At 59.9% G+C, this 114,795-nt stretch overlaps 7 protein-coding genes and 1 long non-coding RNA gene across 18 annotated transcripts; 2 read left to right on the plus strand and 6 right to left on the minus strand.

Moving 5' to 3' along the window:
* Positions 1 to 5,670: 5,670 nt before the first annotated feature.
* On the plus strand, positions 5,671 to 18,540 carry EPS8L1 (EPS8 like 1). 3 transcript variants are annotated; one of them, XM_036306630.1, is made up of 20 exons: positions 5,671 to 5,773; positions 6,357 to 6,410; positions 8,136 to 8,176; positions 8,869 to 8,927; positions 9,491 to 9,652; positions 9,961 to 10,110; positions 11,001 to 11,083; positions 11,488 to 11,749; positions 11,978 to 12,104; positions 12,295 to 12,383; positions 12,488 to 12,562; positions 12,675 to 12,823; positions 13,556 to 13,697; positions 13,842 to 13,870; positions 16,181 to 16,388; positions 16,478 to 16,609; positions 17,058 to 17,208; positions 17,332 to 17,506; positions 17,911 to 18,043; positions 18,147 to 18,540. In XM_036306630.1, exons 2-20 carry the CDS (start codon positions 6,394 to 6,396, stop codon positions 18,231 to 18,233), a joined length of 2,271 nt encoding a protein of 756 aa, XP_036162523.1. In that variant the 5' UTR covers positions 5,671 to 5,773; positions 6,357 to 6,393; the 3' UTR covers positions 18,234 to 18,540. The 3 variants fall into 3 exon arrangements, with proteins under 3 accessions (XP_036162523.1, XP_036162524.1, XP_036162526.1); XM_036306631.1 differs by having other exon boundaries at positions 16,256 to 16,388; XM_036306633.1 differs by having other exon boundaries at positions 5,758 to 5,773; positions 8,019 to 8,176.
* A 2,122-nt stretch (positions 18,541 to 20,662) lies between these two features.
* Positions 20,663 to 39,594, minus strand: PPP1R12C (protein phosphatase 1 regulatory subunit 12C). The gene is made up of 22 exons (XM_036306739.1): positions 39,234 to 39,594; positions 35,157 to 35,287; positions 34,961 to 35,079; positions 28,313 to 28,472; positions 26,334 to 26,478; positions 26,172 to 26,246; positions 25,467 to 25,539; positions 25,260 to 25,391; positions 24,826 to 24,899; positions 24,393 to 24,551; positions 24,239 to 24,306; positions 23,540 to 23,623; positions 23,316 to 23,406; positions 22,775 to 22,858; positions 22,632 to 22,692; positions 22,413 to 22,498; positions 22,280 to 22,320; positions 22,109 to 22,202; positions 21,916 to 22,020; positions 21,591 to 21,641; positions 21,362 to 21,412; positions 20,663 to 21,288 (listed from the first exon to the last, which is right to left on the minus strand). Exons 1-22 carry the CDS (start codon positions 39,546 to 39,548, stop codon positions 21,202 to 21,204), a joined length of 2,286 nt encoding a protein of 761 aa, XP_036162632.1. The 5' UTR covers positions 39,549 to 39,594; the 3' UTR covers positions 20,663 to 21,201.
* A 3,533-nt stretch (positions 39,595 to 43,127) lies between these two features.
* TNNT1 (troponin T1, slow skeletal type) lies at positions 43,128 to 53,358 on the minus strand. Of its 6 annotated transcripts, none has more exons than XM_036306704.1 (14): positions 53,341 to 53,358; positions 51,962 to 52,004; positions 51,832 to 51,845; positions 51,088 to 51,123; positions 50,787 to 50,819; positions 49,967 to 49,988; positions 48,798 to 48,861; positions 48,403 to 48,519; positions 48,062 to 48,139; positions 46,779 to 46,892; positions 46,054 to 46,163; positions 44,391 to 44,481; positions 44,215 to 44,255; positions 43,128 to 43,269 (listed from the first exon to the last, which is right to left on the minus strand). In XM_036306704.1, the coding sequence occupies exons 2-14, from the start codon at positions 51,991 to 51,993 to the stop codon at positions 43,224 to 43,226; spliced, it is 798 nt and encodes a 265-aa protein (XP_036162597.1). In that variant the 5' UTR covers positions 51,994 to 52,004; positions 53,341 to 53,358; the 3' UTR covers positions 43,128 to 43,223. The 6 variants fall into 6 exon arrangements, with proteins under 6 accessions (XP_036162597.1, XP_036162598.1, XP_036162600.1 ...); XM_036306705.1 differs by lacking the exon at positions 53,341 to 53,358 and adding an exon at positions 52,893 to 52,910; XM_036306707.1 differs by lacking the exon at positions 50,787 to 50,819 and having other exon boundaries at positions 49,967 to 49,990; positions 51,093 to 51,123.
* A 1,870-nt stretch (positions 53,359 to 55,228) lies between these two features.
* Positions 55,229 to 59,214, minus strand: TNNI3 (troponin I3, cardiac type). The gene is made up of 8 exons (XM_036306724.1): positions 59,063 to 59,214; positions 58,764 to 58,776; positions 58,587 to 58,667; positions 58,092 to 58,133; positions 57,712 to 57,843; positions 56,906 to 56,995; positions 56,213 to 56,389; positions 55,229 to 55,356 (listed from the first exon to the last, which is right to left on the minus strand). Exons 1-8 carry the CDS (start codon positions 59,071 to 59,073, stop codon positions 55,273 to 55,275), a joined length of 630 nt encoding a protein of 209 aa, XP_036162617.1. The 5' UTR covers positions 59,074 to 59,214; the 3' UTR covers positions 55,229 to 55,272.
* Positions 59,215 to 59,995: 781 nt separating this feature from the next.
* DNAAF3 (dynein axonemal assembly factor 3) lies at positions 59,996 to 68,804 on the minus strand. Its single transcript, XM_036306648.1, has 12 exons — positions 67,846 to 68,804; positions 67,631 to 67,719; positions 67,193 to 67,335; positions 66,464 to 66,557; positions 64,206 to 64,363; positions 63,247 to 63,429; positions 63,022 to 63,147; positions 62,782 to 62,904; positions 62,360 to 62,489; positions 61,701 to 61,812; positions 60,971 to 61,045; positions 59,996 to 60,886 (listed from the first exon to the last, which is right to left on the minus strand). The coding sequence occupies exons 2-12, from the start codon at positions 67,713 to 67,715 to the stop codon at positions 60,475 to 60,477; spliced, it is 1,641 nt and encodes a 546-aa protein (XP_036162541.1). The 5' UTR covers positions 67,716 to 67,719; positions 67,846 to 68,804; the 3' UTR covers positions 59,996 to 60,474.
* On the plus strand, positions 60,770 to 67,305 carry LOC118655205. Of its 2 annotated transcripts, none has more exons than XR_004967211.1 (3): positions 60,770 to 60,882; positions 63,521 to 63,625; positions 67,180 to 67,305. It is a non-coding gene; the product is annotated as an uncharacterized LOC118655205 (long non-coding RNA). The 2 variants fall into 2 exon arrangements; XR_004967210.1 differs by lacking the exon at positions 67,180 to 67,305 and adding an exon at positions 64,451 to 64,536.
* Positions 68,805 to 70,816: 2,012 nt separating the features above from the next.
* Positions 70,817 to 79,725, minus strand: SYT5 (synaptotagmin 5). Of its 3 annotated transcripts, none has more exons than XM_036306661.1 (9): positions 79,556 to 79,725; positions 78,380 to 78,503; positions 77,441 to 77,613; positions 75,322 to 75,441; positions 75,064 to 75,231; positions 74,188 to 74,355; positions 73,579 to 73,693; positions 73,191 to 73,324; positions 70,817 to 71,469 (listed from the first exon to the last, which is right to left on the minus strand). In XM_036306661.1, exons 2-9 carry the CDS (start codon positions 78,456 to 78,458, stop codon positions 71,269 to 71,271), a joined length of 1,158 nt encoding a protein of 385 aa, XP_036162554.1. In that variant the 5' UTR covers positions 78,459 to 78,503; positions 79,556 to 79,725; the 3' UTR covers positions 70,817 to 71,268. The 3 variants fall into 3 exon arrangements, with proteins under 3 accessions (XP_036162554.1, XP_036162553.1, XP_036162552.1); XM_036306660.1 differs by having other exon boundaries at positions 70,819 to 71,469; positions 73,579 to 73,696; positions 78,380 to 78,508; positions 79,556 to 79,723; XM_036306659.1 differs by having other exon boundaries at positions 70,820 to 71,469; positions 73,579 to 73,696; positions 79,556 to 79,722.
* Positions 79,726 to 80,369: 644 nt separating this feature from the next.
* PTPRH (protein tyrosine phosphatase receptor type H) lies at positions 80,370 to 111,477 on the minus strand (the record flags this gene model as incomplete). The annotated part of the gene is made up of 21 exons (XM_036306548.1): positions 80,370 to 80,972; positions 81,081 to 81,216; positions 83,391 to 83,551; positions 83,742 to 83,864; positions 84,154 to 84,288; positions 84,379 to 84,455; positions 84,830 to 84,920; positions 85,721 to 85,811; positions 88,120 to 88,152; positions 88,272 to 88,347; positions 90,307 to 90,573; positions 90,927 to 91,226; positions 92,073 to 92,342; positions 93,307 to 93,576; positions 94,538 to 94,807; positions 96,010 to 96,279; positions 97,204 to 97,467; positions 108,695 to 108,964; positions 109,303 to 109,560; positions 110,606 to 110,875; positions 111,060 to 111,477. Coding segments are annotated over 21 exons (4,179 nt in total), but the record flags the coding sequence as incomplete, so codon positions are not given.
* Between the last annotated feature and the right edge of the window lie 3,318 nt (positions 111,478 to 114,795).

A 114,795-nucleotide genomic window follows, 5' to 3' on the forward strand; every position in this document is an offset into this window, starting at 1 on the left:
ATCGATGTGAGAGAAACACACCCATTGGTTGCCTCCTGCAGGAGCCCTGACCAGGGCCTGGGCCGGGGAGGAGCCCACAACCGAGGTGCCTGCCCTTGACCGATTGGAATCGAACCTGGAACCCTTCGAGGCTGCAGGCCAATGCTCTGTCCACTGAGCCACACTGGCCAGGGCCGGTCATCACACACTTACAGCAGCCCACGTCTGCCCTGGCCGGTGTGGCTCAGTTGGTTGGGCACCGTTTGGATTCCTGGTCAGGGTACATGCCCGGGTTGTGGGCTTGATCCTCCGAAAGGGGCGTGGAGGAAAGAGGCAGCTGATCCATGTTCTACTCTCACATCGATGCTTCTCTCTCTCTCTCCCTCTCCCTTCCTCTCTCTCTAAAAATCAATACCCATACTTTTTCAATATATTTTAATGATTTTTTTCTAGAGAGGAAGGGAGAGGGATAGAGAGTCAGAAACATCGATGAGAGAGAAACATCGATCGGCTGCCTCCTGCACACTCCCTACTGGGGATGTGCCCGCAGCCAAGGTACCTGCCCTTGACCAGACTCGAACCTGGGACCCTTCAGTCCTCCGGCTGACGCTCTATCCACCGAGCCACACGGGTCAGGGCCATACACATATTCTTTTAATAAAATAAAACACGTTTGTGTCGCCTCCCCAGGCAGAGTGGGAGCTTCTTAGGCTCAGGCTTCGGGCAAACCCACCTGCCCTGGAGGCCGGCCAGCCTCTCCTCTGCTGTTGTCGCTGTGGCCCTCGGAGCCACATCCGGAAGGTCCTCAGAGCGAGGTCTCCAGGGCCACCTCCTCCAGGCCGCCCTGCCTCCTGCAGATTCTCCCCGCCCCGCGTCCCCAAGGTGTTCCCTGGGCCTGAAACGCTCTCTCATTCTCCAAATTCAGGTCAGAGCTTGCAAGCCACCCCCTCACAGAGGCGTCCCCGACACCCCCTGACTTGGCCACACCTGCCGGCCCTCCGTCCGTCCATCTCTTCGCCTTCGTTTCATTTCCTCCCTCGCGCTTAGCACCCTCTGAAAGTCTTATTCATGTGAGAGAGAGAGTGTGTGTGTGTGTGTGTGTGTATATGTATGTGTGTATGTGTATGCGTGTGTGTGTGTGTATGTGTGTGTATGCGTGTATGTGTATGTGTGTGTGTATGTGTGTGTGTATGTGTGTATGTGTATGCGTGTATGTGTATGTGTGTGTGTATGTGTGTGTGTATGTGTGTATGTGTATGCGTGTGTGTGTGTGTGTGTGTGTGTGTGTGTGTGTGTGTGGATTCCTGTCTGTTTACCTTCTTCCAACTCCCGCCACACCCAGTAGGCTGACTCACACACGGGCAGGGATTTCCTCTGTCCAGCGCTCAGAATGCGCTTGGCACACAGTAGGTTCTTAAGAATTTGCTGCTGCAGCCCAACCAGCATGGCTCAGTGGTTGAGCATCGACCTATGTCCAGGAGGTCACGGTTGGATTCCCGGTCAGGGCGCATGCCCGGGTAGAGGGCATGCAGGAGTTAGCCCATCAATGATTCTCTCTCATCAGTGATGTCTCTCTCTCTCTCTCTCTCTCTCTCTCTCTCTCTCTCTCTCTCTCCCTCCCTCCCTCCCTCCCTCCCTTTCCCTTCCTCTCTGAAATCAATCCAAAAAAAATTTTTTTTAAATTTGAGCCCTAACCAGTTTGGCTCATTGGATAGAACGTCAGCCTGCGGACTGAAGGGTCCCGGGTTTGATTCCGGTCAAGGGCATGTACCTTGGTTGCGGGGACATCCCCAGTAGGGGGTGTGCAGGAGGCAGCTGGTTGATGTTTCTCTCTCATCGATGTTTCTAACTCTCTATCCCTCTCCCTTCCTCTCTGTAAAAAATCAATAAAATATATTTTTAAGAAGAATTTGAAAGAATGTGCTGCTACAGGACTTCGAGGCATCCCACGTGCCATTCTCCATGTTTAGAATACCATTCCTTGCCACATCTGCCTTGGCGAACTCCTATTCATCCTTCAGAACCCTGCCCAGTTATCACTTAAGCAGGGAAGGCTTCTTTGGCTGCCTCACTGGGGAATCACAATGACGGGGCCACCACCATCCAGGCACCTGTCACTGTGAATTGGGTTGTGGGACCCACAGGGTCTAGTTCCCCAACTGGACCCTCTTTTGAGGGCAAAGGGCGAGGCACCACTGAGGTCTCGGGAACCTTGTATTGAATGAGGGAATGAGCAATAGTTGAGTACCTCCCTGACCCCAGCTGCCACCTTACTCCTCCCCTCCCTCAGCAACCTGACACCCCTCCCACTTCCAGGGGGTCTGACCTCCTTCCTGGTCCTGGGGATTCTTCAGCAAACCCTACAGGTGGGGGGGGGGGCACACTGGGAGGAAAGGGGGGGCAGGGGCAGGTCCAGGGGTGACACCAGGAGACCTTAGCTTGCAAAGCCCCAGTGGAGAATTCTCTCTAGTTCCTGGGCTCCCCCGGCCCAGAGAATAGACACCAGCCCAGTCCCCTAACGACCAATCTGAGGACAGAGATGAGCTCAGAGCCCCGGCCCAAACTCACTCAGGGAAAGGCGCCCTGGAGACTATGGGCAGGCAGGTTGGGTCCCCCTGGTGCGGCTCCCTGACAGGGCCTCCTTGCTCCCCCGGGACTCACTGCACAAGCCCTACAAGGGTGGGACCCCCCCCCCCCTGGAATTTGGGAACCACTTGTTACGGTTTGGAGAGAGGGAGGGGCCGCCTTTGCGGCCAGAGAAGGAGGAAGGAGCCGCTGGGCCCAGGAGGTAGGGCGGGGACTCGGTTTCGGTCTCCAAAACTGCTCCAGACTTCTGGGGGTGGGGCTGGGGGTGCCTGCTCCAGGGCAGCCTCCTCCCTCAGACCAGCAGTCCAGGCCCCCAACCCCTCCTCCCTCAGACCCAGGAGTCCAGGCCCCCAGTCCCTCCTCCATCAGACCCAGGAGTTCAGGCCCCCAGCCTCCTCCCTCAGATGAGCAGAGCAGTCCAGGCCCCCAGCCTCCTCCCTCAGACCCAGGAGTCCAAGCCCCCAGCCCCTCCTCCCTCAGACCCAGGAGTCCAGGCCCCCAGCCCCTCCTCCCTCAGACCCAGGAGTCCAGGCCCCCAGCCCCTCCTCCCTCAGACCCAGGAGCCCAGGCCCCCAGTCCCTCCTCCTTCAGACCCAGGAGCCCAGGCCCCCAGCCCCTCCTCCCTCAGACCCAGGAGCCCAGGCCCCCAGCCCCTTCTCCCTCAGACCCAGGAGTCCAGGCCCTGCCTCCCACCAAATGCCTCTATGAGGTCAGTTTCTCCACCTGCACGTGAAGAAAGGGTCTGGGCTCAGCTGCATATGAGTCAGTGTCACAGCCTGGGGCCCTATGACCTTGACTAGTGCCCTCCCCACCCCCACTCTGAGCCTCCTCTGAGAATGAGGTGCCCATCCCGTCCCATCTACCCCAGCCCAGGCCAGGCCCAGCTCAGAAATGATCTGTGACATGGAGGTGACAGGGACCCAGAGCTCAGCCTGCTGACGGCACCCAGGTGTGCCTAGCCCTGCACAGCGCCGCCTGGCTCTTCGGCCCTCCCCTCAGAGGCTCCTTGGCTCCCTGGCCTGGAACACTCCTCCCTCGTCCTCTGGGCCACCCTGGGCTGCCGAACTGGCCCTTCAGGTTCAGGCGGCCGCCCCTCCTCCTCCAGGAAGCCTGCCGTGCCCTCTCCCTCAGCAGCCTCCTCTGGGCTCCACGGTGCCCTTTGCATCCACGTGAGCCCTTTGCAGCCTCATGATAGCACATGCGGGAAGGAAGACGTCACCTCTGTCATCTCGCTTCCTCTGCGCGGAAGCTCTCCGTCCTCTCACGTGCTCCTTCCCGTGCTGTGCGGCACAGAGAGGGGAGGGCACTTGCCCAGGGTCACACAGCTAGCCAGGGGCCAGGGCAGGGGAGGGCGGCACCAAAGGATGAAGGGGCTACATTGCGTGATTGCATGGCCAGGTTCAACCGTCTCCATCATCATACCCGCCGGCATAGCTCAGCGGTTGAGTGTTGACCTATGAACCAGGAGCTCACGGTTGGATTCCCGGTCAGAGCACATACCTGGGTTGCAGGCTCCATCCCCAGTGTGGGGCGTGCAGGAGGCAGCCGATCCATGATTCTCTCTCATCATGGATGTTTCTCTCTCTCTCTCTCCCTCTCCCTTCCTCTCTGAAATCAATACAAATATATATATATATATATATATATATATATATATATATATATATATATTTAAGTCTCTGTCGTGTATTGGTTGTGTGGCTGTAAATAAATTACTCACTAGTAACTTGTATGTGCCTCCGTTTTCTCAGAGTTCCTGGGACCCATTTCCTAGGTTGCTGTGGGGAGAATCCATACACAAATATAATGCTCCCTGACCAGATCGAACCATGACCTCACGGTTCATGGATCCGTTCGCAACCACTGAGCCACACTGGCCGGGCTCCTGTCCCAGTCATTGATGCATCCCTTGGTTGTATGTGCCCCGACCAGGCATCACACCATAAACATGGGCACATCCGGACAATGCTCCGACCCCCTGAGCTTCCCGGCCAGGGCAAGGTGCTGTGATCTTAAATGGGGTGTTTCAGGAGGCCTCTATGAGGAGGCGACATTGGGGCACGACCTGAAGGAGGTGAGGCCGTGGAAGGGAACAGCGTTCCAGGAAGAGAGAGTGGCACGTGCAAAGGCCCTGTGGCAGGATGGGCTCTGGGTGCTCAGGGAGCAGCAGGAGGCTGGTGTGCTGGGACAGAGTGATGGGGGAGGGGACGGTTAGAGGAATGTCACTGAACACCCCGATGAGATGACTCTGCTTTTATCCCGAGAAGGGGCGCTGCTGGAGGATTCTGAGACTGGGACTAGTGCGAGGGGAGGGAGGGAGCAGGGAGACCAGGTAGGGGGCAGGACCAGGGGTGGGAACCAGGTGGGCATTGCTGATGAGACAGCCTGAGAGTGGGCTGCCCTGGGGGGTGAGGTCTGAGCTGTGACGTCTGACATTCTGGGGGACTCGCTGCCCAGGCCGCCTCGGACTCCTAAGGCCATCACCGCGGGGTTTATGAGGGAAACTCCCAGAGCAGCTGGGAAAGGGAGCAGTGAGGGGGGTGAGGGAACAGGTGGAGACGGAACCACGGACAGGTGTGCCGAGGGCCAGGCACTAGCTCTGGGGATAGAAAGACAGCCCCGGCCCGGCCTGCCTGGCTCCACAGTTGAGCATCAACCTATGAACCAGGAGGTCCCGGGTTCGATTCCCCATCAGGGCACCTGCCCAGGTGTGGGCTCCATCCCCAGTGTGGGGCCTGCAGGGGGGCAGCCGATCCATGATTCTCTCTCCTCATGGATGTTTCTCTCTCCCTCTCTCTCTCCTCCCCCCTCCCTCTCTGACATCAATAAAAAGCTATTTTTAAAAAAAGAAAATGAAAGAAAGACAGGCCGGTTAGAAGGCCACCACCCTCCCAGGTAGCTGGCCCCTCTCTGGGACCTGAGCACCCGGAAGCCGACCTGACAGCCCGGAGGGGCTGGGAGAACCCAGGGCTGTTGTTGTGACTGTTTGCATTGTTGTTACAGGGAAACAATTGAGGTTCCCGAGACTGTCCGCCCCGCCCACCCGGTCCCCCTGCCAGCCCCGCCCCGGGCCACTCCAGCGGGGCAGTGCCAGGTGAGTGCTCAGGTATGTGGAGGCGGGCCGCCCCGAGGGAGGAGGAAGGAGGAGCCCTCGGTGTGGCAGGGAGAGCAGAGCAGGCCTGGCTTCCGAGGGAGCCTGACGGGGCAGGTGAGGAGGGGGCCCGGAGCGGGGCTGGGGCGAGGACGCCGGGGTCTAGGGGTGGGGGGAGAGCAGGGGCCTGGACTCAGGAAGGGCTGGGGGATCTAGACTCTTGAGTCGTAAAGGCGTGAGGGCTGAAAATTGGGCCCCGTGGCTAGAGGAAGAATACAGGGCCACGGGGACTAGGAAGTGGGTGAGAGGTCCTCCCCCAGGAGACCCGGGTCAAACCTCCAGGTTCTCAGGGGTGAGCACCTGGGAGACTGGACCCTGGGGAGAGGAGGCAAGTGGGGTCCACAGAGACTGGGGAATTGAATGCATGCATTTCTGAAGGACTTGGGGGGAAGGGGACAAGGTATGAAAGAGGAGGAGCTGGGCATCTGGGTTCCTGGGTCTGAGGGAGGAGGGGCTGGGCATCTGGGTTCCTGGGTCTGGGGGAGGATGGGCTGGGGGCAGGGACTCCTGGGTCTGAGGGAGGAGGGGCTGGGGGCAGGGACTCCTGGATCTGAGGGAGGAGGGTCTGAGGAAGGAGGCTGGGTGGGAATCATAGGTCCCAAAGGGCAGAGCAGGCCCTCACCTCTTTGCTGGCTCCCAGGGCACCTCCAGGTGGCAAGAGCTGCCCACTCGGCACCATGAGCACCAGCATCGGGTAAGTGCCCCTGCCCCCCAGGGCGCCTATCCCCGCCCAGGTCCCCACCGGCTCACCCACACTCGCAGGGCATTCACAGCAGGTCACCTGGGCGGCCTCCCTCCAGCCCAGAGGGTAGGGTCGCTGGAGAATTCTTCTTGGAGGAGGTGGCCTTGAAGAGGAGGTTGAAGGCAGGAGACAGAGAAGGGTTTGGCAGGTGGGGCCTGGCCCTTGGGGGCGGGAGAGGAAGAGGTAACTCTCCATCTGCTCCAAATATTTTTTTTAAATATAACTTTATTGATTTCAGAGAGGAAGGGAGAGGGAGAGAGAGAAACATCAATGATGAGAGAGAATCATTGGTCGGCTGCCTCCTGCACGCTCCTCACTGGGGATCGAGCCCGCAACCCAGGCCTGTGCCCTGACCAGGAATCGAACCGTGACCTCCTGGTTCATAGGTTGATGCTCAACCACTGAGCCATGCCAGCTGGGCGCTGCTCCAAATATAAATGCTATTTTAAAATTCCCATGTATTAAGCAACTACTGTGTGCCAAGCCCTTAGCATTATAATGATGATAATAATAGTTATGGAGGCTATAGAACACTTCACCTGCCCCATCTCATTGAATTCACCTAATACCCTTACCAGAAGGAAGCCTGCCAGGGTTCTTGCCCCGGCATCCAGAAGGGTTCCGGAATCTGGGAAAGGCACTGTGGGTAGATGACATAGGAATCCAGAGACTAGTAAAGAGTCCGGAGATGAGTTATAATTTTGAAAGGCATTGGGGTGTCAGAGGACCTTCCGCTAAAGGGACTGAAGACTCCCCTCCTTGTCTAGGACCCTTGCTTTTATTAACACAATTTGTCCTAAGGCAAGGTGGAGATAATACACCTCAAAGGGTCCTAGCCGGTTTGGCTCACTGGATGGAGCGTCAACCTGGGGACTGAAGGGTCCCAGGTTCGATTCCGGTCAAGGACATGTACCTGGGTTGCAGGCACATCCCCAGTAGGGAGCGTGCAAGAGGCAGCTGATCGATGCTTCTCTTTCATCGATGTTTCTAACTCTCTATTCCTTTCCCTTCCTCTCTGTAAAAAATCAATAAAAAATATTTATTTTTTAAAAAAAATACACCTCAAAGGGTAAGGTTTCAAAGGGTACAGAAGCACTGTCAGTTTGGGGGAATTAGCCTACGGCTGTTCAGGTGTTTGGCCAGTAGGAGGCAATAACGCGTAGATTAGGATGCTTTTCGCTGTCTGGCAGCCACAGACAAGTTTCCTATTCAGGTTTGGGGAAATGCCTTTAGCCACTTCCAACAGGTGACTACATGTGTGACTCAACCCTGTTGAGTCCCCAAGTCTCATCAACCTTTTGATGAAACTCTTGAAATTAGGACATGCTGGAATTGGTTGCCGGCAGAAGCCATTGGGCAGCCAACCCCTATCTTACAGAGAGGGAAACTGAGGCAGGAGAGATGAAGTCTCCTACCCTGGGTCTTAGGGCAAGGCAGGGGATTTGAACCCAGGTCTGTGTGACAGTAGAGACCACTCTACTGTCCCACCAGTGCCCAGTACCGTCGCCTCCCTCACCTGTCTTCCTAAAGTCTAGCTCTGCCCTCTCCTCCTCTGCTCAGAACTTTCCATGGCTCCCCGGTGCCCTCACAATGAAGTCGCTGCTCTCCTTGGCACTTAAACCCTGTGATCTGTCCCCAGTTCCCACAGTCCCTCTCACCCCTCTTTTCCTTCACCAGCCCAGAAGCTGCCCCCAAACCGAGTGCCAAGTCCATTTATGGTAAGTGTATTCGCAAGGGAACTCCAAGCCAAGAGAAAATGGGTCTGAGGGAGGAGGAACTCAGGCCTTGGAGTCCTGGGTCAGAAGGAGGAGGGGCTTGTGGGCCTGGATTCCTGGGTCTGAGGGGAGGAGGGAAGGGATCTGGACTCCTGGGTCTGAGGGAGGAGGGGCTAAGGGCGGGGACTCCTGGGTCTGAGGGAGGAGGAGCTAGGGGCCTGGATTCCTGGGTCAGAAGGAGGAGGGGTTAAGGGCCTGAACTCCGGGTCTGAGGGAGGAAGGGTTGGGGGCCTGGACTCCTGGGTCTGAGGGAGGTGGGGCTGGGGGCCTGGACTCCTGGGTCTGAGGGAGGAGGAGCTGGGGGCCTGGACTCCTGGGTCAGAAGGAGGAGGAGCTTGGGGACCTGGACTCCTGGGTCTGAGGGAGGAGGGGCTGGGGGCCTGGGCTCCTGGGTCAGAAGGAGGAGGAGCTGGGGGCCTGGACTCCTGGGTCAGAAGAAGGAGGAGCTTGGGGGCCTGGACTCCTGGGTCTGAGGGAGGAGGGGCTGGAGGCCTGGACTCCTGGTCTGAGGGAGGAAGGCAGGGGCCTGGACTCCTGGGTCTGAGGGAGGAGGTGCTGGGGACCTGGGCTCCTGGGTCTGAGGGAAAGGGAACTGGGGACCCGGGTCTCCTGACCCATCCTCCTCCTCCCCCCAGAGCAGCGGAAGCGGTACTCCACGGTGGTGATGGCGGATGTGTCCCAGTATCCCGTCAATGTAAGTGTGTGGTCTGCGCTGCCACGGGGAGTCTTCTGGGAGGAAAGGAGATGGGGAGTGTTGAGAGCAGGTGGGCTTCTGAGCAGAAAGAACTGGGGAGACTCCGCCTGCTCATCTACAAAGGGGGCCTCAGACGCGGGTGGGTATCCGCGGGGGAGCTCAGTGCCATGCAAACCTGCCAACTTTTCCTCTTGAGCTGGACGGTGTGGCCACAGGCGCAAGGATTGGGGGGGAAGGCGACACGGTCTGGTCCGGCAGAGCAGCAAAGGGCTGCACGCAGAGGTGCTATGAAGGGACGAGATAGGATCCAGACCATCCCCGGACGCCAAGGAGCCTGCAGTCTCGGGGAGAGGGGTGGGGGGAGACAGGCCCAGGTGGTCCCCATTCTGATGAAACAGAAACGAAGGGCCCTGAGCCGAGGCGCCCTTGGGTGGAGCAAGTGATCAGGGAAGGCGTCCTGGAGGCGGTGTGGTTAGGCACCCGCTGGAAGCCTGGTTCCAGGGACTCCGAGCCCACCCGGCACCACGCGGGGCACTCACTGCTTTCTGCGCGGCCCCTGCCAGCACTTGGTGACGTTCTGCCTGGGCGAGGAGGATGGCGTGCACACGGTGGAGGACGCCTCGAGGAAGCTGGCCGTCATGGACAGCCAGGGTCGCGTCTGGGCCCAGGAGATGCTGCTGCGCGTGTCTCCCGACCATGTCACTCTGCTCGACCACGTCTCCAAGGTGCCAGGGCCACGTGGGCGGGAGAGGGGCGGCCGGACGCAGCAGCCGGGCCCGCAGAGCTGGGCCCTGGGGACGTCGGGAAGGGCGGAGGTCTTGGTGTGAATCTTGGTTTCCGTGCGTCCTTCCTCTGGGAACTTAGGCAAGGACCCCCCCCTTCCCCGCCCCTTCTTGGAACTCTCATCCATGAAACGGCTGTGGTTGCGGGGTCGGCCTGCGCAGCGCGTGCCCCTGCGGGCACTGCTGTCTCCACGGAGGAGTGTCCTGCGTTGCGAGCCTCAGTTTACCCGCTGTTCCCCGCCCCCCCACAGGAGGAGCTGGAGTCGTACCCGCTGAGCGCCATCGTGCGCTGCGACGCGGTGATGCCGCCGGGCCGGAGCCGCTCGCTGCTGCTGCTGGTGTGCCAGGAGCCCGAGCGCGCGCAGCCCGACGTGCACTTCTTCCAGGGCCTGCGGCTCGGGGTGAGCGGGTGGGGGCGGGGCCACCGGGAGGAAGGGGCGGGGCGGGGCAAAGGCGGGATCAGGGCAGCCGAGGGGCGGGGCTTGGAAAGACGTGGGGAAGGGAGGGGGCTTTTTTTCTTTTTTAATTTTTTTTAAAATATTTTTATTGAGTTCAGAGAGGAAGGGAGAGGGATAGAAATATCAATGATGAGAGAGAATCATGGATAGGCTGCCGCACACTGGGGATCGAGCCCGCAACGTGCCCTTGGCTGGAATTCAACCTGGGACCCTTCAGTCTGCAAGCCGACACTCTATCCACTGAGCCAGATCAGCTAGGGCTCTTTTTTAATTTTTTAAAAATTATTTTATTTTTATTGGTTTCAGAGAGGAAGGTAGAGGGAGAGAGAGCTAGAAACATCAATAATGAAAGAGAATCATGGATCAGCTGCCTCCTGCATGCCCCCCCTGGGGATCAAGCCTGCAACCCAGGCATGTGCCTTTGGCCGGAATCGAACCCAGGACCCTTCAGTCCGCAGGCAGATGCTCTATCCACTGAGCCAAACCAGCTAGGGCGGGAGGGGGCTTTGAGTGCAGTTTGGACTCAGGGTCAGGGGCTAGGACAGAACAGGGGAGAGGGGGCCTGGAAGGCAGCCACAGACGGGATGGGGGGTGAGTGTGGTCTCAGAGTGGGGAGCCACCAGGATGGGGCCTCCATGGGAGGGGGCGTGGCCTCGGTCTGGGTCAGATTTAGGGCGAAGGAGGTGTGAGTCTCTAGGGTGTGGACCTGAGTGGGGCCACCTGCGTGAACGATGACTGGACGCGGTCTGGGTCGGAGCCAAGGAGTCCATCCCGCGCGCGGCCCGGGGCGGGCGGTGGGTGGGGTGGGCGTGGCCTGACCGCGTGATTGGCAGGCGGAGCTGATGCAGGAGGACATCCAGGGGGCCCTGCACAACTACCGCTCCGGCCATGGGGATCGAAGGGCGGCGGCGCTCCGGTAAGTGGGAGCGGGGTGCTGGGAGCCGGGGAGAAGAGGGGGCGGCTGGGTGTCTCTGGGCCTCAGTCTCCCCATCCGAGAAATGGGCTGTTACCCCTGGCCTACAGCTGAGCGAATTTTGAATGGAGTCACAGTCTCTTCAAGTCTTGCGTGTACCCCCTCCCAGACAAGTGCGCCCCCTCTCCTGGGCCCTACTTTTCCTGGTTCTGGTCCTCGTGTTCTCCCCTCTTAGCCCGTTCCTCCCCTCCACCCCCCCGCCCTTGCCAATATCTTGGAATTCTCACTACCACTCCGAGCCTAGGTTTGACCCATGTGGACCACTGTGTCTGTTTTCAGCCCCCAATTTTTCCCCTCCTGGGCTCCTCGGGGGGGACCCAGCCTCAGTGTCCCCTCCTTCCACGCAGGGCCACGCAAGAGGAGCTACAGCGCCGCCCCGCGCCCGCGGACGAGACCCCGCCCCTGCAGCGCCGCCCGTCGGTCCGCGCAGTGATCAGCCCAGCAGAGTGGGCCGCGGCCCGCGAGCGCCCCCAGACGGAGCCCATTCCCGAGGAGGAAGCGGCGCGGAGGCCGGGCCGGGTGGAGACCCCCAGGAGCGCGGACCCGGCCTCCCCGGACCTGGGTCCCCGCGGCCCGGACCTGGCCAGCCTGCAGGCGGAACGCGACGTGGTGAGCGGGGCGGGGCCAGACGTCCGGGGGCGGGCGGGGCGGGGCTGGGGGCGGGGTCAGACCTCTGGGAGTGGGACCCGCGGGGACCGAATAGGGGGCGCAGAGCCAGGCATCGGAAGGCGGGGCCTGGGTTGGGGGGTGTCTGAGCGCCCCTGGCTGAAGGGCTTTGCCAGGAGCGATGAGAGTCCGGGATCAGGAGTCTCACCCGCCCCCTGCTCTGTCCGCCAGGACATACTGAACCACGTGTTCGACGACGTGGAGAGCTTCGTGTCGAAGCTGCAGAAATCCGCGGAGGCGGCCCGAGTGCTGGAGCACAGGGAGCGCGGGCGCAGGACCCGGCGCCGGGAGTCCGGGGGTGAGGGGCGCCCCGGTGTGGGATCCCGATCACCCCCTCCGTGCTCCCCTGGGCACACCCAGATAGCCCCCCTGTCCCTAGGGTCTCCCCTCGCACCCCCTGCCAGTTTGGCTCTCCATCCTAATCTCTCTGGGGCGCTCCCTCTCTCTGACGCTGTCCCCTGTCCCCTTGCCTGCCCCCCCACCCACAGAGGGCCTCCTGGCGCTGCGGGCCAAGCCGCCCAGCGAGGCCGAGTACACGGACGTGCTTCAGAAGATCAAGTACGCCTTCAGCCTCCTGGTGAGCACGGGCTTCAGAAGCGGGGGGCGGGGTGGGGGGGAGAACGGCGGCTGGGGACCCCGACCTGTCCACGATCTAATGCCAGCCCCTCCCCCGCCCCGCAGGCGCGGCTGCGCGGCAACATCGCGAACCCCTCCTCCCCGGAGCTGCTGCACTTCCTGTTCGGCCCCCTGCACGTGGTGAGACCACCCCCCTCGGCCCTGGAGACCCCCCTGCTGCCGGAGGAATCGGGGTTCCTCTTCTAGAGGGTCTGATGGTGTGCCCATTCCTGCCCCCCTCCCCCTCCGGCAGATTGTGGAGATGTCCGGCGGACCCCAGCTGGCGAGCGGCGTGCGGCGGCCGCACCTGACGTCCGAGGCCGTGGCGCTGCTGCGGGAGAATGTCACCCCGAGTGAAAATGCGCTCTGGACCTCGCTGGGGGACTCGTGGACCCGCCCGGGGTGAGGGGCGTGGTGATCGGGGCGGGGCGTGGGGGCGCGGGGTGTGGTGATTGGAGGAACGGGGCAGGTGTGCAGGGGCGTGGTTACTGAGGGCCGGGGCAGGTTTACTCAGAGGCGTGGTGTTTGGGGCGGGGCGTGGGGGGCGCTGGGCGGGGCGGGGCCTGGAGGCGGAGCGGGGTGATTGGCTGCCCGAAGAGAGGGTGTGGCCAACGAAGAAAGAGCGGGACCTAGGACAAATGCCAGCATCCGATTGGAGGAAAGGCCAGAAATGAGTGTGAAGGAGAGATTTCAGACTACATCAGTTAGAATCATCGGACGGGAACGAAAGGCGGGGCTTATAGGAATGGGGCGGGGTTACGGGGCGGAGCCATGTCGAAGGGGCGGGGTTTAGGAAAAGGTTTGGTCTGAGGGTGGGAAGGGGGCGGAGCCTGTACTCGGAGGCAGGGATCCTTGCGTGGGAGGGTTAGAGACAGCGAGGAATGCGCGCAGCTAGAAAGCGGTTTGAATTCGGAGGCCGGGGGACCGTTCGTTGGAATCAGTGTATTTAGAAATATAATGGGTGTCAGCGGGCGGGGCTTAGAGGCGGGGCTGGAGCTGAGCAAAAAGAGGCGAGGAGAGAATAGCTGGGTTAGAGTGAGGCTTGGGCACAGGGGGCGGGGCCAGGGGAGAAGTGACGGGGCTAAGTCGGGGTGGAACAGGGTCACTGAGCCCTCGGCCCGTCTTTGGCTGCAGGCTGGAGTTGCCCCCGGAGGAGGGACCCCCATATATCCCCGAGTTCTACAGCGGCTGGGAGCCCCCGGCCGCCGACCCGCAGGGCCGCCCCTGGGAGGACCCAGTAGAAAAACAGCTGCAGCACGAGCGGCGGCGCAGGCAGGTAAGGCTCAGGTTTGCGGGGACAGCAGGCTGCCCCAGGTGACACAGCAGGGTCAGGACTGGGCGGTCTGGGAGGGTGACACCTCCCCCCATCCCCCCACCCCCACCCCGCCCTGCGCCTGACCTGCCGCCTTATCTCCCGCAGCAAAGCGCCCCCCAGATCGCTGTCAACGGGTGAGTGTCAGCCCCAGGGCGGGGCAGCTGGGGTCCAGGAAGGGTGCATCCTGGGGGCTCCCCGCGCTGACTCCGCCCCCTTTTTTTCTCTGTCTTTTTCCTTCTGTCTTCCCGGCTCTTCTTCGCAGGTGGGTGAGGTGGTGACCTGGCCTGGGGCTGGGGCCGGGGCTGGGAGAGGGGGGGAGGAGCAGGGAGGGAGGGGCCTGGGCCCAGATTTCTGGGTCTGAGGGTGGAGGGGGCTGGAGGCCCGGGTTCCAGGGTCCGAGGGTGGAGGGGGCTGGGTGTGGGTGAAGTTTTGAGAGGTTGGATCCAGAGTCCCCAAAGGGCTGGGAGAAGGCACTTTCGTTCCCCAGGATCTAGGACGCGCCCTGCTTGGGTCGCCACCAGGACAGAGCCCTGGGTGTTGGAGGGAAGAGGCTGGGAGTTAAACAAATGGGTTGTGAGGAAGAGATCAGGTCTGGTCCTTGGAACCTTGGAGACCCAGAGAAGCGGGCTCAGGACTTTAAGGGCTGAGGGGCCAGTCTCGGGGGAGGTCAGGAGTGGAGAGGTGCGGGCTGCGAGGCTGGCCCCTGGCCTTCCAAGGCTCTGCAGCTGCTGAGCATTAGCGTGGGGCCCTTTAAGGCTGAAAAGGGCCAAGAAATGAAAGCTTAAGACTTGGATTCCTCTGTCTCTGAGGGAGGAAACGACTGGGGGTGCAACTTCATGACTCCAACAAGCAGTGGGGGTGCAGACTCTTGGGGCCTGGGGGAAGTGGAAGGGGTAGAGGGTGCCTGGGCAAGTCGGGAAGCCACGTGGAATGAGAAGAACCAAGCAGCAAAGCTGGAGGAGCAGAAGGGGGGTCTGGGCAGGAGCCGGGCAGCGGGTCTCAGCAGGGACAGCGTGCTGGGAGCTGCCTGCCCCACACAGGGGGCGCCGCGGCCCTGAAGACCCCCCCTCTCCCTTGCACAGGTAGGCCTGATCCGGGCTGAGGTCCTTCTTATAGGGGGGGTCGGAGCTCAAATCCCACACCCCTTCCCCCAGCTGCCTGGTCTCGCAGAACCCCGCCCCCACCCCCATGCTTCTGATACCCCCGACATTTTTGTTTTTGCATTCTTTTTATTTCTTTATTGATTAAGGTATTACATATGTGGCCTTATCCCCTCGATACCCCCAACTTTTAACCTGCCTTCTCTGTGCCTCAAGTTCTTTGGAGGAAAAAAATATGGGAATAATAATCCCTTCCTGGACGAAGGAGAAACCCATGAGGTTGGAAGGTTTTCTGTTAAGAGCTCAAGTTCATGGCCACCTGTGCACACAGAAAGCCGAATTACTCAGGACGGGGACGCTGGGGCCAGCCTGCCCAGGTCCCAGGCTGCTGTGCACCTTCTCGCTGTGGGACCGTCCCATCAGGGGTCACTGCCCATCACTGACCCTCCGCTTCCTCACCTGTGGAATGGAAATAATAATAGGATCCCTGGGAGGAGGCAGGGAAAGGGGAGTCCGAATTCATGCTTCTACCAGGGCTTGTCCTGAGAATCAAATCAGCTAATATATGTACCAAACTTTGGACAGTGCCCCGCATATTGTGACTGCGAGTTATCATTACATATGAGCCCAGTACATAGTAGATGCTCAATAAATAAATAGCAGCTGCCCTCGCCGGTTTGGCTCAGTGGATAGAGCATCGGACTGCAGACCAAAGGGTCCCAGGTTCAATTCCGGTCAAGGGCACATACATTGGTTGCAGGGTCCTCCCTGGCCCAGGCCCTGGCCACGGCTGTGCAGGAGGCAACCAATCCATGTGCTTCTCTCGCATCGATGTTTCTCTCTGTCTTCCCCTCTCTCTTCACTCTCTCTAAAAACAATGGAAAAATAGCCTCGGATGAGGATTAACATACATACATAAATAAATAAATATTAAATATTAAAAAAAAATTAAATAGCAGCTGTCACCAGCTGTCTGGTCTGGGACATTTTATCATTTTTTTAAAAAAATATATATATATTTGTATTGATTTTTAGAGAGAGAGGAAGGGAGAGGGAGAAAGAGAAACATCGATGTGAGTGGAACATCGATCCATTGCCTCCTGCACGCTCCCTACTGGGGATTGAGCCCCAAACTCGGGCATGTTCTCTGACCAGGAACAGAACCTGCAGCCCTTTGGAGCAGGGGGTCTATGAAATGGAGGTGATGCTAGTACCCATACAGGATGTTGCCAGGCACATTAGCAGCAGCATACTGTATATTCCAGCTGTTTTTCCCATGTTAAGCCTCGATTAACAGTACTAACCTGGCCCCCTGCCTTGGCCCCTGCTTGGCTCTCACCCCAGCTCACACCGACACCCTTCAGCCCAGAGCAGTGGGGCCGGCTGCCTCCTTTCCCCAACCCTCCCCCTTCTCCTCAGTCACCAAGACCCAGAGTCAGAACCGGAGCCGGAACCGGAGCCGGAGCCAGCAGGGAAGTGGGTCCTGTGTAACTATGACTTCCAGGCCCGCAACAGCAGCGAGCTCTCGGTCAAGCATCGGGATGTGCTGGAGGTGAGAGGGGTGCGGGCTGAGGGGCTGGGAGGGTACCCAGCCCTCACTGCAGACACAGGCTCTGAACCCTGCCCTCTGACCTCCCCCAGGTCCTGGATGACCAGCGCAAGTGGTGGAAGGTTCGGGACCAGCGGGGGCAGGAGGGATACGTGCCCTATAATATCCTGACACCCCACCCGGGGCCCCGGGGGAGCCGCAGCCCAAGCCCTGCCCGCGTTCTGGTGAGTCAGGGCGGACCCCTGGGTCTTGAAGGGAGAGGCTCTGGGAACCAGATCCTGGGGCCTGGGGACCAGGGGTGGATCGAGTCAAGGGCACCTGGCGAAGGAGGTGCTGGGGGGACGGGGGGGGGGGTCAGAACTTTATCTCCATCAGGAGGGGCTGGGAGCCCTGACCGGTGTAGCTCAGTGGACAGAGCGTCGGCCTGTGGACTGAAGGGTCCCAGGTTCGATTCCGGTCAAGGGCATGTGCCTGGGTTGTGCGCACATCCCCAGGAGGGGGCGTGCGGGAGGCAGCTGATCGATGTTTCTCTCTCATCGGTGTGTCAAACTGTCTATCCCTCTCCCTTCCTCTCTGTAAAATATCAATAAAATATATATTAAAAAAAAAAAGAGGGGCTGGGACTCGGAGTCCTCCCTCTGATCCAGGTGCTCTCCTCTCGGTCCTCTCCAGGAGAATAGCACGCCCCCGCCCCCGCCGACCTCGGCCCCGGCCCCGGCCCCGGCCCCGGCCCCGGCCCCGGCCCCGGCCCCGGCCCCCGCCCCTGCGCGGCCCCACTGGGACAGCTGCGACAGCCTCAACCACCTGGACCCGGGCGAGAAGGGTGAGTGGTGCGGGCCCTGTCCTCGCCGTCCGGGAGGGAAGCCGAGGCTCGGGAAGAGGGGGTTGGCCCGTCGCGAGGACCCCCCGTCCCTGATGCGCCCTCCCCCCCGTTTCCCGCTTGCAGAGAAATTCTGCCAGATGCTCAGTGTCAACGAGGAGCTGCAGGCGCGCCTGGCGCAGGGCCGCTCGGGCCCCAGCCGCACAGCCACGGGGCCCCGCGCCCCCGAGCCGCAGCTGCACCCGCGCTCCGACGCCTCGGAGGTCCGCGCCTGGCTGCAGGCCAAGGGCTTCGGCGCCGGGTGAGTAGCCGGTGGCGGCTCCGGAGGCCGGAGATTCGGGCGCTGGAGGCGAGGCGTTCTCATTGGTCCAGAGGGCAGCGTGGCGGACCGCGGGGGACCGCGATTGGCCCAAAGCGAGGGCCCGTCTGGTTGCCACAGGGAATGGCAGGTTGTGATTGGCATGTTTTCCCAGGCTCCGATTGGAGCCTCTAGGAAAGACCCGCCTCCCTCAAAAGTGGGTGCCCCGCCCACCTGTGGCACACTGTGATCGGTGGGTGGGGATTCAGGAGCAGCAGAGCCCCTGCTTAGCTAGGATGCTGCTGATTGGACAAACGGCTGGCCCGGCATGACGTGGTTGGCGGGGCTTGGGAGGCTGGCGTTCTGATTGGCCGGCAGGCTGACCGCGCGCCGCTGCCCTTGCTCAGGACGGTGGATGCGCTGGGAGTGCTGACCGGCGCGCAGATCTTCTCGCTGCAGAAGGAGGAGTTCCGCGCGGTGAGCCCCGAGGAGGGCGCCCGCGTGTACAGCCAGGTCACCGTGCAGCGCGCGCTGCTGGAGGTGAGCCGGGCCGCCCGTCCGCCCGTCCGCCCGTCCCGGGCCGGGACCGGGGAGGGCGCCCAGGGCTGGGCCGCCGCAGTCCTCACTCCCACCCGCCCTCCAGGACAAAGAGAACGTGTCAGAGCTGGAGGCCGTGATGGAGAAGCAAAAGAAGAAGGTGGAAGGCGAGATGGAAACCGAGGTCATTTGACTCTCCCCGGACCTCCAGGAACGGTGTCCGGGCGGCGGGTTTCCCCGCGCCCCGTGGGAGAATGGACTCTGCATGCAGACCCCCCGCCAAGGGAACCAGACCCCTGGACCGATCGCGGACCTGTTCCGACCCTGCTCTTCCCAGTCCCCGTGGATAAAACGGACCATCCTTGCTGGACAGTCCTGGGCGAGGCCGCGCCGGAGCGGGAGGGGCAGGGGAAAGACCACGCAGGCACCGCGCTCGTGGCGCGCTCAGCCCTGCTCCTTGCCGAGTGCTGCCCAGTCTATAAACAGCCTCTTCTTCACAGGCCGTGCCAACTGCTGTCCCTTCTCTACCCGGCTCCCCGGGCGCTCGGGACCCTGCCCCTCTCCCCGCTGTAACTTCATGGGAGGGAAGCAAGCCAGGTCCTAGAGTCTAGGAGACGCCCCCACCTTCGCCGGCTCCTTTCTCCGAGTCCCCCCTCCTTACCCAGAGCCCCAAGCCAGGCTTCCTCCTGACCTCCGGCCCCGGTCACTCCCGAGGGCCCTTCTGAACACCCAGTGTCCCCGCCCCGCCCTCGCTCAACACCCTCCTCTGGCTCCCCATTGCCCTCCGAGCCCCACAGCCTGGAATCCCAGGGCCCGAGTGGTTTGGTCCCCACCCACCTCTGCAACCTCGCCTCTTCCTCATTCTCCCACGCGTGGCATTCTGGGCCTGCCCTTCTCCAAACACGCTCCCGAAACCTCTCCAACCGCTGGTTTCTGCTGTTGCGACAGCAGGTCTCTGCCACCTGGTGAACTCCCATTCGGCCTGCCCGGGCCAGCGCAGGCACCCAGTTCAGGAGGCCCGTCTCACACACACACACCGTCACCCTTAGCCTCCCAGCATCCACTCGGGCCGTCCCACCTCCTGCCAGGGGCCCAGCCACGGAGAAGTGGCAGCTCCTGGGCAGGACTGGCTTCCTGGCCACGCCATCCTGCCAGGTGACAGCTCACGGGGGGCTTCCTGCCTCCGGGAGAACCAGCTCCTTCCCTCTGGCCAGCGGGCTCAGGCTGGCCTTCTGGGGCCCAGCCTCGTGCAGACTGGACGTTCAGCAGCGTTGGCCACGGCCAAGCTCCCCCGACAGAATTCCTGCTGGCCCCTCCCCACGGAGCTCAGCTCCTACCTGAGCCACGGATGGCCTGTGGCCGGCCAGGGTCACCGGCTTCTCAGACCCACTGCTCTGTTTCCCTCTTCCTGCCACCAGGCCTGGTTCCTGCAGCAACCTGGCCCTCATGGGTGTCTAGACCTTAACCCTCTTGTCTGGGCCCCCATCATTTCTAACGGAGGACCAGAGATGCAAGTGGGTCCCCAAACCTGCTTGCCCCACGGTTTTCCCTCCTGGATAACCCCACGCAGTCATCATCCAGGCTGCTAACTGGAATGGTTCGGGAACGCTGGAGGGGCCTGCCTCCAGGGTGTCCTGGCAGGTGGGACTGTGACAGGAATGGAGCGGGAACAGACAGCTGACCCACATGAGCAAACCGCACTGCCCTCCCCCAGACGGTTCTGATGGAGCAGCCAGAGGCACCTGCTCAAGTGTAGGTCCCCCCTCAGCTCAAGTCCTTCCCAGGGCCACAGCCCTACATGGGCAGCCATGAATTACCTCTCCAGACCCATCCCCTACTTCCCTCCAGCCACATGGCCTTCCTCGTGCCTGTGTGTCAGCACACTTCTACCCCAGGGCCTTTGCACATGCGTCTGAACACCCAGAAGACTCTTCCCTCAAATACTGACATGGCTCATTCCCTGATGCCTTCAAGTACCTGCCTGAGCCAGCTTCTCAGTGAGGCCTACCCTGACCACCCTGTACACAATACACGCACACACACGCGTGCACACACACCAGCCCCCTACCCCGCCCCCTGCCTTTTCTCCATGGCACCACCTGAAATGCATTCCTTTTGTTGCTGGGTGCCTTATGCCTCTCTCCTAGGATGTTTCATATCGCTGCCTTTTTCATTCACTACTGTATCAGCAACAGGTAGGCCAGGGCCTGGCATGCAGAGTATGACCAGGAATGAATGAATGAATGAATGGGTAGACGAATGCCTGCCCCACCCTGGAAGAGCATGGCTTCCACTCAGCTCCAGCTGTTACCATGCAGCACTGAGCGCTCACTGTCACGGCTTCCTGGTTTTTTCAGAGAAGTCAAGTTCCAGGGTTTTCTATACGAATTACCCACATTTTAAATGCTGATTCAAAAGCAGTGATAAGACCCAAGCTCCCCACTCTGTTCTCACAGCCACTTGCTGGTGAGCACGTCAGCCCGGCTGGGGCCCCTGCTCCGACAGGCTCTTCCTGAAGGCCCTCCCCAGCCGGGGAGCACGCACCTCCGCCCTCAGCACCCCACCCTGCCACACACAGCCCGGCGGACGTAGCACCCCACCTCCAGCAGGGGACACAGCCGCTGAGTGGCAACTTCACGACTTTTATTTGTGGTGCCTGTGCTATGTCTCGAAAATACCTTCTCCCCCTCCCCGGACAGCGCCGGGGAGGGGGCAGCAAAAAATAGAAGACGGCCCTCCCTATTGCACACGGACCCTATATACAGGCCCGCCCGGCCCAGGCCGGCGGGACGCTTGGCACATTCTCGGATCCCTGCTCAGGGGCGGGAGGGGTGACTGGTGGCAGCACACGTGAGAGGGGACCTCCGGGTGGCCACTCTGGTCCTGGCTACTGGTCCTGGCACTTCCTGGTCCTCGGTTCCTTCCTGGTCCTGCCTGCAGCCCCGGTCCCCTACCTGGCTCAGCTCCCGGCTCCATCCTGGCCTCAGAGGCCCCCTGGGCTCCTGGGGGCTCTGTCCTCCCCTCCCAGCCTGGAGGTCCCGAGGGGAGGTTATGGCTTCACAGAGACTCCCCGGCAGCCCTGTCACTCGTGTTCACACAGGGGGGGGTGCGTGTGGCAGAAGCAGCTGTATAAATGCGGGTGCGGGGCAAGTCCTCCGGGGTCACTTGGACAGTTTGCTGATGACGCGGATCAGGGCCGCGTTCTCGTCCTTGAGGCGCTGGTTGTCAGCCCGGAGGTTGGACAGGCCCTGTGGGATGGGACGGGTCAGCTGGAGGCCCCGGCAGGCGAGCCACAGCCCCCCGCGCCCCCTGAGCATTCACCTTCAGCTCCTCTTCCAGCTCAGCGGCCTTGCGCTCCAGGGCCCTGCGCTCCTGCAATAAACAGGGGAGGTGAAGGCAGGGACTGGGGGCTGGGGAGGGCCAGAGGGAGGCTGAGGATGGTGGGGAAAGGTCCACGGGCAGGTTAGAGGGTCGCTGTGTCCCCTCCACGCAGACCTCGAGGCTGGGAGCTGGGGACATGGCCTGACCCCACCCCAGCTGCCCCACTCACGAATCTCTCCAGCTCCAGGAGAGCCGGCCTCTCTGCAAAGCGCTCCTGCCTCTGGTGGGGACAGAGAATGCGCAGGGGTCAGAGCAACATCCAAACCGCCATGGCCGGGAATGGGAACCAGCGGAGAGAGGGAAAGCAGGCCAGGATTCTGGCCGAGTCCTCTGCTCATCGCAAGCCCCGCCTCCAGGTTCATAGCCCCACCCCCTGGCGCAGGGCCCACCCCCTGAAGGCAGAGTTCCGCTCAGACCCCACCCCTCACTGACTCCCAGGCCCTGAGCCCCTGCACAGCGATGCCAGGGTCACCTGCAGGGCCCGTGCCCCTCACCTGCGTGGCGCGCTCCAGCTCCACCTTGAGCTGCGCCAGCCGCAGCGTGGTCTCCGTCAGGGCCTCACGAAGTCTCTCGTTCTCCACGCGCAGCTCTGCGTAGAGCTGGGGGTACGGGGAGAGGGACGGGTCAGGCGGGGCGCACTGACAGGCAGAGGGCAGGTGTGTAAGGCGGACTGTGGGGCTCTCCAACCTTCCTGAAGCCGCCGCCATCCGGCTCCGATTCGGGCTTGGGTTCCAGGTTGAGGGCGCGCGGCCTCCGGGGGGAAGGGCTGGCCTTGGGGGTGCTGGGGTGGGGGCAAAGCACGGCGTCAGGGGCGCACGGCCACCGCACAGCCCAGACCCTGCCCTGCCCGCCCTGTACCTGGATTCTGGGCTGATGTCCGCGGGCTTGGCCTCCTCCCCCTGTGGGCGGGGCGGGGTTCAGTGGGATGCCCAAAGGGGGGTGTGGCCGGCTCCCCCACCCCCCACCCCTGCCAAGGTCGGCCCACCCTCACCTCCGCAGGCCCTCTCCTCTCCTTGCCAACTCGGCGGTGCTCCCTGGAGGCCTGTGGTCCCTGCCCCTGCCCGTCAGGCGCCTCTACTGGGGGAGGGGCAAGAATCAGGACTCCCTCTCTGAGGTGTCAGGCTCCCTGGGCCCGAGTCCAGGAAGACGGGCAGACTGCAGCGGGAGGGATGGGGCGGGCTCAGATGACCTCCCAGAGACCAGACCTCACCTCTCTGGGCAGGGCCATCAGAATTCTCAACCCCAGGGACTCGGGGCTGCCAGGAAGGGTCCTGTGGGAGAGGGGCAGGGGGTCAGAGGACGAGGGCTGCTTGTACCACCCAAGCCCGGTCACCTGACCCCGCGGCCTCTCACCAGGCTCTGTGTGCATGACTTCTCCGGCTCTGGAGCCTTCCCTGCCACCTTCTCTGCTTCCTTCAGGTCTGTCAGAGTCACGCCCTGCAGGCACAGGGGGCGGTCAGGGCCTCGGTCCAGGCCCCCAGCCTCCTCCCTCAGACCCAGGAGCCCAGGCCCCCAGCCCCTCCTCCCTCAGACCCAGGAGCCCAGGCCCCCAGCCCCTCCTCCCTCAGACCCAGGAGCCCAGGCCCCCAACCCTCCTCCCTCAGACCCAGGAGCCCAGACCCCCAGCCCCTCCTCCCTCAGACCCAGGAGGCCAGGTCCCAGCCCCTCCTCCCTCAGACCCAGGAGCCCAGGTCCCAGCCCCTCCTCCCTCAGACCCAGGAGCCCAGGCCCCCAGCCCCTCCTCCCTCAGACCCAGGAGTCCAGGCCCCCAGCCCCTCCTCCATCAGACCCAGGAATCCAGGCCCCCAGCCCCTCCTCCCTCAGACCCAGGAGCCCAGGACCCCAGCCTCCTCCCTCAGACCAGGGAGCCCAGGTCCCAGCCCGCCCCCCACACCTGTGTGGACCTCCGAGACTGGCGCATGAGGCGAGAGCGGGCTTTCCGCTGGGATTCTGACTCCTCGTCGCGCACAGGCATCTGGTAGGACCTGTGTGAAGAGCCCCTGACCTCAGGGAGGGTTCCTTTGGGCCTGTCCTTGGCTGACACCCCTGGGGGAGGCAAATTCGTGGAGAGGACCCTTCTCTCCAGAGCCTGGGGAGACCACTGCCGGCCTCTTTTACCTCCGGCGGTCCCGGGAGTCCGCTGGGGGCGCTGTGGAGGCGGCAGGGACAGCTGGCTTCCCTGGGGCTGCAGGCTCCGGGATCCTGGAGGCGGGAGTGGAGCTATGAGGGAGGGGGCTTGGCGCTCTGTCGCTGTGAATTCATTCTTTCAGCAAACATCACTTAAGCTCGCCTTAGGTGGCAGGCGCCCGCCACCAGCAATGAGCAAGAGCAACAAATGCCCTGCCCAGGGAGGCCAATCTGAGCAGAAAGGATGCGAAATACACAACAACCATAACGATTAGTCCATCTCGGGGCACATCGGAGGGTCAGCACGCGGGAGGAAAGAAACAGGGCAAGGACGGAGGCGGGAGGGCCTGCGTGTCCAGGCACCAGGTCAGTGTGACCAGTGGCCACGGAAGGCCTCCCGGGGAAGGTGACGGGAAAGAGACCGAGGGACGGAGAGCAGAGCAAAGGTCCTGGGGCAGGAGTGGGAGGTGCTGGCAAAGGCACAGGGGGAAGCCAGGGGAGAGGAGCAGGGGGCCGGAGCACTGTGCCCTGACAGGCTTCCCTGTGAGCTTTCACGTGGCGCAGCAAACGGGAAACCGTGGCGGGAGCAGGGAGCCGACCCCGGAGAGCAGCACTTGCGCGGGGTCACACCAACAAGGCTGGAAGCCAGACCCGCCCCACCTCCGCAGGGCCCCGGCCCCGGGTACTCACGGGGCAGAGGGCTCTGGCACCTTCCGGGAGGGAGTGGGGGTAATTCTGGCAAGACGGGGCTCCTTGGCCTGCGGAGAGAGGGAAGAAGGGCGTATTCTCTTGGACCAGCAGCTCTGACTCGCAGGCCTGGCCCCCTGCCTCTCGCCCCACTCACCTGAGTGGCGGTCCCTTCCAGCAGCGAGGAGGACGCTGAGCGCTGCAGCCCAGCCCCAGGGGCACCCTCCGCCCCCTGTCTGTCTGCAGGGCCCAGGGCACCGGAGCTCCCCGTCTTCTGGAGGCCAAAGCGCCTGGAGAAGGGGACCTCCTCGGAGGTCTGGGGTCAGAGAAAGGTCTCAGTGATGGAGAAGGGGGCCCTCTTCCCAGACATTTCAAATATTCCCCCCAGAAGGACCACAGCAAACTACAATTCCCATCAGCCCCTGGAGCAGGTACACCAGAAAGATAGTCAGCTGTACTAGAGGATTCTGGGAACTGTAGTCTTCACCCCATCTACCCAGACAAGAGCTGTACAGGATTCATGGGAGCCCCCCCTTCTCCTCCCCTCCCCTCCCCTCTGCATGCAGGGCCTCCAGGGCATCCAGACTCACTGAGGGGCCTTTAGGGCTGGGGGGTGGCGGGGAGGACACTCCATTGAGGGTCCTGGTTTCTGCAGGGGGCGGCTCTGTTGGGTAAGAAAATGAGATCTTAATAAGAATATGCCAGCAGCACCGGCCAGTGTGGTTCAATGGCTGAGCATCGACCCATGAACCAAGAAGTCACCAGTTTGGTTCCTGGTCAGGGCACATGCCCAGGCTGTGGGCTCGATCCCCCACACAGGGAGTGAGCAGGAGGCAGCCAGTCAATGGTTCACTCTCACATCAATGCTTCTTTCTCTCCTGCTCCCTTCTACTCTCTTTAAAATCAACAATAACATTTTAAAAATAAAAAAGAATATGCCAACTGCCTGTGAGAACCAGGCCCTCCTCCCCAGACTGGCAGACCCTCCTCCCTCAGACCCGAGTCCAGGCCCCCAGCTGCTCACCTGTGGGGCCTTCCTCTCGCTCGTCGTCATCATCCCGGATGGGGGGTCCCCCTGCCCCCCCAGGCCGGCGCTCCTTGGACAAGTCCTGGAGGGAGATCTTCTCTCGGCTGCTCAGCCGACACACGGAGCTCCGGGGGGGAGGGGAGGGTATCAGGGTCCAAACCCCGGGGGCCTCCCGCCCTGCCCCCAGGGAGACGCCCTGGTACCTTCGGTGTTTGCTGCTGGAGGGCACCTGGGGCTCCGGGACCCGGCTCTGGGAGGCGGCCTTCTGGTTCCGCAGCTGCAGGGAAAAGGGGGCTGCTGGGAGGGGCAGAACATGGGGGTCCTGGGTCCCACATCCCCAGCATGGAAGGCCACCCGCACAGCTGTGGTCCCGGCTTCCCAGGTGCTCCACAGGGGAGCCAGCTCCCGGCGCAGGGAGGGCTCAGATGGCCAAGCAGCTGCACCGGGCACCTGGGTCCCATCGCGCATGGGCCATGTGCACCCACCGGCGCCCTGTTCTCCCTGGGCCTCCCGCGACCCAGCCTCTGGTCTCATCCCGAGGGGTGTCCCTACCTTCCAGGGGAGACCTGCTCCAACTCGCCCACCCTCCCAGGACCCGGACACGCGCTCCCACAGAAACCCACCAGAGCCAGAGTCCACACACCGTTCACTATTCACTCCCCATTTTTCCAGAAACAAGGCCCCCCCTGGTGCTAGTCAGACGGACCCCGGGGGTCGCAAGGCCCAGCCTGCACGCGGGCAAATACCCGTGCGCATCCTCAGGCCCCGCCGCCTGCGACTGCCCAACGGAGCCCTCCCCGCGCCCTCCACTGGGTCTCGGTCACCAGTGGGAACGAGACTGCCCTGCGGTCAGGACCAGAGCCCCCTCCCTGCCCCGGAGGCTGACAGAGGGGCGGGGCCGAGACTCACGTCCTCCTGCTTCTGGGCCAGCTCCTCCAACAGGCTCAGCACCTCCTCGTCAGCCAGGTCACAGGGCCGCTGCCCCTGTGGGGAGGGGAGAAGGGGCCGATGAAGGTGTGGGGGCCTCCTCACCCCCCCGGCCAGTCCCAAAAGGGGGGGCTAGGGCCTCACCGCATGGGTCAGCGAGTCCATGCCCCCACCGTGCTCCGCCAGCAGGCGGCAGGCGTCCTCCACGCCCCAGTGGGCCGCCGCGTGCAGGGGGGTCCAGCCGTCCCCGTCCCGGAGCTCTGGGTCATAGCCAGCCTGGAGGAGCAGCCTGGGGGTCAGAGAGGCTGGGGGTCAGAGGGGCTGGGGGTCAAGGACCAGGACAAAGGCTGTGGTGGCAGCACCAGCTGTGACAGTGGTGGAAGCATCCCGGACCAGGGGGTACAAGGGCCAGTGTCCCAAGCCCCTCCCACAAGTGACCCCTCTGCCAGCAGCTCTGACCTCTCCCCTGGCCCGCAGGTGGCCTCTGGTCCCTGCAGCTGGGGGTGGAGGCACAATGTCCTGGGACCCCAGCAGCTCTGAGCGCCGGGTCCAGCCAGGGCCACCCGCCCCCGGGGACAGCTGGCGGTGCCTGAGCCGACTCTGGCTGCCGCACTGAGGGGCGGGTGCCGGCAGCATCAGGCGATGGGCGCCAGGGATGCTGCTGACCCCACGGCGCAGAGGACGGCCCCACGGCAGAGGGTGATCTGGCCCAGACGCCACCAGTGCCAGGCTGAGAAACCCGCTTAACGTTCTTCTCCGGGTGGCAGTGACCCCTGAGACCACGCGATTCAGGGGAAGGCAGGGCTACAAGTCCAGGGCGATTCTGCACACTCAGCTTGGGGCAGACACCGCTGCTTCGGAGAACTGGCGTCAGTGAGAAGCGCTAAGGCGAGGCTAACGAGCTCGCTTCTAAGGAACCTTGTTACACAAAAGGTGCTCCATGGCCCTGCTGACACGTCACACGCCTGCCCCGGGCGCCCTCAGCCCCAGCCCTGCTGGGTGCTTGCTCTTTCCCCCAGGGGGCCCGCCTGGGTCCTGCCCTGCTGCCCTCTGCCTGCTGGTGTTCTCAGCGACCTTCTAACAGGGCCTGGCCTTGCCCCAGGGACCGGCTCTGGGGCGGGCAGGTGCCCAGGCAGCCCTGGGCGTCAGACCCAGGACTTTTGCTGGAGCAGGGACAGGGCAGCTGGGACACCAGCCTGGAGCTGAGGGGTTGTCTTCAGCACCTCGCTGGAAAACCTGCCTGGAGATTCCACACGGAGGGGAACAGAGAGGAAAGGGTTCATCTTAACTCCATTTTCACACTAAAAATAAAGTGTAACATCACAACGGGGGCGGGGGAGGGGGGGGTAGAGAGAGCGCAGGGAGCCCCTGAGGGCAAGAACTGGAACCAGCTGCCCCAACAGAAGGGGGCGGGGCAGCCGAAATGGACAGGACGGAGGTGCGTGGCAGAAAGGGAGGGTGCACCGTAACAATTTAATCTCTCCACGCCCCAAACAACCGTGCCTCGAAATACATTAACAGAAATGGATAGAGCCACAGGAGGGATGCGCAAAATCCACAGCGTGGGGCTCTATCACACCTTCCAATAACTGAAAGAATAAGCAGGAGGAGAGACACACCACTGAGGACACAGATTTAAATAGCATGACTACGACGCTGACCCAGTAACCTACATACACACTGTGCCTGACAACGCAATTCTCTCCCACCTTTCTCACACTGGAGAATAAAATAAAGCAAGGCTTCAACAAATTCAAGAAACCTCGAATCATACAGAACCCCATTCCCTGACCACAGTGCAATTAAATCAGGACATGGGTAATGAAACAAAAGTCCATATACTTGGAAATTAAGAACATACTTCTAAATAATCCATGTGTCAAAGAATAAAAATTACATGTTGGAAAATGTTTTAAACAGGATGACGATGAAAGGTCTATACAGCAAGACTTATGGATGCAGCTAAGGCTGTATTTAGAGGCAAATACATAGCCTTAAGGACATAAATTAAGAAAAGATGGGAATGGACAAAATCCACAGGAAGGTATAAGACAACAAGAAGGAACAGACTGGCCCCAGAGAAAGAGCAGGGGAAAGGGAGGGTCCCTGCCAGCCCAGCTCACCTCATCACTTCGATGTAGCCCTTAGCAGCCGCCACATGCAGAGCAGAGGCCCCCGTGCGGGGGTGCCGGGCCTCAGGCATGGCACCTCCGTTCAGCCAGCACCTTGTGTCGTGAAGTAGCAATTCCTCCTCGGCTCGTTTGGCTGCCTCCACATCCACACCTGGGAGGACAGGAAGGGGTGACAGGTGGGACTCACCCCAAAGTCCAAGAAGCACAGCTCACCCTGTGCCTTGCCCTGTCCCTCTCCGTCTGTGTGCTCCACCGGGGCTCAGAGGTCCTGGGCCAGCTCAACCACTTCCCAATTACGTTTCGTGCAGCCCAGGGTGCCACTAAGGGTCTCTGAGTCCCTGCGGGGGGGGGGGGGGGGGCATGGAGGGGAGAGGGGAGGCTGGGAGAATGGAAATCGCAAGCGTTTCCTCACTTCAACCCAAGCATCACCTTGATCATTCTTTTTTTTTTTTTTTTTTTTTACAGAGAGGAAGGGAGAGAGATAGAGAGTTAGAAACATCGATGAGAGAGGAGAGAGAAACATCCATCAGCTGCCTCCTGCACATCTCTTACTGGGGATGTGCCCGCAACCCAGGTACATGCCCTTGACTGGAACTGAACTTGGGACCCTTCAGTCTGCAGGCCGACGCTCTATTCACTGAGCCACACCAGTTAGGGCTTGATCATTCTTTTTAAGGATAACACCTAAAATTTACTGAGCAAATACAGCGTCTGACTGTATTTAACTCTTCCTGTCACTACTGATACGATCCTTAGCCCACCACCTTCAGGCATTGTCACCATTATCAGTCTGACAACTCGTTAGGACAGACCAAGCAAGCCCCTCAACAGTGTCTGTACAAGGGGGGGGGGGGGGGGGGGGGGGGGGCGGCGGGGCAATAGTTTCTTTCCTCCTCAGCGCTGATCCCTGTTCCCAGCTGTGCTAGCACCTAGAGCAGTGGTTCTCAACCTTCTGGCCCTTTAAATACAGTTCCTCATGTGGTCATCCAACCATACAATTATTTTCGTTGCTGCTTCATCACTGTCATGTTGCTACTGTTATGAATCGTCATGTAAATATCTGAGATGCAGGATGGTCTTAGGCGACCCCTGTGAAAGGGTCGTTCAACCGCCAAAGGGGTCGCGACCCACAGGTTGAGAACCGCTGACCTAGAGCCATCTGGTCTCCTCGATAGTCGATGTCATTGCATCCAATCAGCTTCATGGGAAGCTGTGCTGCATTTATGGGGGCAAAAGGCAAGGTGTGACTTCATCCTGTACAGCAAAGGTGGCGGGCTCAATCCCTGGTCAGGGCACACATCCAGGTCACGGGTTTGATCCCTGGTTGGGCCACATGGAGGAGAAAACTGACTGATGTTTCTCGCTCTCTCTCCCTTCCTCTCTCTAAAAAAATAAAATAAAATAATAATGGAGCCAGGCTCAGATGCAGCGTAAATGAAAAACACATGCTGAACTCTGAAGTAACTCAAAAAATGGGTACTAACTCATAAATAGTTTTTTAAATATATTTTATTGATTTTTTAGAGAGGAAGGGAGAGGGATAGAGAGTTAGAAACATCAGTGAGAGAGAAACATCCATCAGCTGCCTCCTGCACACTCCCCTACTGGGAATGTGTCCGCAACCAAGGTACATGCCCCTGACCGGAATCGAACCCGGGACCCCTGAGTCCGCAGGCTGATGTTCTATCCACTGAGCCACACCGGTTAGAGCCATAAATAGTTTCTATATTGACTACATGTTGAAATTACATTTTGGACATACTGGATTAAAAAATATATTACTGCCCAACTGGCGTGGCTCTGAGGTTGAGTGTCGACCTATGAACCAGAGGTCATGGTTCGATTCCCAGTCAGGGCACATGCCTGGGTTGCAAGCTTGCAGGCTCGGTCCCCATTGGGGGGCGTGCAGGAGGCAGCCGATCAATAATTCTCTCACCATTGATGTTTCTGTCTCTCTCTTTCCCTGTCTCTTCCTCTCTGAAATAAATAAAAATATATTTTTAGAAAAATATTACTAAACTTAATTTCATCTGTTTCATTTTACTTTTAAATATGTTTTTGTTGATTTTTAGAGAGAAAGGGAGAGGGAGAGAGAAACATTAACGAGGGAGAAACATTGATGGGCTGCCTCCTGCATTCCTCCTGTCGGGATCCAGCCCACACCCAGCAACGTGCCCCGACTGGACCTGAACCGGTGACCTTTCGGTGTGTGGAACGAAGCCCAACCAACTGAGCCACACCAGCCGGGACTCTTCTTACTGTTTAAAAATGCACCTTCTTGGAGATCTGCAATTACTCCGTGGCTCACATTGGTTTCCCAGTAGACAGCCGTGGCAAAGGACCCCCACATATCACCGCTCGGCTTAACATTAAAACGACGGACGACAGGAGCCCGCGTGCCCCTCGCTGACTCCACCCCGCTCCCTGCGGCCCCGAGGGAACGGCCACCACGGATCAGCTTTCGGGAATGTGTGTGCTGTGTATCCGTACTGCACAGACGGCAACGCGTGCCCTGTCCACACGGGTCCCAGACACTCGATGCCCTCCACCCCTGGCTGAGGGCCCAACCCCCCAGCCCGGGCTCCCCGCTGGCGCCACCTGGGCCTAACGCCAACGGAACACCTTGGGCCGCCCAGCTGGCCAAGGACGGGCTGCTATGCCAGGAATGTCTGCCTGGTCAGGGCCCATCTCCGGAGAGGCCCGGAGTGTGCTGGTGTCTCAGGGGCCGCCCTCTCCCTCTCCCTCCCCCTCTCCCTCTCCCTCGGCCACTTCCTTAAAGGGAATCGCCTCCACCCGATCCGACCCGGGGACAGCTGATGTGCCAGGCTCCGGGAGGGCAGGGGCCGCGTTCGCTGGCTCTATTCGGCAGCCGCAGGACTGCGTTCTTCGCATGTTCCTACTCATCCTCCTCAAGTTTGCTTTGTCTGGAGGCCTGCCTGCGCCTGCTGACAGACGCCAGCCGGGGGCACAGGCCGCCGGGATTCTAAGTGGGTTTTTTGTGTGGCGGTAAAATAAAGATGAACATCAAATGCATGATGGTGCTATCTGAAAATGCCCAATCGAGTGGCATTTAGCACAGCCACCATGCTGTGCAAACCGTCCGACTGTCCAGCTCAGCTGTGGGCAAACTACGGCCCACGGGCCGGATCCGGCCCGTTTGAAATGAATAAAACTAAAAAAAAAAAAGACTGTACCCTCTTATGTAATGATGTTTACTTTGAATTTATATTAGTTCACACAAACACTCCATCCATGCTTTTGTTCCGGCCCTCCGGTCCAGTTTAAGAACCCATTGTGGCCCTCGAGTCAAAAAGTTTGCCCACCCCTGGCTAGCTCCTGAATCCCATCCATCCCCGGTGAGCACTGGCTCCCTGGGGCTCCCTTCCCCAGCCCCTGCGTCCACCAGTCTACTTCCTGTCACTGTGGAGTTGCCCGTTTGTAAATAAAGTTTTATCAGAACACAGCCAGGCTCACACACTTACGACTGTGCCTGGCCCTCTGCCCCACTGTGGCAGCAGGTGGCAGAGAGCAGGCTGCACAAAGTCCCCGCCACCCAGCCCCAGCACTCCCTTCACCTTTTCTCTAAAATATGAGTGTTTTCTTAAAAATTATATCTTTACTGATTTCAGAGAGGAAGGGAGAGAGAAACATCCATGATGAGAGAGAATCACGTATTGGCCGCCTCCTGCACACCCCACACTGGGATCGAGCCCACAACCCGGGCCTGTGCCCTGACCGGGAATCAAACCGTGACCTCCTGGGTCAACACTCAGCCACTGAGCCACGCCGACTGGGCTAAACATGGTTTTTAAAAAATTGATTTGCAAGAGACAAACATGAACGTGAGAGCGGGACATCGACCGGCTGCCTCCTGCATGGTCCCCACTGGGCACGGGCCCTGACCGGGAACCGAACCCGCAACCCCTCGGTGCAAAGAGGACACTGAACCGACTGAGCCACACGGGCCAGGACCAGAACCCTCTTCAGCTGACAACACTGACACTCCGTCCCCATTAAACACCTCGCCCCTGCGGTCGCCACCATCCTGCCGTCTGTCTGTGAGTCTGACTTCCAGGTGCGTCACGTACATGGAGTCACACCCTGTGTCTCTGTGACTCAGCGGGTTGTCCCAAAGGACCCCCCACGTTGTCGTGTGTGTCAGGATTTCGTTCCTTTCAGGCCACACATGTACACCTACGAACCAGGAGGCCACGGTTCGATTCCAGGTCGGGGCACACGCCCAGGCTGCGGGCTCGTCCCCGCTGTGTGCCATGCGGGAGGCAGCCGATCGATGATTCTCTCCTTATTGTCAATATTTCCATCTCTCTCTTCCTCTCCCTTCCTCTCTGGAATCAATAAAAGAAATGTTAAAAAAATAAAAAAGAAAGACGCAGTGGCCGAGCTCCGGGCAGCGTCCGCCTGCTGACACACACGCCTTCCTGCCTGGAGTGTCCAGCCCGGACCACCTCCGCCACCGGGCCGGGCCATGCTGTGCGCGGCTGCGGGGGACACTGCAGCGGGCACCGTCCGGAGGCGCAGCACGCTTGGGGGTTCCCCGCACCCTCCTTGCAGCTGGGGTGCAGCCCGGGGCCCAGGTTCTGCGTAGGCAGCAGCTCCCACCCCCAGCAGTGCAGCCGAGGGTCCTTCCAGCCGCACCGCCGACGCCTGTCCGACCAGCCATGCTCCCAGCCTTCGCCTCGCCGCAGAGCGGGGCGCGGGGCCCTTGGCGAGGCTGATGCGCGCTACGGGCCATTCCTCCAGGGAAACCCCGAGTGCCCAGGAGCTTGAGGACCACTGATGGCCGTTCTCGCCCCCGGGCCGGGACTCCAGGTGGAGACCCAGGAAAGCAGCCTCCGGGCATCGCCCGCTTCAGCACAGGGAGGAGGGGCTCCAGGGCACAGCCACCTGGCCGCACCCGGGACAAGTTCAAGGTGAACTTCCCAGTGACAGGGCGGACAGACAGGACCTGTCTCCCAGAGCGCCCGAGGGTCCCGCCCCGCAGACGGCAGCAGCCACACGCTGCCCGCTGCTCGGAGAGCAACGATGTCCAGCCCACGGTTCCCGGAGAGGGTCCTCGCTCTGGGAGCCTGGCTCCTGTGCCTGGCGGAGGCCACGGTGCCAGCAACATATTCTCAACATGGATCAGGAGAGGGAGGAAGCCAGGGAAGGAGGGAGGGGAGCGAAAAGGCGGGTTTCTGTATGGGGCGGGGGAGGGGGCGGGAACCCACAGAAATGCACCCACAAGTTACAAAACTGACGAATCTCTACTTTCATCTGAACCGAGCCCGGCCGCCGTGGCTCAGGGGCGGGGCACCGACCTAGGAACCAGGAGGCCATGGTTTAATACCCGGTCAGGGCCCAGGCCCGGGCTGTGGGCTGGATCCCCAGTGTGCAGCCTGCAGGAGGCAGCCGACCAGTGGCTCTGTCATCACTGATGTTTCTATCTCTCTCCCTCTCCCGTCTTCTCTGAAGTCAATAAAAATATATTAACCAGAAGACAATTCAAGGCTTTTAAAAAAAAATCATCTGAACGGACGTGGCGACGGGCGCCAGCGCGGTGGGGCTGCGACCCCCGTAAACCGCTCCGACCCGGGGAGCCTTAGCGAAGGTCACGACTGCTCGGAGCTGGAGGTTCCTAATGAGAAGTCGCAGGCCTGGAGGGAGCCCCCAGCTCCGCCTCTGCCACCCTCATTCCCCACCTGAACCCCAGCAGGGCGCCCAGGCTGATGTGCCCATGGGAGCGTTCTCTCTCTCTCTCTCTCTCTCTCTCTCTCTCTCTCTCTCTCTCTCTCGCAGGCACTCACCCTGCCCGAGGCCAGGCCCTGACCACAGCCCCTCCCAGGCCCGCAGCGGGCACCTGGCATCAGATACCTTCTCCAGTCCCGCTGAGCCCTGCCTCCCCCGAGGCGGCGCCGCCTGCCTCCCGTCTCCCACAGGCAAGGATGCCGACCCAGACGCTGGGCGCCGCAGCCACACCCTCGGCCCACGGCTCCTGCGGGTCCCACGGGCGTCACCAGCCCCCTGAGACCCGAGCTGCCCAGGCCCCCAGCCCACCTGCCCCGCCTCCTCCGCCCGTCCCAGCAGCCCTCACGTCCACGCGTCCTGGACGGCTATTTTTAGGTCTCGGGGAGCGGTCACAGCCCCGCTGAGAACCTGCTAGAAGCAACGCACACTCCTCAGAAAAATAAACACGGCCAGGCACGTGGGGGTCCTGGGCCCCACGCAAAGGACCCCTGGGGTTCGGTGCGCATGAGGAACCCGCCCCAGGGCACCTGCATTCTACTCCCTTCAGCAAACACTCCTGAGAACACCTCCGTCGGGGGTCCCCCAATCCCACCTCGGAGACCCCTGGACGAGCCACACCGCCCTCGCCATGTTCTCAGTTACGCGGAGGGTCCACGTCAGTCTGAGCCCCGCCTCGGTGCCCGGGGGTGGCACAAGCACTTACACATTCACTCATTCAAGGTGCCAGGCAGCCCTGGGAGGAGGTAGACACCCCCATTTCACAGGTAAGGAAACTGAGGCACAGAGGGAGTCAGAGCCCTAGGAAATGGAGGGGCCGGCTTGAGCCCCGACCGCCTTACTCCCAAGCTCTGCACCTCGGGGCCGCGGGAGGGGGAGCCCACCCCCAGGGCCCACCTCGGTGGGCGATCTCCGCCTTCAGGAGGCCCTCCATGGCGTCGGACTCGGCCAGGTCCAGCGGCAGGTCCCCGTCGCTGTTGACGGCGGCAATGTTGGCCCCGTGGCTCAGGAGGTACCTGGGGGTGGGAGGCGGTCAGGCTGAGGGTCCCAGCCCCCGCCCCGGCCAGGCCCTGCAGCCCGCCCCACGCCTCACCTGGCGATGTCCAGGTACCCGCAGGAGGCGGCCACGTGCAGCGGCGTCCAGCCCTCGTTGTCCGCCTGGTTCACCGTGGCACCCTGCTCCACCAGGAAGCGCACCACCTCCAGGTTCTCGTCGATACAGGCCTGGGGGGGGGGGGGGGGGGACAGGCTGTTAGCCCTCAGCCCTCGGTTCATCCAGACCCACACGTCCGCCCGGCGGGACTCCCAACAGGGGCCTTGGGACAGATCCAGGCCCTGATGGCCCTGGGACGGGCCCTGAAGGGCACCATCCGGACCCTGGAGCCCCTGTGGCCACCCAGCTGTGCGCGATACCCCGGCTCCTGGCGGGTAGGTGAGCCGGCACCCGGAGCCCAGGGAGACCATGAGGAGCTCCCAGCTCCCTGCGCGTCGGAACCGGATGGAGAAGGTGCTCCTAACCCCCGGCCGGAATCCTGGCTGGTGCTTGTCGTCTGACGGGACAGGACCTGCCCCCAGTCCCAGTCCCCTCCCCAGTCTGCACTGACAGGACGGGGCTGCAGGGAGGGACTGAGGGAAGAGGCCTGGTAGCCCCAGGCCCAGCAGGTGCTCTTCAGGGGCTGCCCTGAGGGGAGACCACCGGCCCCTGCAGCCCACCGCAGGTCCCAGGTCCCTGGAGCGCAGGGCGGAGTGGGGCCGGGGCAGGACGGCGAGGTGGGAGAGGCGTCAGCGTGTGCCGGGCCTGGGGCCGAGGACCCGCAGCTCACGAGCCCTGAGGACCAGTCACTGCGACGGGCGCCGACCCCTGTTCTTCTGTGTGTGGTTTTTTTAATATATTTTTATTGATTTCAGAGAGGAAGGGAGAGAGAGAGAGAAGCATCAGTGATGAGAGAGGATCACTGATCGGCTGCCTCCTGCACGCCCCACACTGGGAATCAAGCCCACACCCCGGGCCCGTGCCCTGACCGGGAATGGAACCGTGACCTCCTGGTTCATAGGTCGATACTCAACCACTGAGCCACCCCGGCCGGGCAGGATGCTGTCTTATGAAGGAAGAAGCAAAGCTCCAGAGACCGAAGCCCCAGGCGCACCCAGACGCCGGGTGGGCCTAAGGCGGCCGTGGACCTGGCCTCCCGGGGCCGCGGGGTGAGTTGAGCCCCCGGCCCCTCACCTCTCCCAAGCTGCCCATCGGGAGAGGGGGGAGGCAGCTGCAAGGGCCAAGAACATGAAGTCATGGAAACTCAGGCTGTGCGAGGGGGGCCACACGTGCCCTGGGAACGGGATGAACTCTGGGCTCCGTTTATTTCCACCCGGTCGCCATGGTGATGGCGGAGGGGGGCCAGGAGGGAGATGGGCCTTTCCCTTTCAAGGGCCTAGCCGGGCACAGGCATCCCGTGTGAAAGATGCCTGAGGCCTGGGCACCAGGGACCCAGGAATCCAGGCCCCGGCCCCGCCCCCTCACACCCGGGGGACCCGGTCCCCGCACCTCCCCTGTTCGGACCACAGAATCCTGGCTCCCAGTCCCTCCGACCCATCCAGAGCCCTAGCCAGGGACTCACAAGGCGATTCCGGGGAGGAGGAGAGCATGCACCAGGCTGAGTCTCGAGAACTCCTGGGGACACAGGCAGGGCAGGGGGCGGGTGCCTGAGCGCCCGCTGGGGAGGATTCACAACAGAATCCGCAGCCCAGGGCTCCCCAGACGGGAGCAGCCATCCCCGTCTGCCCGGGACTGGGGGCTTCCGGGGCCCTGGGACCTTCAGTGGGAAAACCAGGCCCGTCTCGGGCAAACCAGCACCATCTGGTCCCCCCAGACCCAGACCTGACACACACCCAGCTCTCGGTGGCTGGCCATGACCTCTGAGACAGGACCTGCTCCCCCCTGAGCCTGGGACCCCCTAACCCTCAGGCGTCCTGAGCCCTGGCAGAGTCTACCCAGTGTGGGCCTGCAGCGGGAGAGAGACCCCACCTGGCAGGCAGCCTGCTGGGCGAGGCCAGGGTGGCCTTTGCAGGGGCCAGGCCACGGTGGCTGCTGGGCATCAGGGCTCGGCCGGAAGAGCAGGGCCAGGAGCCCTTGGGGAAGGTCCAGGGGACACTGAAGCCTGGCGACCCTCTCCCCGCTGGCCCTACATGGCCCCATGCAAGCGGACCCTCCTCTGGTGGGGAACCCTCCCAGGTGGCACTAGGGCCTCTGCAGGGGACAAGCCTGGGGGTGGGGGGAGGAATGGGAGAGTAGCACTTAGACCAGGGACAGCGACACCCCACTGACCAGCTAGGCTGCTTCCCAAAGGAGTTCACACACACACACACACACACACACACACACACACACACACACGGCCTCCCTCCTTCACCGGCCCTGCCAGGGCGGGCTCCATGACTGGCCCCATTTTACAGATAAAACAACTGAGGCCCAGGGAGAAAAGGCACTGCCTGGAGGTCTCGGCTGTGAGGAGCTGAGGTTGGAGCTCAGGGCTACCGTGTGTCCCTGACTGGCTCCCCTTCCTGAGAAGCGGACTGTGCAGGCACTGCCCCCCTCGCCCTGCCCACCTTTCCTTCCTCTCCCAGGGGTCCTGGCAGGAGGAAGGGGGCTGGGCCTGGATTGATCATTAGGAGACCAGGAGGGAGAAGGCCTCGGGGACGGAGGAGGGGATTGAGGCTCTACTGTGGCCGGTCTTGTCCCTGGCGGTCCCACTGTGTGTGGGTGGGGGAGGGGGAGACAGATAAAATCGCCCAGAACCAGGGCGCACCCTGGGGCATAAGCGGCCTGGTCCGGGGACTCAGAGGCACCCAGGGTGTCTCGGAAAAGCACTCGGGCCCGGCCGGCGGGGCTCCGTGGGTGAGCGTCGTCGACCTAGGAACCAGGAGGTCACAGTTTGAGTCCCCGTCAGGGCACACGCCCGGGTTGTGGGCTCGGTCCTCAGTGTGCAGGGGAGTGGGGGTTGCAGGAGGCAGCCGCTCAACCACCGATTCTCTCTCACCATGGCCGTTTCCATCTCTCCTTCCTCTCTGAAATCAATAAAAATATATTTAAAAAGAAAAGAAAAGAAAAGCACACGGGCCCAGGTTGTGCGGGGAGTGGACGATCGGGGTTCTCGAACCCCGGGGAAGGCGACAGGGCAGAAGGCCAGGCGATGGCACAGCCTGTGGCAGGGAGAAGCTGGCCAAAACCACAGGAGGAGAGGGTGTCTGGGCTGAGAGAGCAGGACGGCCAGCGGACGGAGGGGTGGCCCGGCGCCAGGAAGGGGTGGGGTGGGTGCTGAGAGGGTGCCCAGCAAGAAAGGTGCCGGTGCAGACCCAGCCTGGGCCAGGGGAGTGAGGAAAGGGGGCGATGCGAGGTGCCTGCAGGAGAAACATCCCGGGGAGCAGGTGTCTGCAGGGAGGCAGGAGGTGGCCCGGGGCCAGAAGGAGAATGTGGAGGGCGCCGGGGTGGGGCAGGGGGGAGGGGGGACCCCAACCAGGGAGGCATCACCCCCTTGGAGGGTGCAGAGCCTGGGCGGCGGTTCAGACAAGCGCACCCTCAGACAGCAACAGATGGGCCAGCGCCAGGGGGAGCCGGGGAGGGGAGAGGGGGACCCTGAAAGGCACGCAGGGACCTGGGCCCGGGCGCAGAGGGTGGCGCAGGGCCGGGGCGGCGGAGGAGGAAGCAGAGGCCGGGGTGAGAGAGGACGCTCCTCGGGGAAGGCGGTGCCTGCCTGGAAGGGGGCGACCGCGGGCCAGACGGGGCCCCAGTGTTGCCGGAAGAGGCGGCACCGGCTCAGGAAAGCGTGGCCGCGTTTGACGGCACCGGTGCGGGCGGCACAGCCCAGACGACGCGGGGAAAGGGCGCTCGGGGTCGGGCGGGCGAGGACAGCGCGAAGGGACCGGACGCCCCCCCCCCGCCCCGCGCATCAGCAAGGGTTGGGGTGCAGGGAGAGGGCAGCGCAGGGCGGCACAGCCCCAGGCCGGTTCCAGGGGCTCCGGGCTGGACCCGGGAGCTCGAGGTGGGTGAGCTGGGGAAGGGGGGCTCGGACAGGGGGTCAGATCGCCCGGGACGGAAGGAGCGGGGTCCGCATCGCGGGTGCAGACCCGCGCGGGGAGGGAGGGAGGGAGGCGGCGGGCGGGGCGGGGCGCTGACCTGGTGCAGGGCGCTGATGCCGTCGGCGTTGGTGGAGTCGAGCACGGCGCGGGCGGGCGGCGGGGCGGCGGGGTCGGGGTCGGCGCCGGGGTCGGGGTCGGCCGCGCGCAGCATCAGGCGGGCCTCGTCCAGGTCGCCGCCCGCGCAGGCCGCCAGGAACTCGGCGGCGCGCTCGAAGCGCACGGTGCGGACGCGCCGCTCCCCGGGGCCCGGCTCGGCGCCCGCCCGCGCCCCCCACTGCCGCAGCTGCTCCCGCCGCCGCTCGCGGGCCGCCGCCGCCGCCGCCCCCGGGCACGCCCCGTCCTCGCCCGACATCGCGTCGCCCGCCCGCTCCGTGAGCGAGCGAGCGAGCGAGCGCCCAGCCTCAGCCGCCGCCGCCGCCGCCGCCGCCGCCGCCGCCCGCCCGGGGCCGCCGGGAACTGCCGCGGGTCTCGCGCCGCCCGCCGGAGGCGCTGCCGGCCCCGCCCGGCGCGCGACGTCACCACGCCGGCCCGGGGGGCGCTGGGAAATGCAGTCCACGGGTCACAGAGAGCCGCGGGGAGCGCTGGGAAACGGAATCTCCACCAAGAAGAGGTTGCTAATGGCAACGTTCCAGCCTCTAGCTGCCCCCAGGCAGACTGGGAAATCCGCTATTCTCGGGGTCAAATGGAAATCTAACGGAGGGGATGCCCCGAGCGACACTGGGAAATGGAGTTTGTCGGTCGGAGGAGTGACCCCCCACACACACACCTCCCACGGCATGCTGGGAAATGGAGTTGACTATCTCAGGGATGGGACCTGGTAGGAAAAGGGACTCTGCAGCCCGGAAGTCCTAAAAATATAAAGATGATTTTTCCTTATCAGCTTTCCTCATATCATCGAATTGATGTATTTTGGGCTGTCTGCTCCCTTCAACCAGACAGAAGCTACAAGACAGCGAATTTGGCTTCTGCGTGCAGTCCTTGTTCCCAGAGCCCAGAACCACGCCTAATAGTAATTGAAAATAGTTTCTAAATGAATGAGTAAGGGGATTCCCTAGGTCCTGAAAAACTTCAGGGCACCATGGGAAATTGAGTCGCAACCCCCAAGACTAAGTCATTAAAGGCAATGCAAGTCCAAGCCTCCCTGGCTGGCCGCCCACGGCATGCTGGGAAATTCACTTTTTTCGCACAAAGTTCACAGCAATGGGCCAACAGCCTGGGGGCCTGCTGGGAAATGTAGTCCGCATGGCCACGCCCCTAAAGGCTCAGTTGGTACCACCCCAAGAAATCAGGCTCATTGGCAAGAGAAGTCCAAAGCCCCTGATGATAACTCCTGGATCATACAGGGGGAAAGGAACCCACGAGGAGGAGTCCACAATGAGCACCCACAGAACCTATTGGCTCTTGCTTCCCTTGGTCTCACCCTGGGTCGTGAAGCACGCTGGGAAATGTAGTCCAGTCCCTACACACCCCTACAAGTCATGCTGGGATTTGTAGTTCAGGGCGAGTGGTCTCATACCTAGCACTATGAAGCACAAAATAATCCTCACCTTAAGTATTCTCCACGTAAGTCCAAATTGAGAGAGAAATGCAGTCACTCTGAGACCAGAATAAAGACACATAGAAAGGGGCTGAAACCTGGACAGAAGCAACAGACTCTACCCACTCTGAAGTCCTTGGGCCTGTGCAAAGAAATAAACTACAAATCCCATGAGGCTTTGGGAGGACCAGCCATAGATACAAAGGGACACCAGTCTCAATGTTTCTTGGGATATGTAGTCCTCAACCCCATTCTTCTCACGCATCTACCTATCAACCTCCTTAGACAGTAAATCATCCATAGGTTGCTAGATGTGTCTCCATGCCTGTGCATATGGTGACACATTATAATCGTGTGCATTTGCAGTTGTGTCTGTGGCTGGGTGGGTGCCTCTGCTTACGGTGTCCATAAGCTTTGGCGTACAATCCATCTGCATTTCTGTGTGACTGTGACCATCTGTTTGTGGGAGACACAATTTGAGGTATCTGCTCAATCCACACAAGGATCTGCAGGACGCGCTCCCACCATAAGCTCTCTCAGCAATTTTTAATCGACTTTAACTTCTATTTTAAAAATTCTATTCCATCCCCATGGTTAAGAATTCCAGCTGTGCCCTAACCAGTTTGGCTCAGTGGATTGAGCATTGGCCTGCGAACTGAAGGGTCCGGGGTTTGATTCCAGTCAAGGGCATGTACCTTGGTTGCAGGCACATCTCCAGTGGGGCGGGGGGGGGGGGGGGGGTGCAGGAGGCAGCTGATCGATGTTTCTTTCTCATCGATGTTTCTAACTCTCTATCCCTCCCTCCCTCTCTGTAAAACATCAATAAAATATATATTTTCTTAAAAAAGAATCCTAGCTGTGGCTTAGGCAGTCCTGAGTTGGAACCTCGTCTCGGCCCCCCTCCTAGCTCTGGGACCTAGCCCAGGCTCGCCATCTCTGGGGTTGTCGAGGCAGCGGGTGTGAAGTATCTGATAGGTGCAAGACGTTGGCGTGTGCAGGCATTTTCAGACTCCACTCCTTAAATGCTCTTCTGCCCTCAGTCCTGTTTTCTCTCAGTGCCAACCCTGGAGTATCGATGCTTGACCTCGGAGCTGCAGGCCCTCCTCACCGCTGGTGAAAATAACCTCAATGGTTTCAAATAATAATAATGATGATGATGATGATGATGATCCCGCCTGGCTCTTGTGACTCAGGGGTTGAGCGTCAGCCCATAAACCAGGAGGTCATGGCTCAATTCAAGTCAGGGCACAGGCCCGGGTTTCAGGCTCAATCCCCAGAGAGGGTGATGGGGGGCGTGCAGGAGGCAGCCGATCAATGTTCCTCTCTCATTGATGTTTCTATCTCTCTCTCCCTTTCCCTTCTTCTCTCTAAAATCAGTTAAAATATATATATATTTTAGCCCTAGCCAGTTTGGCTCAATGGATAGAGCATTGGCCTGCGGACTGAAGGGTCCCAGGTTCGATTCTGGTCAAGGGCACATGTCAGGGTTGTGGGCTCGACCCCCAGTAGGGGGCGTGCAGGAGGCAGCCGATCAATGATTCTCATCATTGATGTCCCTCTCTCTCTCCCCCTCTCCCTTCCTCTCTGAAATCTATCTATCTATCTATCATCTATCTATCTATCTATCTATATATTTTTTTTTTAAGAAAGAAAAAAGTTGTTCCCTCTTTCCCTGCAACAGGCTAAAACCCAGATCAGATGCTGGTCCGCATCGTAAAGACGGTTCAGAAACAGGGATGAACCGCGAATGTCCGAGGGGGGAGCCCCGGGTGTGCTCTCCGGCCGGGTGTGGAAACAGGACTAAGCACGTGACCAGTCAGCTCTGGCTCCTGGCAGTTGGACACAGCTCTTGCGAGAGCCGCTTGCACCGAAGGGCCTGTTGCATGAGAGAGGGAAGTGCGCGCTGAGACGCCAGGGCTGACCGTCCCGGCCAAGGCAGGCTGCTCATGCTCGGACAAACACACCGTCCACTGCGAGGCTCATCCACCAGCGATTCCGTCTCCCGGCGGCTGGGGTCTGGACGCCTGAGAGCGGGAGCCAGCGTGGGGGGCTCAGGTGAGAGCCCGCCTCCTGGCTTGTAGGCAGTCACCTTCTCGCTGTGTCCTCGCATGGTGGAGAGGACGCTCTGGTCTCTTCACCTACTTCTCAAAAACCCTAGCCCGGCCCGTGTGGCCCAATGGTTGAGCGTCGACCTATGAACCAGGAGGTCACGGTTCGATTCCCGGTCAGGGCACATGCCCGGGTTGCGGGCTCCATCCCCAGTGGGGGGCATGCGGGAGGCAGCCGGTCCATGATTCCCTCTCATCATTGATGTTTCTCTCTCCCTCCCTCTCCCTTCCTCTCTGAGATCAACACAAACATATTTAAAATAACAATAATAATAATAACAACGGCCTCAGCAGGTGCCCGCGGGCGGAGCCTTTATTTCAGGACACAGATGCGACAAGAACTCCAGGGGCTCGATGCCTCGGGGTGGCCCCCCGCCCATCCTCACTTCCAGCGGCCTCCAAGGCGGCCCTTCGCTGCCCCCTTCCGGCTGCGGGAGAAGGAGGGGGTGTCAGGAGGGAGGGCTGCTCAGACCTCTGAGATGGGACCCCCAAGAGGCCCGCCCCCCACGCCCAGAGGCGGGGTTCATGCTCGAAGACCCCAGTGTCACGTGGGGTGGGTGTCCGTGCTGAGTTGAGGTGCTGGGGGGGTGCTGCTTGGAGTTACGCCCATGACTGGGGGCCGTGTCTCTGCCCTGGGGCCCTGTCCTAGGCCCAGGAGGGTGTTGAGCCGCCTCCGGGGCCTCTGCCCACTGGAGGCCAGGAGCACCAGGCAGGGGGGACGGCCAAAAGTGGGCCGGACTTTGCCCGACGTCCCCTGGGAGGCAAGGTCACCCCCATCCTTGAGAACCAGTGACTTAGAGGGACATGGCCCTGGCTGGTGTGGCTCAGTGGATAGAGCGTCAGCCTGCAGACTGAAGGGTCCCGGGTTCCATTCCGGTTAAGGGCACATGCCCGGGTTGCGACTTGATCCCCAGTGGGGGGCATGCAGGAGGCAGCTGATCAATGATTCTCTCTCATCATTGATGTTTCTCTCTCTCTCCCTTCCTCTCTGAAATCAATTTTTTTTAATATTTTTATTGATTTCAGAGAGGAAGTGAGAGGGAGAGAGAGAGAGAAACATCAATGATGAGAGAGAATCACTGACCAGCTGCCTCCTGCACACCCCCCACTGGGGATCAAGCCCACAACCCAGGTACATGCCCTTGACCGAAATCGAACCCAGGACCCTTTCAGTCCGCAGGCCGATGCTCTATCCACTGAGCCAAACCAGGTAGGGCTGAAATCAATTTTTTAAAAAATAGATGGACATGGCGATGGTGATGGAGGCCCCAGAAGACAGAAGAGGTCAAAGAGAAGTGACAGGGGACGAGGGACAAAGCCAGAGGAGGGGGCGGAGGGCAAGAGAGCAAGGGCTGGGGCTCAGTCACACTTACAACTTCTGGGCGTGGCTGATGCGATTGTAGAGCAGGTTGATCTGCGGAGGGAGGGAGGGCGATGCTGGGACAGCGGGGGACAGGCCCGTCCACCCGCCCGTCCACCCGCCCGTCCACCCGCCCGCCTGGCCCTGCCCCAGCCCAGGCCCCCGGGCCCCAGGCCAGCCGGGTCTCACCTCATACTTCTGCTGCTTCATCTTCTCCATCAGGTCAAACTTCTCCGACTCCAGCTGGTGGATCCAGTCGGACAGTTCCTGGGCCTTGGCCCTGGGGGGCAGAGGGGGGTCAGGCTGGGGCGGGCCATGCCCCGGCTCAGAGAGGGCGAGGGGACTGTCCGCAGCCACACAGCGCGACTTGGGATGTGGTATTCGTTTTGCCGGTGCGGTAACATTTGAGGGGGAGGTGCTCAACGTTAATGGAAGCAAAGGGTTTGAAAATCTCAGCCCGCTCTCTCCCAGCCCAGAATGGAGACTCACATTCCCCCAACGTGAGAATGAGGTCATGGCGAGGGACCCAGGCTCTGGAATGGCCCAGCCCAGCGGGCGTGGCTCAGGGGTTCAGCATTAACCTATGAACCAGGAGGTCTGGTCAGGGCACATGCCCGGGTTGTGGGCTGGATCCCCAGTGGGGGGCGTGCAGGAGGCAGCCGATCCATGATTCTCTCTCATCATTGGTGTTTCTGTCCCTCTCCCTTCCTCTCTGAAATGTATATATATATATATATATATATATATATATATATATATATATATATATGTTTAAATGTAGAAATAAAACCGGGAAAGTGCTCTGGCCAGTTTGGCTCAATGGTTGGAGCGTTCCAGTCCAGGGCAAGTACCTCTGCTGCAGGCTGCACCCCCAGCCCTAGTGTGGGTGCGAGCAGGAGGTATACTTTTTTAAAAATATATATTTTTTTTTATTGATTTTTTACAGAGAGGAAGGGAGAGGATAGAGAGTTAGAAACATCGATGAGAGAGAAACATCGATCAGCTGCCTCCTGCACGCCCCCCACTGGGGATGTGCCTGCAACCAAGGTACATGCCCTTGACCAGAATCGAACCTGGGACCCTTCAGTCTGCAGGCCGGTGCTCTAGCCACTGAGCCAAACCGATCAGGGCAAGGAGGTATACTTTTATTGATTTACAGAAGAGAAGACAGGAGAGGGATAGAAACATTGATGAGAAAGAATCATTGATCAGCTGCCTCCTGCACGACCCCTAGTGGGGATCCGGCCCGCAACCTGGGCATGTGCCCTGACCGGGAATTGAACCAGGGACCTCTTGGTTCTTGGGCCGATGTTAAACCACTGAGCCACACTGGCCGGGTACCAAATTTATTCTTTTTTAAAAAATATATACATTTTTATTGATTTCAGAGAGGAAGGGAGAGGGAGAGAGAGAGAGAGAAACATCAATGATGAGAGAGAATCATTGATGGGCTGCCTCCTGCACGACCCCCACTGGGGATCAAGCTCGCAACCTGGGTATGTGCGCTTGACTGAAATCGAACCCAGGACCCTTCAGTCCACAGGCTGGCACTCTATCCACTGAGCCAAACCAGCCAGGGCCCAACTTATTCTTAACTGATAAAAGTCTGCCGCACTGAGCTGTTGTAGGGTGAGACAACGGATGTAAAATGTCATCTTGCCGACCTTCACTCACGGGTCTCGGCACCCACAAAGAGTGGGCCCTGTATCCCTGACATGTTTCACAGAGGAGGCTACAGGGGCCCAGAGAGGGGGAGACACTGGCCCAAAGCCACACAGCACCCGGCGTCTGCGCCCCGGATCTGGAGGAGGGTCCCCAGCTCCCTGTCTCACACCCAGGCCTCCCCACCTACCGGAGCTGCTCTTCGCCCAAATGGTCAATGTCCAGAGGCTTCTTCCGCTCAGACAGGATGCGAAGCTTCATCTCCCGCCCCGTCTGCCGCTTCCCCCGCTTTTGTTCTGCCTGAGGATTGGGGAGGGGACGCCTTGAGTTGGGGTATGAATCCTCCAGATGGCTCCCCACGTCAGCACCCAGGGGCCCGGGATCCAGGCCGCCATCTCCCCCAGGACCTGAGGCATCCAGGCCCCCAGCCCCTCCTCCTCCCTCAGACCCAGGAGCCCAGACCCCCAGCCCCTCCTCCCTCAGACCCAGGAGCCCAGGCCCCCAGCCCCTCCTCCTCCCTCAGACCCAGGAGCCCAGACCCCCAGCCCCTCCTCCCTCAGACCCAGGAGTCCAGGCCCCCAGCCCCTCCTCCCTCTGACCCAGGAGTCCAGGCCCCCAGCCCCTCCTCCCTCAGACCCAGGAGTCCAGGCCCCTACCCTCCTCCCTCTGACCCAGGAGTCCAGGCCCCCAGCCCCTCCTCCCTCAGGCCCAGGAGTCCAGGCCCCTACCCTCCTCCCTCAGACCCAGGAGTCCCCAGCCCTCCTTCCTCAGACCCAGGAGTCCCCAGCCCTCCTCCCTCAGACCCAGGAGTCCCCAGCCCTCCTCCCTCAGACCCAGGAGGGGGTCCCCCAGCTCCTCCCTCAGTCACCTCCTCCCTGGGAACCTAGACCTCAGGCCCCAGGCAGCTGAGCTCACCTTGACCAGGTAGCCCCCAAAATGGGCCCCCATGTTGGACAGGACCTTCTTCTTCTTGGCATCATCCTCAGCCCGCTTCTTGGCCTCCTCCTCTTCCTTCCGCATTTTCTCCTCCTGTGAGAAAAGGGGTTCAACCCCGAGGCCTGACCTTCCCCCTTTGCTCCTGGCCCCTCCCTCCCTCGTCAAATATCCCCGACCCTTCTGACTCCCTCCCACCAGCACCCCGGTGAGGGCACTGAGCCCACCCAGATCACCCGAGACCTTCTCCCCGTCTCCAGACCCTCAGCCACATCTGCAAAGTCCCTTTTCCCGCAGAAGGTCCCAGGAATCAGGGTATGAGCTGCTTGGGGACACCCTTATTCTGCCCCCCACACCACCCTACTCCCGGTCCTTAAAAGTGGTCCTAGCGGGCACTTCCTGGATGCCACCACAGATCGCGGTTCCAAGGCCTGAAGCCATGGACTCGTTCCAAACACTCTCACCAGTTAGGGACAGGGGGACCACTCCAGTTTGCCTGGGACAGGCAGGATGAAGGATTATCAGGGCTCAGACCAGGGAAGCCCCCGGCAAGCAGGGATGAGTTGGTCACCCAGACATCCATGGAAAGATGGGAAAAGAAACACTGGGTCTTTAGGATAGTACTAGAGGCCCAGCGCACGAAATTCGTGCACAGGGAGGCTCCCTAGGCCTGGCCTGCAATCAGGGCCCATCTCCCTGCCCCCCACCGTCGCCCCCGCTTGCCCTCTGTGTGGGGGGCAACTGGCAGGGCAATCAGGCCCCAGCGCCGCCTGCAACCGCTGCCACCCACCCCCGGTTCCCGGTTCCCCATTGGGTGATTGGGGCCTGTGGGCTGGGGGCAGCTCCTGCATTAAGCGTCTGCCCCCTGGTGGTCAGTGTGCATCATAGCTGACCAGTTGCTCCTCGTCCAGTCGATTTGCATATTATGCTTTTATATAGATAGATAGGTAGATAGATAGATAGATAGATAGATAGATAGATAGATAGATAGATATAGATACATGATAGGTAGATTTGTTTGAGTTGCTTGATCCAGCCATGCCTGAAGCAGGCTCGCCCTAGACTTTTGTTTGACAGGAGCCAATAAAACTTTCTTTCTGCTGAATCCGGCCTGGGTTGGGGTTCCTGTTCCTTCCACCTGAAAGGTCCTTGAGTAACACAGTGTGAGGACCTTGGGGGGACCCCAGAGAATATCATGAATGGAAACTGGAGAGCCCATCTCAGAGCAAGAAGGAACATTGGGGCTCCTCCAGGGAGGCACCCACCGCCAGCCGGGCCTGCCGCTCCCGCTCCTTCTCGGTTCTGAAGCGCTGCTGCTGCGCTCTCTCCGCCCGGCGCCGCTCCTGGGGGGCGGAGAAGAATGAGGGGGTGCAGGCGCCACCACCCACCCGCGATCCCCCCACCCCGCAGTCAAGGTCCAGAGCAAAAAAAAAAAAAAAGTGCACACGATTGCGTGTGGCCAGACGTGGGTCCATTTCCTAATGTTTCGGCCTCGGGACGGTATTGGACAGGACCTGTTCTCCGTTATCCCCCCAGGACCCAGAGGATGGCACCACCCGGCGCGGGGAGGGAGGACTTGGGGGGCCCCACCGCCACCCCGACTCACAATGCGGTCTTTCAGCGCAATGAGCTCCTCCTCCTCCTTCTTGCGCTGCTCGAAGTGCACGTCGATGAGCGTCTGCAGCTCCAACAGGTCTTTCTCCATGCGCTTCCGGTGGATGTCCTGCAGGACGCGGCGTGGGAGCCCCATCATTCGGGTGGGAGCCCCATCATTCCCGTGGGAACCCCATCATTCGCGGGCAGAGCCCCTGAGGCCCAGGAGGGGCGCCCTTCCCCGCAGGAATCCGCGGCGTTGACAGTTCACAGAATGCCCAGCAGGTGGCAGCAAAGCACCGTGTTCGGACCCTACTTGGCTTTTTTTTTTTTTTTTCTAATTTGCATTAAGGCAGCCTAAGGGTTTGCAGCTGCTGGAAGGCGGAGGGGGGAGCCGGGGTTACTTACATCGAAGTCCACACGTTCCCCTTCCGGGATCTTCGGGGGGATCAGTGGAGGTACCACGGGGCGGCTGGGGGCACGGGGAAGAAGAGGAAGACGGTGAGGGTTGGGGGTCCCTGATACTCCCCGCCACCAGCTATCGGGGTTCTGGGCACCGGCGAGGTGCCTGGTCCCAATCCCAGGGACTGTCAGGGAAACGCACCTCTGATTTCCAGGACTTGCTACAAACAAACTACTCTCACGTGTTATGTTAATTACATGTTGCAATGATGAAATGTCACAGATCACAGGTTGAATAAATACGATATTGGGATTAGCTGGGCCGGTGTGGGTCAGTGGTTGAGCGGCCACCTGTGCGCCAGGAGGTCCCGGGTTTGATTCCCGGTCAGGGCAGCTGCCGGGGTTGCAGGTCCATGATTCTCTCTCTCTCTTTTTTAAAAAATATATTTTATTGATTTTTTACAGAGAAGAAGGGAGAGGGAATAGAGTTAGAAACATCCATCAGCTGCCTCCTGCACACCCCCTACTGGGGATGTGCCTGCAACCAAGGCACATGCCCTTGACCGGAATCGAACCCGGGACCCTTCAGGCCACAGGCCGACGCTCTATCCACTGAGCCAAACTGGTCAGGGCCATGATTTCCTCTTATCATTGATGTTTCTCTCCATCTCCCTCCTCTCTGAAATCAATAAGAATATTTCTGGGAGGAGGAAAAAGATTAGTTCTATGTGTTTTGTCTTACTTTGTAAAATATTTTCAAATAGATTTTATTGATTTGAGAGAGAGAGGGAGATAGAAACATCAATGATGAGAGCAAATCATTGATCGGCTGCCTCCTGCACGCCCCCTAGTGGGGATCGAGCCCACAACCAGGCATGTGCCCTTGACTGGAATTGAACCTGGGACCCTTCAGTCCACAGCCAAGGCTCTAGCCACTGAGCCACACCGGCTAGGGTAAAAATAGTCAAATTTAAGGTTACTGGTACATGCAGAGCTTGCATTATATTTGTATTGGGCGGGGCTGCAGGGGTGTGGTCAGCCCTCCCTCCTCTCTCTCTCTCTCTCTCTCTCTCTCTCTCTCTCTCAGCCTTGCTCCCACCCTATCCCTGAAGGTGGGCGACATACTCAGGAGGATGTGATTGGGGGACACACACACACCCCCGCTAGGATCTCACCTTGGTTTGGGGCGCTCCTCCTCTGGTGAAAGGATGCAAACAGAGAATTAGCCAGAGCTCATGGGGGGCTGAGGAGGGAACCCCCAAGCCTTGCCCCTGGGAGCCCAGTTCCCTCCTCCAGCCGCTCTGGGGGGTCAGGGAGGGCATGGGGGCGCGGGGACGGGGGAAGGGAAACCAGGGTGGCCGCAAAGGAAAAAAGAGGGTCACACGCATCATATATACATTCAGAACCGGCATGGGGACCCCTCCCGCCTTTCTGGGGACCCAGCAGCCAAGCCCCAGACCCCAGGCCCTCCCCCTTCGACATACCCAGAGCTCCTGCCCTCCTTCCTCCGGACCTAGTGGTGCAGGCCCCCCCCCCCCCGCAAGCCCTCTCTTCATTCGGGGTCCCCAGCCCCCAGCCCTTGGTGGGGGGTGGGGGGGACACAGGCACCCAGACTCCGGGCGCCTGACCCTTCTGCAACCCAGGCCCTGACCTTCGAATGTATATGGAGCAGAAAAATGGCAGCCGGGGTCGGGGGTGAAGGTGGGGGGCGGGTGCCTCCCCGCAAACACCCAACCCTTCTGTAAGCTCCGCTCCCGGCGGGGAGGGGGCGGGGAGAAGGCTTGGGTGTCGGTCCCTTTAAGGAGGAAGGGAAAGGGCTCCAGTCGCCGCGGGGCGATTCCCTTCCCGACCGCCAGGGGGCGCGCGCGCTCGCGGCTTAAAGGACCGCGTCCGGGGCGGGGCGGGAGAGAGTCCCCGGGGACGTCTGGTTCCCGAGGATATCGGGGTGCGGGGAGCCCCAAAATCATTCTCGGGAAGCGAAGCCGCCGCGGTTACCTCGCTCTACCACCGGCTCCGGCTCCTCGGGGGCTGGGGAGGCGCAGGGGAGAAGCGAGGGTGGGGGGAGGGAGGTGCGGGGAGGGGGAGCGGCCACGCCGGGGTGCGGGGTGCGGGGTGCAGGGTGCGAGGTGCGGGGGGAGAGAGGGGAGAGGCTGTTAGAGGAACTGAAACCCAGGCCATCGGGGGCCCCCACCCCGGCTGCCACCGGGGGACAGAGGTCCGTCCCCGCCCCCCCCAGACACCCCTCCCCCACCCCGGCCCCGCGTCCAGCTCCAGCCTGCGGGGTCCGGGGCCTCACCTTCCTCCTCCTCCTCCTCCTCGGCAGCCTCCTCCTCTGGAAGGGGCGGGGGGCAAAGGGGAGAGGCCGTTAGGAGCCCCGGGAGTCGGGGGCGGGGGGCGGCAGAGACTGGGGGTGCGGGGGGCCGGGGTCGGGGGGCACTGAGCTTTCCCACTGGCCACGCGGAGGTCGCGCTGGGAACGCCCAGCCTCACCTGATGGCTCAGTGGGTGAGCCGCGACCTACGGACCAGGAGGACCCGGGTTCGATTCCCGGTCGGAACACAGGCCCGGGGTGTGGCTCCATCCCCGCTAGGGGGCGTGCGGGAGGCAGCCGGTCCATGATTCTCTCTCATCAAGGATGTTTCCCTCTCTCTCTCTCTCTCTCCCTCTCCCTTCCTCTCTGAAATCAATAAAGATACATTAAAAAGAAAAAAGAGCCCTAGCCGGTGTGGCTCAGTGGATAGAGCGTCGGCCTGCGGACTGAAGGGTCCCAGGTTCGATTCCGGTCAAGGGCATGTACCTTGGTTGCGGGCACATCCCCAGTGGGGAGTCTGCAGGAGGCAGCTGATCGATGTTTCTAACTCTCTATCCCTCTCTCTTCCTCTCTGTAAAAAATCAATAAAATATATTTTTAAAAAAGAAAAAGAAAAGAAACAAGAAAAAGTTCGGGAAACCAGGAGGGTGGGCTTGCCGGCCCCTCTGCTCCGCCCCTCCCCGGAGACCTGCCTGGTCTGCGCCCCCAAGGCCGGGGCCTCCCCACTCACCTTCGGGCTGCTCCCTGCAGACGGGGAAGGGGCGGAGGGAGAGAAAGAGGGAGGGGGAGAGTTAGAAGCCTGGGAGGAGGGAGAGGGCCCCCCTTCTCCAGCCCCCCGCCCTCCCGCCAGCATCACTCACTCCTCATATTCCTGCTCCTCCGTGTCCGACATCCTGGTGCGACCTGAGGACCACAGAGAACAGGGGGAGTTGGGGGGGGGTCCCCAAGGAGGGGCTGGGGCCTGGACTCCTGGGTCTGAGGGAGGAGGGGCTGGAGGCTGGACTCCTGGGTCTGAGGGAGGAGGCTGGGGGCCTGGACTCCTGGGTCTGAGGGAGGAGGCTGGGGGCCTGGGCTCCTGGGTCTGAGGGAGGAGGGCTGGGGGCCTGGGCTCCAGGGCCTGAGGGAGGAGGGGCTGGGGGCCTGGGCTCCTGGGTCTGAGGGAGGAGGGGCTGGGGGCCTGGGCTCCTGGGTCTGAGGGAGGAGGGGCTGGGGGCCTGGACTCCTGGGTCTGAGGGAGGAGGGGCTGGGGGCCTGGGGTTTGCCTCCTAAACCGAGTGAGAACACAGGGCTTGGGGAGGTGCGGGCCAGGCACCCCCCCCATAACTCGCCCCCCCCCCCCAGCTGTCCTCTTTTGTCTTATGACACGTCCCTGGGAACCCGATCTGAGCGGGATTAGGAGAAGGCATTGGGGACAGAGGGCGCCTGAAGACAATAGCTGCCCCACCCCCAGGGGCTATTTCGGGGGAATGTCATGACAGGAAGACAGTGGACATCTCCTAAAAAGGGTCTGGCCTGTGTGTGTGTGGGGGGGGGGGGGGGCTCCTGCGAGAAGACACCCAAAGGCCAGGAGGCCGAGGTCCTCTCCCACCCCTGACCCCACCCCTCCAGTCTGGCTGGGCTCTTCCCACCCGTCTCCTTCACCTTCACCCCCAGCCTGGGGGGAGGCAGGGTGCCCCAAGAGCAGCGTCTCTCCGCAGGCCTCACCCTCACCCCTAAATAGACCCCCCCAATCCCTGGCATCCCCCCAGCCCCGAGGTGCCTAAGCCCCAGTGCCCACAGATCCTGACTCACCCAGTGTATGGCTCACCAGGCCCGACCTGGACTCGGAGACCCCGGTTTGACACCTCCTGAGCTCTGAAACCTCGCGATCGTGAGACCCCAACACCCGTGCCCAACCTCAGAGCCCCAATTCCCGACGCCCCTGATGATGACGAGAGGTTCCACCCCCTCCAGTCACAAGAGCACAGACCTTGACCCCTCAGCTCCTAGAACGCAGTTCGGACCCCCTGTCCCGGACCTCCAGGCTACTGGACTGACATCCAAGCCCAGACACGCCCAAGCTCTGAGATTCCCTGACTCCGGCTTCCGAGGGCCTAAGGTTATTTTCTGGACCCCCCAATCCAGGCGCCCCAGATTCTGTGTCCCCCAAAGCTCATCTCCAGGCCCCTCTGCCTCATGCCTCTTCTCCACACCCTGCCGCCTCCCGCCCTCATCCCGCCCTCATCGCAGGAAGCCTTACCTAGGGCTGGGTCTGCAGAGGCATGAACGTGAGGGGCAGCTGCAGCACCCCTTTTATAGTGAGCTCAGCCCCGCCCCCAGGGGGAGGGAGAATTCCTTTCCCCAAACACTAGTCCCCCCCCAAGCCCCCCCCCCCAGGCTGCCCTGCCCCCACTCAGGCTCCACGTCAGTGATCCAGGCCCTGCTGGCTGCTGAGACCCTTCTGCACCCCATCAGCGCCTCCTGGGAGCTCAGGGCTGGGCCAGGGACCCCGTGCTCCCCACCACCCTGTGGCACTACCCGTGGTGGCCCTCTCTGCTTTGCAGTCCCTGGGCTTAGCACACAGAGGCCCTTGGAGAATGCATTATTTTAAGAAATAATATTTTTATTGATCTCAGAGAGGAAGAGAGAGACAGAAACATCAACGATGAGAGAATCATGGATCGGCTGCCTCCTGCACGGCCCACACTGGGGATCGAGCCCCCGCAACCCGGGCCTGTGCCCTTGACCGGAATCGAACCCGGGACCCCGTGGTCCGCAGGCCGAGGTTCTATCCACTGAGCCACACCGGCCAGGGCGAGAATGCATGTGGATGAGGGGTGCGCGGACGGTTTCCCTTTCTACGGCTCCTGTCCCCCTTTCTGTCTCTCTGTCGTCTCTCCTTTGTCTCTGTGACTCTCCACTGTGTGTGTCTCCATCCATCTCTCTGGCTCCCCCTCCCTCCCCGCCCCCACCCTTTGTCTGCCACCGGGATTCCACCCTGGTGACAACAGGCGCTAAAGCGGGGAAGCAGGTGTGCGTGGGGGGAGGGGCGAGGGAGGGGTGTCAGGCCCGCACGACCTTATCCCCCCCCCCCACCTCCATCTGACAGGGACCTTTTTTGGTATCTCCCTCCCTCCTCCCCTGCCAAACCACGACCTTGACCTCCAGGGGAGCCAGCCCTGGGGAGGGAGCGCCTCACCCCTCACCCGCCCCCCCCCCCGCCCCCCCGCCCCAGTGCCTCATTCCTCACCCCCCACACCGCCTGTGGGTGTCTCTCCTCGAGCCCCCGCTTCCCGGCCACTGTCTGCAATGCCGTCTCCCTTTCTATACATGTCTCCGCCTGTCCCTTTGGGCCTCTGCTTTGGGCTCTCTGCGTCTCTGTTCTTCACTCCGTGTGTCCCTCTGAGAGTTCTTTTGTTTGTTTGTTTGTTCATCCTCATTTGAAGATATTTTGCCAAAGATGTTTCAGAGAGTGGGAGAGAGGAGGAGGAATAGAGAGAGAGAAACATCGATGTGAGAGAGACACATGGATTGCTTGCCTTCCACACGCACCCCAGCTGGGGCTGGGGATGGAAGCTGCAGCCAGGTCGGTGCCCTTGGCCAGGAATCAAACCCAAGATCTGGCAGTGCTGGGGCCAGAGCTCTAACCACTGAGCAACCAGCTGAAGTTCTCTGTGTGTCCCTGTCGCTGCATCCGTGGGAGCCTGTGTGTCTGCCTCTCTTGGTGCCTGTCTCCCGGTCTCCCGGGTGTCTGTCTGTGACCCCGTGTCTGTCTCTCTCTGGCTCTGTGTCCCTGTCCCCCCCTTTTGAGCTCCTCTGGGTCTGTGTCCCTGCAGTCACCCCTCCAGGGGCCCTCATTTCTGTCTCAGCTCCATCTCCCTGCCCTTGTGTCTCTCTCTCCAGTTTCCAGTCCTTTGCACTTCTTCCCATGAATCCAGCTTCCCCCTCTCGCTTTCATTCTCTGTGTCTCTCTGTGGGCCGGGGTCTCAGCATCCCTGTGCCCTCCACCCAGGGCAGAGGAGCGCAGAACGCCCCCTGCTGGAGACCCAGCTCTGCCCTGATGTGCCTGTGGCTTCCCAGAGCCTGGCCCTCGTTCTCCAGACTCCCACACCCAGGCCCCCGCGTGACAGACACACACACACAGCCTCTCCCAGCTCAGACACAGCTTTATTCCTCAGGGTGCGCGGGAGGCTCAGCCCTCAAACTTCTTCTTGCGGCCCTCCATGCCGCTCAGCAGATCGATGTTCTTGCGCCAGTCTCCCACCTCCCGGTTTTCCTGGGAAACGGGGTCAGAGGTTAGAATGCCTTCCCTCAAATATCCCCCGACTGCCCTCCAGCCCGCGGGGCCACTCTGGACGTCTGACCAAAGGTCTGGGTCTGGAGCGCTCCCTGCCCCTCAACATCCCATCCACATTGATCCATGCAATTCCTGTCTCCCTCCTGCACTTCCTGTCTCCCTCCTGCACTTCCTGTCTCCCTCCTGCACTGCCTGTCTCCCTCCTGCACTGCCTGTCTCCCTCCTGCACTTCCTGTCTCCCTCCTGCACTGCCTGTCTCCCTCCTGTACTTCCTGTCTCCCTCCTGCACTTCCTGTCTCCCTCCTGCACTTCCTGTCTCCCTCCTGCATTGCCTATTTCTCTCCTGCACTGCCTGTCTCCCTTCTGCACTTCCTGTCTCCCTCCTGCACTTCTCATCTCCCTCCTGCACTTCCTGTCTCCCTCCTGCACTTCCCATCTCTCTTCTGTACTTCCCATCTCTCTTCTGTACTTCCTGTCTCCCTCCTGCTCTGCCTATCTCCCTCCTGTACTTCCTGTCTCCCTCCTGCACTTCCTGTCTCCCTCCTGCACTTCCTGTCTCTCTTCTGTACTTCCTGTCTCCCCCCTACACTTCCTATCTCCCTTCTGCACTTCCTGTCTCTTTTCTCTCATGCACTTCCTGTAACCCCATTCTGACTCCATGCTACTTCCCTTCTCCTAATGCACTTCTAGTCTCCCCCTTCTACTTCCTGTTGAAGAATCCTCACCAGAGTCTTCTCCCCAAAATTCCAAAAGTCCTCCCCTCAGGCCAGGCCCTGGGACGGTTGCCCCCACACCCTCTCCGCTGGGTCCCCTTTCCGGGCCCAGCCACACTCACCTTCTCCGTGTCCTCCTTCTTCACCTGCTTCAGGTGGGCCCGCAGGTCCAAGGACTCCTTAGCCTTGGTCCCCAGCAGCGCCTGCATCATGGCATCCGCCGAGATCCGCACCCGCCGCAGCGTGGGCCGCTTGAACTTGCCCCGGAGGTCAAGGATCTTCTGGGTCAGATCTGCGATCTGGGGGGGGGGAGGGGGCAAGGGGAGGTGGAGACCTCTCCCTCCACTTCCCCCTCCCCCCACTCCTCCACCCTCCCCTGGCCTCCTATCCCTACCCAGGCCCCACTAAGGCTTTTCCTAGCTCAGGCTCCCACTACCTCTGGGGTAAAATCCCAGCTCCCCATCTCCATCTGGAAACCCTCCCGGATCGGCCCAGCCACGTCTCTCTGGGAACCAGTGACACATCCCCGCCCAGCAACCGGCATCTCACGGTTCTTTGCAGTCCACACCTCAGCTCCTTTACCAACACCTGGCGCTCCAGGCACACATTTCACATGTTTTCTGCTGTCCCACCTCCCCTGCCTGGAACAGCCGGGCCTGGCCATATGGTAGCCAACCTTCTGCTCGCTCCCTGCCAGACTCATGGAGCTGACCTGGGTGCCCTGGGATCCTCCACCACAAGGGGCCGGGGCTGAGGCCACCGCCCCAGGCACTGCCTCACACCCTGACGGGACCCGCAATGCCCATGCCTCCCACCTCCGTGATGTTCTTGGTGACTTTTGCCTCCACATCGTATCTCTCCTCGTCCACTTTGTCTATCCGGGCATGGAGCTGCCGGCACAAGTCCTGGTAAAGAAATGTGGCTTATGTGGTAGGGGAAGGCTGGGAACCTGGACCCCTGGGTGTGAGGGAGGAGGGGCTGGGGCCTGGACTCCTGGGTCTGAGGGAGGAGGGGCTGGGGGCCTGGACTCCTGGGTGTGAGGGAGGAGGGGCTGGGGGCCTGGACTCCCGGGTGTGAGGGAGGAGGAACTGGGGGCCTGGGCTCCTGGGTCTGAGAGAGGAGGGACTGGGGGCCTGGACTCCTAGGTCTGAGGGAGGAGGGGCTGGGGGCCTGGACTCCTGGGTCTGAGGGAGTAGGGGCTGGGGATCTGGATTCCTGGGTGTGAGGGAGGAGGAACTAGGGGCCTGGACTCCTGGGTCTGAGAGAGGAGGGGCTGGGGCCTGGACTCCTGGGTCTGAGGGGCTGGGGGTGGATATCTGGTTGTGAAGTAGACTGAAGCTGGTCTCTGGGAAGCTGAGAACAAAGCCGAACTCCAGAGCCACTAAACCTGCGAATCTACAGAATTAGGGACAGAGGAACCGCCCTCTGGGTTTTGAGACTGTAGGCAGCTTGCAGGCCACTCACATGTCTGAACTCCTGAGGCTAAATATTGGGAGATCCGGCCCCAAGGTCCTGAGCGGAAGGGGGAGGAGAGTGACTGTACCCGAGCCCCAAGATGCAAGGCTGGACAGAGGAGCCCAGGGCCTCGGGCTGAGCAGGGGACCCTGCTTCGAGCCTGTACCTGCAGCTCCTCGAAGCTCAGCCCGGCCACTTCCAGGGGCTGGCACCGCGTGCTCAGAGCGCGGCCCTTCTCCCCGCGCCGCTCCTCTGCCTCGCGCTCCAGCTCCTGCTTCCCTATCTGCAGCATCAGGGTCTGCGAGAGGAGGCTGGACCTCAACCCGCGGTGGGGAGCGGGAAGAAGACCCGCTGGAGGCTGCCAGTCCTCTAATGCCAGCTCTGGCCTTCGGTCTTTCCGGGTCCCGCCCCCTCAAGGTCCAGCATTCCAAGGCCCGCCGCAAAACCACGCCCCCAACACTCCAAGCCCCACCCACTCCCACATTCGAAGCCTCAAGCTCCGCCCCCCAGGGAACGCCTAGGCTGCCTCTCCAGGCCGGGTCGCACCTTCAGCTGCAGTTTTCTCGAGGCGGAGATCTTCGACTTTTTCTGCGGGGATGAGATGGAGAGAGGAAGGAGCAGGAAGGGGGGCGCGCAGGTAGGCAGTGGGAGGGGCTTAAGAACCCGCCCCTCAAGCCAAGTCCAGATTTGATCCCGCCTCCAATTCTAGCACTCGGCTTACGAGAGGCCACGCCTCTCGGTCCCAACCACCAATCAGGGCCTCTGACTCTGGGTCGGCCCCGCCCACCACCTCGTAGGCAACCAAGGTTCCCACAAGCAACGGAACTCCGCCCATAGGCAGCGCTCACCAATCCGAGCCCGGCCCGGTGCGAAACTCCACCCCTCAAACTTCCGTCATCCACAGGGGCTCCGCCCAAGGCCCAAACCCCGCCTCCCTGAAGGCCACGGCCCCGCCCCTTTTTCCCACGGCGCGGGGTAGCCTCCTAAGACTCTGAATCCAGGCCCCGCCCCGGCCCCGCCCACCACGCGGGCCCGGCTCACCTTGGCGTGCGGCTCCGTGGCGTAGGCGCGGTAGTTGGCGGAAGAGCGCCGTCGCATGGGAGCGGGTTGGGGTGCCCCAGCCTGGGATCAGGGGACCGAGCCGCGTCACCACCCGGACCCTCAGCCCCTCTCCCTGCCTCCCGCCCCGCCCGGGGGGCCAGCCCATCCCGCTCTCACAGCATCGCCGCTCCTGGGGGGAGAGAAAGCAGGAAAGGGGGTTCATGTTGGGCCTGTGGTCTGTCCAGTCCGTCTCCAAAGGGATCCCAGGAAGCCCCTCTGACCAACAGGTCCTGCCACCAGCTTCCCAGTCTCGGGTCCAAGGAGTCTGATTCCCAAACTCTTACCGCATCCCGACCTCCAGGATTCCTGACCCCCCACCCCCCTTCTCAGGCCAGGGGTCCAGACCGCAGCCCTCACCCCTGCAGGAGATCGCCCACCTCCCCGTGCCTGGGGCTCAGGGGACAGGCTGCACTCACTCGTCCGCCATGCTGAGACTCCGGCCGGGAGCTGGAGGGGGCAGAGAAGGGACGAGAGGCTCTTGGAGAGTCAGCGAGGGGGCGTCCGGGGTGACCTTGAAGGCCCCAGGGACTTCAGTCTCGTCCGGGCCGCTCAAGCCTCACTGAGGACACTGATAAAGGGCGAGGACAGCGACTAAATATACTGCTCCCCCTCCCCCTGCCCAGGATGCGAGATAACGGGGCGCGTGAGGGGTGGGGCGGGCAGTACTCCAGCTAGATTATCCAAAAACAGAGTCGCCTGGGAATCTGGCCCCTTCACTTTGATAGGAGTCCAGGCCTCTAACACCTCCTCCCTCAGACCCAGGAGTCCAGGCCCCCAGCCCCTCCTCCCTCAGAACCAGGAGTCCAGGCCCCCAGCCCCTCCTCCCTCAGACCCAGGAGTCCAGGCCCCACCCCCTCCTCTCTCAGACCCAGGAGTCCAGGCCCCCAGCCCCTCCTCCCTCAGACCCAGGAGTCCAGGCCCCACCCCCTCCTCCCTCAGACCCAGGAGTCCAGGCCCCCAGTCCTCCTCCCTCAGACCCAGGGGTCCAGGCCCCACCCCCTCCTCCATCAGATCCAGGAGTCCAGGCCCCGAGCCCCTCCTCCCTCAGACTAAACTGCCACCTCCATGAGGGCGGAGCCTGTCTGTCTTTTCCATCACCTGATGGTGGGTGTCAGTGCCGGAAGCCATTGCCACGTGATACATTTTGTTGACTTATTTGAGGATCCACGTGCGTGCGTGGTGCGGGGCACTCAGGCCCAGCACTGGGAAAGCCACTTCCCCTCCACTTGGAAAACCAGGAATCTGGTCTCCGCTGTCTGTCCTCTCCTGACCTCTCCTGGCCCCTCCCCTCCCCCAGCCCTGGAGCCGGACTAAGGACAGGACACAGGGACACAGAGAAGTCTCTGCTGACTTTATTTGGAACGTGGGTGCTGAGCAGCCGCGGGAGAGGAGACATCCCCAACCCCCGCTTGGGCAGGGGACACCTGGGGACCCCGCAGAGCACCTGAGACCCAGGGCCCGGTCTCCTGGCTGCGATTCGAGTGTTGGGGAGTGGAGTGTGGACCTCTGAGAGAACCATCTAGAATCCTAGGGACAGAATACAGTGGGGCCTTGACTTACGAGTTTCATTCATTCCAAGACCGAGCTCGTTAGGGAGCTTGTTAACTCAAATTACTCTATCAACTCAATGCAAAAAATCGGCCAAGAGACAGCTGGTATCTCAAAACACTCGTTAGTCGGGACGCTCCTAAGTCAAGGCCCCACTGTATAGAAGCTCAGAAATGGAGTCTGAAATTCGAGCAACACCTGGGGGCTGAGCGAGAATGTTGTGGAGGGTGTAGCTGAGTGTCCCAGAGGCCGGTCCAACCCCAGGACCCGGCTTGAGAAGTTAGGTGGGGGGGTGGTCTCTGAGGGTCCCCTCAGACTCTCTGGTTTGGGGGTTCTGACTCCCTGTGGGCGGAGCCAAAGCCTCGAGTGGAGAAGCCTGAGACTCTGAGGGCAGCTTGAGGGGTTCAGGGGGGCTTTGACCTTGGAGGGGCTGGGTCAGGCCTTCGGAGGGCGGGTTTGTTGCCTCAGGGGGCGGAGCCAGGACATCAGGAGGCGGGGCCAGGGCTGCAGGGGGCGGAGTCCCGGGTTCCAACGCCAGGCCTCCGGGAGCTGAGTCCCCGGACTTGCAGAAGCGCGCGAAGGTCTCGGAGGGCCCGGCCCCGGGCTGCGAGGCGAACCCCGCTGCCTGAGCCAGTTCCCCAACCCGGTCGGAGAATCCCTGCAGCTGCTCCGGCCGCACGTCCACCAGGTACCTGAGATGGAGATGCCGCGTGGTAGGGGACCCGGCGGCTCTCGGTCCCCAGCCTGGTGCCCTGCCCTGCGCTCCACGGACTCACCGGGCTAATTCCACAACCAGGCGTCCCCCAGGGCCCACGCAGGCCCCGAGCTCAGGGCTGAGAAGATGGACCATCCTGGAGCAGAGAGCACGGGAGGGCTGAGGTCCTGAGGGAAGAGGGGCTGGGGGCTGGGACACTGATTGAGGCTGGGCTGGGGGCCTGGGCTCCTGGGTCTGAGGGAGGAGGGGCTGGGGGCCTGGGCTCCTGGGTCTGAGGGAGGAGGGGCTGGGGGCCTGGGCTCCTGGGTCTGAGGGAGGAGGGGCTGGGGGCCTGGGCTCTTGGGTCTGAGGGAGGAGGGGCTGGGGGCCTGGACTCCTGGATCTGAGGGAGGAGGGGCTGGGGGCCTGGACTCCTGGGTCTGAGGGAGGAGAGTGGGGGCCTGGACTCCTGGATCTGAGGGAGGAGAGTGGGGGCCTGGACTCCTGGGTCTGAGGGAGGAGGGGCTGGGGGCCTGGGCTCTTGGGTCTGAGGGAGGAGGGGCTGGGGGCCTGGACTCCTGGATCTGAGGGAGGAGGGGCTGGGGGCCTGGACTCCTGGGTCTGAGGGAGGAGAGTGGGGGCCTGGACTCCTGGATCTGAGGGAGGAGAGTGGGGGCCTGGACTCCTGGGTCTGAGGGAGGAGAGTGGGGGCCTGGGCTCCTGGGTCTGAGGGAGGAGGGCTGGGGCCTGGGCTCTGGGTCGAAGGGTGGAGGGGCTGCAGAGGGAGGCCCCGGACCCCCAGGCCCTCTTACCCACAGGCCACATAGAGGAGCTGGAACCGACCCTTGTAGCAGCTCTTGTGGTGGAGGGTCTGGGCACAGCCGAGGGGCAGGAAGTGGACGGTGAAGGGTGCCGGGCCAGGGGCTGCGGGGGAGAACGGCACAGTGAGTGAGGGGACACACAGAGCTGGTAGATGACACGGCTCGGCTCTCTGGAGAAACCCATTTTACAGACCAGGCAACTGAGACTTGAGAGAGGGAAAGAGAGTGGCCCGTGGCCGGACAGCGCACCCAGACGCGGGGGAGGGCTGGGTTGGGTGGGGATGGTGAGAAGGAGGCGTGGTCAGATGTGGGGAGAGGGCTGTCTCTCCAAAAGTGACCCGGGACGCAGCACCGAGTCAGAATGTTCTTAGCCTCCGAGCCTTAGCCTCTGCAGGCAGGGTCAGGATTCTAGCATGGGGACTGGGAGTGCTAAGACCAGGGGAGACCTACAAAGAGGAGAGAGAGGAGGAAGGCCGCCCACTGGGCCAGGCCCCGGGAACCAGGTCGATGCGCTGGTGCTTGAAATCCCTGGGGCCCGAAGCCCGGGGCGGGGTCTGGGTCCCACTCGCCCAGAAGATGACGTGTCCACTTTGCCCCCCGCCCCGAGACCGCCGCCCAATTTCAGGGGGAGAGCCGAGTCCCTCGCCTACCGGGCTCCCCGGTTCCATTCGCCTCGTCTGGCACCTCCTGGGGGTCTCCCTGGGCGGCGCTCGGGCGCCCCCAGGCGGCCAGGGTGCGGAACAGCTCTGTCACATTGTGCTGCGTGATGTCGCCCGCCGTCTGTGGGAGGGGGAAGGGGCGTGGCCAGACGCTGGGTTAGGACCTCGGGGGCAGGCAGGGGTTTGGGGTACGTCACTCCTCCCACCCCTCCCACCCCTGAGTGCCCCCCCAATCCCCAGAGCTAGCATCTGAGCAGAGAGCTCGGATTCCCGGGACCGGGTTTAGGAAATGGAGAGGGTGGAGCCTAGGCCGTGGAGGCGGGCCCCAGGCCCGGTGGGCGGGGCCTGGATCGCAGGGGGCGGGGCCTTGACGGCAGGGGGCGGGGCCTGGCAGCCCATCCCGGGGCGCACACCTTGACCGGCTGCCCGTTGCTGGTCCGCAGGAGGCTCTGGTCGTCCGTTTCGATGCCGAAGGCTACGAAGGGCCCCGTGGCGATGTCCCCCCAGTACCCTCGCGCTGCCACGCGCTCCCCGCGCTGGGAAAGCAAGGCCAGAGGAGGCGGGCGGGGTCGATGTTGGGGACCTGGCCTCCTTGGTTCCCCCCTCCCGCCCCCCAAAGATGGAGCGGGCCCGGGCGGGGCGTGGACACGCACGTGGCTCAGGAGGCGACCGGACGCCAGAGTCCGGTTGGGCACCTGGTAGGCGCTGGGGTCTCTGAGCTCAAAGGCGACGCCCGTGTCCCTCCAGCGCCGGAACTCGCTGGTGTGGATGACGCGGGCCTGCGGGGGGCGGGGGGCGGAGAGGGGACTCGGTGAACCCTGCACGCGGGGCCCCAGCCCGGCCTCCTCCGCCCGCAGCCCCGGGCCCCGGGCCCTCACCCCGCGGTCGTGCAGCTTCATGTGCAGGTCCCAGTCGCTGACTCCGCGCCGGGCGTCGTAGCGGGAGCCCAGGTAGTGGCGCAGCCGCAGGTCCCAGAGGCGGCCCATGGGGAAGGCCTCGGGCCCCTTCTCCCCGCCGGCCCAGAAGCGGAACACGGCCTCCAGGGCGTCGCGCTCGCGGAACTGCTCATGGGGGTGGGGGGGCGGCGGGGAGCGATGGGGGGCTGCAGGGAGAGCCGCCTTCCCGGGCTGACCCTCCCTTCTGCCCCCGCAGGGTGTGGGCACGATTCTCCCCTTTCTCGGATGAAGAAACTGGGGCTCTGCCCCGGCGGGTTGAAGCGGTGGCTAGAGCGCCGGCCCGCACATGGAAGCGTTGCAGGTTCGATCCCTCCCATCCACGTTTCTCTCTCTGCCCCCTCCCTCCTTCCCGCCCTCCCACTCTCTCTAAAAATCAATGGAACCCGGCCGCGTGGCTCCGTGGTTGAGCGTGGAACTATGAGCCAGGAGGTCACGGTTTGATTCCGGGGCAAGGGCACCTGCTAGGGTTGTGCCTTCGACCCCCAGTGGGGAGGAGTGGGGGTGCAGGGGGCAGCCCATCCATGATTCTCTCTCATTATTGATATTTTAGCTCTCTCTCCCTCTACCTTCCTCTCTGAAATCAATTAAATTATATTTTTAAAAAAGATAATAAAAAATAACAATTAATGGGAATAAATATCCGCAGGTGAGGGTTAACAAAAAGGGGAAAAAAAGAAAAAGAAGCGGAGACTCAGAAAGTAGAAGCCACCCCCCCCAGGGCCCCTAGGTCAAACCCCACAGTGGGAGCTGGGAGCTGGGGTGCAGACTCCCGGGACCCAGCTCACGCCATCCACGCCCAGCGCTCTGGACGGACGTCCCAGCCCCGTTCTCCCGCGGCCGCCCAGCCCCCGGGGGAGAGGGGTGGGCGCGGGCGGAGGCACCTTCAGGGCGCGCAGGCTCAGCCAGGGCAGCTGCTCGGCCAGGCGGTCGGGCTCCGGGACCAGGTGCGCCAGGCGGTCGGCCTGGGCGCGCACGAAGGCGGCCACCGGGGGGCGCAGCAGCGCGTTCCCCCACACCTCCAGGAAGGCCTCGCTCCTCTCTGTGGGCGGGGAGCAGGAGAGAAGCAATGGGGGGAGCGGAGGAGTGGGCCCGGAAATGACAGCAGCGTCTCATAACCTGTCTATAGGATGAGCGTTCTGTACAGAATCTTATCAGGAGTCATAGGACATGCACCACAGAACCGGCAAACTCCCCACCCGCCCCAACAGCTAGAAGGCGAAGAACTTACACTCCCCCAGGTACCCTCGCCTAGCCCCCCGCCCCTCCCGGTAACGCCAACCCTGAATGCCCTGTTTACATTCCCTTTGCCTTAAACAGGTAAAGGTTATACCAGGAGGTCATGGTTCATTTTCCATCAGGGCTCCATCCCCGGGGCGGGGCGAGCAGGAGGCAGCCCATCAATGATTCTCTTCATTGATGTTTCTCTCTCTCTCCCTTCCTCACTGAAATCAATAAAAATATAGTTTTTAAAGGGTAACGGTTATAGATAGAGACGGAGATAAGTGTGTTAAAATTGTTATATATAAATTGTTTCAGCTTCGATAAGGATCTTACAAGAGAAAACTATATACCTTTAGTTGTATACATATATATCCAGTGATGGCGAACCTTTTAAACTCGGCGTGTCAGCATTTTGAAAAACCCTAACTTAACTCTGGTGCCGTGTCACATATAGAAACTTTTTGATATTTGCAACCATAGTAAAACAAAGATTTATATGTTTGATATTTATTTTATATATTTAAATGCCATTTAACAAAGAAAAATCAACCAAAAAAATGAGTTGGCATGTCACCTCTGACACGCGTGTCATAGGTTCACCATCACTGCATATATCTATATCAATACTAGAGGCCCAATGCACGAAATTCGTGCAAGAGTAGGCCTTCCTTTCCCCAGCTGCTGGCACCGGCTTCCCTCTGGCACCCGGGACCCAGGCATCCCTCACAGCCCTGGCTTCAATCGGAAGGTTGTCTGGAAGGACATCCGGTCTAATTAGCATATTACGCTTTTATTATTATAAATACCTATCTAAATGGGTTCATCTTAGTTGTTTAACAACCTTAAAAAGAGAACTCTATACCATTAGTTAGATGGATAAAAGTTAGATTAGTTCTTGTTGGTCAAGAGCTTTATGCAGAGTGCACTGTAAGTTGTGTGCAATGTATGATGAAAGCCCTGGGCTCTGATTGACAGCTACCATCCATATTAATTATAACAATAATCGCTAAGATGTACTCAGTCTATATCAGAAGCCAGGAGCTTGGGGGTGTGTGTGTGTGTGTGTGTGTGTGTGTGTGTGTGTGTTTGAATCTGAATCCTCAAAAGTGCTCTGTGGAAGTAGATAATAAATATTATTTAGAATAGCCCGGCTGGTGCGGCTCAGTGGTAGAGTGTCAACCCAGGAACCAAAGGGTCACCGGTTCGATTCCCGGTCAGGACACATGCCCGGGTTGCAGGCTCGATCCCCAGTGGGGGTGCGTGCAGGAGGCAGCCGATCAATGATTCTCTCTCATCATTGATGTTTCTATCTTTCTCTCTAAAAATCAATAAAACCATATTTTTAAAAAGTATTTAGAATAAGTTTTTGGGTTGTTGTTTTTTAAGTGCTCTGTGGAGCAGAGCCAGAATGTGAGCACAGCTTGTCTGAATCCAGAGTTCACTCTAGGTGCTAACCTGAAACTATTACTGAGAAACAATCACTTTCTGCCCCCCTCCCCATCCTCCTGTGTCCCCTTCTCCTTTTAGTCTCAAGTGGAAGGCTGCCTCCTCCAGGCTGGCTCCCTGGGGTGCACACCTCTCACTGGGGGAGGCTTGGGGCAGGACTCTCAGCTCAGCCAAACCCTCCCCGCATCTGCAGACTCACTAGCTCTCGCTCTGGAAGCCCCCTGACCTCTCTTGGGCTCCTCCCGCTGGAGGAGGTTTTGAACGGGTAGACCCTGCCATGCACTGTTCCGGAGTGTTTTGCATGGGTTTCTCTCTTGGAATTGTTTCCAATAAGTGAGCAAACGATGAAATGGGGAACAATGGCCAAAGTTTTACATTGCACCATTGGGAAGCCAGACTCCCTGCAGGGATGAGGAAGGGAGGGGGAAGGGGGAGCGCAGAACGCCCTTCCACCCTGGTCCTTGCAACTTACCTTGCAGTCCCATCTTCTCAGGATCCTCCAGGGCCAGGCTGAAGAACAGCATATGCCGGGCCACCGCTTCCAGATTGTTCTCCAGCACGTAGAACTAGGAGGATGGGCGGGCAGAGCGGCTCTGAGATCCGTGTCCCTGACTCCTAGGAGACTGGGAGTGGGAGCCCCGGCCCCTCCTTCTACAGGACCCAGGAGTCCTGTACACACACCCCCACCCCCCCGCCCCCACTTCAAACACAAGGGTCTGGGCTCTCGGGACCCTCCTCCCCTGCACGACTCAGGAGACCCCGTCCTTAGGCCCCTTTCTCCCACTTGAACCCAGGATCCCCAGCCCCAGACACTTCCTTCCTCAGGACGCATGCGTTGGGGCCCCAGCTTCCACCTCCCTCAGACCTAGGGGTCCAGGCCCTCAACTTCCCTCTCCCCCAGGGACTTGGGAATCTGAACTCTTATTTTAAAATTTTTATTTAATTAATTTCAGAGAGGCAGGGAGAGGGAGAGAGAGAGAGAGAGAAACATCAATATGATGAGAGAGAATCATGGATCGGCTGCCACCTGCACGCCCCACACTGAGGATGGAGCCCACAACCCAGGCAGGTGCCCTGACCAGGAATCGAACCGTGACCTCCCTAGATCGATGCTCAACTACTGGGCTGGATCCAACCACACCGACCCGGCGGGACTCTTATCTTCATCCTCCTCCTCTCATACCCCAGATTCCCAACTCACCTGAAACCTCCTGCGTGGCCAGCGCGCCGCCCTGGCCAGGGTTTGCAGCAGGTGGCGCCCGTCCACGGAGCCCAGTAGCAGCACATCTAGCTCGGGGGTCCCGTGCTCCGCATTGGCCGGCGAGTCCGGGTCCACAGGAGGACCTAGAGAGGCGACAACGGGCTAGGGCTGGTGGCCTGAAGAGCGCCCTCGGCAGCCTCCCTTAGCGCGATGACTACAACTCCCAGCAGAACGTGCACAACTTCCCCTTAGGTTCTAAAAGGAGCTGTGCCTCTAAGCATTCTGGGAGTCGTAGTCCTCAGAGAGGCCACCTGTGTGGCTGCCCACTCGGGGGCGCCCCCCCGCCGTTGGAACCTCGGAGAACGTTACTGCACCATCTGGGGAGGCGGCCGCGGTGGCAGGTGTGGTCCTGGGGGGGGGGCGGGGGGGAGAACTCACTCTCAGCCTGCAGGTCCAGCGCCGGGGACAGGCCCCACCAGGACACGGAGCCGAAGCCCGTGCCGGAGCCCGCCGGGGTGGTCATCGCCCTGCGGGACAGACATCCAGGGAACCCCCGAACATCGTCTCTGCGTCGCCCCCCCCCCCCCCGCCCCATCTCACCGCCCCTGATTTCTCGCCCTTTCTGCCAGGTGAGACCCCCCCCCCCCCCTCACCTTTATCTTTCCAAATATCCCAGGACTTCTCCTTCCCTCCTAGGTGCAGCCCTGCGGTCCGGCTCCAGTCCCACAACTGCGGCCCATAGCCCCGCCCCTTTTGATCAATCGATCAATGGGAATATGCGGGATGGCAGCGCCCCTATCAATCCACCAATGCGAGCGAGTGGAACCCGCCCACTTCAAACTTTGCGCCAATAGGAGCGTGGCTCCGCTCTCTCGGGCCCTACCCGAAAGGAGGGCATGAGGACGCGGTTGTCATGACGACGGTGCGGGAAGAGGCTGGGGCGGAGCCTGGGGAAGTCCAAACTTATGGTCTGAATGAAGCTTGAGCCGATTCAAAATTAGAAAGAACTGAACGGAATCTTGATTAATTCAAATTAAACGGAGGTGGCCTAGGCCTTAAACTACAGCCCCCCTTGCCCCCTCACACCCTGACTACCGCACAGGGCTCCTCACCTGGCAGGAAGCACACCTGAGGGTCACGGCCAGCCAGCACTGGCCCTGGTTGCACATTTTCAGGAATTCTGTGTCCTGGGCATCACACTTCGTGATTACTAAAATCGTTTTTACTGAATTACTAAAATTTCAATTAAATACCTTATATTAAAATAAAGGTAACACTCAAAACCCATAATTTCTTATGGGATATAATAAAAGTGTATGCAAATTGTCCCCTTCACCAGGAGGTCGTCCGGGAGTTCGACCAGGGGGCGGGGCCTACCGGAGGAAGGGAGGGAGGCCTTGGCAGCAGGTGGTAGCTGCTAGGAACCCTACCACTGCATGAATTTCGTGCACTGGGCCTCTAGTTTTACTATATGTTTACTATTATGGTCTTAAGGTTATTTACATCTATTGTACCTGTATGAAGGAAATACCTTTTTTTTTAATTTCAGAGAGAGGAAGACAGAGAGAGAAACATCAATATGTTACCTCCCATATGGGGACCAAACCCAAAACCTGGCTATGTGCCCTGACCAGGAATCAAATCTGCCACCTTTCGGTGCACAGGATGATGCTCCAACCAACTGAGCCACACCGGTCAGGGCACTATTTTAATGAAATCATTTAAAAAATCAACTAGGTAAGTTGCCACCATAAGCTGTCTTTGTAAATAAAGTTTTATTAAAATCAGGGCCAGGGTTAGTATGAGGCACAGTGGTCCAAGTGTAAGGTCAGATACTGTCTTTAAAGGTTTTAAATATAAATATATAATATATATATATATATATATATATATATATATATAGAGAGAGAGAGAGAGAGAGAGAGAGAGAGAGAAACATCAATGATAAGAATTGTGGATTGATTGGCTGCCTCCTGCACACCCCCTACTGGGATCGAGCACCCAAGCTGGGCATGTGCCCTGATTGGGAATCTAACTGTGACCTCTTGGTTCGTAGGTTGACACTCAACCACTGAGCCACTGCGGCTGGGCTAAAGTTTTTATATCCTATCCATTGTGTATTCCTTTTTTTGCATTAAATTTTTAAATATTGCATTAAAATACTCTTTGACTACAGAGCATTTTGTTTTGGGGGTTTTGTTTGTTGGCTTTGCCTTAAACTTTGGGATCCTTGTCCTGACCGCGGGAAATACTGCATGTTGGCGGGCGTGCTAGTAGAAATCTCAACTCCATAGTCAATGACTTCACACTGGGGGCGTGAAATCAGCCACAGCGGGAGTATTTACACCACGGGAATGGGGAAACGACACGCCAGGGCTTCAGAAAGTTGGGAACAGCACATCATGGGAAGCACTCACGTCCTCTGCCTCCAGGGCTGTATTCTTTGCGTTGTTCCTGCCAACATCCTCCCTCGTTCTCCCCCTGGAAAAATCCAGCTCATCCTTTCAGCCCCAGCTGGGGACCATCCTCCGAGTTCTTCTGCTCCTGCCTTCCCAGCAGAATGTCCACAACAGTCCCCCTGGCACTCACATGACTTTATTTTTTTTTAACTGTGTTTTTTATTGATTTCAGAGAGAGGGGAAGGGAGAGGGAGAGAGAGAGACATTGATGGGCTGCCCGCTGCACACCCTCCACTGGGGACTGAGCCCACAACCCTGGCACGTGCCCTGACCAGGAATCTCACCGGCGACCTTCTGGTGCATGGGCCGATGGGCAATCAACCGAGTCACATGGGCCAGGGCTCCCACTACTTTAGATTCGACGGACCAGACAGCAGGACGCTTGACAAGGTGGCTTTGGCGTCAGACATGCCTAGGTTTCCATGCTGTCCTGTTACCTGCTGGCCGAGAGGCCGTGGCCAGGTGAGAACCTGCCTGTGAGTTGCACGAGGGCAGAGAACTGAAGGAGACACGTCTCCAGGGCAGCCCCAGCACCCAGCACAGGGTGACGCACCAGGGGGCCCGGGCGCTCTGCCTCCTCTCCTCAGCCCGCTGCGTGATCTTAGACAAATCACGATAAATTCCCAAATAAGGAAGTAAATGCTCATGGACTCCTCACAGCACTTGGGTGAGTGAATGCATAAATGGATGTATGGATGTATGGATATATGGATGGATGGATGAATATATGGATGGATGGATGGATGGATGGATGGATGGATGGATGGATGGATATATGGATGGATGGATGGATGGATGGATGGATGGATGGATGGATGGATGGATAGGTGGATGGATGGATGGATGGATGGATGGGTGGGTGGGTGGGTGGATGGATGGATGGATGGATGGATGGATGGATGGATGGATGGATGGATGGATGGATATATGGATGGATGGATGGATGGATGAATATATGGATGGATGGATGGATGGATGGATGGATGGATGGATGGATGGATGAATGGATGGATAGATGGATGGATGGGTGGATGGATGGATGAATGGATGGATGGATGGATGGATGGATGGATGGATGGATGGGTGAGCGGGTGGGCGGGAGGGTGCATTTCCCTCAGCACGTTCCGAGGATGGACTGCCCTGCCCCTGCCCTTGTGTGATCCCACCCCTGGAGGTAAGGTTCCCTCCTGGGCCCCGGCCTGGCCCCTGCGCACCCCCAACAAGGAGCACCCAGCCAGGCCACCGAGTTGCTGAGTATTTATTTGGCCCGAGAGGAGCAGTGCAGGAATGAGACTGGGACAGGATGGCTGATCCTGTGTAGGGCAAAGGGGACAGTCCGATGGGATCACTGATTGTCAGAGCAGAGCGGGGGGACCCTGGGTGGGTTGGGGGGAGGCCACACTGCTCCCCTCCCCAAGGGATCCCTGGGGCTCCTGGGTGTGTGTGCTGGGAAGTTGGCAAGTTATCGTGATTGGCATAATGGGGGCGAGACGGCAGGAGTGGGCCAGATGGTTGGGGTGGAGGGGTGGGGTGTGGGGTAGTGCTCAGAGAAGACGTAAAGGTGGGCCTGGGCATGGCTCTGGCCAGGAGTCCGGGGTCAGGGCTGTTAAGGTGGGGTCAGGGCACAGGCAGTGGCCTCACTCGGTCGGGGGGCCGCAGCGAGTGCCACTGGGCGATGGGCCGCCGAGGGTTGGCCAGCATGTCTGCCCAGTGCCGGAGGCCGGCCCCGCCAACGGCCGCCCCCACGGCCACCCTCCCGATGGCTTCGTTCTTGCCCAGCTTGTCGTAGTCCAACACGGTCAGCTCCACCTGCACCTTCTGGGGTGGGCAGAAGGGGAAGAGGAGACAGTGAGAGGGCAGGAATAGGATGTTGGGGGACCGGCTAGAACTGTAAGAAATATGGATTCTGCCCTATTCACTATGATGGCTTTGTTCTGGTTAAAGAAGGCACATCCTCACCTGGCTGGGAGGTGCACAGGGGACCTGGGAGCTCACCGGGGGAGGCAGCCCATCCTCCCTATCAGGAGGAGCTGCCTATTAGCATGGAAGATGGACAACCTTGTTGCAGAAACAGAATCGCCAGCCCTTTGAAGCCCCCCAGCCCTCTGCTTACCTGTGAACTGCCCCTTTGGCACACCCTTTGGCTACGTCCCCATGTAACCTTCGTCCTCCCACCCAATATAAGCAGCCGCCTTATGGAGGGGGCAGAGCAGATTTCTGTGGCTGACCTGCTGCTCTCCCTGCTGCCGGCAGGATTGGAATAAACGCTCATAATGATTCACCCCTGTCTCCGCTGAATTGGCTCACGGAGTGACAGGCAGCGCGGACCCATTGTTTGTCCAGTTACAACAGAAGAATGGGGGTTGGGGGCACCAGGAAGGATTCCCTCAAAGAGTCCTGGGGTCCTTGTTAGGGCCCTGGGTTAAAACCCACCTGGAGCCCTAGCTGGTGTGGCTCAGTGGATAGATCGCCAGCCTGTGGACTAAAAAGTCCCAGGTTCGATTCCGGTGAAGGGCACATGCCTGGGTTGCAGGCTGGATCCCCGGTGTGGGGCGTGCAGGAGGCAGCCAATCCATGATTCTCTCTCATCAGTGATGTTTCTATCTCTCTCTCCCTCTCCCTTCCCCTCTATAATTAATAAAAATATTTTTTTAAAAAACCCACCAGGAGCTCGGGCTGAGGGGAGGGGGGTAGGGTGTGAGTGGGAGAGCCCTGCGGGTTGGACGGGGGCTCTACAGTCATCCTTCCTGCGAGATCAGACTCCACAGGGGAGAAACCCTCAGGGCCTCGTTGCTGAGGGATTGTTAGGGGCCTCCTTAGGGAGCTGCCTCCTAAAGGGAGGCAAACCTCCAGGAGTCGTAAATATAGACATTTTTAAAAATTATTATTTCAGAGAGGAAGGAAGAGGGAGAAAGGATAGAAACATCAATGACGAGAGAGAATCATCGATCGGCTGCCTCCTGCACGCCCCCACACTGGGAATCGAGCCCACAACCTGGGCATGTGCCCTGACAGATAATCGAACCGTGACCTCCTGGTTCATAGGTCGATGCTCAGCCACTGAGCCACACCCGCCTGGCTACCTCCAGGCCTCTTAAGTGAGTGGAGGGACCTGTCTCTAAAGCAGTGGTTCTCAACCTCTGGCCCTTTAAATACAGTTCCTCATGTTGTGACCCCCAACCATACAATTATTTTCGTTGCTACTTCATCACTGTCATGTTGCTACTGTGATGAATCGTCATGTAAATATCAGATATGCAGGATGGTCTTAGGCAACCCCTGTGATAGGGTCGTTCGACCGCCAAAGGGGTCGCGACCCACAGGTTGAGAACCACTGCTAAAGGGTGGTGGAGAAATCTTTTTCTCAGTTACCTTGGCTCCTGAGGGGGCGGGGCAACCCGCTGCTCCTAGGAGGAAACTGGGGACACAACCTGGGGCCCCCTGGTCTCTGGAGGTAGCTAAGGAGTCTCCCTTCCTCTAGCGGCGGGGTTCCTAAGGGCCTGGGCTGCTCTGCGGGGGCCCAGGCAGGCCTCGCTCACCTGGACCAGGTCACAGGGCACCTCGAAGCTGAAGGCCTCGTTGTAATAGGGGTTCAGCGTGTTCTTCTTGATGGTTGTCTTCTTTTTCCGCATCTTCTTGCCGCCCTGCAGCAGGTGAACCTTGACGTACGGATCTGGGGAGAGAGGAGGCGTCTCAGGGCCCCGCCCCCCTGCTTAGTGGAGGGATCGGATTGAGGGGGACACATGAGACTACACTGGAACAACCCCTCAGGTCCCCTCTTGTTGTGCCCAGATCGAATCTGTATCCTCCCAAGGCAGCCGGGACCCCCCTCTCCCCCAGGAGACCCCCCCCGGGGCCCGGAAACTCTCACCCTCAGCGAGGGGGCCCCTCATGCACCGCCACCCCACTGCCTTGCTTCCCACACACCTGACAGCCCTCCCACGTCCATCTTCTTCAGGTTTTTAGCCTCCAGCACGATGACGGTGAGCTTCCCGGCAGTGGGGACGTAGCGGAGGGAGAAGCAGATATCCCCCAGCTTCTCCTGCTAAAGGCCGGAGAGGGACGGGTCACCGGAGCCGCCCCCCTGCACATCCGCCCCCCCTGCGACCACTCTCCCCCCTCCCACCCCTCCCGCCCGCCTGGGAATGGAAGGGTCCAGAGTTAACACCGGGAGGCAGCCCCCTGCTGCAGGTGCAAGGGCTGGAGCCTGGGTCTGGAGCCTGTGAGCTGATTGGCCCTGGCGGTCTGTGATCTGATTGGTCCTGGGGGTCTGTGATCTGATTGGCCCGAGAAGTCTGTGATCTGATTGGCCCTGGAGGTCTGTGATCTGATTGGTCCTGGAGGTCTGTGATCTGATTGGTCCTGGAGGTCTGTGAGCTGATTGGCCCTGGAAGTCTGTGATCTGATTGGTCCTGGAGGTCTGTGTCTGATTGGCCCTGGAAGTCTGTGATCTGATTGGCCCTGGAGGTCTGTGTCTGATTGGCCCGGGGCTTTAGTGGGCGTGGCCAGACGCAGGGCGTGGCCACGCTCGCTCACCTCCTCCTTCGGAGCCGCCTGCAGCTCCCGCCAGGCCAGCACGGGTCTCCCCAAGTCCACGGAGCTCATGGGGACCCGCACCTCCCCGATGGCATCATTGCGGGAGAAGCGGTCGAAGTCGTAAACCGCCATGACCAGGATCCTGCCTCCCAGCTCCACGTAGGGGACCTGGGTGGGGAGCGAGTGCAGAGAGAGCACGAAGGCAGATCAGAGTGGGAAGCGACAAGTGGGGTAGCAGGGGGCGCAGGGAACAGGTGAGGGGGTCCATGGAATCCCAAAGGGACAGCCCAGGGGTCAGTGGAATGAATAGTCTCCAGGGCTGTTAGCGGCCAGCTGAGCTGTGGCTGCCTCCAGAAAAAGCTGAAGGAGGCGGCCAGCGTGGCTCAGTGGTGGAGCATCGACCTATGAACCAGAAGGCCACATGCCCAGGTTTCGGGTTCGAGTCCCCGTGTGGGGCGTGCAGGAGGCACCAATCAATAATTCTCTCTCATCGTTGATGTTTCTATCTCTCCCTTCCTCTCTGACATTAATAAAAATGTTTTGTTTTTTTTTTAAAAAAAACCTACCTGCTTACTGATGCTGTATCTAAGGGTTTTTTAAAAAATATATTTTATTGATTTTTTTACAGAGAGGAGGGGAGAAGTAAAGAGAGTTAGAAACATAGATGAGAGAGAAACATCGATCAGCTGCCTCCTGCACGCCCCCCACTGGGGACATGCCCGCAACCAAGGTACATGCCCTTGACCGGAATCGAACCTGGCCGGTCAGGGCCACAATTCTGTTTTAAAGGAAAGAAAAAGCTGAAGGGGTTGGTCCCCAGTGTCCCAGGGACGGGGGCCGGCTGCCCAGGGTGGGGCCCTGAGGCCTGGTGCTCACCTTGAAGGCGAAGGTCTCCCCAAAGTGTGGGTTCAGCGTCTGCCGATGCACCTTGGTCTCATGCCGCCTCCGCTTGTCTGGTAGCAGGTAAACCCGCACGTAGGGGTCCGAAGAACCGCCCAGATCTAAGGCCGCCAACCCCTCGGCTTGCAGGATGCCCACCAGCAGCTGCACAGGGAGGAGGATCCCTGGTCTGAGCTGCCCTTCTGCACCCTCCTGGGTCCCTCCTCTCCAAAGTCCCCCCTCCTCCGCACCCACCTGGCCACTCTGGAAATCGTAATCCAGGGAGTACTGCAGTCGTCCCAGCTCGTGCTTCTCCGCCACCTGCTGCCCTGGCCCGGATAGTGCCGGCTCCAGCTCCTCCACTTCCGGTTGCACCTTGGGGAGCCAGGGGCAAGGGCGGGTAAACTCTTCCCCTGAGGGTGTCATCCTCCAGGCCCAGAAGCCAAGGGAGACTCACACATCTCTAGGTTATACCTGAGCACTTGGGGACTAAGCAGCGTGGTGTTCGATTAGTGATGTCTGCCACTGGGGTGGGAATAACCATAGCAGCACAGGGTGTAGTGTTTTTCTCGGTGTTTGATTGGTGATGTCTGCCACTGGGGAGGGAATAGCCATAGCAACACATGGGTGTAGTGTATTTTCCGTGTTCGATTAGTGATGTCTGCTATGGTTGGGGCTAGAGACAGTGGTGAAATAGGCACCCATGGTAGCCTAGAAAAACAAGTGTAATAGGGTTTCCCTGCCTTCAGGAAGGAGGCAGGAGATTTTATTTCTCGTGGATGTATCGGGGTTGTGCAAATTGCTACGTTGTTTAGACAAAGGCAAACTGTGGGGGCGAAATGGCGTATTCACTGTGTATTTGCCCTTCTAAACTAGAACAGCAAAGTCAGAAGACTTTTCCTTAACCCAGGCCGCCCATTTTCAAAATCCAACGTGAAGCAGAATTCTCCTGATTGGGGTGGCAGAATGCCTTCACTTCAGAGATTCTGACTCAGCAGGTTTGGTGCGAGACCCAGAATTTGCCTTTCAATGACACCAGAGGTGATTCTGACACAATGGTCTCTAGACGTCATTGGCTTAAGGCAGTGATGGCAAACCTCTGACACGCGAAATCAATTTTTGGTTGATTTTTCTTTGTTAAATGGCATTTAAATATATAAAATAAATATCAAAAATATGTCTTTGTTTTATAATTTCTATATGTGACACAGCACCAGAGTTAAGTCAGGGTTTTTCAAAATGCTGACACGCCGAGCTCAAAAGGTTCACCATCACTGGCTTAAGGGATAGAGATGGAAACTGGGTACCAAAACCCTGAAGGGCATCACTATGGGTAAGAATTGTGGCCACTACTTTTGAGAAGAGAAGAGGGGGAAATATGAATTATGGACCATGCACTTGAGGCTCAGAGAGGGACAGAGAATTCCCCAAGGCCACACAGCTGGTTGGAAATGCAGGGCCCTCTGGCTCCCAGGTGAGCACCATTGCATGTTGCATCCAGAGACCTGATGCTCAAGTCCTTGCACCTGTAGCCTTGCATTTCCCACACCAATCGCTTCTTCCAACTCATGGCGCCTTCCTCCTCCCTGGGCTCCATCCCCCATGTCTGTCCTCCACATGGATTCCTAACATCTAACTGACCCTGCCCCTGTCCTTCTAAAAGCTTCCATGGCCCCCAATCACCCTCCTTCCGTGGACACTGCTGGCTCTCCAGCCGCCTCACTCTAGAGCAGTGGTTCTCAACCTTCCTCATGCCGTGACCCTTTAATACAGTTCCTCATGTTGTGGTGACCCCCAATTTCATTGTTACAAATTGACATAATTAAAGCATAGTGATTCATCACAAAAACAATACGTAATTATATATGTGTTTTCCGATGGTCTTAGGTGACCCCTGTGAAAGGGTCGTTCGACCCCCCAAAGTGGTCGCGACCCACAGGTTGAGAACCGCTGCTCTAGAGCACAGTACATGCTCCGCCCATTGTGAAAGTGACCCATTGTTCCCCAAATACCCCCGAGAACCTGGATTCCAGGCCCCAGCATATGCTTTTTGGGCTAGAATGTCCTTCCCTCTGCTCTCAGTCAACTCTGCGGGTCTCAGCACAGAAGTCACCTGCTCTGGGAAGCCTTCAGGGACCTTCTAGGCTGTGAGGTGTTTCCATACGCCTGGTGCTGCCTCTGATGGGGCACATACCACCTTGCATTGTGAGTATGTGAGTGTCTGACTTCCCGGCCAAACCGAAAGGTTCTTGTGACCAGTGACTACTAGGTCTGGCCCATCTCCAGTTCCCCAGGGTCCGGTTTGGGGCTAGCTAGACCCACCGAGGAGATGGGCGAACAAGGTAGGCAGAGGAGGGAAGGGGCAGGGCCACACCTTGTTTATGTAACTCCGGCCCAGCTCCTTCACTTCCTGAAGGTGGACCTGGGCTTGGGCCTGGCTCTTCTTGCCCAACCGCCTCCGACAACGCTTCCGGTACAGACAGAAACAGCAGCTGAAGACGAGGAGGCCTGAGACCAGCACGACTGTGGCCAGGGCCCAGGGGGGCACTGCGGAGGACAAGGACACAGAGACACTGAGGCCCTGGGACGTCGGTGTGATCTCACCTATGAAGCCATTTGCTGCCCTAACCCAGCCTGACAACGTCTGATTTTTTTTTTTTGCCCATCAATTTCATCCCCCATTCTAATGTTTCTGCTCAACTCCTGATGCTTTTGGAAGCCTGAACCCCTCCCCGAACCTGTTTCCCTATCTTTAAAAAGGGACAGCTCAGCGGCTGTGGCTCAGTGGTAGAGCATGAACAGCTATCCACCAGGAGGTCAGGGTTCAATTCTGGGTCAGGCACATGCCCCAGTTGTGGGCTAGATCCCCAGTAGGGGGCGTACAGGAGGCAGCCCATCCATGATTCTCTCATCATTGATGCTCTCCCTCGCCCTTCCTCTCTGAAATCAATAAAAAATATTTTTAAAAAATAAAAAAAAAATAAAAGAGGGACAGGTGGACCCTCTAATTCACCAATGCAAGAGCCCGTTCCATTCCACGGCCCCTTGGTCTGGTTCTCGTGCAGGATTTTTGTTTTGTTTTGTTTTGTCTTTTTTTTGTTGTGTTTTTGTTTGTATGTTTGTTTTATTTATTTATTTATTTATTTATTTTTGGTGGCAAACCTGTTCTTTTTCCATTTCATTTAGATTCCAGCCCAGGATTCCAACCAGGATCCCATCCGGATTTGCCACCCGCCAAGCACACCCGTCCGAATCCCGCCCCAGTAAATCCTGGCCCGACTTTCCCTCCGCTCCAACCCCGGATCCGGCTCACCAGGGCCGTGGCTGATGCGACTTGAGTCCGGAGGCGTGTCGGACGCTGGAGGCCCCGGGGTTGGGGGCTCCGGAAACATGGCGGCGGGGTCCTACGGTCCTTTCTGCGGAGGCACCCAAGCGCCCTAGCCTCCCACGCCCACCCGTGCAACCATTGAGTCCTCCGAACAACAAAGAACTACAACTCCCATTGGCACCCTGGGCGACCGGCCACACGGGAGTCGGCCCGCCGCCGCAAGGCATGTTGGGGGTTGTAGTTTCAGCCTCCCCGAGAAGGAGGGAGTGCGCTGGGGGTGCGTTCCAGGACTTAGTTCCATCCCAAAGGAACGCCTCCTCGGTCCCAGGTCCCCGCAGGAATCCCGCTGACTTGTCCCCTTTCTTTGCGCCTTTCCAGGGCCTGAATCGGAAGTGGGCGAAGGCGAGCGTGGGAACCATCGCACCCAGTTGCCCAGAGCAACGCCTGGCTCCGCTTGGGCCGGGGTGGGAGTCACTCTGGTTGCCCCGGCAACGGCCTGTTGCCACGACAACGGGCTGGGCACCACAGACTAAAGACGAGTCTCCGGGGGGTTTCGGGGGAGAGGCCCGCTGACTCAGTTCTCTGTTGGGCCTGGAACCCCAGACCTGGATCCCGGGACCAGCGAAGGTGGGAGGGACGGGCCCCACAGCTGGCCCCTCCTCCACATCTGGCCATGGAGGCGGGGACTCGGTCTCTTCCTCTCCCACTCTTCCGGGCAGTGTGGGGGTCGCGGGGGTGGGGGTGCCCTGCTGCTTCTGCCCGGCTCCCACGTCCTTCTCGGCCTGTTCGTGCCTCCCGCGCACCCCGAGCACTGTCTTCACACCTGTCCTCGTGACCGTCGCGGCGTCCACCCCTCCCTCTGGACTCCCTCCCGCCGTCCGCTCCCCCACGGCCTCTCCCCCGCCGGTTCCCCCTGGGTCTCCCCTGCCCGCCGCCGCCGGTTGTCTGGTCTCTGTCTCCCGGGGTCCCTCACTCTCGCCCCGGGCCTGCCCCTCCCTCCCCTCTGGCTCTTGGTCCCCACACCTGTCTCCCCCTTCCGGCTCCAGCCCTCCCACGCCCTCTGTCGGTCCCTCTCCCGGTACCCCCATGCCCCCACCGCCTGTCCCTCTCGGGATGGGAGTGAGGATGCGGCTTCGGGAGGGGATCCCCGCAGCTCCTTACCTGCTCAGCGGCCGCGCAGGACCCTCCCCCGGAGACACCCCGGCGCGGCCGGACTGACGCAGGCGGGCGGCGCTGTCCGCGGTGCTGATAGTGGAGAGCGGTGGGCGGGGGCGCGGCTGGGCGGAGACGCCGTGTGTGGAGACGTGTGTATGTGTGTGCGCGTGTGTGTACGTGTGTGTGTGTGTGTGGTTGCGCCAGCGCGTGCGTGTTCAGTCCTGAGTAGGTGGAGAACCCCGCCCCGCCCCCAGCCAGGAGCCCCCCAGCGATTTCATCCTGGTCCCCATATTTCCTGCCTTCTCACCCAGCCACCTGGCAGCCAGCAGCCCCTCTCTCCCTAGTACAGTGGGGCCTTGATTTACGAGTGTCCCGACCAACGAGTTTTTTTGATACCAGCTGTCTCTCCGCCGATTTTTTGCATTGAGTTGATAGAGTAATTTGAGTTAATGAGCTCCTTAACTAGCTTGGTCTCGGGAAGGAGTACTCGTAAGTCAAGGCCCCACTGTATTCAGATATCCAGATGCCAGACTCATTGTGAAAGTGTCTCCCAGGCAAATCCCTCCTCCCCCTTCAAGGTCCCCCCATCTCCAGGCCCAGGACACCAGCCCCAGGGAACCCGTGCACATGGCCATGGATGTGGGACTCTGGGCAGGCAGCCTTCTACGCCATCCGCACCTGCTCTTTTTCGGGTGCAAACCTGTGGGTCCCCCTAACTACCTCCCTAGGACTCACGCCTCAGTGCCTGAGAACCCCATCCCTGGGACACCACCCCCAGATTATTCCCAGACCCAGAAACCCACTGGGGCAAGTATTTCTGCAGAGAATAGTGATTTAATAAGTTATGGGATGGAGGCGGAAAATATGTACAGGGAATGGGTGCTGGGAACCTGAGGTCTTAGGAGATTTGGTTTCTGGAGTGAAAAGTGGGATCCTGCCTACCTTACTCCTTGGGTGGCCAGAACCTGAACCCGGGACCCTCATCCCTTCCTTCCTTCCTCAGAATCCAGCTTGTTTCTGGGAGACCCTGCAGCCCAAGGGGGCCCTGGTCTCCTCCTCCCACGGAGAACTAGGACATCCTAGCCCCCTGGCCTCTCCTCCTTCATGGAACCAGGATCCTGGCTCCCACCGGACCTCTCTCCCCCAGGGCTGCCAGCCCCCCCTCCTCCAGGCCCAGGAGTCTGGGACCCCAGCCCCTTGCTGTCCCAGGGGTCCAGGAATCTGGACGGAAGTCTGGATCCTGAGTGTGAGTCTGGCTGGGCTAGGGTCTCCAGGCCCTGAAGCTCAGCTTCCCCTAAACATTGACGGCTTCATCGTTCTCGAAGACCAGGTTCTCATATACGGCCTCGTTCTTCTGGGTGGGCGGCGGGGCCGACTGCTGCAGAAACCGGAGGAGGCACTGGTGCAGGAAGACGTACTGGGCCTGGGGAGGGGCAGAGGGGGCGGTGAGGGGGGCCCTCCTGAGCGGTGGCCTGCTTCACCCCGGATTCCACCTCCACCCGCCGCCCCATCCCCCAAAGACCCCAGTCACCTCGGTCTGCACCATCAGGGGCCGACTCTCCCGCATCTTCTTCACGAAGCTGAAGGGCCCCACCACCCCCTCGCACTCCAGCTGGCGCAGCAGGACGTCCAGGGCGATGAGGGTGCCCGTGCGGCCCACGCCGGCGCTGGGCGGGGAGAGGGAGGGTCAGGTCACGGGAGGGATTTTTGAGACAGAGGGCGGGGGTCTGATTTTTGTTTTTTTGTTTAATATATTTTTTATTGATTTCAGAGAGGAAGGGAAAGGGAGAGACAGAAACATCATTGATGAGCCCTAACCGGTTTGGCTCAGTGGGTAGAGCATCGGCCTGCGGACTGAAGGATCCCAGGTTCGATTCCAGTCAAGGGCATGTACCTTGGTTTCGGGCACATCCCCAGTAGGAGATGTGCAAGAGGCAGCTGAATCGATGTTTCTCTCTCATTGATGTTTCTAACTCTCTATCCCTCTCCCTTCCTCTCTGTAAAAAATCAATAAAATATATTTTTAAAAAAAAGAAACATCAATGATGAGAATCATTGACCAGCTGCCTCCTGCATGCCCCCTACTGGGAATCAAGCCCACAACCCGGGCCTGTGCCCTTGACCGGAATCGAACCCGCGACCCTTCAGTCCACAGGTCAATGCTCTATCCAGAGCCAAACCATCCAGGGCAAATAAAAAAATTTTTAACCCCTGGCCATGCTGCTCAGTGATTGAGCATCATCCCGTGCACCAAAGATCGCTGGTTCGATTCCCGGTCAGGACACGAGCCCGGGGTTGTGGGCCTGATCCCCAGGAAGGGGCGTGCAGGAGGCAGCCGATCGATGGGGACGGTGTTTCTCTCTCTCACGGATCTCTCTCTTTCTCTCGCTCTCCCTTCCTCTGTCTCTAAAATCAATGCGAACATATATTTTTTAAAAATTTACACGTAAAACTCACCACTTTAAACAATGCAATGGCGGTGTTGGCAATGCTGGGCCAGCATGACCTCTGGCCATTTTCCCAAACACTCCTCTCGCCCGAAGGAGGCGCCACGCCCATGGGCGCTCACTGCCCACCCTCCTCTGCCTCCCGCCCCTGGCAACCGCCTCTGTGTTCCCTGGCGCGCTGGCCTGCTCCGAGCATTGCGTGTAAACAGGGTCGCCCACGGTGACCTGCGGCGTCTGGCTTCTCTCACTCGGCCTGCCGCTTCCAAGGTTCCCCCACCCCCCCCACCCCCGCCCCCCCATCTCCTGAACCTGAGCTTCATGCCTTTTTATGGCTCCAGCTAAGGCTCTGCAGCTCACTCTCTGCACAGCTGCACAGCGAGGCTCAACCCCTCTGCACTGGGGGGAAGGGACGGCAGTCTGCGGAGGCGCCTCCAGAGGGCGCTCTGCCGGGGCCAGGCAGGTGTTAGCGCACCATGGGGCAGACAGGTTAGGAGCCCCACGCAGGCCCTGGCCGGTGTGGCTCAGTGGATGGAGCACCGGCCTGCGGACTGAAGGGTCCCGGGTTCGGTTCCGGTTAAGGGCACATGCCTGGGTTGCAGGCTCGGTCCTCAGTAGGGGGCGTGCAGGAGGCAGCCGATCCATGATTGTCTCTCATCGTGGATGTGTCTATCTCTCCCTCCCTCTCCCTTCCTCCCTGAGATCAAAGAACCCTGGCCGGTGTGGCTCCGTTGGAGTTGGTTGGGTACCATCCTGTGCACCACAAGGCCACCGGACCCCTCCCACTGGGACCCCTCCCACTGGGACCCCTCCCACCGGTTCAGTTCTGGGCAGGGCACATGCCTGAGTTTCGGGCTCAATCCCCAGTGGGGGGTGTGCAGGAAGCAAGAAACGTTTCTCTCTCTCTCTCTCCCTCTCCCTCCCTCCCTGTCACTCAGAAGCACCCCTTCCTCGTCCTCCTCTGACTTACGTCCCGTGAAATGTTATCTGAGAGGCTCCAGCATAAACAGCACCTGGAGGGAGGGCTGAGGCCGGCACAGGAGCCCAGGGAGGAGTTTCAGGTGCTTCTCCCTCCCGTTCTCCACGCCTCCTCCCTGCCCCTCCTCCTCAGGCAGGCCTTCTCCTCCTTTACCTTCTCCTTTTCCTTCCCGTCTTCTCATCAGGACCCTGCTTTCCACGCTGCCTCCCTTACCTCTGTCTCCACCGCCCTCTCCCTCCTCTACAAGTTCCCTTGCACCCAAATCACCCCTTTTTGGAGTCCCCAGGGGGCATCTCTCACAAGTAAACTCAGGCATGTGCCCTGACCGGGAATCGAACCCGAGACCTTCACCGGGGAGAGAGAGGATGTCTGGGTCAGGGCACGCGAGGCCTGGGGACAGGGTCGGGGTGGTCCTTACCTGCAGTGCACGATGGGGGGGCCTCCCTCCGGGGTCTTGTCCAGCCACTGCCTGAGCACCTTCCAGAAGGCCAGCAAGGGGTCCGGGGAGTGGGGGACGCCATGGTCCGGCCAGGCCACGTAGTGGAACTGTCGCACCGACAGAGTCTTCTGCTCCTGCGTCTAGACCGGGGGTGAGGGGTGCGGGGGAGAGCTCAGAACGGGGGAGAGGGGCCTGGCTGCGGACTGTGGTGGTGGTGAGGGGCATCCCTGGGGCACCCCGTGGTCCCGGCGAGCTGTGGGGAGGGGACTTCCCGGAATGTCCTAGGGGAGGAATTGAGGTGCCGGGTGTGTGTGTGGGGGGAAGACTCACATGTCGCAGCTTCAGGTCTCGGACTGTCCAGTTCTCCATCACCTTCTCCCCCTCCAGGGTCACCTGCAGGTGCCCGTGGGTGCAGGGCTGGGCGTCCAGAGGCCAGTAATGCTCACACTTCACCTGGGGGAGGACCGCAGGGTCAGGGCACGGGGGGCCCAGGGAACCTGCCCAGGCCCCCCCATGGCGGCTGGGTGTGCAGGTCCAACCTCGCCAGGAGAAGCCTGGGTCCCAAGGTCACTGGGATCGGCCTCACCCCACAGGTGGGCACGGGATGGGCTGGGGGCGATGGGGGAGGTTGGGGTCCCACGGGAGGGGATCCTGGGGTGTGAGGCAGGGTCCACACTGGGATCAGTGTCAGGGGGCGGTGGTGGTGGGGTCATGGATGGATCTTGGGGGTCAGTCTGCTCACCCGGCCCAACTCCACACAGTTGGTCAGCATGACGAGGGTGTGGCTTTGCTGCTCCCACACCAGGCGCCAGAAGTCGCCCACCGTCTGGGGCAGGGGGCCCTGGGTCGCAATGAACTCCCGGGGGCTCCAGAGACCCTGGGCGGGGGGGAGATGGGCAGTGGTGACCCCTGGGGCCCTGAGCTTCTCGGGCCCCCTCCCCCCATTCCTGCTCCCAGGGGGACCTACGGGCATGAAGCTGGCGTTGATGTAGTCAGACCCCGGGGCCCCTCCGAGGGACCGCAGAGGCACGCGGGACCAGTCGTCTGGGGAGGAGCGAGGCGGGCAGAGAGGGAGACAGGAGTCAGGCTGAAGGGCGGACAGACACCCGGAGCTCCCAGGGGGCGGAGCCCGCATGTCCCAGGGGGTCAGGGCCAGGCCGGAGGGACAGGGAGCTGGCAAAGTCATGCCTGGGGACAAAGCCAGCAGCAGCTCAAGACTCACAGGGTGGCTCAGGGATGAGCGTCGACCTAGGAACCTGGAGGTCACGGTTCGATTCCCGGTCGGGGCACAGGCCCGGGTGGCGGGCTCGATCCCCAGTGGGGGGCGTGCAGGAGGCAGCCGAGCCATGACTCTCTCATTGATGTTTCTCTCCCTCCCTCTCTGACATCAATAAAAATATTAAAAGACACAGACTCACAGGGCAGCACGTTCCGGTAGCGGTTCTTGGCGCTGTTTTCTGGAGCCGAGGCCACCGTCTGAGACTGGCCGTGGCCCTCCATGGCCAGGTGCTGGGGCGCAGGCAGAGGAGGAGGGGTGCACGGTGTAAGGGTCCCTCCAGCTTTCCCCAAGGATCCCCCCGGGCTCCCTTGGCCACCCCCCCATTTACTCCTTGTGCCCTGGAGGTCTGTGGGCCCCCAGGATTGGAACGTGTGCGCACTGGGATGATTGAGGAGACCGTGGGGGCAAGAGGGGGGCTGCCTAGAGAGGGGGTGTCAGGGGAAAACCGACGTGTGTCTCCAGGGCTGACACGGGCCCTGCCACAGATCCCACCGCACAGACACAGTCAGCCTGAGGATGGCTGTGCCAGTGGACAGGCACTGGGCGCGGATTTTGTTTAATAACAAGAGGGGGGAGGTCTGGATGGGCATGTGGGGCTCAGCTGAGCCCCTCTGTCCTCACCCACCTGGTGCTCCCCTGCCCCACGCCCCGATCCACCTGGTGCTCCCCTGCCCCACCCCCCCATCCACCTGCTGCTCCCCTGCCCCACCCCTCACCCACCTGCTGCTCCTCTGCCCCACCCCCACCCCCACCCACCTGCTGCTCCCCTGCCCCACCCCTCACCCACCTGCTGCTCCTCTGCCCCACCCCCACCCCCACCCCTGCTGTTCCTCTGCCCCACCCCCACCCCCACCCACCTGGTGCTCCCCTGCCCCACCCCACCCCCCACCTGGTGCTCCCCTGCCCCACCCCCACCCCACCCAACTGGTGCTCCCCTGCCCCACCCCCACCCCACCCACCTGGTGCTCCCCTGCCCCCCCCACCCCCCACCCACCTGGTGCTCCCTGGCCCCACCCCCACCCCCACCCACCTGGTACTCCTCAGCAAAGCCGCAGTTGCTGTCCTTCTCATTTTTGCGGACGTGGTCAGCAAAGTCAGCTGCAGGGATATCCTTTGGGAAGCTGGGGAGTGGGGAGGGGGAGGGGGAAGGGGGAGACACACAGAGATTTTAGCCGCCTTAACCCTGTGCTGCTGGGATGGAGAAAAGGTGCCTTTATTGTTGTTCACGTCCTCAGGACATATGTATCTCATAACCAGAAGCCTGGAGCCCTTGAAGCCTCCCCCCACTTGGCCCCACCTGATCGCCCACAACTGCCCTTCCCTGTCGGGGGCGACCAGGCCAGCAGGGGAGGGCCATTGGGGGCGACCAGGCCTGCAGGGGAGGGCCATTGGGGGCGACCAGGCCAGCAGGGGAGGGTCGTTGGGTGCATTAGGCAGGCAGGCAGGTGAGTGGTTAGGAGCCAGTGGTCCTGGATTGCGAGAGGGATGTCTGATTGCCGGTTTAGTCCCGCGATCCCTGAGGGATCAGGACTAAACCGGCAGTCAGACATCCCCTGAGGGGTCCCTGATTGGAGAGGGTGCAGGCCGGGCTGAGGGACCACCCCCCCCTTCCCGTGCACGAATTTCATGCACTGGGCCTCTCGAAATAATAAGGTGATTTTCATTCATCAATTCCACTCCTGGATGTATACGGAAGAGAACGGAAAGCAGTCTCTGGAAAAGGTGAGTGTGCACTCCCATTCGGAGCAGCATCCCTCACAGGACGGAAGCTGGAAGCAGCCACGTGTCCATCGGTGGGTGAGTGAATAAGCCGTGTGTCCCCACCACACAGTGGGGAACTACCCCGCCTTCAGAGAGGGGGGATTCCCACACCCACATGGCGCCGATGGACCCGGGGACACTGTGCTGAGTTAAGCCACTCACAAAAGGACAAACCCTGTACGGTTTTACCGAAATTAATTTCTTTTTTCTTTTTTTCCAGCGAGTGGAAAAGAGGGGGGAGAGAGAGAGAAACACGGCAATCTGAGAGAGAAACGGATTGGCTGGCGAGGTACGTGCCCTCGACTGGAATTGAACCTGAGACCCTGCAGTCTGCTGAGGTTGCAGTGACACGGGGTCAGAAGATTTCTTTCTTTTTTTTTTTTTTTTTTAATATATTTTATTGATTCTTTACAGAGAGGAAGGGAGAGAGATAGAGAGTTAGAAACATCGATGAGAGAGAAACATCAATCAGCTGCCTCCTGCACATCTCCTGCTAGGGATGTGCCCGCAACCCAGGTACATGCCCCCGACCGGAATCGAACCTGGGACCTTTCAGTCCGCAGGCCAACGCTCTATCCACTGAGCCAAACCGGTTTCGGCAGAAGATTTCTTTTGCATGCGGGAGGTTAGCATGGTTACAAGCTCAAGGGAAAGAGGAGAGGGTCCCAGAAAGGAAGGCAAGGAGGGGGTTGGAGGCCAGGGGGAGGGGAGTGGCTTGAAATGGAGAAGATACACCTTTTCCTTTTGTGAATGAATTAAAACTAAACAAAACACAAAAATGAGCGTGGCCGGTGTGGCTCCGACATTTGGGTGCGTCCCGTGCACCAAAAGGTTGCCGGTTCTGTTCCTGGTCAGGATCCTGGGAGGTTGGGGGTGGGGGGAGTGCAGGAGGCAGCCTATAGCTATTATATTTCTCTCTCTCCTTCTCGCTTCCTCTCTCTTTAAAAATCAATTTTAAGCCCTAACCAGTTTGGCTCAGCGGATAGAGCGTCAGCAGGCGGAATGAAGGGTCCCAGGTTCGATTCTGGTCAAGGGCATGTACCTTGGTTGCGGGCACATCCCCAGTAGGGGGCATGCGGGAGGCAGCTGATCGATGTTTCTCTCTCAGGTATGTTTCTAAGTCTCTCTCCCTGTCCCTTCCTCTCTGTAAAAAAATCAATAAAATATACTTTTAAAATAATCAATTTTAAAATCCTTTAAATTAATTGTGGCCCCGGCCAGTTTTGTTCAGTGGGTAGAGCAGAAATAAAAATATTTAAAAAATCGCCGAAACCGGTTTGGCTCAGTGGATAGAGCGTCGGCCTGCGGACTGAAAGGTCGCAGGTTCGATTCCGGTCAAGGGCATGTACCTGGGTTGCGGGCACATCCCCAGTGGGAGATGTGCAGGAGGCAGCTGATCAATGTTTCTAACTCTCTATCTCTCTCCCTTCCTCTCTGTGAAAAATCCATAAAATATATTTTAAAAAAATAATAATAAAATAAAATAAAATATATATTTTTTAAGAAAGGGCTGTGACCCCTGTCACTGAGGGCATCAGGCCCATCTGAGACTAGTGTGGGGGGAGGGGTCTCCGATCCTGCCCTCTGACCCACCCACTGCCCAGCGAACACCCTCCCAATGTGACCTTTCAGAGATCCTTCTGGATGCTCCCCCAACCGCCGGCTCACCTGAGTGCTGGCTCCTTCAGGCTCTTTTTATACCTGGGGAAAGGATGTTGGGAGGAGAGGCTCAGGAATTGAGGTTGGGACCATAGGTCCTGATCCCGCCCCGGCCCCCACCTCCGGGCGCTCGGTCGGCCCAGCCCTGCACGGAGTCTCACCTCCTCAGGAAGAAGATCAGCAGGCCCACCAGGGTGAGGAACAGCAGGACCCCGACAATGGCCCCGGCGATGACCCCTGGGGGAGGAGGCATGGGGAACCATTAGGGCCCAGGTCCTAGCTCCTGACACCCCATCTCTCCTGCCTCCACCTTTTTTATTTTTTTATTTTTTTTTATTTTTTTTTTTTATATATTTTACTGATTTTTTACAGAGAGGAAGGGAGAGAGATAGAGAGTTAGAAACATCGATGAGAGAGAAACATCGATCAGCTGCCTCCTGCACATCTCCTACTGGGGATGTGCCTGCAACCAAGGTACATGCCCTTGACCGGAATCGAACCTGCGACCTTTCAGTCCGCAAGCCGACACTCTATCCACTGAGCCAAACCGGTTTCGGCTCCACCTTTTTTATTTTTAAACTAGAGGCTGGGTGCACAAAAATTTGTGCACTCGGGGGGTCCCTCAGCCCGGCCTGTGCCCTCTCGCAGTCTGGGACCACTCGGGGGATGACCACCTGCTGGCTTAGGCCCACTCCCTGGGGGATTGGGCCTAAGCTGGCACTCAGACATCCCTCTGGCAGCCCGGGAGCCCTTGGGGAATGTCCACTTGCCAGCAGGAAGCAAGCCTAAGCTTCAGTTGGACATGCTTAGCGCTGCTGAGGAGGCGGGAGAGGCTCCCAGCACCACCGCTGTACTGGCAGTCGTCAGCCTGGCTTGTGGCTGAGCAGAGCTCTCCTCTGTGGGAGCGCACTGACCACCAGGGGTCAGCTCCTGCATTGAGCCTCTGCCCCCTGGTGGTCAGTGTGTGTCATAGTGACCAGTCATTCCCAGTGGTTCTGCTGTTAGGGTCAATTTGCATATTACCCTTTTATTTTTTAGGAGTGCCTGGCCAGCCTGGGTGAGTGGCTGGTGGCTGTTTGCAGGCTGGCCACAGCCCCTTCAGGGTGGGGATCCCCGCTGGGGTTCTTGGCCAGCCTAGGTGAGGGGCTGATGGCTGTTTTCAGGCTGGCCACAGCCCCTTCAGGGTGGGGGTTCCCCCTGGGGTGCCTGGCCAGTCTGAGTGAGGGGCTGATGGCTGTTTTCAGGCTGGCCACAACCCCCAGCCACCCAAATTCTCAGTGGAGGCTGGCTGGAGGCAAGTATCTGGGATTTATTTGTCTTCTATAATTGAAAGTTTGTTGCCATAAGCGGAGGCCACAGCCGGCTCACGGCAGGCAGGAAGCTTGGCTTCCTCCATCAGCCAGGCAACCAAGCCTCCTGCTTGCTCCAGCTCTGTGGCTGCCAGCCGCCATCTTGGTTGGGTAAATTTGCATATAGCCACTCTGACTGGCTGGTGGGCATGGCTTAGGGCATAGTAACGGTATGGTCAATTAGCATCTTTGTCTTTTATTAGTGTAGATATGCTTTTATTGATTTCAGAGAGGAAGGGAGAAGGAGAGATAGATAGAAACATCAATGATGAGAGAGAATCATGGATTGGCTGCCTCCTGCACACCCCCTACTGGGGATCGAGCCCACAACCCAGGCATGTGCCCTTGGCTGGAATCGAACCTGGGACCCTTCAGTCTGCAGGCCGACGCTCTATCCATTCAGCCAAACCAGCCAGGGCTCACTCTGCACTTTAAATGTGTGAGTCGTGCACTAGCCGGTTTGGCTCAGTGGATAGAGCGTTGGCCTGTGGACTGAAGGGTCTAAGGTTTGATTCCGGTGGAGGGCACATTCCCGGGATGTGCTCTCGGTCCCCAGTGGGGTGTGTGAGGGAGGCGGCCGATCGATGCTTCTCTCTCAGCATTGATGCTTCTCTCCCTCCTTCTCCCTTCCTCTCTGAAATCCATAAACATGTATTCTAAGTAATTAAATAAATAAATGGGTGAGTTCTATGTTCTGTGACTTCCATCTCAATAAGACTGTGTTAAAGACAGCAGAAAACAAAACACAAACGAGCAAACAAGAAGGACCCCCTGGGTAGGTCAGACTCCCTCCGCGCAGGGCCTGAGGGGGCCTGGAGAGACTGTGTGGCCCTGGGGCTGTGCTCACCTGCACTCTCCGTGTGGCAGGTCACGGAGGCAGCTGGGGCCCTCAGTCCGTCCCAGATGGTCCTGACCGTGGCTGCGTAGGACTGAGCCGGCTGGAGGTCTGACACGAACACGTCCCTCCCGCAGGAGGCGTTGTCCCGGGAGACCTGCTGCCAGCCCACCTGCAGCTCAAAGGCCTCATAGCCGCCCAGGGGGCAGGTCCAGGTCAGGGACACCCCATAGCCACTAGAGATGCTGGTGCAGGAGATGATGGTGACCGGGTCCGGGTCTGGGAGGCGGAGACAAGAGGACTCTGTAGGTGCCAGGTGCCAGCCAAGATGGTGTTCCCTCCCTCCCCCACTTCACTGCCAGGGATGCCAATTCTGTGACCGCGACAAGGAGCCCATCTTTCCCTTCCCCAAACCCAAATACTTCTTCATCCCTCCCTCTCTAAATTCCCAAACGGACTCCCAACTGGCCCCACAAACTACAACTCCCATGAGCGCTCTGACACTCTGGATCACTGCAGCTTATACAGTCAGGGCCCCATGGCCTGATGGGATTTGTAGTCCACTCACTTCTCATCACCCACAAACTCCTCCCCCACCCCCAAAAAAACAGGTAAAAGGGGGGCCAGCTCACATGTGGATGCGCGGAGGCTCTGTATGGAACCAGCTACGTTGCTCCTCTCCGCCCACACGCTGAAGTTGTATGGAGTCCCGGGTTCCAGGCCCTTCACCACATACCAAGTCTCTTTGGTCCTGGCTATCTGGTCGACCTGGTGTCCTTGGGGGTCTCCTTCCCCCTGGGAAGCTCCCCCACCGGCCCACTGGACACAGTATATGTAGAGCTGAGAGCGGGGGTCTGCTGGGGCCTCCCACCGCAGGGCGATCGAGTTGTTGGTCTGAGTTTCCTTCTGCAGAGCTGTGACCTCGTTGGGAGCTGAGAATTGAGACAGACAACTCAAGGGGCAGATCCCCAAGGCCCCTCACACTGAGTCTGCTCACCTCCCCTTCCCTGCAGGTGCCCCAGCCATAGGATCGCATACTTCCCCAGAGATGGGGACCACGGTCGCTGGGTCCTCTTTCTCCTAAGTCCACATACCTGGGTCCCACTCACCACCCTTCCACACACAACCAGTTCCTAGACGTTTCTGTTGACTTCAGTCTTCTTAGCCCAAATGGCCAAAGACTGAAGAGTTCCGGGTCCAATGCATCAGCAGGGCACCAAGTCCCTGCGGTCATTCTGTTGCCTCTCACTCTTGGGACCCACACCTGCCCCGTTGGACCCAACAGTTCACCAGGACAAGCTGTGGGTGACCGTCTAGCTCAGCGGTTCTCAACCTGTGGGTCGCGACCCCTTTGGCGGTCAAACGGCCCTTTCACAGGGGTCGCCTAAGACCATCCTGCATATCAGATATTTACATGACGATTCATCACAGTAGCAACATGACAGTGATGAAGTAGCAACGAAAATAATTGTATGGTTGGGTCACAACATGAGGAACTGTATTTAAAGGGCCAGAAGGTTGAGAACCACTGGTCTAGCTGGTGACTGCTCTGATTCCTGGACAGCCACGGGCTCTCTTCGTCCCCAAAGACGGACCCTCCAATCGGAAAACCCGGTCGCTCAGGCCAGACACCCCCGGGGAGGCAGACCTACAGGCTCAAGGTCGATGAGGCCGGTGAGGGGTCGCCGAGCACAGTTCGTCTCCCAGGAACCTTGCACCAGGCCCCCATCACTCTCCCCCCGGCCCAGTATTCTGGGCCCGGACAGCCTGGGTCTCACCTGTGGCCCCCGTGCAGGTCGCGTTGCTGCTGTTGACCCCGTTCCTCTCCGCCCACACGATGAAGGTGTACAGGGTCCCAGCTTGCATTGCGTCCACTGTGACCCTGGTATCCGAGGTGTTCTGGGTTCCCGTGGCAGCCCCGCCCTCCACGGTCCAGGAGGCCCAGTAGGTGTAGGGAGGGTGATCCGGGCCCTTGGGAGCTGTCCAGCTCAGGGTGATGGAGCTGGTGGTCTGGTCCTGGACCCCGAGACTTGTCACTGCATTGGGGACTGGCAGAAGGAACAGAGAGATAGTCAGGCTTCCTCGCCCCTCGTCCGGACACAGTCATGTTCCTGCTCCCTGTGCAGCCCAGCTTGTTAGGAAACACTTCCTGGCCCTGGCTGGGTAGCTCAGTGGGTTAGAGTGTCCTCCCAATATGTCAAGATTGGAGTCCGATCCCGCGTCAGGGCACATACAAGAATCAACCAATGAATGCATCAAGGGGAACAACAAATCAGTATTTCTGTCTCTTTCTCTCACTGCCAACCCCCCTCCCCCCACTGCCCAGCCAGCATGACTCAGTGGTTGAGCATCCACGTATAAGCAGGAGGTCCCGGTTAGATTCCCGGTCAGGGCACATGCCCAGGTGCCAGGCTTGATCCCTGGTGTGGGGAGTGTTGAAGGCAGCCAATCGATGATTCGCTCTCATCATGGTCTTAGGCGACCCCTGTGAAAATGTCATTCGACCACCAAAGGGGTGGCGACCCACAGGTTGAGAACCGCTGGTCTAGCTGGTGACTCTACAGATTCCTGGACAGCCAGGGGCTCTTTTTGTCCCCAAAGACAGACCCTCCAATCAGAAAACCCGGTCGCTGAGGACAGACACCCCATAGGACCGTGGTCGGCAAACTTATTAGTCAACAGAGCCAAATATCAACAGTACAATGATTGAAATTTCCTTTGAGAGCCAAATTTTTTAAACTTAAACTATATAGGTAGGTACATTGTTGTTAACTTAATTAGGGTACTCCTAAAGCTTAGGAAGAGCCACACTCAAGGGGCCAAAGAGCCCCATGTGGTCGCGAGCCGCAGTTTGCCAACCACGGCCCTAGGAGGCAGACCTACAAGCTCAAGGTCTGATGAGGCCGGTGAGGGGTCGCCAAGCACAGTTCATCTCCCAGGAACCTTGCAGCATGGCCCCATCACTCTCCCCCCAGCCCAGTAGGCTGGGCCCGGACCTAGACGGGGTCTCACCTGTGGCCCCCGTGCGGGTCTCATTGCTGCTGCTGACCCCGTTCCTCTCCGCCCACACGATGAAGGTGTACAGGGTCCCAGCTTGCATTGCGTCCACTGTGACCCTGGTATCCGAGGTGTTCTGGGTTCCCGTTGCAGCCCCGCCCTCCATGGTCCAGGAGACCCAGTAGGTGTAGGGAGGGTGATCCGGGCCCTGGGGAGCTGTCCAGCTCAGGGTGATGGAGCTGGTGGTCTGGTCCTGGACCCCGAGATTTGTCACTGCATTGGGGACTGGCAGAAGGAATAGAGAGAAGGTCAGGCTTCCTCGCCCCTCGTCCGGACACAGTCATGTTCCTGCTCCCTGTGCAGCCCAGCTTATTAGGAAACACTTCCTGGCCCTGGCTGGGTAGCTCAGTGGGTTAGAGTGTCGTCCCAATATGTCAAGATTGGAGTCCAATCCCGCGTCAGGGCACATACAAGAATCAACCAATGAATGCATCAAGGGGAACAACAAATCAGTATTTCTGTCTCTTTCTCTCACTGCCCACCCCACCCCCACCGCCCAGCCAGCGTGGCTCAGTGGTTGAGCATCCACGTATAACCAGGAGGTCCCGGTTCAATTCCCGGTCAGGGCACATGCCCATGTGCCAGGCTTGATCCCTGGTGTGGGGAGTGTTGAAGGCAGCCAATCGATTATTCGCTCTCATCATGGTCTTAGGCGACCCCTGTGAAAATGGCATTCGACCACCAAAGGGGTCGCGACCCACAGGTTGAGAACCGCTGGTCTAGCTGGTGACTCTACAGATTCCTGGACAGCCAGGGGCTCTTTTTGTCCCCAAAGACAGACCCTCCAATCAGAAAACCCAGTCGCTGAGGACAGACACCCCATAGGACCGTGGTCGGCAAACTTATTAGTCAACAGAGCCAAATATCAACAGTACAATGATTGAAATTTCCTTTGAGAGCCAAATTTTTTAAACTTAAACTATATAGGTAGGTACATTGTTCTTAACTTAATTAGGGTCCTCCTAAAGCTTAGGAAGAGCCACACTCAAGGGGCCAAAGAGCCCCATGTGGTCGCGAGCCACAGTTTGCCGACCACGGCCCTAGGAGGCAGACCTACAAGCTCAAGGTCTGATGAGGCCGGTGAGGGGTCGCCAAGCACAGTTCATCTCCCAGGAACCTTGCAGCATGGCCCCATCACTCTCCCCCCCGCCCAGTAGGCTGGGCCCGGACCTAGACGGGGTCTCACCTGTGGCCCCCGTGCAGGTCGCGTTGCTGCTGCTGACCCCGTTCCTCTCCGCCCACACGATGAAGGTGTACAGGGTCCCAGCTTGCATTGCGTCCACTGTGACCCTGGTATCCGAGGTGTTCTGGGTCCCCGTGGCAACCCCGCCCTCCATGGTCCAGGAGACCCAGTAGGTGTAGGGAGGGTGATCCGGGCCTTGGGGAGCTGTCCAGTTGAGGGTGATGGAGCTGGTGGTCCGGTACTGGACCCCGAGATTTGTCACTGCATTGGGGACTGGCAGAAGGAACAGCGAGAAGGTCAGGCTTCCTCGCCCCTCGTCCGGACACAGTCATGTTCCTGCTCCCTGTGCAGCCCAGCTTGTTAGGAAACACTTCCTGGCCCTGGCTGGGTAGCTCAGTGGGTTAGAGTGTCGTCCCAATATGTCAAGATTGGAGTCCGATCCCCAGTTAGGGCACATACAAGAATCAACCAATGCCCTACCCGGTATGGCTCGGTGGATAGAGAGTCAGCCTGCGGACTGAAGGGTCCCAGGTTCGAGTCCAGTCAAGAGCACATGCCCAGGTTGCGGGCTCAATCCCCAGTGGGGGGCATGCAGGAGGCAGCCAACCAATGGTTCTCTCTCATCATTGATGTTTCGATCTCTCTCCCTCTTCCTTCCGCTCTGAAATCAATAAAAATATATTTTAAAAAAAAAGAACCAACAAATGAATGCATCAAGGGGAACAACAAATCAGTATTTCTGTCTCTTTCTCTCACTGCCCACACCCCACCCCACCCCCACTGCCCAGCGGGTGTGGCTCAGTGGTTGAGCATCCACGTATAACCAGGAGGTCCCGGTTTGATTCCCGGTCAGGGCACATGCCCAGGTGCCAAGCTTGATCCCTGGTGTGGGGTGTGTAGGAGGCAGCCAATCGATGATTCGCTCTCATCATGGTCTTAGGCGACCCCTGTGAAAATGTCATTCGACGACCAAAGGGGTCGCGACCCACAGGTTGAGAACCGCTGGTCTAGCTGGTGACTCTACAGATTCCTGGACAGCCAGGGGCTCTTTTTGTCCCCAAAGACAGACCCTCCAATCAGAAAACCCGGTCGCTGAGGACAGACACCCCATAGGACCGTGGTCGGCAAACTTATTAGTCAACAGAGCCAAATATCAACAGTACAACGATTGAAATTTCTTCTAAGAGCCAAATTTTTTAAACTTAAACTATATAGGTAGGTACATTGTTCTTAACTTAACTAGGGTACTCCTAAGGCTTAGGAAGAGCCACACTCAAGGGGCCAAAGAGCCCCATGTGGCTCGCAAGCTGCAGTTTGCCAACCATGGTCCTAGGAGGCAGACCTACAGGCTCAAGGTCTGATGAGGCCAGTGAGGGGTCGCCAAGCACAGTTCATCTCCCAGGAACCTTGCAGCATGCCCCCATCACTCTCCCCCCAGCCCAGTATGCTGGGCCCGGACCTAGACGGGGTCTCACCTGTGGCCCCCGTGCAGGTCGCGTTGCTGCTGTTGACCCCGTTCCTCTCCGCCCACACGATGAAGGTGTACAGGGTCCCAGCTTCCACTGCGTCCACTGTGACCCTGGTATCCGAGGTGTTCTGGGTTCCCGTGGCAACCCCGCCCTCCATGGTCCAGGAGACCCAGTAGGTGTAGGGAGGGTGATCCGGGCCTTCGGGAGCTGTCCAGCTCAGGGTGATGGAGCTGGTGGTCCGGTCCTGGACCCCGAGACTTGTCACTGCATTGGGGACTGGCAGAAGGAACAGGGAGAAGGTCAGACTTCCTCGCCCCTCGTCCGGACACAGTCATGTTCCTGCTCCCTGTGCAGCCCAGCTTGTTAGGAAACACTTCCTGGCCCTGGCTGGGTAGCTCAGTGGGTTAGAGTGTCGTCCCAATATGTCAAGATTGGAGTCCGATCCCGCGTCAGGGCACATACAAGAATCAACCAATGAATGCATCAAGGGGAACAACAAATCAGTATTTCTGTCTCTTTCTCTCACTGCCCACCCCACCCCCACCGCCCAGCCCGCGTGGCTCAGTGGTTGAGCATCCACGTATAAGCAGGAGGTCCCGGTTAGATTCCGGTCAGGGCACATGCCCAGGTGCCAGGCTTGATCCCTGGTATGGGGAGTGTAGGAGACAGCCAATCGATGATTCTCTCTCATCATTGATCTATCTCTCTCTCTCTCCCCCTCCCTTCATCTCTGAAATCAATCCTAGATAATAAACAGCTAATATGCTAATTAGACTGAACAGCAGAACGACCGTCCAGATGACCTTCTGGATGAAGCCAGGGCTGAGGGCCCAAGGCAGCCATGGCTGCGAGGGGCTGAGCCCTTTGCACGAATTTTGTGCACTGGGCCTCTAGTAAAAAATATATATTTTAAAAAATGTGGGTCTTTTTGCCCTGACCGGTTTGGCTCATCGGATAGAGCGTCGGCCTGCGGACTGAAGGGTCCTGGGTTCGATTCTGGTCAAGGGCATGTACCTTGGTTGCGGGCACATCCCCAGTAGGGGTGTGCAGGAGGCAGCAGATCCATGATTCTCTCTCATCATTGTGTTCCTCTCTCTCTCTCTCGCTCCCTCTCCCTTCCTCTCAGAAATCAATAAAAATATAATAATAATACACAGGATAATGACGACAAAGCAAATGCCTCCCCCCCTCCCCCGTCACCTGTGGCTGCGCGGAGAGGGGTCCGGGAGCTGCTGATGTTTCTGTTCTCCACCCACACGGCGAGCTCATAGGCAGACCCGGGTTTCAGTCCGTCCACTGTGACGCTGGTGTTTGTTGTGCTTTGGTTCCCAGTTTCGCCACGGCCATCCGTCCACAAGACCCAGTAGGTGTAGTTCTGGTCAGGGCCGTGGGGCGGCCCCCAGCGCAGGCTGATGGAGCTGGTGGTCTGACTCTCCACGGTCAGGTTGCTGGCGGGGTTGGGGGCTGAGGAGGGGACAGGAGAGGGAATCAGCTGTGGGCTCTGGGCCCACATGTCCAGGCCTTCCTTCCCCGCTGGGCCCAGGAAGCCTGGGGTGCTGGCTAGACCCTCAAGTCCAAAATGGCAGCCCTGCCCGGCCGGCGTGGCTCAGTGGTTGAGCATCCGCCTATGAACCAGGAGGTCACAGTTCGATTCCCTGTCGGGGCACATGCCGGGGTTGCCGGCTCCATCCCAGGTGTGGGGCAGGCAGGAGGCAGCCAATGAATGCTTCTCTCTCATCATTGACACTTCTATCTCTCTCCCCCTTTCTCTTCCTCTATAAAATCAATGAAAACATATTTAAGAAAATAAAAATAAACATATCCTGGGGTGAGGATAAACAAGCAAAAGAGCCCTAGCCGGCTTGGCTCAGTTGATACAGCATCGGCCATCGGCCTGCGGACTGAGGGTTGTGGATTCGAATCCAGTCAAGGGCACATGCCTGGGTTTCAGGCTCCATCCCCAGTCGGGGGCGTGCAGGAGGCAACTGATCCATGATTGTCTCTCATCATTGCTGTTTCTTTCTCTCTCTCCCTTTCCCGTCCTCTCTGAAATCATTAAAGAAATATAGTTTTAAAAAATAAATAAATAAAAAGAAAAATCCATGGAAAAATATCCTCGGGTGAGGTTTAAAAAATGTATAAATAATTTTTTTTAAAGTTTTATTAAAAACACACACACACACACACAGAAACAACCAACCACAACAGATTAAGCAGCAGCTGCTCTCACCTGTGCTGGCACTGAGGGTCGCCTCAGAGCTGTTGGCGCCAACTCCCTCCCACCACACGGAAAACTCATAGCGGGTCGCGGGTTCGAGTCCCTCCGCCCTGTAAGTGACGTCTGTCGTTCTTTGGATCTCATCTCTGCCACCGTCTCCGCTGCACCTGACCCAGTAAGTGTAGTTCTGCAGGGTGGGGTCTTCCGGGGGCTCCCAGCGCAGGGTGATGGAGCTGCTGTTTTGATGCCACACATTCAGGTTCCTGACGGTGGTGGTGGTGGCGTTGGGTGCTGCGAATAGGGAAGCAAACTGGGTCCCTAATCCCCTCCGGAGGCCAGATAGACAGACCCTTCATATCAGCGCCTGCCAGGGATCCTGGCGCCCTCCATGGAGACCCCCCTTAGCCCCAAAACTCACGCCCGAGACTTGAGGTGCTACTTCTCTGGGTGGGTGGTGGACTTGGCAAGGATTCCTCACCGGCTGCCTTGGCCCCGGTCCAGACGCACAGGCCCTGGGGGGAGCCCAGGGGTGAGTCAGAGCCCAGCCTCCCCTCCAGGCCCAGGTGAGACTGGGGGGCTGGAGGGCAGCTGCACCCTCCCAGCCTCAGCCCCCACAGAGGCACAGCCCGGGGGAGGGACACTGCGGGTGATGCCTCCCCCAGGCTCAGCCTTGACAAAGGTCACCCCAGGGCCAGCTGCCTCTTCTGGGTGTGTGGGGAGGGGAGGGGCAGAGGCGGGGCTCCAGGGACCCAGGAGCTGGGATGGACACCCGCCCCGGCCTCCACCTGCACGGATAAGGCAGGGCCCAGAGATAAGGGAATGGTTTCACTTCCCGAAAAGTATGGACGGCTAGGAGCAGAAAAGTAAACAATGTATTGCTGGTAAAAATAAATAGCAATCATACTAAAAGGAACAGGAAAGTCATCAACAAACTGGGAACAGGGGAGAGACAGGCTGGGAACCAGAGGCCAGACACCCGGTCTGCTGGTGTCTGAGGCTGGGTCCTGGGCTCCTGGGTCTGAGGGAGGAGGGGCTGGGGGCCTGGGCTCCTGGGTCTGAGGGAGGAGGGGCTGGGGGTCTGGACTCTTGGGTGTGAGGGAGGAGGGGCTGGGGGCCTGGGCTCCTGGGTCTGAGGGAGGAGGGGCTGGGGGCCTGAACTCCTGGGTCTGAGGGAGGAGGAGGGCTGGGGGCCTGGGCTCCTGTGTCTGAGGGAGGAGGAGGGGCTGGGGGCCTGGGCTCCTGGGTCTGAGGGAGGAGGAGGGGCTGGGGGCCTGGTCTCCTGTGTCTGAGGGAGGAGGGGCTGGGGGCCTGGTCTCCTGTGTCTGAGGGAGGAGGGGCTGGGGGCCTGGGCTCCTGGGTCTGAGGGAGGAGGGGCTGGGGGCCTGGGCTCCTGTGTCTGAGGGAGGAGGGGCTGGGGGCCTGGTCTCCTGTGTCTGAGGGAGGAGGGGCTGGGGGCCTGGGCTCCTGGGTCTGAGGGAGGAGGGGCTGGGGGCCTGGGCTCCTGGGTCTGAGGGAGGAGGGGCTGGGGGCCTGGGCGCCTGGGTCTGAGGGAGGAGGGGCTGGGGGCCTGGTCTCCTGGGTCTGAGGGAGGAAGGTCTGGGGCCCTGGGCTCCTGGGTCTGAGGGAGGAGGGGCTGATGGCCTGGGCTCCTGGGTCTGAGGGAGGAGGGGCTGGGGGCCTGGGCTCCTGGGTCTGAGGGAGGAGGGCTGGGGGCCTGGGCTCCTGGGTCTGAGGGAGGAGGGCTGGGGGCCTGGGCTCCTGGGTCTGAGGGAGGAGGGACTGGGGGCCTGGGCTCCTGGGTCTGAGGGAGGAGGGGCTGGGGCCTGGGCTCTTGGGTCTGAGGGAGGAGGCCCTGGGCCAGGACTCCTGGGTCTGAGGAAGGAGGAGGCCGGGGGCGGGACTCCAGGGTCTTCCTCACCCAGAGTTTACTCTCACCCGGGACAGGACACACCTGAGAGCCCAGGTGTAAGACTCCCCAACAATCTCCAGGAACCTGTTTCTTCTCCAGGGAACCTGCACCCTTTTCCTCAGGACACGAGTTCAGGGACCAGCCCCCCCCCCCCTCAGACCCCGCCCTGGCGCCCCTCTCCGGTGCCCTCTCCGCCCCCCCACCCCCCCAGGCCCCACTCACCAGCAGCACCAGGCGCCCCCAGGCCCCGAGGCCCCCTCCCGCCCCCGTCATGCCCGCCGGGATCCTTGCGGCCTCGGAGGGACCCGGGTGACCAGAGCGCGGCCTTCCACCTGCCGGACTTTAAGCGCAGGCATTTCCCTTTCCCAGCCCGGGCCGCGAGGCCACAGGTCGGGTCGGGAGGGCGGAGGAGGAAGTGGGAGCTCCGGGAGCGCCCCGCCCGCCCTCGGCCCGGGTCGCGGCCTCCGGACCCTCCTTTGCCCCGAGGGACGCGCGGGGGGGGGGGGTGCGCGCTCCCGGGCCCCGCCCGTCCCGGCGCTGCTCCCGCTGCCCCGCGGCTCTGCATTTGGGGGGCGGGCACCCCAGGCGGCTCCGGACCCCGGAGGCTCTGCACGTGCGGGTCCCAGCGCCTGGCACGTCCTCCCCGCATCGGCCCGGCCCCCAGGGCACGGAGCCCCTCCGGCGGCAGCTCCCCAGCAAGTGTCTGCTCCGCGCCCTCCGAGCAGCGCGGGGGGCCCCGGGGGAGTGGGGGGCTTTCCTCCTGCAGCCCCTGGGCCCGCGGCGGCTGCGTGGGGACTGGATTCTGCGCGGCGGGTTCACCCGAGACCGCGACCCGGGCTCGGCTCCGCGCAGGCGCACTGCGCCCGCCCCCCTGCCCGCCCCGGACCCGGGCTCCCTGCGCCTGGCCCTGGGGAACCAGCGGGGACCCCCTTCGCGCCCCTCCCTTCGCGCCCTCCCGGCGGGCGGGGGCCAGGCTCGGGGACCCAGGGAACATGGGGCCGCCCCGCCACGCCACTTTGCGGGAGGATGAGGCGCTGGGGGTGGGGGTAGGGGCGGGGGGGGGGGGGCGCGGTGGTCCTGGCTTCCCTCTCACTGACTGAGGAAGAAATAGAGCTGAACTCGGGGGGCGGCCTGGGGAAGGGAGGGCCCTGGTGACATCCTGGCCCCCAGCTCAGTTCCCCAAAGCAGCCACCACACCCGGGGTCCTTGTCCTTGGTAAAGCCATCGCTGCCTTTCTTTAAATTTTTTCTTTCTTTTTTTCAATTTAATACATATATACTAGAGGCCCTGTGCACGAAATTCGTGCAAGAGTAGGCCCTTCCTTCCCCTGGCTGTCGCCACCGGCTTTCCTCTGGCACCCAGGACCCAGGACCAGGCTTCCCTTGCAGCCCCAGCTTCCTCTGGAAAGGTCGTCTGGAAGGACACCCGGAAGGTCATCTGGTCTAATTAGCATATTATGCTTTTATTATGATAGAAGATATATATATATTAATTTATTGCTTTCAGAGAGAAAGGGAGAGAGAGAAACATCAATGATGAGAGAGAATCACGGATTGGCTGCCTCCTGCACGCCCCCTGCTGGGGATGGAGCCTGCAACCCGGGCATGTGCCCTGACCTGGAATCGAACCCTGACCTCCTGGGTCATAGGTCGATGCTCCACCACTGAGCCACTCCAGCTGGGCCAGTCTCTGCATTTAGCTACCACCCCCCAATCCTGCCACCCGCACCCCCAGCCCTAGGCAGCCCCTACCCTGCCCTGTCTCCTGACTCCCCTGGCCAGGACATCCCGTCCTACAGGGGCCTTTGGAAGGGGCCTCTTTCACTCGGGGAAGGTTTCCAAAGGCGAGGAGGCATCTTGTAGGTGTAACGGAGCTTCAGTCCTATTTACGGCCAAATAACGCCCCACAGACCCCTGACCTGAAGGGGCTGAGTGACAGGAGGGGATGGCTGCTCCGAAGGGGTGGCCCTGGTGACGCTGAGGACTCCAACGCCGCCAGCAGCTGGGGGACAGGCTCAGTCCCTCACAGACCGCAGGGGGAAGCAGGCCTGTGCGCGAAAATGATAGGGCGTGGTCTGAGACAGAGGGACAGACGGACGGAAGGATGGAGGTGGAATGTGGCTCCTTAGCACTTTCCGCTGGGGCGGGAGCTGGTTTCGGGGTCCCTTTCAGAGGGGAAGAGAGAAGGTGCTCACTTTATTACCCCCATGTAGTCCGTCCTGAGCCCCCCACTCTTGAAGGAGGACAGGGTCATGGGGACCTGGGTAGCATAGCAGGTGGTTGGGACCATGGGGGTGGGGGGTGGGGGGCAGGGTCTGAATGAAGGCATCCCAGGCCCACAGGGCATCTGAGAGTGAGAAGAGCAGGGTGCCCGCCCGGAACACCTGCCCCTCTCCAGGCTGTGCCGCGCAGTCATGCCTCATCAGGCCCACGGCTTTCTCTGTGGTGAGTGGGGGCTCTGGCCTGAAGGTGGAGCAGGGACTAAAAATCAGGAGTGCGTCCTGGGGGGCCCTATAAACACATTATGGATGCAAGTCTCTTCTCTGCTATAAGAGTCCCCTAATGCATGTCCTGGGTGGAGAATTCTCTCTGGTATAAGAGTCCCCTACGGCATGTCATGGGAGGAAAAGTCTCCTCTCTGTTGTAAGAGTCCCCCAAAGCATTTCATGGGTAGAAACGTCTCATCTCTGCTGTAAGAGTCCCCCAAAGCATGTCATGGGTAGAAACGTCTCATCTCTGCTATAAGAGTCTCCTAAGGCATGTCATGGGAGGAAAAGCCTCCTCTCTGCGTCGACCAGGCTGGCAGGGGAGTGGTTAGGGGGTGATCAAGCTGGCAGGAAAACAGGCAGGCAGGCAGGCAGGTGAGGGGTTGGGAGCCAGCAGTCCCGGATTGTGAGAGGGATGTCTGACTGCTGGCTTCCGACTATCAGACATCCCCCAAGGGGTCCCCGATTGGAGAGGGCACAGGCTGGGCTGAGGGACCCCCCCCCCCCCCGCCAGTCGCCAGTGCATGAATTTCGTGCACCGGACCTCTAGCATAAAAATAAATAAAAATACTTTTAAAATATATATATATATTTTAATATATTTTATTGATTTTTTACAGAGAGGAAGGAAGGGGGATAGAGAGAAACATCGATGAGAGAGAAGCATCGATCAGCTGCCTCCTGCACACCCTTACATGGGGATGTGCCCGCAACCAAGGTACATGCCCTTGAACAGAATCGAACCCGGGACCCTTGAGTCAGCAGGCAGATGCTCTATCCACTGAGCCAAACCGGTTAGGGCTAAAAAATAGTTTTTAAGAACGGGCTGTCACCCTGTATAGGCACAGAGGGCATCAGGCCTGTCTGAGACTAGTATGTGTGTTGGGGGGGGGGGGGGGCGGGCTCTCTGATCCTGCCCTCTGACCCATCCAGTGCCCAGCGAACACCTCTCAACTGACCTGACAGTGATCCTTCTGGATGCTCCCCCAACCGCCGGCTCACCTGAGTGCTGCCTCTTCCAGGCTCTTTTTATACCTGGGAAAAGGATGTTGGGAGGAGAGGCTCAGGAAGTGAGGTTGGGACTGATCCCGCCCCGGCCCCCACCTCTGGGCGCTCAGTCGGCCCAGCCCTGCACGGAGTCTCACCTCCTCAGGAAGAAGATCAGCAGGCCCACCAGGGTGAGGAACAGTAAGACCCCGACAACGGCCCCGGCGATGACCCCTGGGGGAGGAGGCATGGGGAGCCGTTAGGGCCTAGGTCCTAGCCCTCCTAGCTCCTGACACCCCATCTCTCCTGCCTCCACCTTTGTTACATTTAAATGTTTTTATTGATTTCAGAGAGGAAGGGAGAGGGGATCAGAGAGAGAAACATCAATGATGAGAGAGAATCATGGATCGGCTGCCTTTTCCACGCCCCTCACTGGGGATGGAGCCTGGACCTGGGCATGTGCTCTTGACCAGGAATTCAACCGTGACCTCCTGGTTCACAGATCAATGCTCAACCCCTGAGCCACGCCAGCTGGGCCTTATCTTTGCACCCAGACTGTGACCAGAGGGCCTATGGGGTAGATGCTGGGGCAGAGAGAATAAAGGTGAAACCTCTGGAGAGAGCCCCATCTCCCCCACAACCTTTCCTCTCCATCTCTCAGCCCCCAGGAGCCTGGTCCAAATGCATCCTTTTCTCAGGTGACCTGGTTACTAAAGGCCACTCGCCTCCTAGGCCTACCAAGCATGTCAAACTCACAGTCCGCGGGCCGCAAGCAGCCAACAATGAATATTTTTGTGGCCCAGCCAATATAACGGCATGTAAGGGACGGTTTAATAAAAATTTCATAACTTACTTTTTACAATATCCTGTTGATACATAATCCTATATAATAAATGGATAATATGCAAATTGACCCTAACAGCAGAACCACTGGTCACTATGACACACACTGACCACCAGGGGGCAGACGCTCAATGCAGGAGCTGCCCATCTGGTGGTCAGTGTGCTGCCCCAGGGGGATCTCTGTTCAGCCACAAGCCAGGCTGACGGCTGCCAGCACAGCGGTGTTGGCGGGAGCCTCTCCAGCCTCCTCAGCAGCGCTAAGGATGTCCAACTGCAGCTAGGCCTGTTCCCTGCTGGCAAGTGGACATCCTCCAAGGACTCCGGCTGCCAGAGGGATGTCTGACTGCCAGCTTAGGCCCGAACCCTCAGTGAGCGGGCCTAAGCCAGCAGGTGGACATCCCCCAAGGGGTCCCAGACTGCGAGAGGGCACAGGCCGGGCTGAGGGACCCCCCTGAGTACACAAATTTTTGTGCACCGGGCCTCTGGTTATTAATAGTGAGCTACAACATTCACTAATGACTGATGACTATCATCGTGTTGCATTCATTTCCCTTACGTGCCTTATGCGCAGGCATACCATTTCTCTCCACTAATACCGGCAGCGAATATTTTAGCAGCCGATGGCCACGTAATTAGTCTTGGACTGACTTGCTTGGGGTGCACAACAGGAACTATTTCGCTTTCGGAGAACAAGAAAAATAGGTTTATTTGCATGACGCTTATGAATTTGTGCAGTTCTTCAGTGTCTGGGAAGTTCATGTTCAAGAAAAAATACTAATTTTGATTAAAATGTTCTACTATTTTATGTTAACAATGACTCATTTACTTCACCCCTTTGCATTCAGCATGTCTCTATCGACATAAACCTAGGTTCCTATGAAAATGGAAGCTTTTGTTTTTTTGCGGCCACATCCACTTAGACCTTGTTTATCTGGCCCGTGGTAGCCTTTGTGTTTGACATGCTTGGCCCAGACCAACAGTTCTCAGCAAGGGAGATGCTGCCCTGCTGGCCACATGGGTAAGGTCTAGAGACACTGTGGCTTGTCACCACTGGGGTGGTGGCACCACTCGTGTTGAAGGGGTGGAGGCCAGGGAAGCAGCTCTGCCTTCCACAACGCACGGGGGACAGCCCCACACAGCAAAGAATAATCCAGCCCCAGTGACAACAGTGCTACAAGTGAGCCCTAGCCGGTTTAGCTCAGTGGATAGACGTGCCTATGGACTGAAGGGTCCCGGGTTCGATTTCCATGGTCAAGGGCACAGGCCTGGTTTGCAGGCTCGATCCCCAGTAGGAGGTGAGTGACAGGCAGCCGATCAACGATTCTCTCTCTTCATGGATATTTCTCTCTCTCTCTCCCTCTCCCTCTCCCTTCTTCTCTGAAACCAATAAAAATATTTTTTTAAAAACCATAGTAAGTGAGCCCTGGCTGGTTTTCTCAGTGGTTAGAGCATCGACCTGTGAACCAGGAGGTTACGGTTGGATTCCTGGTCAGGGCACATGCCGGGCTTGGTCCCCAGTCGGGGACATGCAGGAGGCAGCCGATCCATGATTCTCTCTCATCATTGAAGTTTCTGTCTCTCTCTCCCTCCTTCTTCCTCCTAAAATCAATAAAAATATTTTTAAAAATTATACTAAGTGAGAGATGGCAGTCACAGAAAAACACAGCGTATGACTGTATTTTCAGGAAAGGTGCAAAATAGGAAAATCTATAGAGACAAAAAAGTAAATTAGAGATTCCCTAGGCCTGGTTGCTGGGGAATTGAGGACATTCGGGTGGGATGGTATATGAAGGTAATTTTTCTCTATAGGGTGATAAAAGCATTCTAAAATTGATACTGGTGATGGTTACATAACACCGCCGGTACACTTAGAACCATTGCACACTGTATTATTTTTTTAATATATTTTATTGATTTTTTTTACAGAGAGGAAGGGAGAGGGATAGAGAGTTAGAAACATCGATGAGAGAGAAACATCGATCAACTGCCTCCTGCACACCCCCCACTGGGGATGTGCCCGCAACCAAGGTACATGCCCTTGACCGGAATCGAACCTGGGACCCTTCCGTCCCCAGGCTGACGTTCTATCCACTGAGCCAAACCGGTCAGGGCACCATTGCACACTTTATATGGGTGAGTCGTGCCCTCGCCGGTTTGGATCAGTGGATAGAGCATCGGCCTGCGGACTGAAGGGTCCCAGGTTCAATCCCAGGTCAGGGCACTTAGAAGAATCAACTAATGAATGCATAAATAAGCAGAACCACAAAATTCAGTGTTCTCCCTCTCTCTCTCCCCCTTCCTCTGTTTCTAAAATCAATAAATAAAAATTAAAAAATAAATAAAACTCTTTTAAAGACAGCAGAAAAGAAAACAAACGAGCAAACAAGAAGGACCCCCTGGGTAGGTCAGACTCCCTCCGCGCAGGCCCTGAGGGGGCCTGGAGAGACTGTGTGTCCCCTGGGGCTGTGCTCACCTGCACTCTCCGTGTGGCAGGTCACGGAGGCAGCTGGGGCCCTCAGTCCGTCCCAGATGGTCCTGACCGTGGCTGCATAGGACTGAGCCGGCTGGAGGTCCGACACAGACACGTCCCTCCCGCAGGAGGCGTTGTCCCGGGAGACCTGCTGCCAGCCCACCTGCAGCTCAAAGGCCTCATAGCCGCCCCGGGGGCAGGTCCAGGTCAGGGAGACCCCATAGCCACCAGAGATGCTGGTGCAGGAGACGATGGTGACGGGGTCCGGGTCTGGGAGGCGGAGACAAGAGGACTCGGTAGGTGCCAGCCAAGATGGTGTTCCCTCCCTCCCCCGCTTCACCGCCAGGGATGCCAATTCTGTGACCGCGACAAGGAGCCCATCTTTCCCTTCCCCAAACCCAAATACTTCTTCACCCCTCACTCTCTAAATTCCCAAACGGACTCCCAACAGGTCCCCACAAACTACAACGCCCATGAGCGCTCTGACGCTCGGGATCACTGCAGCTTATACAGTCAGGGCCCCATGGCCTGATGGGATTTGTAGTCCACTCACTTCTCATCCACACACTCAGCCTCCCCACCCCCGCAAAGGGATAAAAGGGGGCTCATCTCACATGTGGATGCGCGGAGTCTCTGTGTGGAACTGGCTACGTTGCTCCTCTCCGCCCACACGCTGAAGTTGTATGGAGTCCCGGGTTCCAGGCCCTTCACCACATACCAAGTCTCTTTGGTCCTGGCTATCTGGTCGACCTGGTGTCCTTGGGGGTCTCCTTCCCTCTGAGGAGGTCCCCCACCGGCCCACTGGACACAGTATATGTAGAGCTGAGAGCGGGGGTCTGCTGGGGCCTCCCACCGCAGGGCGATTGAGTTGTTGGTCTGAGTTTCCTTCTGCAGAGCTGTGACCTCGTTGGGAGCTGAGAATTGAGACAGACAACTCAAGGGGCGGATCCCCAAGGCCCCTCACAGCGAGTCTGTTCACCTCCCCTTCCCTGCAGGTGCCCCGCCATCGGATCGCATACTTCCCAAGAGGTGGGGACCACGGTCGCTGGGTCCTCTCTGTCCTAAGTCCACATACCTGAGTCCCACTCACCACCCTTCCACACACAACCAGTTCCTAGACGTTTCTGTTGACTTCAGTCTTCTTAGCCCAAATGGCCAAAGACTGAAGAGTTCCAGGTCCCGTGCATCTGCAGGGCACCTACTACCTGGGGTCTTCTGTTGCCTCTCACTCTTGGGACCCACACCTGCCGGCTGGGAGGCAGGGCCTCGTTGGGCCCAGCAGTTCACCAGGACAAGCTGTGGGTGACCGTCTAGCTCAGCGGTTCTCAACCTGTGGGTCGTGACCCCTTTGGCGGTCGAACGGCCCTTTCACAGGGGTCGCCTAAGACCATCCTGCATATCAGATATTTACATGACGATTCATAACAGTAGCAACATTACAGTTATGAAGTAGCCACGACAATAATTTTATGGTTGGGTCACAACATGAGGAACTGTATTTAAAGGGCCAGAAGGTTGAGAACCACTGGTCTAGCTGGTGACTGTACTGATTCCTGGACAGCCATGGGCTCTCTTTGTCCCCAAAGATGGACCCTCCAACCGGAAAACCCGGGTCGCTCAGGACAGACACCCCCTGGGAGGCAGACCTACAGGCTCAAGGTCTGATGAGGTCGGTGAGGGGTCGCCGAGCAAAGTTCGTCTCCCAGGAACCTCACACCAGGCCCCCATCACTCTCCCCACAGCCCAGTATGCTGGGCCCGGACCTAGACGGGGTCTCACCTGTGGCCCCCGTGCGGGTCTCGCTGCTGCTGCTGACCCCGTTCCTCTCCGCCCACACGATGAAGGTGTACAGGGTCCCAGCTTGCATTGCGTCCACTGTGACCCTGGTATCCGAGGTGTTCTGGGTCCCCGTGGCAACTCCACCCTCCATGGTCCAGGAGACCCAGTAGGTGTAGGGAGGGTGATCCGGGCCCTGGGGAGCTGTCCAGCTCAGGGTGATGGAGCTGGTGGTCTGACTCTCCACGATCAGGTCCCTGAAGGGTTTGGGGGCTGAGGCGGCAGGAGGAAGGCTCAGTGTCCGCAGTGGAGCCGGTCATCGCTGACCCTCCAGTTCCCAGTGTGGCCCTTGCCCCCGCCCCCTCCCTGGGTGCTAAGCAGAGACACCCCCCTCCCCCCACTAGCATGATGGTCTAGAAAGCTCCCAGCCCTAACTCCGAGGCAGGAAGTCCCAGGGTTGGGGCCGGTTCTCCCGGGGCCCGGCTGCAGGTCCGGCCCACGGAGACCCAATGACCTGTCAGCTGCCCTGGGCTGGCCCTGCTCCCACCGGGTCCCAGCCACCTCCTCCCACCCCCAGGGGGAACCCAGCCATCGGACAGGGTGCGGCTGACCTGTGGAGCCCTCCTGGGTCTGCACGGAACTGGGGACTCCGTGCTTCTCCGCCCACACGGAGAACAGGTAGGAGGTTGCCGGGGTGAGTCCCTGCACCGTGTACGTGACGTCTGTCGTGTTCTCTGTCTTGTTCTTGCCATCGTCTCCCGTGTACTGGACCCAGTAGGTGTAGCTTTGGGGGTCTGGGGCCTCCCAGCGCAGGGTGATGGAGATGTTGGTCTGACTCTCCACGGTCAGGTCCCTGACGGGGTTGGGGGCTGAGGAGGGGACAGGAGAGGGAATCAGCTGTGGACTCTGGGGCCACATGTCCAGGCCACCTTCCCCGCTGGGCCCAGGAAGCCTGGGGCGGTGGCTAGACCCTCAAGTCCAAATGGCAGCCGTGCCCGGCCGGCGTGGCTCAGTGGTTGAGCGTCTACCTATGAACCAGGAGGTCATGGTTCAATTCCCTGTCAGGGCACAGGCAGGGGTTTCCGGGTCCATCCCAGGTGTGGGGCAGGCAGGAGGCAGCGGATCAATGATTCTCTCTCATCATTGATGCTGCTATCTTTCTCCCCCTCTCCCTTCCTCTGTAAAATCAATAAAAATATACTTTAAAAAATAAAAATAGACATACCCCGGGGTTCGGATAAACAAACAAATGAATACATAACGGATACACACACGGAGCGCGAAGAATTGGGACGAAGGTGAGCCTGTACAATCTCTCATCGGTCCTCCCGTACTACACGGGCCACAGGTCACAAGGATGACTCGTTGACTCCACTTGAGCTAAAGGAACTCGCTCTCTACAGCGCTTGTCCCCTTTCCTCTGACTGTGGCCAATGTGGCTGATAGAACCCTGGCACGTACAGGCGGGGCCCCCATCCTCTTTCTGTGGGTGTAGGAACCTGCCGGGCTCGCCTGTGGGTGCTCCAGCCCCACCAGACACCCCCTTCCAAACCCAAACAACCGCCCTGGCCGGTTTGGCTCAATGGGTAGAGCGTCGGCCTGTGGACCCAAGGGTCCCGGGTTCGATTCCGGTCAAGGGCATGTGCCTTGGTTGCAGGCTCCTCCCCAGGCAGGCCCTGGACGGGGTGCGTGCAGGAGGCAACCCATCGATGTGTTTCTCTCATACCAAAGTTTCTCTCTGTCTCTCCCTCTCTGTCTCTTCACTCTCTTTAAAAATCCATGGAAAGATATCCTCGGGTGAGGATTAAAAAGTAAATAATCTTTTTAAAAAAGTTTTTTTTAAAACACACACACACACATTAAAAAAAAAAAAGAACAACCAGCCACAACAGACTAAGCAGCGGCTGCTCTCACCTGTGCTGGCACTGAGGGTCGCCTCAGAGCTGTTGGCGCCACCTCCCTCCCACCACACGGAAAACTCATAGCGGGACGCGGGTTTGAGTCCCTCCGCCGTGTAAGTGACGTCTGTTGTTTTTTGGGTCTCATCTTTGCCACCGTCTCCGCTGCACCTGACCCAGTAGGTGTAGTTCTGCAGGGTGGGGTCTTCCGGGGGCTCCCAGCGCAGGGTGATGGAGCTGCTGGTCTGATGCTTCACAGTCAGGTTCCTGACGGTGGCCTTGGGTGCTGGGAATCGGGAAGCAAACTGGGTCCCTAATCCCCTCCGGAGGCCAGATAGACCCCTCCCATCAGAACCTGCCAGGGATCCTGGCGCCCTCCATGGAGACCCCCCTTACCCCCCAAAACTCACGCCTGAGTCTTGAGGTGCTACCTCTCTGGGTGGGTGGTGGACTCAGCAAGGATCACTCACCAGCTGTCCTGGCTCCGGTCCAGATGCACAGGCCCTGGGGGGAGCCCAGGGGTGAGTCAGAGCCCAGCCTCCCCTCCAGGCCCAGGTGAGACTGTGGGGCTGGGGGCAGCCGCACCCTCCCAGCCTCAACCCCCCCAGAGGCACAGCCGGGGGGGGAGGGACACTGCAGGAGACCCCCCCCCTCCCGCTCAGCCTTGACAAAGGTCACCCCAGGGCCAGCTGCCTCTTCTGGGTGTGTGGGGAGGGAGGGGCAGAGGCGGGGCTCCAGGGACCCAGGAGCTGGGATGGACACCTGCCCCGGCCTCCACCTGCCGGGATAAGGCAGGGCCCAGAGATAAGGGAATGGTTTCACTTCCCGAAAAGTATGGACGACTAGGAGCACAAAAGTAAACAATGTATTGCTGGTAAAAATAAATAGTAATCATACTAAAAGGAACAGAAAAGTCATCAACAAACTAGGAACAGGGGAGAGACAGGCTGGGAACCAGAGGCCAGACACCCGGTCTGCTGGTGTCTGAGGCTGGGTCCTGGGCTCCTGGGTCTGAGGGAGGAGGGGCTGGGGGCCTGGGCTCCTGGGTCTGAGGGAGGAGGGGCTGGGGGCCTGGGCTCCTGGGTCTGAGGGAGGAGGGGCTGGGGGCCTGGGCTCCTGGGTCTGAGGGAGGAGGGCTGGGGGGCTGGGCTCCTGGGTCTGAGGGAGGAGGGACTGGGGGCCTGGGCTCCTGGGTCTGAGGGAGGAGGGGCTGGGGGCCTGGGCTCCTGGGTCTGAGGGAGGAGGGGCTGGGGGCCTGGGCTCCTGGGTCTGAGGGAGGAGGGGCTGGGGGCCTGGGCTCCTGGGTCTGAGGGAGGAGGGGCTGGGGGCCTGGGCTCCTGGGTCTGAGGGAGGAGGGGCTGGGGGCCTGGGCTCCTGGGTCTGAGGGAGGAGGGGCTGGGGGCCTGGGCTCCTGGGTCTGAGGGAGGAGGGGCTGGGGCCTGGGCTCTTGGGTCTGAGGGAGGAGGGGCTGGGGGCCTGGGCTCCTGGGTCTGAGGGAGGAGGGGCTGGGGGCCTGGACTTCTGGGTCTGAGGGAGGAGGGCTGGGGGCCTGGGCTCCTGGGTCTGAGGGAGGAGGGGCCCGGGGCGGGACTCCAGGGTCTTCCTCACCCAGAGTTTACTCTCACCCGGGACAGGACACACCTGAGAGCCCAGGTGTGAGACTCCCCAACAATCTCCCGGAACCTGGACGCCAGCTTGCTTCTCCGGGGAACCTGCACCCTTTTCCTCAGGACACGAGTTCAGGGACCAGCCCCCCCCCCCTCAGATCCCGCCCTGGCGCCCCCCTCCGGTCCCCCCGCCCCGGAGGCCCCACTCACCAGCAGCACCAGGCGCCCCCAGGCCCCGAGGCCCCCTCCCGCCCCCGTCATGCCCGCCGGGATCCTTGCGGCCTCGGAGGGACCCGGGTGACCAGAGCGCGGCCTTCCACCTGCCGGACTTTAAGCGCAGGCATTTCCCTTTCCCAGCCCGGGCCGCGAGGCCACAGGTCGGGTCGGGAGGGCGGAGGAGGAAGTGGGAGCTCCGGGAGCGCCCCGCCCGCCCTCGGCCCGGGTCGCGGCCTCTGGACCCTCCTTTGCCCCGAGGGACGCGCGGGGGGGGGGGGTGCGCGCTCCCGGGCCCCGCCCGTCCCGGCGCTGCTCCCGCTGCCCTGCGGCTCTGCATTTGGGGGGCGGGCACCCCAGGCGGCTCCAGACCCCGGAGGCTCCACACGTGCGGGTCCCAGCGCCTGGCACGTCCTCCCCGCATCGGCCCGGCCGCCCCGGGCACGGAGCCCCTCCGGCGGCAGCTCCCCAGCAAGTGTCTGCTCCGCGCCCTCCGAGCAGCGCGGGGGCCCCCGGGGGAGTGGGGGGGCTTTCCTCCTGCCCCTGGGCCCGCGGCGGCTGCGTGGGGACTGGATTCTGCGCGGCGGGTTCACCGGAGACCGCGACCCGGTCTGGCTCCGCGCAGGCGCACTGCGCCCGCCCCCCTGCCCGCCCCGGACCCGGGCTCCCTGCGCCTGGCCCTGGGGAACCAGCGGGGACCCCCTTCGCGCCCCTCCCTTCGCGCCCTCCCGGCGGGCGGGGGCCAGGCTCGGGGACCCAGGGAACATGGGGCCGCCCCGCCACGCCACTTTGCGGGAGGATGCGGCGCTGGGGATGGGGGTAGGGGCGGGGGTCGGGGAAAGGGGGCGGGGGGGGGGGGCGGTGGTCCTGGCTTCCCTCTCACTGACTGAGGAAGAAATAGAGCTGAACTCGGGGGGCGGCCTGGGGAAGGGAGGGCCCTGGTGACACCCAGGCCCCCAGCTCAGTTCCCCAAAGCAGCCACCACACCCGGGGTCCTTGTCCTTGGTAAAGCCATCACTGCCTTTCTTTAAATTTTTTCTTTCTTTCTTTCAATTTAATACATATATACTAGAGGCCCTGTGCACGAAATTCATGCAAGAGTAGGCCCTTCCTTCCCCTGGCTGTCGCCACCGGCTTTCCTCTGGCACCCAGGACCCAGGACCAGGCTTCCCTGGCAGCCCCAGCTTCCTCTGGAAGGTCGTCTGGAAGGACACCTGGAAGGTCATCTGGTCTAATTAGCATATTATGCTTTTATTATGAGAGAAGATATATATATTAATTTATTGCTTTCAGAGAGAAAGGGAGAGAGAGAGAGAAACATCAATGATGAGAGAGAATCACGGATTGGCTGCCTCCTGCACGCCCCCTGCTGGGGATGGAGCCTGCAACCCGGGCATGTGCCCTGACCTGGAATCGGACCCTGACCTCCTGGGTCATAGGTCGATGCTCCACCACTGAGCCACTCCAGCTGGGCCAGTCTCTGCATTTAGCTACCACCCCCCAATCCTGCCACCCGCACCCCCAGCCCTAGGCAGCCCCTACCCTGCTCTGTCTCCTGACTCCCCTGGCCAGGACATCCCGTCCTACAGGGGCCTTTGGAAGGGGCCTCTTTCACTCGGGGAAGGTTTCCAAAGGCGAGGAGGCATCTTGTAGGTGTAACGGAGCTTCAGTCCTATTTAAGGCCAAATAATGCCCCACAGACCCCTGACCTGAAGGGGCTGAGTGACAGGGGGCGATGGCTGCTCCGAAGGGCTGGCCCTGGTGACGCTGAGGACTCCAACGCCGCCAGCAGCTGGGGGACAGGCTCAGTCCCTCACAGACCGCAGGGGGAAGCAGGCCTGTGCGCGAAAATGATAGGGCGTGGTCTGAGACAGAGGGACAGACGGACGGAAGGATGGAGGTGGAATGTGGCTCCGTAGCACTTTCCGCTGGGGCGGGAGCTGGTTTTGGGGTCCCTTTCAGAGGGGAAGAGAGAAGGTGCTCACTTTATTACCCCCATGTAGTCCGTCCTGAGCCCCCCACTCTTGAAGGAGGACAGGGTCATGGGGACCTGGGTAGCATAGCAGGTGGTTGGGACCATGCGGGTGGGGGGTGGGGGGCAGGGTCTGAATGAAGGCATCCCAGGCCCACAGGGCATCTGAGAGTGAGAAGAGCAGGGTTGCCCGCCCGGACCACCTGCCCCTCTCCAGGCTGTGCCGCGCAGTCATGCCTCATCAGGCCCACGGCTTTCTCTGTGGTGAGTGGGACTCTGGCCTGAAGGTGGAGCAGGGACTAAAAATCAGGGGTGGGCTCTGGGGGGCCCTATAAGCATATTATGGATGCAAGTCTCTTCTCTGCTATAAGAGTCCCCTAATGCATGTCCTGGGTGGAGAATTCTCTCTGCTAT

The sequence above is a fragment of the Myotis myotis genome, unplaced genomic scaffold (genome assembly GCF_014108235.1).
Source record: "Myotis myotis isolate mMyoMyo1 unplaced genomic scaffold, mMyoMyo1.p scaffold_m19_p_42, whole genome shotgun sequence".
Taxonomy (NCBI): Eukaryota; Metazoa; Chordata; class Mammalia; order Chiroptera; family Vespertilionidae; genus Myotis; species Myotis myotis.

What these genes read in the sequence shown, in the direction of transcription:
- SYT5 (XM_036306660.1), bottom strand. Translation starts at nt 78,458, where the DNA reads ATGTTTCCGGAGCCCCCAACCCCGGGGCCTCCAGCGTCCGACACGCCT. An exon ending in GCCGGAGTTACATAAACAAG is followed by an intron (nt 75,442 to 77,440) that starts GTGTGGCCCTGC and finishes TGGCTCCCCAAG; the next exon opens with GTGCAACCGGAAGTGGAGGA. An exon ending in GGGAGACCTTCGCCTTCAAG is followed by an intron (nt 74,356 to 75,063) that starts GTGAGCACCAGG and finishes CTCCCCACCCAG; the next exon opens with GTCCCCTACGTGGAGCTGGG.
- DNAAF3 (XM_036306648.1), bottom strand. Translation starts at nt 67,715, where the DNA reads ATGACCACCCCGGCGGGCTCCGGCACGGGCTTCGGCTCCGTGTCCTGG. An exon ending in GGCCACGCAGGAGGTTTCAG is followed by an intron (nt 66,558 to 67,192) that starts GTGAGTTGGGAA and finishes CCATCCTCCTAG; the next exon opens with TTCTACGTGCTGGAGAACAA. An exon ending in TGAAGCTGCACGACCGCGGG is followed by an intron (nt 63,148 to 63,246) that starts GTGAGGGCCCGG and finishes CGCCCCCCGCAG; the next exon opens with GCCCGCGTCATCCACACCAG.
- EPS8L1 (XM_036306630.1), top strand. An exon ending in TGCAGGCGGAACGCGACGTG is followed by an intron (nt 11,750 to 11,977) that starts GTGAGCGGGGCG and finishes TCTGTCCGCCAG; the next exon opens with GACATACTGAACCACGTGTT. An exon ending in CCCCAGATCGCTGTCAACGG is followed by an intron (nt 13,871 to 16,180) that starts GTGAGTGTCAGC and finishes CTCTCACCCCAG; the next exon opens with CTCACACCGACACCCTTCAG.
- PPP1R12C (XM_036306739.1), bottom strand. Translation starts at nt 39,548, where the DNA reads ATGTCGGGCGAGGACGGGGCGTGCCCGGGGGCGGCGGCGGCGGCGGCC. An exon ending in GACTCCCGGGACCGCCGGAG is followed by an intron (nt 23,407 to 23,539) that starts GTAAAAGAGGCC and finishes CTCTTCACACAG; the next exon opens with GTCCTACCAGATGCCTGTGC. An exon ending in AGCTGGAGCGCGCCACGCAG is followed by an intron (nt 21,642 to 21,915) that starts GTGAGGGGCACG and finishes TGTCCCCACCAG; the next exon opens with AGGCAGGAGCGCTTTGCAGA.
- TNNT1 (XM_036306704.1), bottom strand. Translation starts at nt 51,993, where the DNA reads ATGTCGGACACGGAGGAGCAGGAATATGAGGA. An exon ending in GGAGCCGGTGGTAGAGCGAG is followed by an intron (nt 49,989 to 50,786) that starts GTAACCGCGGCG and finishes TCCTTTCACCAG; the next exon opens with AGGAGGAGCGCCCCAAACCA. An exon ending in TTGCGCTGAAAGACCGCATT is followed by an intron (nt 48,140 to 48,402) that starts GTGAGTCGGGGT and finishes TCCGCCCCCCAG; the next exon opens with GAGCGGCGCCGGGCGGAGAG.
- TNNI3 (XM_036306724.1), bottom strand. An exon ending in CCACGGAGCCGCACGCCAAG is followed by an intron (nt 58,134 to 58,586) that starts GTGAGCCGGGCC and finishes TCATCCCCGCAG; the next exon opens with AAAAAGTCGAAGATCTCCGC. An exon ending in CGAGAAAACTGCAGCTGAAG is followed by an intron (nt 57,844 to 58,091) that starts GTGCGACCCGGC and finishes CTCCTCTCGCAG; the next exon opens with ACCCTGATGCTGCAGATAGG.